Genomic DNA, 144179 nt, shown 5'->3' on the forward strand with positions numbered 1-144179 from the left:
TTGCACGTCGTAATCCTTTTTTTTTGCCAATTAAACAATTCGCGACTCCCCCATATACCTCCAGCATGTGTGTGCATGTTTCGAATGATAACTCATGCTTATGACATTTTTATTTAAGCGTAATAATGCTTGTACCTAACACATTTATTGTAGAAATCAGGAAAAAATGAATTGTATCATTCAAACGCATTAAAAATTCTTGCACTCAATTTTCCAATAGAACATGCTATATATATATATATATATATATATATATATATATATATATATATATATATATATATATATATATATATATTTTAAATTTACGATAAGTAAGACAATACAACTACTATTATTAAAACAGGAACTCGCCACAACGTTTAAAACAAACATATAAGCAACATAGTAATTTTGTTAGTAAAATTAATCGCATTTAACTCGCTACAAAAGAAAATAAAAGGATGTTACTTTTTCTCATGTTGTAGGTTTGAAAGTATGTCATACTTTCTGTTTTAAAAGTAAAAATAATATCTGTACCTCATAAGAAATGCTTCATGGCCCCTTTTGAGGTTGCGGCAAACAAGTTTGGAACCCTGACTTAAATAATTGATTTTTTGCTTTAAGAGCAATTTGAAATGCGATGAATGGTATTTTCTTACATTAAACAAATAAATAAAACTAGAATAATCGAAATAGGTTTATCTAGCAAGAAGTTATGGATGAACAAATGAAACAAAATTCAAACAAAAGCATAAATTTATAGCCTCTTGGTTTTTGAAGTCGGTTAAAAAGAAGCGTCAATTTAAATTAGTTTTTAATACTCGCTTAGATGTTGTGATGCATAAATTAAAGTAAGTGAGTAGGGCCCTTGGTAAGCCCGAATAATACAATTCTCGTTTTTTTTTTACATTTTAACTTCCAACTTTTGTATTTCTAGCCTAATTCTAACGTTATTTAGCTGTGTCTGAATAAGTAGAAAATCTTTACTGCATCATTCGTAAAATCCGTTTCTCATGCCGTGTAATCAGGGACCGATTTCACAAGTGGGGACCTGATCACAAACAGCAACTGGGGTCCCTACTGAAAAGACATTAACAATTTCATTAAAAGTAAAGTGCTGTCTTCCAGATTATAAGATTTTCGCTGACAACAAAATACATGTAACGAAAAATTACAGTACGGAACGTTGGAAAAGACTTCTCTATGAATATGAGCAAATATTAGGACTATTTCTGATACTTTTTAGATGGTTAAAACTCTGGCATGCAAAAAAATTAATACGAAGGCAAGGTTGCTTCAAAGTAATTTAATCTATTTCGTAGTTCATAATGAACGAAATGAAATTAAGAAACTGATTTATTTTCACTCTTATAGAAGATATTAGCTAGGTCACTCAATTTTATTCACGAACAATCTTTTGGGAACAAACGGAATGCGTAATCTCAAAATTAATGGGGAAATCATAAAATATAAAACTAATTTGGAATGTTCTAAATGTTTGGACAACTCGATTACAAGTTATCGCAATTTGGGGGTCATCTGTTAAAGAGGGGTCCCAGTCCCAGTCACAGGATTCACCCCCCTAAATCAATCCCGGCGAATAATTGTACTTCAAAAAACATTTCAAAAAAAGAGAGAAAGGAGAGAGAGAGCGGGAGGGAGGGAGAGGTTTGAAGGCATAAAAACTTTCGGTTTCGTCGGAGTCTTATGAATTTTTAAGAGAGAGAGAGCCAATCGAAAAATTTTTGAACGAATTTTTCACAGTTATAAAATAATAATTTCATTTATTTTTCCTCGAAGAAACCAGTATGCGATCCTAGTGCGTTTAAGTTTTCCGTCACAAATTGTCTCCATTTGTTTCAATAAAGGGAGAGAACGGGAGAGCGGATCGTTGATTACCTAACAAAGCTTTTTTTACTCATTGTTTTCTTTGTTTATTTGTATGCTCATCTTCGATAAGCTCGAAACAAACATTTGTTTTTTTCTTCTCCGAATAACTTCGCTTTTGAAATGGAAATTGCTATGACCTAGTGATCGCCGCACCATGAAATGGGTTACCGCAAAAGGTTTCCTCGCAGGCTTCGGAATGCACTCTTGTGTTGGCGAACACTTTGCTCTGTTCTTAGGAGTTCTTGGCGAGGAACGGGTGCCGTTCTCCACGTGGCAAACTTGCTCGCTTCAGAAAGTGTTCGAGCATTCATAGAGTGTGGTAGCATGCTCGGCTAATTCGGAAACTATGTGAACGCATGGGTTACTTTACCTGCGACTTTGGCTGAGGTCCGCTTGTGACATTGGTGAGTGTTGCTAAGATACAAATGTCATTCTTGAATCGTTCAATTACTTGTTTTCAATTACATTTTACTTCTGTTTAAATAGTGTAAAAAAGAGCATTAATGCTGGAATATGAAGAAAAGCCATACAAATCTATTTTCTGACCGCAATTGAGTTTCTTTATCGTTTTTCACCATGAAAAAACATTTCTTCAAACAAATAGTTCAATAAGTGCTTCTGTAATAGCATAGATTAGAAATAAAATTAGCTATTTCAATTCGCTATCATACTGTATACTATATAACCTGATTAATTAATGTGAAATTTCAAAAAGTACTCGTTTCACAACAGGGGCGGATACAGTGGGGGGGGGGGTCATGACAAAAAAAAACTGCCGACCCCCCAATTTTTTATCCTATCCGATAAAAACTATTTATGAATAAAAATCTTCAAGATTAATCTTTTCAATTTATTATTATTTTCTTTAAAGTAAACATTTGAAATACTAGGGAAGACTGGGGATACTTGATCCCCACATTAGTTTTCAATTTTTTTTCTCTGCTGCAAATTATCAGTTTTGATTTATTTTTTTTTAAAGTACGTGAAGAAAGGTAATTTTTTCCTCTCTGACAGTATTTTTTTAGTTGAAATGGAACAGATAGTTCTGGTAAAAAAAATTGTTTTCAAAAATTTCACAAATGGATCATGTATCCCCACATCTAGGGGTACATGATCCCTTCAAGGGGGATACTTGATCCCACTGAGAAAATACATAGACTTTTCATTAGATCGGCAATTTATTTATGGATTTTAGTTTTCTATATAATGTTTCTAAAAAAGAAAGAAAGAAAAAGAAAAAAAAAACAGTTTCTAATTTTCTTTATTAGATTATAATAATGTGAACATAAAATAGCATAGTTTCAAATTTCACTAGACATTTGTAAAAAAAAAAAAAAAAAATGTACACAGCTTTCATGAACTTAGATGCTTTTGATCAGTTAGTTACTTATCCAATACAGTCGTGAACACAATACTATATTTCATAAATAAAACAAACAATTTTTTTTAGTAGCGTAATAAAGCTAAAATTACAACAATTTAAAAAAAAAAATAGGATGACAAGCACAAAAATCATTTTATTTGTTTCTTGTCTTGCAATAATAAAATTAAGAGTTTCATCATTTGAATTAATTTTTAAAAAGAGGGAAGAAAAATGTAAGTATCAGTGTACCTAAAAGTAACCAGTGTAAAAAAAAGAAAGCCTAGCTAATATGTTTTCAAAACCAGAAAAGTCAAATGCAAACAATTCGTTTGTTGTAGTTTTTTAAGTTCCGCTGAACCCAACTGGATGTGTGCAGCTTAACACATTTTGTCAATTTTTCAGGAAAAGTAGATTGATTAAACATATTACCTTTTCACTTCAGAAAACTTATTTCAAACTCTAGAAATCCAACTTTGCATTCTATCCGCTAATGGGCCAACATAATGGGCAACTGACTTTTTTGTTGTAAATCTAACTATAGTAAAATCATTTATTTTTTCGTTCAAACAAAGATTTGAGATCTATTTTAACTTGTTCGAGCTCATTTGGCTGATCAGAACATACTTTATCAGTAGAGTTAGTTTGTTTATATGTTTGAGGTGCTATGTGAGTTACAAGTGCAAATTGATATTTCAATTGTTTAGCATACTTACGGTAGTGATTGTTTGAATCTATCACTCAAACTATGATTAATTTTCTTATGTTAACATTGTTTTGAATGTTTAAAGTTAATGTCAACTAAGTAAACAACTTTTATATTGTTTTCATTGCGTTTATATTGTCATAAGGATACTTGATCCCTGGGATCATGTATCCCTCTAAACGAAGGGATCAAATATTCCTAATATGCGATTTTTACAAACATACTTGTTCTATTATTCACAATCAGTGGCAATTTACTAAAAATGTGTCTTAATCATTAAAGACTGTCTATACTTTAACATTACACTTCAGAATTTTTTCAAAGTTGTATTTAACGGATAATGTAAACGTCGGAATGCTTTCCTAAAAAAAAGTTTCCTTTGTCACATTCAGACGATCATTTCTTGAGCTATAACAAAATGGCTGAAAAGAACAAAATGTTGCCAGTTTTTATGTACAAGTGTAACTTTAAGATAATTGTCAGGTTTCAAATTTCTACTTAATGATTTTGGTACATTTTTGGCTTAGAGATCATGTATCCTTAGGGATCAAGTATCCCTAGTGTCCCCACTTCTTTTCATGATTATGAAGGAATTAATTAGTAAAGTTTTTGCATTATCAGGTGCATTATTTCGGGCCTTACAGAATTTGTAGGGGAAAAGGGGTGAGTGTGCCCCCTTCCACAATAAAAAAATGAGTCTGAATTAGCACCTGTTCGCAACGAGATTTTATGTCTAGTGATAACATGGGTGCCCACACCGCAAGAGTGATGACGCGCCCTGTAAAGAGCTACGAAGCACCCCCCCCCCCCTCGCCAGACAACGAGAGTCACCAAAAATGAGATCAAAAACCTTCTCAAATCCCCCCTCCTAAAATTTCAATGGTGCATTATGCGCCATAGACCTCCTCGTGATAATGCGAACGTTTATGCTTTCCATAAGTATATAAGCACTATGTAATCTTATATTCAATTTCATAGTTGCTCAAGTAATTTTTAAAAAAAAGTAACTTAGAAGGGATTTTTTTTTTCGACAACATAATTTAAAAATAAATTTCTGATTTTTTCAAAGGATTTCGAAGTTAAATATATATTAATTAACTTTAATGTTCAAGTATCTTTATCTAGCATTATACTTATTCTTCCATAGTAAAATCATAAGAAAACATTTATTTGGGGTAAACTTCAATAACCTGTTGCTGCAAACTAAGTTTAATGCTTCTTGTTGCTCAGAGCTTCTGAATAAATTATCTTTTCATTCAAAAGGTCAGTCCCGTCATTTGAGTGATCAGAGAAATTCAACTATCCCCCATTTGGATTTTAGAAATATGAATTAATTATGCATTTTTGCATGTATTTTGTTGTTTCTTTCCTATTAAAATGCATTGAATATGTTCCCTTGCCCCCTTCCCCTGATCTCGGAAAACGTTGAAATGTCGGGCCTGTGGGAGTTTAATTATTCATGGTATTTTATTTTCTTGCTTTTCTCAATGCATTTTCAAATGAGTATTTAACACTCTTCCTGCAGTCTTCCTCCTGAAGGAAAATGATTATTTAAAGTAGAACATATCAACCTGGACTCCGTGCAAAGTTATAGGATTCCATTTAATTTTGACAAGGGTTCCCCTACGTAATTATTAATTGCCTAATCAAAGAGTCAAATTTTAGTAAAATTACAATTTTTATAACCCATCAAATTCTTAAAGGCAGTTTGCTTGCGAAATTAAATATAAATAAATATTTTATGGATAAAATAAAATTATTCCAAATGTAAAAATACTTTGCAATAAAAAAAAACTTCAGCCAACTCATCAATTTTTTTTTCGATTGTTAAAATTTGAAATGGTGTTACGTTCGTTTATTGTTCATATATTTTAGAAGAAAAAAAAACATATCTGCTACTTTACCACTCATCACCTTAATAAAGAGTTTGTATTGTGATAAAAAATAAAGTTTTTGTCAATTTGAGTAGGCATTGATGTTTCTTGCTCTATATAAAGAGGTTTCTTCAAGAAAAAGATAAGTTCAAAGGGTTTCTCAAAGTTGACAACCCCCTGATTTAAAGTATAAAAGAAAAATTTATTGTCTCTCCCTTCCTAATAAGCTACTTTTAAAAAGTGTTTAAAATCCATGACGATTTGCTAGAAGAATTGAAAAATCATACATTCATGTTAAGAAGCACCCGATGGAGTTCACGGGAGGTTACTGTGACCTCCCAAAAAGTCCTTATTCGGCAAATTTTATCTGACGATTAGCCAAATTTCGAGACATAAGGGCAATTTTTAAATGCCCGAATGTCCTCCGAATATTTGAGGTTTTGTGTATTGTTTTACTAAAATAAATACAACATGGTCTCACTTGATCTGAACTGTTCCTCCGAATTCAAACAGGAAGTGTTAAAAAAAAGTTTTGCATCCGTGATCATATTGTCAACGAAATAAACCGTGTGATCGATTATGTCAATTTTGTGAAACATTTTTGTTCGGTTGCGTAACCACATTCTTTATTTCATGCAAGCAAGTTTTTTCGTGTAAAACTTTTAATTCTATTTCCTAAAGTGGCTGCATGTTCTTCAATAAAGTTAGTATTTACAGTATGAACCCTTAATGTTAGGGGAAAGAAGGTGTACTCTGCGCATGAAGGTGCGCTTGTGCTCCCTTAATACACTTGATTGTGTGGACGACACGATGCTGTCTTTTCAAAGGGAGCTTGAAAATATACTGTGAAGAAGACGATATTATACTTCTTCTTTTATTTATATGTATATTTTCTGGGTGTTTGATTACACCAGGGTGTCTGAAAAACCTTTGACACATTTTAAAAATTCATAGAAAAGCAACAAATTGTCGTATCAATATGCGGTTTTTCGCGTAATGCTAAACATGTTCAAGATCTTTTTATGGCATCTTGAAAAAAATTAAAAAGGAAAAAAGGGCAATTTTAAGTAATCGCTGTATTGTCACAGTAAAAAGAAAACACATAAATGTCATGTTAGATGTTAAAACAGAAAGTAATACCTTTCATTCGTGGAGTTCAATGTGTGCACCGTATGCTGCTCGAACTACATCTAAACGGTACTCAAGTTCATCCCATGTCCACATACAGTGCGCACATTGAACTCAAGTAATGAAAGGTATTGCTTTCTGTAATTAAATGATTTAACACCTCACACGACGTTTGTTTTTTTTACAGTGACGATACAGCGATTACTTATACTTACACTTTTTTATTTTTTATCTTTTTTATTTCTTTTACAATGTCATAAAAAATTCTTGAACCTGTGAAATATTTTGGGGCAAACCGCATATTCATACGACACTTCGTTGCTTTTCTATGAATTTTTAAAATGTGCCAACTGCTTTTCGGACACCCCGTATTTTTGCTTGTTGTATCTTATAACACTTCTGGTTAAAATTAAATGGCATAACCGAAACTCTTACATTTTCTTCTTTTGTTGCAGTTAAATTGTTGATGTTGTGTGATTGGTTTTGCGTATTCATAGCAAATATAATCGAATCGAGCACCTATGGAGGCGAATGGCAGCACATAAAAATGTCTGTCTTTGCGGATAAGTCTGCGTAATTTTTGTGGTTTAGTTCTGCGCGGTAACAACTTGGCAAGATATTTAAATGTTACTAGTGCTAATATTTTAATGTTGGATTTTATGTTTTTATGATTTAATTACTAATTAATGTACAGCATACATTCCCAAAAGTCCAAAATGACGTACGTGCATTTAAACCACAACTTGATTCCACCACAGTGTGTCCCTCCTAAGTTTATCTTGCCAAACCTGATGTCTCCTCAGTATCAACATGTAGTACCAATCGGAGCAGTTTATAGCTGTTTTAAAATTGGATGGATGGTTTAGTGTTGGATTTTCAACAATACTAAGTCGAAGAAAGCAGATCCTATTTTATTGATCTAGACAATTAATCTAGCCAGATTTCCTTGAAAACCTACAAATACTTAGTACGTGAAATAGCTCGGTTATCTCTACCTCTTCATACACGCCGTAGACTTAAACCACTAGATTTTAATTGTTTTAGTGCCTTAAGGACGGACTTCAGCAAGGAGAATGCTACAAAGGGGGGGAAAAACGAACGTTTCTCTCTCAAAACGAAGTGCACTGCTTTAAATGAAGCAAATAGAATCATTCAATACGAACAAGCCTAAAAATTTGTAATATGCTATAATGCATTTTCTGTGTATAAAAAAGAGCGAAGAGCAAAGCCTGGCATTTTTTTAGCCTATAATTTCAATTACCTTTAACTTTTGCATATTGTTTTCCCAGGCAGCAGAATTTCCCGATTGGGTAAAGTAATTCTGCTCAAAGCAAGTTTTCAGCTATTATTCTCTGAATTTATTTTAAAGAACGAAATTTCTCTGTTGATTTGTGAAGCAAATTTTGAATGTCCAGTGCTGCATATGTTTTAAAACATTCAGAAAAGTCGTGGTTATATTTAAGGTATTATAGGTAATAAGGTTCTGTGAAGTTAAAAGCACAGAATTCGCTCACTTTACCTTACACATGTTAATTTATTGAACTAAACCTTAATTTACTGAAAATACATACTAGTCACCTAACACCCTGCTAATTTATTGCGACAACATTCTTTCGCTACAGGAAGGGGGGAAACGTGAATATTTTAGAGGTTTGACGTTGCCAGGAATTCGTCATTGGAATTTCTCAAAGATGAATTCAACCGCTGAATACGAAGGAAAAAAATTACCGGAAAATGTCAAAGGCGGACGGAGAATTGTAAAGAGAGCAAATACTATACTTTGATGAATCCATTTGCACAGATGTGTCATTTTTACGAATACATTTGCACTTTATTCCTGGAATTTTAAAGTTTGGATTTTAATTCATATTCAGTGAAATTCCGTTACAACGAATACCGATACAACGAGATATTCGTGTCAATGAAATAAACTTTAAGTCCCGATTTAATATCTTAAGCATTGTTTAAATTCCATTAAAAGAAATTCCCGTTACAGCGAACAACGTTTGTGGTCTCTTGAAGTTCGCTGTAACGGGATTTCATGGTATATCTGCCTGAATATAAGAAACCTTTATGTATCATGATATGAAGTATTCAGTTTCTAAAAAAATTCTCTAGTTAAAAAATAATTGTTTGTACGTATTATGGGTGTGATTGGGTGTGGCAATACAATTACAACCGCAACATGTACAAACTATCATTTTTTATGAATAGATTATTTAAAGGAAGTTTATTATTTTTTACGATACATAGTGGCACTTCTTGTTAAAATAAATAACATTTAAAAACCAAAGTTTAAAATTCCGAGATCAAGTGCAAATATATGCGTAAAAATGTCACACTGTGCAGACAAATTGACCTAAATATGATATTTGCTCTCCATACACTTTTCTGCCTCTGAAACTTTCCGGTAGTTTTTTCGCTTCGTATTCAGTGGCTGAATCCATCTTTCTTAAGTTCAATGAATTTTCTTTTCGTTTATTTTTATTCATTTCTTTTTAATATCAACTTGAAGTTTCGTGCAGTTCGTGCATATACTTCAAATGAGAGACTCAGAACTTTCCTTTAAAGCAGTTTTTCCATGTCATGATTAATGCTAACATTCCTTTCCAATAGTTTCTAAAAAGAAAAAAAAAACTTTCAATTAATTTTTTTCTTAAAATTGACAACCAGTTAATAGAAAGAAAAAAAAAAACTTTTTTACTGAAACAAGCTTGCGAAATCTTGCAAAATAGCTGAATGGTTTGATATGAAATGTATCATTGGCAATCTTTTGTATCACATTCTATCATTGCAGCTTTAGATAAATACAAGATATTTAAAAGAAATAATACAAAAATATATGTACCTCAACGATGAATTTTCAAGAAGGTGGGGCATTATCTCCCTGGGAATGTTTATAAAAGAAATTTGTTTTATGGGTTTTTTCAATGACGAAAAAGCTATTTTATCTCTAATTTCAGTAAGCTTAACGAAACAAAAGGTGTGCGAGTTTTGGTTGTAATGCCCTTTCTGGTAATAGTATTGAAGCAAATGATGTCAAATAATGAAATATAGTCCGAATGATCACATCCTCATATATAGAATAGCGGATGATCGAGTAACGCTCTTGACGTCATCAACAATAAAACGCGCTCCACGGCATGATAATTTGATTATGTTTTTTAGTAATGTTTGGCATGCAGGGAAATGCTTTATTTTGACGAGGCTGAACTGGATCCGGTAACTTAACTGTTTTACTTGCAAGACCGTGTCATTTCAGGGTAATAAAGAAACGAAAAAGTGGTTAACAACGAACGCAAACTACTGGAGTTCAGGGTTAATCCACTGCAGTTAGGGTTAAAATTTCAACTATCAAAATATCACCAAACAGCAATTGCTTCATTGAAATGTAAAAGCCATTTTCACCCTTCATACCTTGACGGGTGATTTTCTAGAAATTAAAAAAGATACAACACTTCGGAAGATTAATCATTAAATAAGTAATTGTTTTTTGTACACTACGTTGATGAACAGTTCGAAAAATATACTTGAGCAATCACTAGATGACATCATTATTCCGTTTTCTTGAAAAAACTGACTGAGAAGGTTTTTCCCTTGTACCTTCTATATGTAATTATTTTTTACGCATTGGGAGAAGTATTTAGTTTAGCGTCAAGACTCTTTTAGGAGTTGTAATGAAATAAGTACAGCAACCCAGTAAATTAACATGTACGTTTAACAAGTGGACAAACACAGCATTTCTTGGCTGTTTCCTTTTTAAAATTTTGCAGAAGGAACTTACTACATTCAAGTCTTCAGAGAGAAAAAAAAAAAAAAGCTTTTCATACCTGATTGTTTCAAAAAAAAAAAAGGCTTTCCATCCACTGGGCTGTAGTTATTCATTGGTTGGCTACCCTATATGCGAATAAGAAAAAAGGCTTTGCAATATTTACCATATATAATAATAATAGATAAAAAACTAATTAGGTTGTAAAGTTCGTCCTCACTCACTCTGCGCAAACTTGAATGTGACGTTTTCATTTTGTATTCTTCTGCCCATTTCTTAATTTCTAGAAAACTCTTTGCAATTCATTTTGTAACCACTTGAGAGAAAAAAAGAAACACCGAAGTTGAAGCCTTAATTGTTATTCCACTGTGCTCTCAAATTTAGCAATCCTATTAAATTTAAACATTTTATCCTATGTTGCTTAGGATTCAGTGTCTCAGTTCTCATGAAGTTTTCGCAGGTTTCAAAGAAATGCATGTACGCAATTTCCATTTCAAATTTGTTTAAAAACTGCGCTTGGTTTTTCGACATTATTTAACCTGCCATGAGTTTCTACAGCCAGAAAAAATCGCTGCATGCTTCATAATTTTTACAATTGCTTCCAATGTTTTTTTTGTCTTTTCTTTCGCTCTCATTCCAAAAACGTAATTTTTTAACATCCCGTTAAGGTATTTTGGAAATTGCAAATTTGCAAATCAATGAAAATTTAAAGAGTGTATCAAATTTATATTTTTCTTATAATTTATTTAATATTTACCTTATACTATGTACAGGTAGGTGAGAGGTATGAAGAGATGGAAAGAGGCTTTTTGAAAACTAAATTTTATCACGAAAATTGCCAACAAATAATAATGTCTAGTTTTGTGGAAATTTTCAGAAAAATTTAGGGGTTAATGATCCTAAAATGCTTTCCTTCAGACCCCTCACCTGATCAGATAAAATAATGCATGGTTTTCAAAAAAAAATTAAAATAATAAATAAATTCGAAGAAAATGAAAAATTACGTCGTTTGTAGCCGAATATTTTTGATTTTCCTTTCGTATAATTTGAACTTTGTGTAAAATTCTGAAGTGATGGGAAAAAAATGAAGGTCATTTTCGGATTAAGCACTAAAAATACTACAAACCTAAAAAGCACAAACAACACTAGGCTACTGTAATTTCTTCAATTAAACTAACACTATGTTCGACTAGGAAGGGAAAAAATCGAAGGAGAAATAATATTTTCCTAGCATTCAGCAAAACATGTGGAATATTATAAACCAATAAGAGCTTAGGAAAAATTTTCCGGTGACCAATCAAGTTTTTCAAGTTATCAGTAAATGTTAAACTGTAAATCAATTAACAAAAGGTTTTTTGACCATTCTTGTTTAACATTAAGACCCATGTACAAGTTAGATGCAGGGCTCTTATTTTTAACTGTTTTAATTCTTAGAGAATGTGAGAGAGAAACAGGGAACTTTTTCGGAAATCTGACAATACTAAAGATACGTCATTCATTTAGTACTTTAAGGTCATTCTGTTAAAATAAACTACAATTGAATACAGTTGTTAATTTTTTCTTATGGTACATTGGATTTACAATTATTGCATGGTATATGTTCGGGTAAATATGAGCAAAAAAGGGTCTACCAAATAAAATACTTTCTAAGTTGAATTTAAATGTTTCTAAGTTCAAAATGTTCTACTCCTTGCACAATTTCGAGCGACGCTGCTGGTGGCAGATTTGTTATGAGTTTTAAATTTTAATTTTATAATTTTGTTTTGGATAAAAGTTTTATTTTAAATGAAAAGATTTGCAGGAAATATTTTCTATGATGGAAAAAGATTTTCTAACAAACTTTTGCATGAACCTCTTTTTTTTTTTTAATTTTTTTTTTATTTATTTTTTGTAATTCTTCTCGGAGAGCAGAGTAAAAATGCACGTGAATAGAAAAATACTTCGAATTTTATTACGAAGTTAAAAGTCTGTCCTATCAGTAGAATAAAATGATTTTCCTTCCTCCTCTTGTACAAAATTTTTATCGATGTATTGACCGCGAACGATGAAAAATTTCACTTTATTGAGGCTGAAGTCACAATCGTATGATTCATTTTCGAACCACTTCCTTGGGTATAAAAGACCAATTCATTTTTCATAATTGAAGTCTGTGCAAAACTTTCATAACAATGGCAACGTCATAGAGCATAACGGGAGAAGTTGTTGGCTAGAGAGGATATTTTGTCATAGAGGACCGGAAAAGTGACATATGGGAAGGCTTGAGATTGTTGCTATTGAAGAGCGAGGGGGAAAAGCGATTATATGCTGCAAGCGTCTTTGCTTTCTTTTCGCCCGAGGTTAAAAAATGAATTTGAACATGGGATGTTAAGAAATAAAAATTCAAACACAAAAGCGGGAGGTATTCTTAGAATACTTGCACAGCAACAAAATAACTTTTGTGTGAATCATAGTAATGTGTGTGATAAACTACAGTCAAATACACTATAGGAAAACAAAAGAACACTCAACCTTGTTCTGTGCGGTCCTTTTTTGTGGGATTTTTTTTGTGCGAACTTTTTTTGCTCGGTTAATGAAAATTTCAATCAGATTGAGACTTAAATGACGAAATTGTTTATAAAACGGTCGAAGTTATTTATAAAACGAACGATTTTTATGCAATTTTTATGCGGTCCCTATAGACCTGAAAAAAGCAGACTTGAATGTATAGTTTACGGCTACAAAAATAAAAAATGTGTCGGAATGACAATTACTGGTGTGTTTACAAAGTTAGTTTTTTAATTAAAAATTTTGCGTTCTACTGTTACTAGCAAGTACATTTTCGGAATGAAAAGTGTGGTTTATTTCAACTTAATTATGCTTAGCCGGCAGAATGGCGTAGTAGTTAAGCATCATGTAATTGGCCTCTCATGCCCAAAAGGGACGAGTTCAAACCCGGCTCCTGTTGATCGATTTTCTAGATGCAGAAAATCGTAAACATCCATCAATGGCGGCTGCAGAGAGGGACCATGTCCTCTCCAAAAGCCAATCAGAGTAAGAATTTCAAAAATGAGAGCTAGGGCTTGATTACTTAAAATTTTATTAATTGTACCTTTAGCTTTTACAATGGAGCAACTGTGTCACTAGCGTTGATGTCGTTTGTGACTGATCCCTTCAGTTTTCATTTGGCTTTGAACACTCTTGGAAAAGTTAAATTCTTAGTGCAGTATCGCGTGGAAGAGAGCTCAAGCGCCTCCATTTGCTGGGGTAATTGGGCGTAAAATTTCTGTGGTAATAGCTATTAGCCGATACAGGTGCCACAAGAAAGAATAGATGCCAGCTCTTTAGGAATGCACTATGTCGGCAAATGATGAAAAATCAAAATTCAGCCTCATTACAAAAGAAGCAACAAGCAAATATTATCGTCACAACATATACCTTTATTCCTGAAGCTTTCGTTTATTGTCAAAACAGCAGTTTTGAAATTTTTATAAACCCAGTAAAAGTATTTAAAGTGAAAGCAATTTTCATAATTAAGATTTCTTCACAATACTGCGGCCTATATGTAGTATACTTTTCATTGCTACTTTTATGCAATTGTTTCACTTACAATCAAAGGAAAGTAATTCATTCTATTTGTTATCAGTTGAAGATATTTCATTCTGATTGCTATCGAGGTACGTCAACCATTTTCCTTGCATTGGTAAATTACTCAGTTGCTATAAGAGGAAATTCTCCTTTTTATTCAGTTTGAGCACATTAGAAGAAATAACGACCGCGTTTTCCGAAATCAGATAAAATGATAGGTAACAACTCTTCCTCTCTTTTTATTTTTCTTTTGACTAAGCTTCCTACCATGAACTTCATCAAGAAATACTTCGTCAGGAAATAAAATTCGAGCAGAAATATATTTTCCTGCATAAAATCTCGATGCAAAACAAAGCGAATTTTTTCTTCTATAGATTGTCTCTCCGGATTCAATCAGTGCCGCCGAGAGAAAGGGGTAGAAAACGTAAAATCTTCTGGATCGGGGGAAAGGGGGGTCTGGGGGGAGGGTTAGAAAAATGCTGTTTTAAATTTTCCAGAATATTTTATTCATGACAAATGAAGGCCCGGCATAAGTTGTGGACGTGCTGGTGGAGGGAAACGCCCAAGGCCCAGTTTGGTTCTCAACGGTTCTTGCCAACATTTTTAAACCCTTTTCTAGATCTAAAAGTACTTTAAAAAGTAGTTTTTCCTTGGTGTAGAAATAATATGAGGGAAAATAGTATGATAAATTTAAAAGGAACAGCAAGCTGCAGACAGTGTTTAGGGTTTATCAGCTTTGTTACACATCTAAGTCTGCATTTTTTTTTTTTTTTTGTCTTGGTAAAAGGTTTCCTTACTAACTCCGAAACACGTGTCTGCAAAGCTAGGAGCTTTCCTTTGTTTCAAAATATAGAACTTTTGATAAATGAAAAAGGGAAGAAAAAAACTTTCATTGTTTTGATATTCTCTTGTATAAAACACTTTATTTAGCAACAAAAATAAGTTCACTTTTTTTTTTGGGAGTTCGTTTTTTTTTTCTTTCCCTCTCAAATCCTTTATAACATTTCATATGAAAATACTTAATCCAAAACGTCGCCACTATCCTTAGCTAGTTTAAAATCACTTGTCGCTTTGAAATTAATCTGCCACTGTTTTGTTGCTGTTGTATGAAAAGACTGCCACCTTTTCAAAGCAATTACTATTGAATTTTTAACGATTGATTTTCTAATGTGATCAAATACTTTATAATATAAATCTAAAATTTTGGTAATTAGTGTAAAATAAAGAGTAAATGAGAAAATTACAATGGTCAAGAAATTAATAGATGCAATTGAATATCAACTTTCAACGAGACGCTATGGTAGTCATAATATGCCTCCCTTTCATTAGAAGCAATTAAAAAAAAATATTTTTTTCTCCTAGCTCTGAACAATTTGCAAGTCGTCACCTCCAAAGAAAACTTAATAAAATGAAAGTTTATTCTCTCAAATGCATTTCCCTAAAGTGGACTCGAGCTTTCGTATGAATTTTCTTCTGATTAAAAGTAAATACAAATGAATAAAATGAAACTAAAAAATAGCATCCTATAGCAAAAAATTAAGAATAATCTGTAATTGGAATAAACAATAGAATATGGAAAATATTTTACAATAGAATTTTCCATATCCTATTGTTTATTCCAATTACAGATTATGGCTTATTGAAGTGCACTTTTCATCAGTGGATGTGAGATGGTCATTGATATTTTTTTTTTTTGAATGACGCTACTTTTACATGGAATTAAATCGTGTCGATTCTTTAAAATGTGCACCAGTCTATTAGTACAAAAGAGAAGAATTAGTTTTGAAGTAGTATTTAAATTTCATTACCACTCTTTTCCTAAAAAAGAAAAAAGAACAACATAGAAAAAAATGCATATTCAGAATTGAAAATGTTTAAACATGTAAATGAGAAACATAGGGTCTAAGTTTCTGCCTAGTCTCTTCACTTTCTATAGAGACCAATCTGTAAAGAAATTTTCCCTGTTTTTTGTTTTGTTTTTGTTCAAGCTTGAGTGTTGAACACGCGTCACTTGACACAACTTTTATTTGCGAGTTATACCGTGTAATACCTAAATTTTTATAAAGTGTAAGGCTTGGATTAAATGTCTACTAATAGTTTTTTTTTATTTTTAAAGTTAATTGAAAGTGCTCCTAGATTAGTTTTCTAACCACAGCCAACCCAAAATTTTTATAAAATAATTTTCATGTCTTGTTAACATAATGTAACTTTATTAACAATAATATGAAAATTGACTCAAAGAAATTGGATGAAATTTTGAAACTATTTTGTAAAAATTAGAAAAAACGGAGAAAAATAAATTTTTCTTAGAAATAAAATATTAACTATTTTTTTAAAAAGAAAAAATAGTGGTGGATAAATTGGTAGTATTAAAAATAATCATCATGATCATTAATCCGCACTGCCAATTAATCGTCCGATTATAAACATCCGATTAAACGGTAATCGGGGAATTTGTTTATTTATGCAAATTTGATTATTTTAAATGGACTTAAGGGACTTAGCCTTTTTGAATTTTTAAAAAGGATGAGAAAAAAAGACAAAGAATAATTGCTTTAATTGAAAAATGCTAAATGACCTGCCGACTCATCTTACATAGTCAAGTGTTAATAATCTTCCAAAATGATGAGAATGATTATACACATGTAACTTTTTTGCAAAACTAAATGCAAAATAAATATCACATGAAATTTTTTTTTTTTCAAACGAAATAAAACAACTTAATTCCATTCTCGTTGATAAAAGCATTATCAATTTGAAAAAGAAAACATTACACAATATCCCACAAAATAAAAATTTCATTTCCTGCCTAATCAATAAAAAGTTCTTGATTTTAGATTTATCAACGAGTCTAGAAAGCTAACATTAGTTTAAACGTTCTCGTTCATACACATTATATTATATTATGTTTGAAACTATTTTGTGTATGGAATAGGGAACACATTTATTCTCGCAGTCAGAATCGTTTTATGAAATGCCTATTTCTTTTAACGCTATCAATTTAGATTTTCAGTAAACGCTTCGCTTTTTCCGATTTGGAATAAAGGTATTTGAATTCCATATTGTATTGATGCTTTTTTTTTTTTTTTTTTTGTTATTTATTTTTTTCGATGGCAAGTAATCTCGCTTTTATGTTGCTCAAAATATTCCCCCCTCCCCATTGTTATAGTTTTGTTTTTCCATTTCTATTGAACATTTTTTTTTCAGTATAGAATCAATTAATGGCTTTGTTTTAATCATTTTGTTTATTTATTTGCTTATAGCTGAGATTTCAAAAGACCACGATACAATGTGGACAAAATATAAATTCCTTGATATCAATCATGTTATACAAAAGCAGCATTCTATTACACTAACATTCAATTTCCATTCTTTTATGTTGTTCAGTAGTTTCATACATACCAACGTAGCTGCAATTAAAGTGGAGAATGGGGTTTGACATGCGGTCTTATTAAATAAATAAAAAAAAGATATTTCTGGAAGTTTTAAGATGTTTACTTAAAGTAACTAATTATAGAGCATTCAAGACTTCTACATTTTGATAACACTGTTTTAACATTAGTTTTTTATTTTATTTTTTTAATTTTTCAAACTCCTTTTTCGAGTTTCAGTTATAGAATAAAATGCTTAAGTTTTAATTGAAGATATCGTCGGCTGCGTGCAACTAAGTAACCGCAAATTTGAATAAAATAGTGTTTCACTTGCGTTGATTCTTTTGATTGGAAAGAAAGTTAAATAAAATTTAGAAATGGTAGTTTAATAGCATTTATATCAAGTCTTTACGCTCCCCAAAAATCGAGAAAAACTTTAGATTGTTGAGTTTTCCTCGAAGCAGTATGAAAAAAAAAACTGAATTGATTATATAGCATTGGTTACGGCTTTTTTTTTAACTTTTTATAAAAGAAGAATTTTAATTGCATAAGGTAAACACACCAGTAGTGGCCAGTGCTTAATAATGCTTCAGCAGTGGCCACTTCATGGTTTATGTTTGAAAAAAAAAAAAAGATTCCAGGTTTTCCAATGGATTCAAACGTTCAGGAGATGGTACGTTTGTTGTTCTTTTAAATCCATTGGGAGACCTGTTATCCCATTTTTTTAAATATAAACCAAACCTTGAAGTATCTACTACTGAAGCACTGGCCACTACTGGCGTGTTTACTTTAATTATGTAAAAAGTATAAACTATGTTCTCCGCCTACTAGGCGAGAAAAAATCCGCATTCACATTTCCATCACAATAACTAAACTGTTCTGTAACATTCCTTTAGCTGTTGTCATTACAAAAAAAATACAAAGTGCAGACGATAAATAAAAAAAAATGTCAAGAAGAATTTTATATATTGCAGAGGATAATAAAATAGCAAATTAAATTCAAAGCACAGCAAACATAAATTAACAAAAAGCCGTAACCACGTATTCACCCCACGCTTGTCAAATGTTTTTTTTTTTTAAATGAGAGATTTAAGCTTAAAGTTTTTCTTCAGTAGAAACGGTGATTGTTTAATCTTCCATGAATATTTGGAATAAACTCTCTACTAATCGATTTAAAAGTTTCATAAGGACGTTGGACAATATTTTTCAGTTTAAGGCAAATGAAATTGGAATAGGTGAAAAAACGATAAGTTTTGCTATTGTTTCAGCTTGACTTAAAAAAAAAGTATATTTATCGCTAATTTGGCTGGTATCATTGAACTACTGACTTTACAGACTTCTTATGAATAATATTTTAAGTCTATTAGCCGGGTAAAACGTAACTCATTTGATCACTTTTAAAATATCGTGTCGTCGCATCATACATAGTTTCTAAATAATGGTGCCGCTCAATTTTGTATACCTTCCGTTATTACATGTTTATTAATTTTAGAATTGTAGCTTAAAAGTATTATAATCCATTTTCAACCGAATTATTTCTGCTTATATTTTTGTTATTTATAAGCTTAAGTCCTTTTGTTTGAAAATTCAATTTGAAACGTATACGTTTTGTAAAAATATACGTCTTGTTTATGGTATAAAGATCTACCATATTCTTGTTAAAATTTCAAAACCATCTTAAGGCTTTGCATGAATTTCAAAGAAATTAATAATTTGAACAAATTTGAAGGCGAGAAAAAAACTTTTAGTACTTTATTTGACTGCAGTTGAGATTGAGCATCTTATATCTTTGACGTTTACCAGACCTTCACTAGTAACGAAAGCAAGAAATATCTATTTCTTAAAAGATAAAATCTGAGAAGTAAAAGAGGGTAAAAAAAAATAAATAAAAAGAATGCACATAGAAGTTGTTTCCTTCCATGAAAAGAAAACTCGCATGAATAGCGGGAATTTTAAGGTATTTAATTGTTCTAACAAGTATGATGACGAGAAGAACCATTTTATTAGTACCTTATTTAGCTGCAATAGAGGTTGTGCATCTTGTATCTTTGATTTTTACAAGACCCTTATTAGTAATGAAAGCAGGAAATATATATTTTTCTTAAAAGATAAATCCCGTGAAGTAAAGGAAAGTAATAAAGAAAAAGAATAGACATAGAAGTTGTTTCCTTCAATGAAGAAAACTCGCAGACGGGCTCTAAAAATCGCACGACGCTGAAAAAATTGAAATTTGTAACTCAAGGTTATCCACCTGACAAAATTAAGGCAACATGTTTATCTACATAAATAAAACAACATTACATTATAAATCCCTATTATTTCGAATTGCAACCTTAGTGAAGTATTTCATTCATCATTAAAATTGTCTCTTGTATAAATTATGTACATTGTATTAATCGTACATGTTTATCGTTGTTAAATTATGTTTTATTTTACCCAAGGGAGAGCAAAATGTGCCGTGTTTATTAAAAATTGCTTAATCGCTCAAAACAAATAAGAAATCTTGTATTTTTGCAACAATTAAGGCGGGAATATTTTGTGTGAATATTCAAACTTTTTCTCTTGTCTAATTTATGACCGAAGAACTGTCCTCATTCCCGCTGTTATTACCCAAGTTCCCGATTAAACATTCAAATTCGTGCATCTGAATGTTGAGTAGCTCCATTCCCAAAATGCTTATTTACATAACAATTAAGCTCTTATATTAAAAGACGTACGGGTTTTATTGAACATGTACAAGATGCTTGAATGCTTTAGCGAGACAGATTTGCTGTCGCTGTTAGAATAAATTTTATTTATCAAACAAAACGTGTACATCATAATAAAAAGAATATTTCTTTCAACTGTTTAGTTTGTGTAGAATAAAAAATCTAGTCGTTCCAAACATTTCATTTTTTGTTGAAATTTTATGTACTTATGAGTTTTATACTTGCACAAGGCTGTAGTTTGGCATTTCGATTGTTATGAAGATGTGCCTCCAAAAGAAAATTGAATGTAATCAAATAAATGTGCAATAAATGTTTAAGTGAGAAATTTTATAAAAAAAAGTTTGGCTCATGTAAAATTAGAAATGAAATACTTTTGAATAAAGAATTTATATCTTAATTCTTTTTAAAGTCATGATTATAGTATATACAGTATTGACCATTAAAAAACTTAGCATTTAGCGTGAAAATTGAGGAGTGAAAAACTTATAGATGGTAATTTGGATGTCATTTAACAAAGTTTTTAATCAAAAAATTCTAAATGATTAACTTAAATGATTTAAACATCTGTTAAATATTTAAATAGTTATAACATCGGTGTAATCCATGTAAACTCTAGAATAATCGTTGAAAGAATTAAACAGCTACAAAGAACCCATAATACTTTCAGGAACTTTCTCCTTTTCTTAACTCTTCCTTTTAAAGTTTAACTTTTCTCTCACAAGAATCGAAGCTGCTCTTTTCACATAAAATTCAACCCCTTTATCTTTGAAATAAAAGATTCAGCATTTGATTGGCATTGGTTAAATTTATTCCTAATTCACATTTTTCAAAAAATATCGATGCGGGTTGATCGATAAAACCCTTTTAAATCTTCATTATTAGTTGCTCAAAACGTTTCACCCGTTTCGTTTGCTTTAAATAAAACATTTTGAACATTATGGAGTTTAAACTCTTTCATAAGTGTAAAGAAACAAATAATTTAAAGCATTTATCGAAACATCATTTCCCTCGAGAGAAAAAAAAATCTATAATTACCTAGGAGCAGATTGTGATGCATTAAATTTATTAAATGTTCGTTGGAATTGGAATGTAGTGAAGCTTAATGCTTAAAAAATGACTGAATATTTTTTATGCGAAAATAAATGGATTTTATTGCATCGTAGTTTGAATCATTATAATTGGTGCTTAAAAAGTAAAATTCTTCAAGGACGAATTTCAAACAATATTAAAATTCAACCGTGAGCCAAATAATATTTTAAGGATTTTTGGACCTAACTTTCACGGTCTTAAAAGGAAAACCCTGATGTCTCAAAATAAATTCATGACTTTTCAATCAATGCAATGATTTTTACTATAGCCCTGTAAGTAAATGTACATGTTTAATCTCTGAAAACTCCTTCTCTTCTTAATCCATTGTACCTCGTTGTTCTATTTAAAGGACATCTGAAGGTTTAATTAACCCTAAAAATAGCATTCTTCTCAAAGTTAAGAAAAATAAATAAATTGGGATAAAATGAGTTAATTTGGAAAATGATGTAGGAAATAGACCTAATGAATGTAGATCATTTTTGTGAAAAACAAGTCCCCAAAAATATGAAAGCGATAAAGAATTTTGAACGTTATAAAAATGATTGTTACGGAAGAGTCATAAAGAAGTGACAGAAATTATAAAACACTTCTTCAAACAATTAAATAAATATTAAGCTCTCAAATTATTAGTTTACTACTCAAATATCCATTTACGATACTCTTTAGATTTTATTTGAATTCTTGACTTCGAAAAATTGAATAAGATTTACTTTTTGGCTACTTCAAGTAAAAATCAGTGCACCCAGTTGTAAAATCAGCTGTTCCCCAAATCGCAAAAAGACTACCGACTATGTCTTTGACTGTCATGACATGGCTGTCGGTATATTGTCTGTAGTTCTGCCCTGGCTAAAAGGTGATAACTTATACTGCTAAGTAGTGCAACTGGAGCAAAAAAGTGAATAAATTAAAAAAAATATTAATTGCGTGATCTTAAGTTTTCTTCCCTAATTCTTTTAAATTGTATGGGCCCAATCTTTGGTTTTGCGAAAAATTCAATCGAGAGCCTTGCTTGGTGGACATAGTAACGACCAATTACTCTCTTTTCAGCATTCTGACTTGGAAATAATTTTGCGGATAAAACTATCCCACGGGACGCTTTAGTTTCAGATTTTTTGTTCTCCACGTTTTGATGTTGGCATTTACTGTAATCCTGCCCTTTTAAAGCAAAACAACTATGTTGTTCAATTTCATATGGATTTCAATAATATTCATAAGTTACTGATAATGCATGTATTTTCTTACTGTTTTCACGTACCTTTTTACGATTTTTGCTTCCTCTATTACTATGCAATTTCATAAAAATATTTCACATTTAATTTATCAGGCTCAACTTAACACTTGGATTAGCGTTCCTCGTGTATACTGTTTAAGATTAATCAAGAAAAGCTATACATTATTCATTTACTTTCTCCGTTCCTCGTCGTAAGTGAAGTTGAATATATGATACTTGCTCTTCATCATCATATTTTAACTCTATTTTATATTCTCTTTTACATTTTATAGCGATTCGTATATTCAAGTTTTCCCTCCTATTTATTTCCACTTTCTGGTATTTTTCTATTTGAAACGCCTTTGTTTCGGTAGACCACACTAATACTGTTAATACTGCTTTTGGTTTGGATATTTTCACGTTTAAAGCGCATACACACACACACAAATATATATATATATATATATATATATATATATATATATATATATATATATATATATATATATATATGCACACACACATACAGATCTATTCATAATTCTCCCTGTATTTCGAAGCGAAATAGTGAAAAAACTAAGACATGCAGCAAAAAAAAAAAGCGTAAAGCGTTTTAAAGAATACAGAAACAATTCACGTTTTACTTACGCATCCTTATTTTTGTTTTTCAATGAGTAAACCCTAGGTCACATGTCATACATCAATGCGATAATTAAATTCCTGCCACCTTCTAATATTACCAACGTGTTTTCCTTGGATAACATTTTTTGTGGGAGTATGTAAAAGACCAGGTTTTCGTATTTCTTTTGCCGCGTGATTTAGCAAACTGCATGAATGGATAACACGTGCTGTCAATAACTTTGATATTATTATGAGAAAAGTGTGGCAGGAACTGAACTAGTGCAATGATGTACGTCGTGTAACCAAGGGCTCGCATATAAAATGCACGTAAAATTTGTAAATAAAACTTGAATTGTTTCTGTATTCTTTCAAAATGTTCTTTGTTCAATTTATTTTGTTGTATATTTTTCTTATAGTGTTTCGAAACTCCGAAGAGAATTATAAGATTATATATATATATATATATATATATATATATATATATATATATATATATATATATATATATATATATATATAATAGTGTGTGCATTTGAGAATGATAAATAAAAATCGAGTGAGGTTGCCGGTGGTGCAAAGGAAGTTACTTGGGACTGAGTATGATAGTAATTCGAGTGTCACGTGATTGAATTACGTCCCTGAAGCTTATATAGTTTTAACTGAAAGGAGGTTGACATTTGATGACTTTCAATACTAAAGCTCACATCCTTTTACGGAGACGAATAGATGTTGTATAACCTATAACAAGTGTATAATTTATTTTGTATGTTTTTGTGTGTTATAGCTTATCACATTCATTTACCACACAAGTTTGTGTTCTTACTTGAAGTTATCTCGCTCAATAAAACATTAAAAACGTTCTGGTTAAATCTCCAGAACTCGCGTGAAAAGGAATGACTAAGGACTAGTCATGTCACTCATACCACATATTTCCTGAAAAAATGTTTTTTTGCTAAAAGTATTTCATTTTTGTTCCAAACACCTCATGTTAATCAAAATAATAATATTTTTTGAAACAAATATTTGAAAGCGAAAAACATTTTTTCTTCTTGTGTGGGGGAGAAAATTTTGATCACGACGTGAGTTCTGGTGGATCAACTTTGATTCAATACATTTCTAAAAATAATTACACATCTTTGAACGAGTTTTCTAAATGGTTTGAGTCCCCCCCCTTAAAAACACGCCGTGGTTGAATATTCAACGAGATACGCCTTCAGCTGTAGCCGTGAAAACCGAGGGAAAAGCATTCAATCCAACAACTCTCCGTCCTTTTCTGCGCTTATAAAAATGTGTTGCGACATTATCGGAAGAGTGATGTTTTCTCGGGAACTCAGGAAATCAGAAGCCGATAGATACCGGAAACGATATGAATAAGCCATGTTTGCTATTTGAGCAGTAAGATGCAGGTTGTCTTTTCCTCTTCACTCTTTCTGGATGTCAGGACACTAGACAATTGCTGTATCATGTTCCCTATTGGGAGATGCGATTTGTTTTCTCATTTTATTGTTAATCGCCTAAGGCGACCGGCTGGTTTGTCATTAATGATTATTTTGTCTGTTATACTATGCATCAAACAACCATCAAAACTTAAAGAAATTTCGAGTAACTAGTTGCGTACTAATAGTAATATAATATCAATCTAATGGTACAAATATTAATGTAAAATTAAGTTAACAGATCTGATTCTAATTTAATATATACTAATTGAATAATAATTTAATGATGCTAATTCCAATAAAAAGGATACTAAAATAATAATTTAATGGTTCTAACTCTAATTTAAGAGGTACTAATTTAGTAATAATTTAATGGTACTAACTCTAATGTAATGGATTCAGATAAAATATTAATTTAAGTGGCTAAGGTGATGAAAAATTAACTAAATGGTTAAAGTCTGTATTTAAACTGAGCTCGACGTTTTTACATAAATGTTAAAACTGAAATTCTTAAAGGCAAAGAAATTTGATTTGCTTCCGGTATAGTTCCAAAACCGCATAAAACTGTTCTAATACAGAATTCCGGCCAAACACAAAGTACAAAACTTTGTCTAATACGAAATTCCGATTTTTTAAGGATAAAATTGAATCAACAAAATCATTTTCTTATATTTCTTTATGAGCCATCTTTCCTCACGAGAATATTTTTGATTGTGCAAACATGTATATAACATAAATAACATGAATAATTTTGATAATTCACTGCATTCTTCTAGCTTCAACAGTGATCTCTCTGTGCATTTTCCGAATTCAAACTTAAATGTATAAAAAATAATTATTTAAACAAATACTGGGAAAAAACATTTAGCTTCAAGCTTGGATCGCTTCCAGCATCTTTCAGAAACTGCTAACATAACTTAATGATGAGACATAAAGCTTACTCTCTTGCACACATATTCAACCATTTAATGAAGTGGTGGTCATTACCTATCCTAACGAACTTTTGATACCAAACAATTTTAAGCAAAAATTGATAAGAGTAATATCATACCATTGAAAAATCATCTACAAATGATAATGAATTGACTATTCATATGAAGTTTTTTAAGAGCACTTTGAATTATTCTGCATATATATATTAGTCCCTTCTCTTAGCTGAAAATAAGCTTTTAATTGACTGGAAAATAGCTCCTTTAAACGTATTTGACGCATTTTAAACAGGATAATGAATGTTTTTTTTTTATCTTTTAAGTGTTTGTTAATTACGCTAACAGACCACATTTTCTTTATAATCTTCGTTCTGAACGCTGAGGAGAGGTCTAAAAACTTTCACTCTCAATACAGGGTGTATTCGATGAACATCCAATACAATAACATGTGTGAAATGATGCAGTATTTTATCGCATTGAAAACTTTATGGTTTCTTTTGCTTTGTTTCTTTTTTTTTTTGTGTTGAATTATTAACTTTGGGCCCGTATGGACATTTTGTCTGACATAAATCTCTTTTCAGAGGAGGCGGGAGAAGGGGACTTAGTATTTTCAAACTTTGGTTTGGTAAGTACTTTAGTTTTTTAATGTTATTTCTAATTTGATTAAAGTTTTAGAAGAACGAGTAAACTATAAAATTCATAGAAGTGGAAGAAAATGGTACGTATTCCCCTTAAATGAAGCTACGAAACTAGTCATAGAAATATAGTGGGATGTTTCACTATAACTTGATTTTTACGTAATGAAATTCAGCTTTAAAAAAAAATCTAACGCTTTTAACAATACCCATGACATTTTCTTAGTAACGTTGGTTTTCTAGACGTTAATCAACTTTCAATAATAAAAGAAAAATATCCACACACTCATGATAAACCGCGCAAACCTTGTCATCAATATCACAAAGTTTTCTTTCAATGCATGTTATTAAGGTTTGGAACCAAAATGTTCTTGTCCAGCTTTTTCGGGGGAGAAGGATCGTGCATTTTCGAATTAAATTATTCCCTCAAAATGTTTTAGGAAAGAGGGGGGGGGGATGGATAAGGCCGTAGCCAGGATTTTGCTTCGGGGGGAGGGAGTTCAAAAATTTTAGACAAAAAAGCATTTTTGAAGCATATTGCATATTGGTAGACATATCTCAGAGGGGTGGGGGGGGGGATGGCAACAAAGCAAAATGAAACATTTTTTGGAAGAAGACGTGGGAAAGGTTAGGCGGTATTATTAGTTGATTTATGGATTTTGTTTCTTTTGAACAATAATTTTACTGAATTAGAGAGAGTTAAAGTTACTTTATCAAGATGCGAGAAAATGTTTACTCAAATAATCTAAGTTACTTAATATAATATTGTTTAATCAAAACTTAATAATGTACAAGTTTTATTGGTTCAGAAAAAGATGTGTAGTGGTCGTAAATGTCGCAATTGCGAAAGATACCAAGGTCATAAGGAACATGAAATAGTAATTTATACCACCAATCATTTACATGAGCTCTGAGGGTCAGGAGTGCCCAAATGATTGTAAGGGAGAAGCAGACCTAGGAGTATTTTTAATATTTTGAAATGCATTCCAAACTGACACTGGGTTCGATATCTCAATTTAGACGCAATTTCAAAAGACATTTTTACTAAACGCAATTCTGGCTATATTTGGCAGTAACACAAGGGAAAGGATTTGGTTTGCGGACGCTCTCCGGGAAATTTTTGAAAACTTAAAACCGCATTTGGGAAATTTTGTTATTGAAGTTGTAAAAACGCAATTTTGGGATACATGTTGACATGTTAGAGGAGGATGTGGTTGCTCTAACTCGGATTTTTTTTAAAAGTTATAAGACCTATACGCTTGATGACGCTGGGAGTTCTCAAATTGGGAGAAGGTGAGTTCACAAATTTTTGACAACAAGACTAAAAACGCTACTACAAATTTTCTTCCGGTGATTTTATAACGAGAAGGAGAATAAAATTTAGGAGTTTTCCCTTCTTAAAACACAATTTAAAGTTCTCTTTGGTAGTGTTAAACAAGGAAAAGAGGTTCTCCAGGGAAAACTGTTTGGAATCAAAGTCCAAGAAATATGATTTTCTATTTTGTTTGGTACGACGGCATAAGGAGCAGGTAAGTGGTTGCTGTCCTCCCGTAAAGCTTCGAAATCAAAATTCTGTAAGTGCACCTTTTGTGATCTTAGGGAGGATAGCAGGGATCGGGGACTATGACCCGAAAATTTTTCAAAATCAAGGGCCTAAAAACGCAATTTTGAACTCTTTTTGGTTTTTTCAAAAGAGTTAAAACCCTCTTTTGCACCACCAGTAAGTGTTTTTATTGCAACACTTGACCTCTTAGTCAAAAATTCCTGCCGCGGCATGATCCAACTCTCAGGGCCATTCTGAAGTCGAAAAATGAATGGAAGGTATATGAAATTGAAGATCTCTTTTTTATATCACATGTGTCTTAAATACAGGGGCTTCTCGCTTCTCCCCCAGATAGTTTAAGAATTTATAGTTTGAAAAGGCATTTTTGACGATCTTTGCCAATGTTAGAGGGAGAAGAGGTTTGAGGTTGCTTCCCCGTCCACTTTTCGAAACTGCAATTGTTATATCTTTAATTATGTTAATAAAATCAATTCGGGAGCTCGCCAACGAAATTTTTAAAATTGTAGCTCTAAAAACGCAGTTTTCGAAGATTTTTGGTGATGTTAAGGGAAGGAGAGATTCAACGGTCCAACCCAAGAAATTTTCGGAATTTGTAGTTTTTAAAATGCATTTTAGACAATCATTGGTAGTAAAGAGGGGGGGGGGAGGTTTAGGGGCGCTCCCCCGATCCTTCTTTGAATTTAAATCTTTCAAAATGCAATTGTTGATTGAGATATTATGCTGTGTAGGAAAGGGGAGCTCGGGGCTCTTCCCCGAAATTTTTTTAAATTGCAGTTGCAAAAACGCAGTTTTAGACTATCTTTGGGTAATGTTTGAGGAAAGAGAGATTGGGGTCAATCTCTGGGAATTTTTTGAAATTGAAATCTTCAAAACACAACTGTGATACCATCTTTAGTAACGTTAAGGGGACTGGTAATCTTTGCCCATTGAAGCTCTAAAAATGTAATTTTGGTTGACTTTCAATGATGTTAGAGGGAAGAGTTTTTGGAAGCTCCTCTCCAGAAAAATTTCAAAATTTAAGCCCTGAGAACTAAATTTAAAACAATCGTTAATTATGTTGGGGAGAGAGAGGGGGGAGGGTGCTAAGAGACATTCTGTTGAATTTTTTTTTAGATTAGCTTTTAAAAAGGCAGAATTTAGAGGATCTTCGGTACTGTTTGTGGGAGGATAGGTTTGGGGTTCACTTTTCGGTAATTTTCGGCGGCACTCCCCCAGAATTTTTTTCAGAATTGAAGCCCTAAAAGCGAAAGTTTAAACGATCTTTGGTAATATGGGGGGGGGGGGTGCTCGGGGACAATTCGAATTTTTGAGTTGAAGACCAAAAAACGAAATTTTTGGCAATTTTTTACAGCATGTGAAACTTCGAAAATTTCGGGGAGAGGGGGGGTTCTGACCCTCACCCCCTCGTTGGATACGGCCTTGGGGGTGGGAGCAGACGAAACACATATTTCCCACTTGCCAATTTATCAAAAAGATTATATGAATTAATATATTTTTGGCTTTTTTTTTTCTTTTTCGGAGGTATTTTCACCCGACTCTTACATACTGCCGTGTGCAGGTACACGGCAGTATCTTCAGAAATGAGTTTTCGAGATATTTGCAGAAATGTGTGGTGGATTCAATACTAACAGTAGGAAAACGTTGAAATTAGACGGTGTTTTCGCGCCTTTTTTTCAGCGGAAACCAAATAAGCCAGCTTGTACAATAAAGATAACGTACATTAGATGACGAAAATGAAAAAAATGAAAAAAAATAAAAATTAAAAATTGGCAGTTACTGCCATTTACCTGCACATGGCAGCATATACTTCTCTTTATCCCTTTCTTTCTTATGACTTTCACTGAAAAATTGTTGAGAAAGTATGATCAAAGTACCTCTGTTATCCCCACTAAAAAGGATCTTAAAATTTTCTCTAGAAAGTGCCGCTTTCTTGAGAAATTCTGCAGAAATCTGAAGATATTTTTAAGATTTTGTTTTGCCTCAAAAATATCTGAAGAATTTTTTGAACCATTTTAGAGTCATTCACAGCTTGTTAAATTTGTCTCAAGAATTTCTACACAAATTCAAAAACAATTTGGCGCTAAAGTAAAATCTGAAAAAAATCTGCAGATACCATTAACATCGAACGAACAACGATTTTTGCGATTTTCTTTTTCGAAATTTTAAAGTTTTTTTTTTTTTTTGAAAATTCATTTTATAAATGTTGTGCGAAGATCCTTTGATGCTCAAGAATTCAGAGGGGGATTCCTCTCATTCCTATAGTTGGGGGGGGGGGAGTGTCGATTATCCCCCCCCCCATTGAAAAAGGTTTTTCTTATTCAAATTCAGTTTTCATCGGATCTAAAGGGATTTTGGCACCAAGGTCCTTTGATCAGGAGGAGCTCATATTGGTGTTTTTGCTCCCTGTAGGGGGTCGACCCCCATGGGGGGGGGCTTATAAAAATTCAGTTTACATCGGATCTTTGCTAAATTTGAACAGAGGTCGTTCAATGCTCAGAAATTTACGCAAGGGGAATCTCGACTTGTGTGGGAGGGGGGGACCCTTAATGAGGGGGGGCGACCCCCCTCATTGAGATGTCTTCTTTGTACAATATCTGTTTTCGTCGGATCTTTCACAAATTTGACACAGAAAATCCTTTGATCAGTAAGAACTCGCATAGGTGGATTTTCGCCCATATGTGGGGGGCGGGGGGGGGGGTCGCCCCCATGGAGTTTTTTTAATACTAATCCACAGTTTGGCATCGGATCATTGCTAAATATGAAACAGGCTCTTAATGCTCAGGAGTTTACATGAGGGGTTTTCACCCCTTTGCGATGGGGGGGGGGGGATAGACCCTCCAGGGCGTTTCGCCAGAAAATCTGTGAAACAGAATGTTGATACTTTTTTCTTTTTTTTTACAATGACTGAAATTTTGAGATTCTAAAAAAAAAGTAAGAAATCCAAAGTTATATAAATTTAAATTTTGAGTCATAAAATAGCTCTTTGGGAAATTTTACACTTTTTTTCTTTTATTAAATGTTGATGTCGAATGGAGTTTTTCGATGTTAAAGAAATTATTGTGAACATAGGCGTCCTTTAGTTTTTAAGTATATAATCTGTGATAGTACAATGCAATTTTGATGTTTTTGAAGATTTAAACTAGAAATTTGCAAATACTTATGTATCTTTATCAAGTATTTATTTAAATTATTTTTTTATAACTGATATCATAATTTTGATTTTTACTTTTTGAATTAAAATTATACTAATTTGAACACATATTTCTACATTGTTATCCATAAAAACAAGATACGATTGACATAAAAGAACCAATCTATAAATGAAATTAACTGTTTGATTGCGCAATAACTTTCCTGTCCTACTGCAAAATCTAGAGTCCAACAAAATCTAAGCAATTCACGACAATGAAAATTAATACAACACTAGTTCGTATTCTGATAGTTTGTCCGAAAATGCTGCATTTTTTTTCTTTTTTAATTCGTTCACTTTTTTTCATATTTTTTTTTTTGCTCCATACTAATCAGTTTCGGGCTTGAAGTGAAGAGAACTTGCTTGTAGCTTTACCGGCGACCGGCGATTTGTTTACGTGTTTGCCTCTTCCATGCTTTCGCTCATTCAATTTTTGTTTCGCTATTATTATAATTTTCAGCTTTATTTTGTCTTTAAACTGCTTTTGCTCATATTAATTGAATTACGGGTTTTTTTTTTCCTACAGGGTTTTTGTTGTCATGTGATTTCTTTACTATCGTATATCGCCAAATCGCTGGGCTTGTTAACGTGAAACACGTGCTTTAATTGCTAGTTAATTCTTTAGATATATACTTAATTGTCAGCTTCGTTATTTCGTTGTTTTTGTTTGAATGCAAATTGAGTCTTTGATGTCCCTACTGTGCTTTAATTTTCATATTAATGTGAGGGGGAAAAAATCACTTTTGTTCATGTGCAGCTTTTATTGCGTATTTTGGCAGTTGAAACATAGTTCGTTTTATTTGATATGTTCGGGTTTTTTCTTTTTACTTTTATTATGATTATTTTTATTTATTGCGTTATTTGCACGAAATTGAAACTACAGTTGATTGTGAGTAACTTAATGCATAGAAGTAACCTAAAGAAAAACGAATTTCACATAATAACACTCAAATATCAAATGTATAGTTAAAAATAAATTGAGCAATGTGCAAGTAGAAAAGCATGGGAAGATAGCCGCATGTTACTTGACTATATAGTGAAAAATGTAAATGAAAACTTGAATGTAAGTAAAAAATTTCTAATTAATAAGTAACCCGAAATTAAGAACAAAGCGGAGAAGGAGTGAAAGCGTAGCAAGGCAGACGTATATACCATAGCTGAAGCATTTATTATCAGGACGGTCCCCCTTGCCAGAAACCTATTGCATACGTCTTTCATTTTTTGTCAATAAGTATAAAAAATAGCTTAAATTAGAGACATACTGAGAACTCGGTACTTCGGCTTACTTGGACAATTTGCGGAATACTCGGTACTCGGCCAAATTTTGATGAGGTACTCGGCCAATACCGAGTAGTTGTAAACAATTGAATATTGTTCAAACCGGATTTTACAGTTAATAAAAAAGTGCAAGCATATAAAATGCCGCAATCATTTACAATTTAGACTTACAAGTAAAATTCAAATTTTGAGAATAATGATGTCTGTTATGCTTCAATGGAGTAAATCTTATATTTTAAAGCCCCAAAAGTGATAAAACTTAATGATTAAAAATGGGGACAAAAAAGGTAAGTACAGAAAATGTGAAATGTTTATATTATTAAATAGATTTTTGCCATTTCCAAAATTATTTATAAGAAGTATAAAAATACCTTTTCTTAAAAAATAAAACAACGTCAAAAGCACGAATGTGCAGGAACACTGCAAACACGTGTTTTGGCATTAAAAGGAATGCTTTTTTCAATGCATAAAATGTGAGCTTACGAATTTAAAGACATCCGACAAATATCCAATTTTTTTTTACATTAATATTCTCGCATTTTATGCACTGAAAAAGGTGTTCCTTGTAATACAGAAACACTTGTCTTGATGGCTCGTGGCTTAATTTGGCGGGTGGGGCCCGCTGTTATCAGGGGCACCCCGATGGAAGTCATTGTGGCCTCCCAAAATATTCTTTATTTGGCAAATTTGGAGTCCATATAGCTGTTTAGGCCTAGAGTATCTTCTAATTATATTTAAGTAGGTGCATGCTCATTTTTTATCATTTGGTAAAGTTCGGAGTTTCATTTTGTGAAGTGACAACTTAACCACCGCTCCTCCTAAAAGTTTTAGTTCGGGTTGCCTCTGACAATTGTATAAAGTTTTCACAAAAAAAAAAGGAAAACGGATAAAATGAAGAGAACTAAGGTGGGGGTGCCAAATAATAGGGCAATGAAGACCAATGAGACCCCCCCCCCTTTTTCCCATGCAGGATAGCAAAAATTAGATTGTGACTGGGATCATGCAGCAGCACTAACTTTCACTTTAACATGCTTCGTTTATATCAAATTACGAAACTGGTAACTAATTTTTCTAGAAACACGCAGTTTACTTAATTACCAATACGTTATTTTTATAAGAAAATTAAATTACTTTTAATTTTAGTTGAGTAATAATTTAGGTTTGTTCAGTGCTAGAATACTCTAGCGTAGTAGAGGCATGAAAATAAGCCCAACACGATTAAGACTTATTACTTTAACCAAATATCTAGCTTGAAAGAAAATTGAAAAAAATCACACTCATTGAAGACTATTTTAGGAACAGCTTTTAATTCCAAAAAATAGTCTTAACTCTTATTATACTATCCCGACACTGAAAACCAACCGAACCTAAATTCAAACTGAAACTTAAAAAATGACAAACGCCTTTTCGAAAATAAAATCTCTGTTCAGAAATTTCGAGAATGCGCACTTGGTTCCATAAAGAAAAATAAAGAAATTAAAATGGGCATCCCATGCAATGAAATGAGTGGGAACCCAAAATATTGTGAACCCCAATACCTGATAGTAACAGCCGTTTAAGATTAAAGGAAAGGAAAAAATAGATTAAATCAAAACAGAGAGAGAGAACTTTTCCTTTCCCCGTGGGGTAGGCTCCGAAATTTCTGCCCTTTGCCTCTCTGAAACATTGTATAAGCAATGCGAGACAAGACACATTCCCCCCACTGCTTCTACTATTGCTATGGGATGAAGATATTTTTCGAAAGAGAGGAAGGGAGCCGGCCCATACACATCGTTCGGGGTAACGTCGCTTGCCGTTTTCGTAATGCTCGCGGTTGGTTAAGTTGTGGGCCGTTGTTGAAATGGCCTGAAGGATCATTCTTAAAGCGCTTTTGCTAGTCAACAGAAAAGGAACACTTTTTTCTTATATTAGTGATTAGCAGAGTGCTAGAAATTTAAAATCAGTTTCATGCCTGATTTTATTTAAAACTGAAACACAAAAAGACATTTTTATATAATCTAACTATGCACAATTTATCCGGGTGGGCTCGGCCCATAGTGACGAGCCGTCACTGACGTGTCTGCAGTGCTCTTGCACGTTTGCTTTTAACGTTGTTTCATTTGCTTTAAAATATTATTTGTTTGCCAGACTAGAAGTATAGATTGATATGCTTGGTTTTAATTCCAACTTGATTAATCCTACCTTTAATGTATTTTTTTTATTTTTACTTTAAAAAATGCATAATTAAATTTCAGCTGGAATTTTGTTTTAAAAACTTATTTGGACATGGAGGTCTATACTATTATTCCAATCAGTTCATAATTCGTCATGTGTGTGTCAGTGGTATTTCTTAAAACACAATTGGAACTGGGTACTCCAATCCAATCTCTAATTAATGAATAATTAATCAAACTTTTATATCTGTTGAAACATGAAAACAAGGGTATTTATTATATTTCCAAATTGAAGTATTGAGGACATCCCTCTTTAAAATTTGAAACTGAAGTCCCTTCCAATAAAAATAATAATTTTAAAATATGGAAGGCATTGAACATGATGTCTAAAACAAATACATTGTACAAAGCTCATTTTTTAGACACACAAATAATTAGTGAAAAGGGGGGGGGGGGGCGAGGGAATCGAGTAACTATGGTCAAGTCGTTACTTTTTGGAACAAAAAAGTTTCGCAAAATTGTTGTCTACAATGTACAAATATTACGCACAAGTAAAATACTGCAAATGGGCTTACAGTATTTTTTATGTATAAAAACATGAAATAGTCGAATTGCGACGAACAATAACAAAAAATTGCAAAAAGACATATTGCACAAATTAGAATTCAACATCTTCACCTCAGGATCCAAAATGGGGAATAAAAAATTTCTTGCGCCTCATATGCTCAGTCTTTTGGACTATAGAGATACCGAAACAGAATTAACGGCTCCACATTAGGTAGAAAAATGCTAATGTATGTATATTAAATAGCATAACGGGTGTTAATAGCATGTTTAGATACAACAAGGCAATATTTTTTACTTTTTAGATAGGCAGCGAGAGGATTGTTTGTTTTAATGAGCAGCGTAGTTTCACCACCATCATTAAATATAATCAGGATCTGATGAGCGCACGGTCCCACAGGTCCATGGACCTGGGCACCACAATTGTAGGGCACCAAAACGGGGTAAATTTCTTTATTTCTTCTCTTTTTTAAAAACTTCCACATCAAAAATGTGCAGATTTTCTTACGAGAGGGGCACCAAATTTTTCCAGCGCCTGGGCATTACTTTGGCTTAATGGGGCCCTGGATATAATGAAAAGTTCAATTTTATTTTTTTGGTTGGAGAGATTCTCCCCATTTGGAGCATTTTTGATTGGTAAAGCTCGGCGTCTTTTTGACTGTGGCGCCGTCGTGCGTCGCACGGCCTCGCACATAGGGACGGCACGGCCCTGGCTGAGATGTCCACAAGAACAGCACATAGGTTTTGTATTTGAGTAATTTTATTATCATAGTCGTACCACAACCTTAGAATTCAAAGACTTTTTTTTGACTCTTGAAAAAAATCAAAAGCATGATTTACTTATTTGGAAAATGCGGTAAATTTTTTCGCATCAAAAGTGTGAAATTGACGCCCTCCAAAAAGTGCCGCCCGGGGCGGACCGCCCCCTCCGCCCCTCCCTAGCTACGCCACTGACAGTACGTTGAGTAATAGTGTCTCTATACAAACCATAAAAGTGAAATTAAAATATATTTATTTAAAAATTCTTTCTTTGCCGATACCATGAACGTCAACTTTGTAACTCTCCTTCGCAGAGAGAGAGAGAGAAATAACGAAATAAGCTACTCGCTTTGATCCCATTTCTCAACCTGGTAACTTCACGATTCCTAACTTGAAGAAAAGATGAGTCGCAAACTGCGTGACAATACTCCCACAAAGATCATTAAGTATAAATGCATACTTGTTTACCAATCCAGTAACATTTGTAACTTTTCAAATTCCTATTTCGGTGATACTCAAACAATATTTTAATTCCTTTGAAAAATTATTTTCAATGCATGGAAAATCCATCAAATTCGGATGATAGAGCAATTTTCAAACTGCACGTATTTAATCCGAAAACCGGATAATCCGTGTACTGATTAGGAGTTGAGTGTTCTTGCTACAGATTGAGGGGCCGGCCAGTGAACACGGATGGTCAAATATCTTTTTTCGTAAATTCACATGAACTTAACTTGTAAACTTAAACATAATTCCATTTGCTGTAACAAAGTTGTATAGGAAGCCGAGCTATATGATTAGATCCTAATAAGTTTTGGCGATGTGGGCAAAATTTGTTATTTAACAAAGTATATAATATTTTTGACAACTTTTTTTTTTATGGAAGTATGGTACAAATACAAATGAAGGGGGTAACTTTCACCCTATAAGGATAGTAGAATATATGGATCATTCTCCAGAAAACGTAACTTTTGAACGCAAATATTTTTTCAATTTCGAAACCTTTTTTTTCTTTTTTTTTCCTTCTTACATGAAAGTGTTACCTACTAAAAGTAACCATAAACAATGGCCCAGCTAAGTTCCAATTATTTTACTCATAAATAAAAATAAAAAAATACCTTGTTCACGGGAAAAAAAAAAAGAAAACTTTCAATATTTAAAAATCGAGGCCAATTTAATGTCAAAATGGTGATTTTGTTAATTGTGCAAACAATCAGCTATTTTAATAATTAGTGGAAAGATAATATTAAGCTCCCTTAATTAGAGTACGGCTTGGTTAGTAGTTTCAAATGTTTGTTAAAAAATAGTATTTAGTAAATTTAAAGATATACTGGCAAATTATGATTTCGGTAGAATGCCTATTATTGAGGAATTTTCTATTAATATAGGCCTACTATACATTTTTCAGGGAAATTTTTTTTTTCTTCGTTGCTACAATCTGCACATGTTAAGCATATGAAAACATGTTCACTTCATTTTTTACATTACTTTACATCCCTGAAATTAAAGTTCACGAAGGTGAGAATTCAAAATAACCACACTAAGTTTTTACAACAAAATCTATCTTCTTGTTTTTCGACAAAAATTTCACAACTTCAACTATGAATGAAAATAAACAAGGGTCATTACTGCCACGTGTTAATGAAAAATGGCATTTTGTGTTTAGGTAACGGAGGTGAGAATTTATTGTGCGACATAACTCCTTGTCTTATTAAAACAAACTAAAACACAATATTAAAAAAATAAATATACTTAAACAATTACTATTTGAGATACTTGTGAAAGGAATAATAAATAAATAAGTATATACTTATAATTAAACAAATTATTAAGCAACATAAACAGTCACACAAGGTGTGTGACATGCCACGGAGGTGAGAATTCACATGTTGTGAACCAAACAAAGCTAAAATAAAAATTATTATTAAAAAGATGTTGGCAAGTTTAAATAGATATATTTTTGATGAAATTAAAAATCATTGTTAAATGAATTGTTCCTTTAAGTTTTTACTGTAAAAGGCGAGTGACAGAAAAGTTTCACTTTTTGAAGAATGACCCATATACACTATGTCCTCTAAGTTTAAAATTTATTTTGTGAAATTTTTAATACAAATAGTATATAAATATGATTTTTCCATGTTCCTGAGACATTATAATCTTAATATTAGCCAAAAACGAAAGTTATGGTTGAAAGCATATGCGTACTGTTTTTTTTAATCATCACAAATGTCCATACTTTACAAAAAATGCCACATGGTAGTCAAAGGGTTAAGCTAAAAGTCCGATCACTTTTGTATTCAGTAGGCGTCTACTTAAAGGACTCTTTTTTTTTTTTTTTTCAATAAAATAACATCAAAACTAAGTTTGACTCTAAGAATTATTTTCTGAGTTTTTTGCGAGACGACGACGATTTGAAGAACGCAAGTTTTTTTTTGAAGAAGTATTACTTGGAACTTCTGGTGCATTATTCAGTAAATTTTCTTGAGAAAATAAGGATTTGTTCGCGTTGAGTAACTGAGAACTTGAAATCATTCTTTCCCTTAAGCCGCAAAACTTTGTCGGCAGGAAGGGGGGGGGGGGGAGGAAGGGATTTGGTTGAAATCTAAACTACTTGCCAACATATTGGCGGAATAACAGATTATTATTCGGAAGAGACACAATGGGTGCATTTGCTTCATGAATGATGATTTGTTTGCTTGTCGTGTTTTGAATAACAGTTAAAATTTTACATTTCTTTAGTTTTCTTCGCTGTTTAAATGTGGCAATATTTGACTACGATACTTGCTCATCATGTTACATTAGAATTTGTCAGTTTTGCTCGTATAATTTCTTGAGAAAGTTTCAAAAAGTCATTGTAATTGCTTTCCTGTTAAAATATCCTCTTAATGTTCTTTCTGTGAAACTATAAATTTACACATAAAGATCTTTAAAAAATTTTCATTCATTTTTGTCAACCATTGATGCTATTTTATTTGGATATTTTAACTACGCTATTAATCTGTAAATGTGTTTCTTTACAAACAGCTTTAGAGAAAATATGCATCGTAACTGTGTAAAATGCATTTACACTGAAAAAGCACTGTGTAGCACTAACTTAAACTGATTAAACAAAAAGTAATTTTTAAAAAAGAAAAAAAATTTAGGCCTTGTTGCTAGAAGTTTTGTTGAGACATTATTTTATCACTTATTCAATTTATCCTATAAACAAAAGGACGGCAAAAAAAAAAAAAAAGCAGATTAGAGTAGAAATAAGTAAACAAGTTAAGCATTTTAATGTGATTCAATAGTTGAAACCAGATTTTTTTAAAAAAATCGCCAAATTTGTCGCTAAGTTGGCGACAAAACTTGGCGACCAAAAGAATGGCGATAAATCGCCAAATGTCCGCCAAATTGTAACACCACTTGAGTTTACATCGAAACTAACAATGATTTCCCCCAAAAGGGGGCAAAAGATCCCTTTAGAAACACCCAAATGCAACCAAAAAGGGAGGTGCACAACTAGACCCCACTAGGATTCTACGTACCAAATTTCAACTTTCTAGGACATACCGTTCTTGAGTTATGCGACATACATACAGACGTCACGAGAAAACTTGTTTTAATTAACTCGGGAACCGTCAAAATGGATATTTCGCATGTCTATACGTTTTAGGCACTTATCCACATGTGGTCGAGTAGAAAAAAAAATCAACATACATTCGGGGGTGAGCAAAATGGAAATTAAGGTCGATTTTTGAGAGAGAAATTTTTCGCGAATACAATACTTCCTTTTTTGTAAAAGGAAGTAAAAATTAACTATTGTATCAATTTAACATACTATTATTTTAGTTTTTTCTTGATCATTTTGCACTTTCTTTCTTTTCACACTTACGGTTGAAAAGGACATTATGGCATTTCGATTCTGGCATAGCTAAATGCGACTAAACTTGCTAATAAAATTTTGAAGCAATCCACTTATTCTTTTTATCATCGTTTTAATTGCGGCTAATCGTTTGTATTTATTTAGTTTTTGACGAAGAGAAATGTTTTTTTAGAACTTTGATCTCGGTTTCAAAGTACATTATGTTTTCATTTTCATAATACGTTAATATCTCAGTTTACCTTTTTTTAAAAAATCTTTTTTCTCTGTTTGAATTCTAGTATAATTTCAGTTTCAAATTTGTTCTAAGCCAGCTAAAATAACTTTTCTTTGTTGCTGTTATTTAGGAAAAGAAAAGAAAAAAGAAGAAACAAACTGCATAAGGTTTACTTTTATTCTAAGCATGCAATGTATTTTACTATTTTATCCATGTGTTTCAAAAGCTTGAAAATTTTTATTGACAGCAATATTGGTCAAATTACTGCTTTCCTATTTAAGTGTCAGGTTAAAAATTTTTTAATCTAGATTGGAGATGCTTAGAAAAACCTGCCTTTTTTTCTCTATGTTACTGTCAAATGAATCATCAAACTAAAATTTCAATAACCATTTATCATGTGCCCTAACTATTAGAAATCATTAATTTATTCGTCATTTGTTTAAACTTTAATGCAACGTCATTGATAGAGGTTTTGCTTCATTTCTAAAGAAAATGAACGCTGAAGAAAACAAAGTTAATTAGTTTATTCGCGGAAGTAGCAAAAATATTGATATAAAAATCTTTGTATAATCATAATTTAAATTAATTTCGCCATGTTTGCTTTTTAGTAATTATTTAATATTCAAGCTCGCGGATGGTTATGGAGAGAAAAAAAAAGTATTTCTTTGAATGCTTTGCAAAAATATAAAAAAATATTTAGTACATAGACTTAATTTTCAAACATCTTACAAATTATTTATTGGAGCGTTAATAAACTTAAGCGCTTGAATTCATTGTAGTTTTCCTCTAAAGCGTAACGAAATTGAAGGTTAAACAGAAGAGACCTAAAATTCGATCAAACTTTATGAAATGTTTAAATAAATGATACCTCTCATGGCAACTGTCCAAAAATAGGAAATTAAAAAAAAAAAAAGCCTAAGCAATAGTTAAATCACTACCATATTGCTTTTTTAAAAAAAATTTTAAATCTAGTTTTAAGTTTTTTTAATCTAATTTAAATATATATTAATATTTATACACTTGTATCATACATAAAGACCACAGTTTTCGTCGATTTCTTTTTAAATTTACGGTTTATAAGACATGAACACTAACCGATTTTTGAAGTATACCTGTTACTAATTTTTGATTATAAATTCAAAAATGTTTTATTATGTGAAACTACTGCAACATTATCTAAAATAAATATGAAGTAATTTGTGTAATAAAGAATAGTTCAGACATTTTTGTAGAAATCAGGTTTTGATACTGCGTGAGAGCAATAGAAAGCTAAAATAGACAAATGTCTTTAACTTCACTAAACTTAAAACCGTTGTCACGCCAACACTTAAAAAAGTACTTTACCTGCTGTCTCATTTTTTGAGTATTCTCCCTACAGGTGCTTGAAATTTTGTCTGCAGAAAACTGCTTGTAATATTTGGTGCAATGTTTTATTTATTTATGATGTGTTTTGCTATTAGTCATATTATAACAAGAATATGACAAAAAAGAGGAGTTTCAAAGAATTTGTAAAGCTCTGAAAATATACTCCCCCTCCCTTAATATTCATAGCTTTAAAGGTATTCGGAACGACTTTATAGCCAATATTATTACCCCCCCCCCCTTTTTTTTTTTGTATTTTTTTCTAAATTTGAGTTTTTGAGTTTCGTTTCTTCCCTCCAGTTTAAAATATCCAACATAAAAAATCAAGTTTTACTGTCGTTTATAAGAATAGTTACAAATTCAGCTTTAAATTTGTACTCAAGCTGAAAGATTTCATGCAATACAATATGCACCTGAAAGTGACATCAAACATGTTCACTAGCTTTATGATAGATATTTTTTATGAGGGAAATATCAACAACACTCAGTCGAATTGATCATTTTAAAGCAATGCTAAAGATAACTCGAACAGAAGTTTCTTAGTTTTCCTTTCATCCTCGATAAACGAGTTGTGTTCTAGAAAAAGTAAAATGTTGTTGTTTTGTGTCAACTAAGCTGACTTCCAGTCCTAAGCTGACAGCTATGTCTGACTTCCACAGTACACACATGCTATAAGGACCCGTTTACAGTGTAGGCAACCATTTGCAACGCAACAGCGTATTCACACAAAGAAAGGACAACAGAGAGAAAGTACATCCATGCGCGAGCCGGGATTCGACCCCAGGACCTCCCCATCCGCAGTCAGACATTTCTGATTAGGCAGTCGACAGTTGAAATATTAGTTTCGTAATAGAATGGTTTATGATTTTGTTAAAATGTTTTACTTCTTTAGTTACTTTTACTCTAATCTGTGTTCTTTTTTACTTCCTTTTACAAAAAAGAAAGTATTGTATTCGCGATAAAATTTTCACTCAAAAATTCACCTTAATTTCCATTTTAATCACCGCCGATTGAATGATGAGTTTTTTACTTCCTTTTACAAAAAAGGAAGTATTGTATTCGCGAAAAAATTTTCACTCAAAAATCGCCCTTAATTTCCATTTTGCTCACCCCCAAATGAATGTTGAGTTTTTTTTTCGATTCGACCACATGCGGAAAAGTGCCTAAGAATGTATAGACACGCGAAATATCCATTTTGACCATCACCGAGGTAATTACAACGACTTTTCTCGTGACGTCTGTATGTATGTGCGTATGTGTGTATGTGCGTATGTGCGTATGTATCTCGCATAACTCAAAAATGGTATGTCCTAGAAAGTTGAAATTTGGTACATAGACTCGTAGTGGGGTCTAGTTGTGTACCTCCCCTTTTGGTTGCTTTCGGATGTTCCTAAGGGGGTCTTTTGCACCTTTTTGGGGGGAAATCATTGTTAATTTCGATGTAAACTCAAGTGGCGTTATAATTTGTCGGACACTTGGCGATATATCGCCAGTCTTTTGGTCGCCAAGTTTTGTCGCCAACTTGGCGACAAATTTGGCGGAGTTTTTTTTTTTTTTTTTGGTTTCAATTTGGCCATTGTTGGTGATATTTAGAGAATAAATATTGAATCACATTAAAATAGCGAATAATGGGGAAATGACATTAAATTGGAGTAAAAGGAAGTCATGTGATGCACACATCAGCTCGTTTTTTTTTCGACTCGATCACACGTGGATAAGTGCCTAAGAACGCATAGACTCGCGAAATATCCATTATGACGATTCTCGAGTTAGTTACAACGAGTTTTCTCATGACGTGTGTATGTACGTATGTATGTATGTACGTTGCATAATTAAAGAACGGTATGTCCTAGAAAGTTGAAATTTAGTACCCAGACTCCTAGTGGGGTCTAGTTGTGCACCTCACCTTTTGGTTGCATTCGGGTGTTTCTAAAGGGGTCTTTTGCCCCTTTTTGGGAGGAAATCATTGTTAATTTCGATGTAAACTCAAGTGGTGTTACAATTTGGAGGACACTTGGCGATTTATCGCCAGTCTTTTGGTCACCAAGTTTTGTCGCCAACTTGGCGACAAATTTGGCGGAGTTTTTTTTTTTTTAAAATCTGGTTTCAATTTGGCCACTGTTGGTGATATTTTGATAGTCAACTATTGAATCGCATTAAAATTACCAATAATGGGAAAATGACATTAACAAAATGACATTAAATTGGAGTAAAAGGAAGTCATATGAGGCACACATCAGCTCGTTTTTTACTGCAAAAAGGAAAATTTGCTTTAAAAATTGATTGGTCTTAAATTTGTAAATCAACTCATTATTAACAAAACGAGCGAAAAGATGCAAATACCATACTTGCTATTTCCGGTGCTACTTATATTTGCTTACGCGCAAGTACAATACAAGATTTTATAAACCGACTATTATTATACTCATTTTTAGAATTCTCTTAAATTTTTCTTACTTCAAATCAGCGAGTCTCAAATTAAAATAGCAGGCTAACCATCGTTTAAAATGCATGTGACCTTTAATCTTTAATGTCATTATAAACTTTCAAATCACATATAGTTGTTTTTCTTTTCTCATTTTTTGTTCATTTTGTAACCTCAAAAGAAAATGCAGCCTTTTTACTGTTTGTTTCAGAAATTGAATAAAAAAGTAAATTTAAAACACGCGCCAAACATGCACACATGCCTCACATAAAATATCTGTTTTGTTTAGCAACATTGTTCAAATAGCCAATAAAGATTGAAAAAAAAAAAAAAAAAAAAAAAAAAACATGCTTTTAAAAATATTCCTGTTTAAGGAATCTTAAGCGAAAGACGAAAAATATGCTTTACGTGAGTAGGCGCACCCCAATTATTCTACTCATATTTCCAAAATTCCTTGGAAGAATAAATCAAAAAGCGAGACAACCAGTTCTTCTCTCTTATCCTTGTTGCTCCTTGGTCCCTTGTCGGACATTTACATGTCAAACACAGTCGAGAGGAACAAAAAGCACGCAACAGCATTAGTTAAGCTTGGCGTTGCGTAATTTATTAACTGGCAGTTATGCCAGACGTTGGGTCGTGCAAGACCTGTTTGTGAACTGAAAATTTTCTTCCGCACAAAGAAAATTTGAATGTTAATGTCGATGTCAAATGTGCAATATTTTCGAGTGGTAGCGTTTTCATTTGGCAGTGCAGGAAAAAATATTCATTTTGTGTTTTTTTAAACAAAGAACGGGTGTAGATTTTTCGAATGAAGATGTTTTGGTGATTATCTTTGCTTGCAATAAAATGAAAAGCTTATTTATCTACATTTCACAAAGGTCATGACCATTCAGTCGAATGTTATGAAGTTTCCCACAAAGTTAGATCATTTTTTAACAATTATAAGAAAAAATCTTCACTGTACACAAAGGGATGTTAGCAAAAAAAAAAAGAAACATTTTGAAAAAAATTCAAAATTGTTTTGGTTTACAATCTACTGAATGAAAATACAGTATGGCTTGTAAACCATAAGGAATTAATTTTATTCTATTAAAAATATTTGACGTTAACAGTTAGTGACCTGTAGCAGTAAAAGACGAAAAAAGTTATATTAATGGACTTGTTCTACCACCAATTTTCAATCTCTCAAACATTTTTCATTTCGAAAAATTAAGTGTAAAATAAATCGCTGTAAGGAAGACCGGGGATAGTTGGCGAACTTTTGAAACTTTTATTTTTTCAAAGGTTGTAAATCAAGTAGAAAATTTTTCTTTTATTGCTTGGATGATCTGTATGGTATCAGCAATAAAGTCATATTTTTGTTTTGACAGCACTATGCTTTGTCTACATTTTACGTATTTTTTTGTGAAACTTCGCAGAGTTCGCACACTTGCCCCGTCACGGGGTGAGTTGGCGAGCCGTATGGCGTAAGTTAGCGAATTGAGAAAAACTTATAATAGACACAGAAATTTAGCGAAATTAGTGTTGTAATTGCTTTAAAATTAGGTACGTTACACCATATAAAAAGTTTAACTGATTTTAGAAGTAAATGCTGAAAAATGCTAACATTATTATTTGCCTCCGTTCTTCTTTTTTATGTTTCTTTTGGGTTTACATTCCTTTTTTCCTTGATTCATAGATTTGTTGTATGTTTTGGGGACTTTTTGTAATAATTTCCGCTTTTCTGCTGAGATTCTTTATTCCTGAAGAGCCTTTTTGACTGGAGTATTTAAGAGTATTGCTGTAGACCAATTTCCCGTTTCCATCCTTTTTTGATTTGACCCTCTCCAGCTTTGGGATAAGGTCGTATATGATCTGGAGTAATTCTCAGAGACGTATGTGGGTTTGGCTGAGATATAGCTCTACCTTCAGTAAGAAACTCTAAATCTGAATTATTCAATGAAGTAGCAACTGAATCTGCTCTAGGACAGGTACATCCGGTTTTATTTCTTTCTTCCAACACAGTTGATGCTGGGATAAAGAGATTCATTCATAGAGTGGTGGAGTTTGATCGATCAGTGATATAACTTGGCATGAAGTCAGTCCTGAAAAATGTTTGAATTGCAGGGAAGCATACCAGATCTTTTGAAACCATTCATAATATTTATGGGACTTGCTTCTTGGGGAAAAGCAGCTGTTACCACCGCCACCTATTCCTATTCAGAGTCACTACTGACTACAACTGTATTTATGTCCAGGACTGCATACTAAGTGCCTTGCCTCCATTATTTTATATACCGATAGATGGCAGCACCATCATCGGATCGAGCAGTTAATGAGAATTTAGAACTAGTCCAGGAGCTAATAGCTACCTGGTGCTAGCACCCGGTATCGTTTCACTTGGCGGACATTGAGACCACGAGCATATTTAACGTCGCTCAATACCCTTTAATGACGACGGTGGGTCTTCGACCATCGAGGTTCGAACCCAGGACCCTCCGGCCCCGAATCCGACACTCTACCGATCGGGCTACCAAAGCCACCGTGGGTACGTCATAAATCGTCATTGGCTTTCCTCGATTATTTACCATCCAAGAATCACAGGCGAAATTAACACAATTTTTCAATAAGCCATATGGACTCTTATCAAGGGTCAGCAACTTATGGCTATAATGCGGCGGGAAAGAGATTAGTGTTATTATTATTTTTAGAAGTGTAGTAGTTTCTTTGCAAAACTCAAGCACTTCTATTGACGTAGGAGTCGTAAATGTCTAGTAAGAGAATAAGGGGTTTTTCTTTAAACATCTAGTGTTTTTAGCAAAATACTTTAAGAAATCTGGAAACATTTCAGCTGTCACCTACCAACTAGAGAATGCACCATACATGCAGAATTATATCTGTTGGGGTTTTCCCGTTGTTGGTTTTTCTATTTTAATATCTCATTTCCTAAAAGAAGAGCACGTATGTTGGCTATTGTATAGGAATGTATATAAGAAATGATAAGCTCAAGAATAGTGTAACGTATGCAATTATTTCATTAAATTGAGATTTTACAGAATTTAAATTTCAATTGTTTAATGTTTTGACTGTAAAAACTTTTCTTAGGGCAAGTATGTAAATTCTCACACTTACCCCGAAGAAAGTTCGCCTACTAGCCCCAAGTTGCCGTATTGGAATCAAGTTACACTGATTTTAAAATGGGTTCATTAAATAATCCGAATAAGACGTCATTTGTTACGTAGAAGCATGGCTATTCAATATTAATAAGTTTTGGTAAATTACTATACTATTATGTTTTATAAGAAAATAACTAAGGATGAAAAAAATTACTTAACACTGCGAAAAAAACAACTTGCTCTCGTGCAACTCGTTTGGTTTGGCAGATTTCACTGAAAATACACTGAAAGTAGCTAGGCATCTACGTGGTTACATGACAGCTCACTCAGAGCTATCAAACCAAAAACAATGAAATTATTTAACATTCGCACACTTACCCCTTCGCATACTAACCCCGGTCACCCCTACTTAACTATGGCTATTACTAAAAAAAATGTTTAAAATCTTAATAAACATGATCTAAACCCATAAGGCCTTTTTAAAAGTATCAATATCATTAGATATCATTAGTTTTTCATAACTATCTGTTGGAATTTCTCGAAATTTAGCATTTACTTAAAGTAGGGAAATTTCCAATGAATTTTTGAATACTTATTTATCTATATACAACTGAAAAAGTAACGTAAGTGGTATACATATAAGTACTAGTGCAATCAGAAGTGCCTGCTTGGAGGGGGGGTGATAAGAACAATCCTTACATGCATACAAACTACTGTATCCAGGATAGGCAATAATGGTAGAACCAAGGTCTGTGGGAGGTGTTTTTCTTCCTAAACCTACCCCGTTGCTGTGCCATTACCTATAAGATATACATATAAAGCCATACATGTATTATATCTGTACCTCAGAGCCAGAAGGACGTAAGTCACATTACGGTAATTTTACAGGAGATAGGAAATTGTTTTTTTTTTCTTCTGACGCATGCAAAGGTTGGGACGCGCGCTCTTTTAACCATAGTAAAAGTTGAAACGATTTTCTTTTCAAATTACATTCACATGGCTCGATACGGAATAGACTTCTACATAAAAACCACTTATAAACGGAAAATCGCAATTTTTGACGTACTTCGATCTGGCTCAGAGGTAGAAATATAAGGCTTGGATGCAGAACTCCACTTCTCCTGTAATGTAAGGCACCCCACCTTTCCAAAAGAGCTATACGTATTTATAAAATTTTCTAAAATAGCAGAAAATACCCTTAAAGTGAAAAAAATCTTTTATACAATTGTAAGTATACATGGTGTTCCGTTTTAACCTGCAAGACCTCTATTTTCGCAACCGTTAGTTTGAGACGCATACTTCCAATTGCAAAAATATTCAAAATCAGATGCAGAGATAAGCTATTGAAAGTTTGAAGTAAAAATAAAAATGAGTACAAAAATACAAATTTTAACTTTTTATACGGACCCCAGGACCCCTAACTTATATTTAGAGAAATAATCTCCATTGAAAAACAATTCCAACACAAAAAGTTTGTAATTAGTACGACCAATATTCACCAAGTTATGAAACAGCGTTTTGTTTCTTACAGTACTTTACACTCGCCGTCAATAACACCTTTTGGGAAAAAATGTAGCAGTTAACAAGTGTTTAAAATTATATGTGTGCAGAATGTAGTTTTTCAAATTGTTCGAGGTTTTGCAGTGTGTTTTTGCATATCACGGCATAACATTTTTGCATGAATTTTTTAATACCAATGATATAAATACCTTGCTTTTTTTTCACTTTGACTACCTGTCATTCTTCTGAAAGGGCGATAAGTTCCAATCTTATCTTTTGTATGGTCCTTTAAAACTTTAAACTGGAACATCTCCTTGAGTTTTGGTCACACAAATGTCAAGTTTTTAGTGTCAGAAAAATTTTTCAATGGAGATTATTTCTCTACATATAAGTTAGGAGACATAGGGCCAGTATGAAAAGTTAGATTTTGTATTTTTTGACTCATTTTTATTTTTGCTTCAAACTTTCATTATCTTAACTCTGCATCTGATTTTGAACATTTTTGCAATTGGAAGTATGCACCTAGGAATAACGGTTGCTAAAATAGAGGTCTTTGCAAGTTAAAACGGAACACCCTGTATAAAAATAAGATATAGTTACACGGTTGAGAACTTTTCTTTTAAGTTTCACTGTGAAAATCCTTTTTTTACAAGGTCACTAGCGTAGGTTAAAAACCATTTCAATTTTCAATGGGGAAAAAATTACAAGAAACTAATCATTAAATATCAAAAAAAGATTTAATGAGCTAGTTACTCTATTTTTCGAGACAAGATATAAAATCAAATTCGTCTAGACACATAATTTCGGCTGAAAATAATTCCTCGTTTTATTCTTCTAGTTTCGTTCCTCAATAAATTTGCTGCAGAAGATTGTTTTTAAAATGAAATTTTTCACTCTTGAACGAGAAAAAAAAGTAAATTCTTCCTGAAATTTCGAAGTTTAAAAAACTACTAAAAACGTACAAGAAAATAAATTTTGTTGAGGCACACAACTGATTGATTGAACACATATTCTGTATTATAAAGCTTAGAATGTTATTAACATAATTATGATAGATTAATTTATTATTGAGTTATGTTTCGAAAAAAAAGCAATATATTACAAAATGACGGATCTTCAAAAAAAAAAAAAAGTAAAAATGAAGTTTTAAATTTAAGGAGAGAAGAAGTTGTGTAGCAGAGACTTAAAAAAAAACCCCGTTACTAGAGAAATAGTTTAAACATTTAAAAAATCTTACAATCGTTTGAAAGCTAAAGAATTAGAAAAAAAATTTTAAGTTGAAAAAAAAAAAACCTCTCGAAATTTTGAGCAATTTTTGTGATTTCAGAAGTGTACATATATCTAATTCAAGTTTGAAATGAATGCCAAATGATATAATATTAAAACACTGAAGATTAAATGCAAAATGACCAGGTCACGTAGGAATATTGATACGTGACCAGTCAATCGTTTCTTCCTAAATTGCAATGCATCGCAAAACTTCTATTTTATAAAATCTATAAACCTTCTATAAAACTGCAAGAGATCAGAAGTGCATTGGATTATTAAATGTTTTTTGAGGTTTTTAAATGTAAAAGAAAGTCTTGTATTTCAAAAAAAAAAAAATGTTTCTATTCGTGGAAGAATATTTTGATTTCTACAGATGCGATATTTGAAGAAAGCCTGACTCAAGTACTGACAATTCTTTTTCAATTTCGTAAGTCGCCGTTTCTTCCGTTTTGATATATTTCGTTTTCGGAAAAATATTTTTTCTCCTGAACCTTGTTTAACTTATGTAACTATTTTCATTACATTTTTAAAGAGAGTTACAATATGAGCACATCAGCAGACAGCTTTTATATTTCGTTGAAAAAACGCCCCCCCCCCCTCCAGAAAGAAAAGTTCCGAAATAGAAACAATTATCCAAAAATTTCAAGTGTCCTTTAAAGCGAAAAAGGGTTCGAAAGTGCGAATGTTGCAAAAATTTGGGCCTTACTAGATCCGAAATTTACCTGAACAGACTTGGCTGTAAGCATAAAATATTTGATATCTGTATTGATACTGGTGTGTAATAATTTTCGAATGAAAGCTCAGATTTCAATACAAATAATTGCTTATGCAGCCTCCGAGATGTTAACGATTCAAACGTGATTTTATCATTTGATTTTTCCAAAAAAAAAAAATATATTGAAATATTTTTTTAACGAAATACTCTCGAAAAATCCTCTTGAAAATCTATATATCTCAAGTACTGCCTTTTCCTGAATCAATTCATTCATTTTCTTCATTTTTCATTTCATTCCTGGGTGATCCCTGTTTTGTACTCGGCAAATTAAGAAATCAATTAGGAGTGGAAAAGGCTGGCTGCCGAACAAATGTTGATGCTCAAATAAATTAATCACGTTGTTGAAATTGTGTACGATTAGCATTTATACCGAGCCTTATTTCAGAAATCATTGTTTTGAAATTTGTAAAGTAAGTCATTATATGGTCTGCCAATTCTGCTTTACTCCAGAAGTTTTCCACTAGGGACAATTACTTTAGAATAGCTATTTGCTTGCAAAACTTTACGGATTTGTGTTGTCAATTGCAAATTTATCAGCTCTGTTTATAAAGATTAATTAAACTGAGTGGGCGTCCACAAATGAAGCAGTGAGAAGCAAAGGGATGTAAGTACCAAAATTAAAAATTTGGAGACAACCTCTAATTTATCTCGGGACAAGAGATAGTAAAGTCAGACCAAACAACGTAAGTAGAAGCACAAATTTATAAATTACAGCAGACACGTGTTTCGGCGTTACAGGGAACGCCTTTTTCAATGCAAAAATAATGAGCTTATGGATGAAAAGACATCCGACAAAAGCCAAGAGCAGATAAGCATGCAACTTAAAAGATAAAAACAGCGGATTAGCCAAACACCAATGACAAAGTTATAAACCTTTCAGGAACCAATAGGAATGCAAGCAAAGGTCAGGAGCTTTCGCTTAGGTACGAACCCAGAAAGAAAGAATTCAATTGGACAAGGATTAAGCCGAAGCTTAAACAAAAAGAAAAGAAATTGTCAGTAACCGTGAACCGCAAGAAAGGAAAAGCAGAATGGAAAACCATGAAAAAAGATAAACAGAAACAAAAAATATTCGAAAAAAGGAAAAATAAAGATAAATAGAAGAAAATAGGGGGAGATAGTATTAGTAGTCCTGGTAGGTAAGGCTATACAGCATGATTTAGAAAAACTTTTCAATGAAAGCCTACTTTGAACCGGAACTTTAAACGCGTTTTACTCAAAACTTGAAAATGTCCACTTTTACCCCTTTGCTTCTCACTGCCGCTTTGAAGGGGGAGGGAGGTCCGAGAAATTGTAGCAGTTTGTGTCAAGGGGGGGGGGATTACAAGAAGTGTGACAGCAACATTTTGGTTTAAAAAAAAACAATGTGTGTCTTATAGACACACGATACCTATGAATCTTTTTTACAAAGAAACATTTTAGTTACTTATCAATCACTTTTGAATAGCATAGATTGTTTTTATCATTCATTTATTTACATATAATTATGTACCTATGTGTCATTGTGCATCATCTCCTTCGTTCTTAAAAGGAGAAATTATCGGTTTATGATAACTACGAGTAATTAAACCTCTCGATTCTACATTTTCTAGAAACCATGAGAAAACTGAGTCAATTGTTTTCCCATGACGTGTGGTCTTTTACATTTTGAACTGCCACTTCATCCGCGCGTTCTCTCTCAAGCCATGCTCTTGTTCTTTCTGTGCCTGACTTTCGCATATTCACATCAAAAAATTTCAACAGATGACCTGCAGATAACCAATAGCTGTAACTCAATGCAGTACACGCAACAGCGGACAATGAGAAAGAAAGAAAGCGAGAAGAGCGCATATGCGACTTTTCTTCACACAAAAACCAATACGTCACTTCCGTCACACAAAAAAGTGCGGATCAGAATTTCAAAGCCCGGGCATAAAAAGTTTCATTTCAAAAAACTGCAGACTAAAGACATACGATCGAAGAGAAATTTTTGTATTACAGTGAAGTACTAAACTGGGATAAGGGATGTATTGCCTGTCAGTTTGATGACTCCCCCCCCCCCCCACCAACTCAAGATCCGCACTTGACGAAGAGTCTGCATGACACGTTATAGTGCTCTGAATACACGATTATCTGTACTGATTAATTTTTGGAATCTCGAGACAGATCGTAAAGCAGGGACAATCAAACAATGGCCCAGTATAAGAACCATTCCACCGTCCCGTGCGGGACGATACGACTCGATAATTTCACCAACATTTTGTAATAATCTTAATATTTTAACTAAACAGTAGTAAGCACATTTTTTAATCTTTTACAGTTGTTGCAAAGATACTCCTGACACAGTATTATTATTATTTTTTTGTTACTTAAAATTCAATTTATTTGCATGTGTCACGTGCGGGGACATCCAAAGTCAACTTCTGTAATTTGCTGCATGCAATACTTAATATTTTTTCTCTATTAATATAGCAATGACGAAACAAATTGTAGATTTTGAAAGCTAAGGTTCCAACGTAAAGGAAACATATCTCATTTGTTGAGAAATGATAGTTTAAACCGTTATTAAAAAAAACATGCAAATGAGCATATTAAGTAAATGGACATTCCACTGAAAATGGTCATTTTGTACTGCACGTGACGGTTCCTATATTTCATAAAAAAGAAAAAATTTTAAAAGGTAATGACGAAATACTTTGCTTAAGAAGTCACACATAAGTTTGTGATTTCCTAAGCAACGAAATTTTGCTCATTTCACTGTTAATTTATTACTTTTAATGAAATGTATGAAGTGTTACGTGCGGGACAAAATTACCGTTTTCCGTGGAATGGCCCATAAACAGTTAATACGTTAACACTTAACAAATATCCTTTCATAGTTCCATGGACGTAAAAATCGACCTTCAAGCAGTTCCCGTTTACATGAAAAAAATATTTATTTTCCGAAACAGCTCCTAACCAACATGATCATTATTATCAAGAAGTGGTGCTTCTAAAAGCATTACGTTTCATATAATACTTGTTTACCAATTCATTAACAACTTATAATTTTTTGTAAAGAAAATTACCAAAAATAAATATTTAAAAAAACGGATAATAAGGTAGTATTTCTAAATTTAACGGATTTTCCGCACTCGGATAATTAGAAATTCAGTGTATCTCACCCGATATAACTCCAGGATTTTCTGCGTGTAATCATAACCACATCTGATACTCCATTGAATGCAAACCTGAACAGACGGTGCTTTCACAGATAACTATGCTTCACTGTCTAAAGGAGTGCTTTTGCGTCATAACTCAAGAGTGGCTTTTATGTTGTCATTAACCAAAGATGTGAATCTGCTGTTAAGCCGGTTGTTTGGCGGTTTAAAGGGCGATGCAGCTGGTAATAGGTCGCAGGTTGCTTCGCCTGCTGCTTTTTGCGAGATTGTCATTCTTTAGGGAGCTGGCAGGAAAAACAGTTCAAATGTAACTGCATTATCGCATAATAGGTGTGTTTACCTCTCTCGAAACCGTGAGTTTTAATTTCTTGAATCAAAAATTGTTGAAAACATGAACTTCTCTCGCTTCTTTTGTAACATAATAATTTATTACTGTGATATGGCTTCTTTGTTTCTGTAAGTTCACTTCCATGTGTACTTTAACTTGAGAACTGACTTTTTCTGAATGCCTGATATTTGACATAATAGGAAACAATTGTATAATCCTATTTTAAGATTATTTTGAAGTTTTTCCAGTAAAGACAGTGGACGTTTTTCAGAAAATACGAAATGTTTCTTAAGTTTCTGATACATTTAGTTGATAATTAGAGTAAAAGATATTGAAGAAAATTACAAATTGTTTACTCACATTAATTTTCTAACCAGCGTTGTGAGTGCTGAGAGAAGCCTTTTTTCTTAAGTGACGCTCTTATACTTTAGATTTATTTATAGTACTATTGTTACATGCAGAGAAATGCTAAAATCTATTTCTATTCGAATTATTCTGCATTCTTTAAATAAGAATCAAATTGATGGGCGATGACACTTCATATTTATTTCTTGTGACCTGAATTCGCATTATATATTTTGCTGCAGTAAAAAAGGGAGTTAAAATGTGTTTTTAACTTACGTTAACTTATTCTGCAGCACCAAGACTCATTCTTCCAAAAGCTTATAAATGGCATATAGTACTTTATCAGTTGCCGTTTTTGATGGGAAACTCTCGAAAGTTAAATCTTTAAAGCAAGGAAAATAGATTTCTTGGACTTAGATGTTCGAAAGACACAATAATGTTTCTTTTAATCTTTTAAGTTCACAGCTTAGTTACAGTCCGCTGTTTTTAACACTGTTGTGTGCTTTTATGCCATATCATTACGATAACTTTTCTTGTGTTGCATAAGTGAATAGAAAGGTGTTTTAATATATTAGAGCTTAGAAAAAAACTTCCTAAAACCCTCATGCGACTGTATATTTCTCAAATTACATTTTTATTTCTAATTGCTCGCTTTTGTAATTTTCATCCCTTTTTCGTTGATATTAGCTTAAATTGTGATATAGACTATTTTTTGGCAGTTTGAATTTTGTTTTTCAAATGCTACACTTAATTTTAACACCTGTTTTTTTTTTCTTTTTTTTTTCTTACAGAATACAGTAAGTGTTTTTTCCCTTCTGAAACCTTTAGATGAATTCAGTGAACCCTGTCTTATGTGCAGCGTTATGATAGTATTCATAGACAAACTGTTAACTGCAAATATAAGGTTCGGGTAAAAAAGAAAAATAGAAGGTACAATATCATCAGTTGCCTCTCAGAATTCCTCCCAAGTTACTTTTCCAAATGAATGAAACACTATCCGGTTGCTTAACATGCTAAAAAAACTCTAAAAATACGTTGATAGAGACGTGAAATAGGAGGGCTGCAATGTATCAAGTTGTTTACGTACATTGTAACATGTCACAGTACTCAGTAATGAATGAGAATGAAATTCTCTATTTCGAACAACGTAATGAAAGAAGTTGATGCATAAATAGACGTAAATATCGATCTATTTTTTAATTAGATTTTAGGTTTAGTTATGTGAGCTATTGTAAAACCAATCTAATATTTAACACACATAACATAAAGAATTATGTAGACCTAGCTGACCTGTGCAATGTATAAGCTCACAACATAAGGAATTCAAAAACTCGGTTTTGTATGGGTTTTTTTTTTTTTTTTTTCAATAATAGTAGAAATGTGACTTAGTGGCAACAAGGGAGACTTGACCCAATTTTGATTTTTATTTTCCATTTTTTAATAGTTAGAACGAAATAAAAAGTATGCACAAATTGTTTGTCATTTTGCACATTATTATGGCTAAAAATAATAGCATGTGTCTAAGCAGAAATGGTACAAAAAAAAATTATATTCCTTAAGTCTGCATGTAGGTCAAGTGTCTCTAGCTCTAGGGAGACTTGTACCCACACTTAGGGAGATATGACCCATCTTCATGAATGTAAGGAAATTCATAGGTACTGAAATTAAAATCGCAGGTTTGATGGTGTTTTTTGCTTTAATGAGTGATACTTGAAGTGAATGAGCAAATGCTCACTCTATAGGTGAAGTGTTCTACTTTCTCCTTTCTTTTTTTTTTTTTTTTTTTTGAATTAATTTTACTCCACACCAGCAGAAAAGCAGAAGTCTAATTCAAAACTATATCAGCTCAGACTTAAACACTATTTGAGTAATTTTATTAAATCACGGGATTGATACTCTCATAGGGCAGAAAATGCAGTTTTTTGAATAAGTAATTTTCCTCAACTAAATTCTGATCCGCAGGGTCTGATTACTGAATTGGCCAACTAGGCCGCGGCCTAGGGCCCTCCGCTTTTTAGGGGCCCCCAAATGGCTATTTTTTTAACCAATAGCTAAAATGTGAGAGTTTACTACACAGGGGACCCGAAAAAACATATGGTCTAGGGCCTCCTCATATTTTAAGCGAGCCCTGCTGATCCGAATTTCTATGAATATGTTATCGTATCTCTCTAATTGTAATCTTGTGGGCAGGATTCTAAGCCACAGTTGTATTTCATTGAAATCAGAGAGTGGGTGGGGACGTTAATTTTAACATGTTAAATCACACCATCATATGAACTGCTCGGATCAGAAATGTGACAAGCCACAAGGAGTGACTTTTAAGGAGGGAAAAATTTTAGTTTCTCATAACTAAAATTGAAATAAACAAGACACTGGACTACGTCAATTGGAGACAAATATATCTGGTTTTAGTGTTGCAGAATTTAGAGTGTATAATACCTTTGAAAAATTCAACAAATATTTTTTATATGATGGAAATTGGCCGACTGAAAAATTCACATCATGTGGCATATCACATTCCTGCCCCGAGCCTTTCATATACGGTGAAATTCCGTTATAACGAATACCAATGCAACGAAATTTCCGTTTCAACGAACTACATTTTCAGTCCCTATATAACTGCCATTACATTATTTGAATTCCATTACAACGAAATTCCCGCTACAACGAACAAAATTTGCGGTCCCTTGAAGTTCGTTGTAACGGGATTTCACTGTATATCATTTCTCAAAGGTTCTTATTTGAGGGGGGGGGGATCCCATCAATACTCCATCAAACTTCAAAAGTAAAACATCATTTAAAGATTTTCTCACCTCTATCAGCAAAAAATCCACCAACACACACTTCACATTTTTGCTATTATTCAAAAGCAAATCTTTAACTAGAATTTTTGAATTCCTTATTTCGAGCGCGAATGCTTCGCATGGGTCAGCCGGTCAGCTAGCTATTTTTGAAATCCAAGAAAACTTTTTAGAAAGTTTATTCGTCATATTATGATACATAATCATTTTTTCTATTCAAAAATATGAAAATTAAAAGCCAAGGTTAAAAGTTCCGGGAATAAAGTGAATATGCGTGAACATGTCACATTTGTGCAAATGGATTGAGCAGGACAAACATTTGGCAATTGCAGTTACACGCGAAGAGATTATGAATTCTAGAGTTCACGTTTCTATCGTTTGGCAATCGTTTATATAATTTATGTCTTTTGTTGCTAAAAATTTAATATGTTAAAAAAAAGCCATGATTTAGCCATTAAAGCCAAAATGTAATACGTTAAAAAAAGCCAACATTGAAAATTCTAGGAATAAAGTGCAAACATATGCGGGAAAATGTCACACTCGTGCAAATGGATTGAGTAAGATAAACATTTAGCAATTGAAGTTACGTGCGAAAAGATTATGAATTTTAGAGTTCACGATTCTATCGCTTGGTAGTCGTTTATGCAATTTTTTTTTTTTTTTTTTTGTTTTTTTTGCTTAAAATTTTATGTGTTACTTTTCATATTTCGTTGATTATCGAAAGTTTTAAACATTGTTAGTTATAAAACCTCATTCAGTGTTATATGTTAGTATAAAATCTAAACTCATGCAATGTGCATAACAGGAAATCCGTAACTTAAGAAACAACTATTAGATTTACGTTATTCTACTTTCAGTTGATTATTTGAATTATTACCTGGCAAAAACCTATGGGACGCACAGATAAATTACATTTATCTTGTGTCTCATGATTCATTTTAAATTACATTTAACCGTATTTAAACAAAATTCTATTTCTATACATTATCATTTTCGTCCCAATAATTGCGAAACAGAATAAAAATCGTAAATTTCTAAAGTGAATGAAACAATAATATGTTATTAATAATGTAAAATTGTTCAAAGGGTCTTTAATCGCGCTTTTTTTTTTTTTTTTTCGCTTTTTGGAGTTACATACTGCATAATTTAAAGTGGAGGAATTAAAATTTAAAGTTACTGGTTTAGATTCCTCTGAGCTTTTTTAAATGTTAAAGAACTAGAACTAAATCGTAATATACAAGCTTAGTTTTATTGTCCAAAGTAGCCTATACTTTTCTACTTTTATACTACTCCATAAATTATCCGGCTGAGACTGCATTTTTTGTGTAACGCTGCTGTTTTTATCTAAATATTCACTGAGTTATTTAAATAAATATACTATCATTTCCATTTCTTTTTCCCAACGTTTCAATCAATAGTTTCTTCAGAACTTCCCCGGAAAAACACTTGTTTTGTTTTTATCGCTGAAATAAGCATCTCTGATTTGATTTAGCAAATTCAAAACATTTTGTTCTTCACATTAAGATACAGAAAATGTTAAAATAACTGTTCTTTTACCGTAAGAAAATACCGGAAACAAAGTTTTTGTTGAATTTAATTGAACACTTCAAGCTTGAGTCAAAAGCATCTTTTGTTTATTTCGAGTTGAACCGCTCAAGAGCCTCAATGGCTGCCTTCGCATATGGTACACAAAACGAACGAGTTGATGATGCAGTAAACTTCCGATTAAAATACACGGAATAGGGTGGCACGTTAACTGCGGAAAAGCGAAAACCCTGGATAATCCGATTAATAGGTAAAAAACGATACTTGTGTACACGATAGCTAAAGAATATTAATAACGCTTACACATACATTTCATTTATAACTAAAAACATTGCTACATTGCATCTACTAATATATATATATATATATATATATATATATATATATATATATATATATATATATATATATATATATATATATTGAAATAAAATCTAAAAGCAAGCATAACACAATCCAAGGTTTTAGAAAAAAAAAAAAGTGAAATACCCTCGGATCATTCGAACCGCAAATACTCCAACCGCCGATTATCGGCAATTTACTGTAATTACGTAGAATTTTGAATCCTTTTTCTATTGTGAAGAATTATGAATATTGCACAAAAAAGCGTCAAGAAATCTTTTACCTGTGGAAGCTTCTAAAAACAAAAAGTCGAAAATATTCATATCTTATCCAAGACTAAAAGGTAAACAATTTTCAAGTTCCGCGACTCTGCGAAAAGCCGTCTGGCACTCCGCTATTGTTGTACATCTTGACCTTGGGTTACGCAAAAACGTAACGCTCCATAACTTCGTGCTATGAGTCAAGTGACGCAATGGCCCCAGTGCCTCTTTAAGGTAAAGACTCTTTCTGTTAAATATTAATATTTCACGCTATGCTAATGATTTTCGTGTATAACTAAAGAAAAAAACTTGGTAGTTTTTCCCCCGTTAATACGTGGCTTTTGGTATTTATCCAATACTTCGTTTAAATCAAAACGTACTTCGTGTGCTCTTGAGAACGACTTATTTTCTTTATAGTCTTTTAATAAAAATGTTTTTCTTTACTTTCTCCTGAAACACAGCCTGGTTCATTTTTTTTTTTTTTTTTTTTTTTTTTTGTTTAAATCCATATTTACATGAATGAGTGTGTGTATCTTATTTATACAAATCCACAGATTACTTCGATGTTTGCCCAAATGTGGCATAGAAGTCCTTTGATGCTCAAGAAATCTCATTGGGGGGGGGGGGGGTCCGTATAGAACTCCAGTTTGCGTCGGATACCATTTTGCCATTATGGGGGGAACAAAAACCTCCCTAATGGGTATTTTCGCCAGAAATTCCTTGAAACGCAATTTTTACGCCTATAATAACAATGACTAATGACTTTTAGAAAAAACATCCATTTCTGTCTCTTATTTCTCTTGCTTACAATTTCAACTAATAACTAGTCATAGGAGAAAAGAGACCTCTTCATTACCGTTTAGTGATGAAAATGATGCAACATTAAAATTTAGTAAATTTGTAACAGTTTTCATAGGTTTCAGTATATTTAATTCGTATCCTTATTCTTGCCATATTTAATGCTTCAGTTTTGGACACGAATTTTATGCATAAAAAATTTTGAATTCACCGGCAAAAAGAAAAAAATATGTTCTATTGAGTGAAAAATTATATTTCTCAATTGAAGCATCATCAAATCCACTGTCAAAATTCAAATACGAAAGAGGACTAGATAGCGTAGGACTGTCACTTATTAACTTTATGAGCAATAAAAAACGAGCTGATGTGTGCCTCACATGACTTCCTTTTACTCCAATTTAATGTCATTTTCCCATTATTGGTAATTTTAATGTGATTCAATAGTTTACTCTCTAAATATCACCAACAATGATCAAGTTGAAAGCGGATTAAAAAAAAAAAAAAAACGCCAAATTTGCCTCCCAGCTGGTGACAAAACTTGGCGACCAAAAGACTGGCGATATATCACCAAGTGTCCGCCAAATTGTAACACCACTTGAGTTTACATCAAAACTAACAATGATTTCCATTCAAAAAGGGGCAAACGACCCCCTTAAAAACACCCGAATGCAATCAAAAGGGGAAGGTGTACAACTAGACCCCACTAAGAGTCTACTAACCAAATTTCAACTTTCTAGGACATACCGTTCTTGAATTATGCGACATACATAAGCACATACGTACATACAAACATCACGAGAAAACTCGTTGTAACTAACTCGGGAATCGTCAAAATGAATATTTCGCGTGTCTATACGTTTTTAGGCACTTATCCACGTGTGGTCGAGTCGAAAAAAACAAAAAAAAAAACAAATTCATTTGGGGTGAACAAAATGGAAATTAAGGTCGATTTTTGAGTGAAAATTTTTTCGCGAATACAATACTTCCTTTTTTGTAAAAGGAAATAAAAACGGATTGTTTCTTAAATTTTAAAAGTGTCAACGAATATATTGCCTTACATTTGAGGAGTAATTTATCCAAAGGTAACCTATCCACTTTTTGGAAAAATACACGTTATGACATTTTCTAAATCTTTCAGATAACCTATATCGAATCACTTACTCTCAAGAAGCCCAAACGGGTCAAACCCTATTTTATTTAAGGGTAAAGTTTGACTTTTTGTTCAAAAGTTAACATCCGTTCTCTACAGTTTTTATTTTGAACAAAAGAGGACAGATCCTGAATAACTCTGCAGAACGAAAAAAATTTCATTCAAAAGAACACATGTCCAAAAATTTTCAAATTTTAATCTACTAGTTTTAGGCTCAAGTTCTTCGATAAGAGAATATGAGAAGGTGAAACATTAGGGTTTGGTGAAATCGGAGTTTTCAACATTCAGGTTTTCGTTCGAAAGGGCACATATCCAAAATTAAGATGGCGATATCTCTTATTTTTTTATTTATGCAAACATTTCTCACTCTGGGATATAATTTGCTGTACTTCTGCGCTCAATTCTGTCTGCAAAAAAGATGACAAAACTATTTTCCTTTTATCCTAATTCTTTTTTTCACTTCCTGAAAGTTTTTAGAAAATGGATGTGTTTGTTCCCTTTTGATAAATTAGTCCTCATTTATAATGTCTTATATAATAAAACAATTCTCCCTCCACGATCAAGAAGATTTAGTCCCCCCCCCCTCCCGTAACCGCCAGGTTTTTTTTTATTTATTATTAATATATATTTGTCTTTTATTTCTCTGTTTGTCTCTTATTACCTCATTCCCCTCTATTTTTCTCGAAGCGTCAAAAATGCATTATTATTAAGCAAGCTTAAAAAGAAAACAAAAATCCATATAAAGACAGATTGAAATTCACTTTTCCTCACCATATGCAGGTATTCTTCTATTCTATCATTAGGTTACAATAGAAACATCTGCTGTTTCCCTTCATTTACATGAAGCAGCGTAGAAGGTGAAGAAAACTGTCGGTTACTTACGTAGTAATAATTCATTGTGTTAGCGTTGAGTTTCTGCGCTACGAATGTGCAATCCGATAATGTTTATTAAGGAATCCTAATTAGTCTCCATTTTGCATTTTTCTGAAGAGGAATCTGGAAAGAAGGGGAGTAATCGCTATTTTTCTTGTGGTAAGTCAAAAGATAAATTTTCTGTGGTAACTCAAGAGATAATTTATTTGTTTTGTACTGTTGATTTGAATAGAATAGTCTAATGAGGGATTTAGATTAAATTGCTTCACAAATTACTGAATATAGTGAAAGGCAGGTTTGAGTTATTTTTGATATTTTTAATGTGCACGACAGAAAAAATATTTTATAACTTCATCTTTTGAGATCAACTTTTATTTTATCGCCCATCTAAATCAGTTGATGTGAATGTTCATTGATAAAATTATATAGTGGAACGAACGTAATTAATTTGATGCTTTTTTATGTTACAGTTCATTTGATATGTTATCTGAACATAACGCTTAAAAAATGTAATCATTCTACTAATAATCATTTCACACATATTAAAGATTATTTTTAACTTAGGCTAGCTATAAAAGAACTTTCTTCTCTGGAGTGCATTTACTATTTGAAGAACTAAATAGACATAGTGAAAACAATAAATTCAATACCAAAAAGATAGAGGGGAAGGAGTAAAAATAAAGTAATAAAAGAAAACCACTGTAAATGTTGTGCATCTTGCGCTTAAAATGCTAATAAATAGTGATCATAAGTTCAGGCAAACTTCAAAAATTCATAAACAAACGTAAAAGAGCTCAGATATATTTCTGTCCAGTTTGCGCGAAGGTAAGTACAGTAGAGCCTTGTTTATCCGGCTCCTGTTTAGCCGGATTTCCAATTATATCGGATCAAATTTGTAGAGTTTCGTAAAATGATTATATTCATTTGAATAGTAATATTAAATCATGAGAGATAGACCGAAACTATAAGTAAGCCAAATATTCACTTTTTATTTTGACTAAATGTACAACTCATTCATAGATCGTGCAATAATTATTGCAATCTAACAAACATCATGGCGTACTGTAGCGTCAGCGCGACACCACTACAGCTGAACTATAAATGATGAAATGTTTGCACGAAACAAACCTACCCCCTTGTGAAAATTAATGGACTCAAGCCAATTTTTACTTCCTTTTACAAAAAAGGAAGTATTGTATTCGCGAAAAAATTTTCACTCAAAAATCGCCCTTAATTTCCATTTTGCTCACCCCCAAATGAATGTTGAGTTTTTTTTCGATTCGACCACATGCGGAAAAGTGCCTAAGAATGTATAGACACGCGAAATATCCATTTTGACCATCACCGAGGTAATTACAACGACTTTTCTCGTGACGTCTGTATGTATGTGTGTATGTGCGTATGTGCGTATGTATCTCGCATAACTCAAAAATGGTATGTCCTAGAAAGTTGAAATTTGGTACATAGACTCGTAGTGGGGTCTAGTTGTGCACCTCCTATTTTGGTTGCATTCGGGTGTTTCTAAAGGGGTCTTTTGCACCTTTTTGGGGGGAAATCATTGTTAATTTCTATGCAAACTCAAGTGGTGTTATAATTTGGCGGTCACTTGGCGATATATCGCCAGTCTTTTGGTTGCCAAGTTTTGTCGCCAACTTGGCGAAAAATTTGGCGATTTTTTTTTTTTTTTAAATCTGCTTTCAATGTGGCCATTGCTAGTGATATTTAAAGAGTTAGAGAGAGAATCCCATTAAAATTGCAATAATAGGGAAATAGCATTAAATTGGTGTAAAAGGAAGTCATGTGATGCACACATCAGCTCGTTTTAAAAAAATTACTTTTATCTACATCATTTAATTATAAAATCACCACTAAGTGTGCCTTCCCCCTTTTTTGTCCAGCACCATTTTCACTCTACTGGGCATAGAGTCAACTAGAGTTTTGCATTTTTTTTTTTTTTTTTTTGAACTCTTGATCTCTAAACCATGTTTTTAGCTACGCACAAATATTTTTTTTCCTTTGTTGTGCAATCAGATTTTCATTCAATGTCACAATGGCCTGCCTCTTCCGTGGAGAAATATCTGTGGCTAACAAAAAGATAAAAAGTGACTAGATTGAGAAAAAACAGCAAAAATATGTAGAAATTCATAACACTTAAACAAAATACAATATTTATGCCAAAAAAAAAAAAAAAAACGTGAGATGATAGCGCCTAATCAACTAGTAGGCTAAACAGCTTGTTATAAACAAGGATTGAACAATGTAAAAAATTCGAAAATTAAAAATTCTCAGCTTGATTCCATTAATTCGCACAAGGGTGTATGTTATTTTGTTACAAAGCATTGTTCATTGCTGTGATAAACGGTAAGTCTGCTTATTCAAGAATTTGTTTTTTTTTATTATCCATAGTACTCGGATTATCCGGATTTTCGTTTGTCCGGATTACTTTTGGTTCCAGTTAGTTCCAACAAATGAGGTTGTACTTTATGTTCGGATGGAAATTAGATTGTCTTTCCTCTTATGGGTGTGAAAACATGATTTCATAAGAAACCGAAATAGGACGCTCACACGTCATACTGAAACTGCCTTTGCAAATCAGGCTAGTAATAAAACACCTGTCTTGAAATGGAGTCATCATTAGATGCCGGCGGCATGATGTCGTTAGCAGATGGAGTGGTGCTAGTTCAATTTTTCCACAAGAATAGTGTTGTTTGCTTTTGATCATATTCTTTTTCTAAGTGTTCCATCTTTTATTATAAGTTTTTGAACTCTGCACAAATTTATGACGCAATCTGTAACTGTTAAATTAGAAAAATGGATGAGAATGAAAATAATGCATGCACTAGGGTAGGTATAAAAATAAGAAAATAATTCACAGTCGCTCAAATTTCAGGTCATCACACTCACTTGAGTTCAAAGTTCCTAAGATTTTAGTTTTTTGTTGGTAGTTCACCTTGATCTTTGTCTTGTTTCTTGCGGGGTTGTTGAAGCTTGGATATTTCCTTAGATCTTGGGATTCTTGTAGTTTGTTTGACATTCTTGAAAATTTGAGCTTTACTGATGAAAAGGATAAATTTTATAAAGTATTTCTACGATTATTTTCACTAAATATAATTTTTTGGCTAAGCAATCTAGAATGGAGAGTTTTTCTTTTTACATGCTCACACTGTAACTATATAAAGTGTGCGCGTTGGGTAATTACAAAAAAAAAAAACTTTCCTGCCCTGGATGTTACTTCTCTCTTGGTGTCTCAAAAATTTCCGCCTATATGTGTTGTACTATCTGTATAACTATGTCAAGACATGAATTACTTTTTTTTTTTACAGCGGAAGGGTATTTTAACAACATTTTTTAACGAATTGTTCCAAAGAAATAATTAGAGAGAGATCAACACTGGGTATTTACTCTCATATATTTTTTTACATTATCATTTTTTAAAATTAATAATTGACCATCTACAATAGTAGCAATTACAAAAAAAAAAGTGAACACCATTTAAAAAACTATCCTTTACATGATCTTGAGGTTTACTTTCTTAGATCTTGAGGAATTTCATTAGTCCAATTTAGGGCTTTCCAGCCATTAGGATCGTTAATATTTAACTTAGGTAAGGTTCAACTGTGCAATTGGTACCCAAAGTTCGAATGGTTGTAATTATTTATTTCGCACAAGCTCAGAAAATGCAATAAAAATTAGACGGAGGAACGATCTTTTTTCCACAGCATCTTTTCTTATTCAGAAGCCCAGAGGTAGCACTCTATTACTTCTTGCTTCACAGACCCGGGTTCGATCCCCTTGTAAGGCTCGGTCGACGCAGACTTTCATCTTTTCAGTAGCCGCGTTCACAACACTCTTTTCGACCCCGTAAATCTCCGCTCCGGCTCCGCAAAAAAAAAAAAGAAAGATTGAAAAATTCCCCGTTTCCATGTAAAAAGAAGTTCTCCATTGTACTAGAGAAAGCAGTTTTTACCCAGTATCTTTAGCGGCAAGTAGACGAACTTGTTTCGCGTAATGCATTCTGGGTAAAAACTCCGCTTTCACTTCAGAAGAAAGCAGGAGGAAAAAAATTCCACAAATACCTCGCAAATAACCGGAATGAGGTGAAAAGCAGGTTTGTTCCGGTGTCGAAAGTGTCCATGGAAACGGCCCTAGAGGGCCGATAAATTGAGTCCCAAGCGTACTTGAGAACTAAACCTTAGGGGTTCCGCGTTCGGTTGACCATCTAACCTGAACATCAGCTTTTGTAGCCCAGAGCCCTCGGTGTCGTAGACTGAGATGGGTACGGTAGGCATTGGTTCCCTTGAACTGTTGCGCCACTGAGTTCAGTTTACCTTTTCTCATTGTTGATTATTTCAGAAAAGTAAGCCAGAAAAGTTAAAATATTAAAATAGCTAACCTAATTTATATCTGAATGTAATCTACCCCTTTTTTCGTACGTTTTTGCATGAAATATTTTGATCTGCAAAACAATTTTCTCGTTTGAATCACATTTTTTCTTATTCATGAATAAAAAGCTACTGCCTGCAAACGTTTCCGCAGCAAAAGCTTATTGTTAGCAGACAGATTAGTTCGATTTTCACTCCGTTTGGCGAACCAAAAAGCACGTTTCAGAAAGCAACACATTCATCTAATCCATAAGTCTTATTGTTCTTTTGGAGTCAATCTGCATGCATGTAAAAACGTGATCTGCACTTCCTTTATTTTCGGAGATTAAAAAGAATTTTATTTCCATTGTGTCCATTTGGCTTACTCTTTTCAGTATAATTTTTATTCAAACGATACAATTGATCTTACAGATAATTTATATCGCATGCTTTCTAGAGAATCCTAAGTATTTCAGGTATTAAACCACATAATACGGCTACTAAGTTGCGTCGAATTAAAGAAAAATAAATTAAGCCTGATGCATTGAAAATAGAAGTTCAGCTGCGCAAACTAATTAATTCATATGTTCCCGAAAGATTGTTGAAGTGCACGTTGGTGCTTTAGAAGTTTACTTTCTAACTGTAAAACACTTAATGATGTATTCTCAAGCCTGTTTTTGTGCGGTTATTATTATTATATTTTTTTGTGCGGTGTATGAAAATTTCAATCGGATTTTGACTCAATTGACGAAATTATTTATAAAACAAGTGCGAGGTAGTATCTTCAAGTGACGACAGGGGCACCACGATGGGAGGTCACTGTGACCTCTCAAAAATTTCCTTATTCGGTAAATTATGTCCGTCGGTTCGGCAAAATTATCATCACATGATTTATTTTGATTTCGTTTAAAGAAGCCACTCCTAGTTATTTCGTAAATTTTTGAGACATTTTCTGCTTGCGGCTTTTTTTATCCGATCGCTATCCACCGCATAAAACAATATTTTTTAACTGTGTTGCGAAAACAAACTTTTTATAGATACTCGTAAAGTTTCGAACGGTTTTTTTACGCGATTTTTTTCATACGATACCTATCCACCGAAAAAAAAAACGGGTTTGGGTGTAATTCTCAAAATCTGTTGTTTTGAGAAGTTCATCTTTTGCGTATGTGATAGAGTCGATTAGTTCATTTTGAGTAAAATAAGTCAATGTGCGTATAACAGTACCAATCGCATTTAAAAGAGTAAAAAAAAAAGATTCGAAGTTACTTTTTTATGCTTTTACTAGTACTGTACTTATACACGTTGACTTATTTTACGCATTTCTTGATACGTGATTTTTTAACTTTTAAATGCTGTTTTTTTTATTATACACGTTGACTTACTTTACTCATTCCTTAGTACATAGTTTTTTTACTGCTTTTTTACTTATTATTATAGATGTTTATTATCAGTGTATATAGTATTTAAGTATCTATTTGTTTCTTTAAATTTATTTTCCAAAAATACTCCCACACCATTGTTTTAAATTGAGCCTAATCGCTATTGGTAAATTAAAAATCAACTGAGGAAGGATCATACGAGTTTGTGTTTAATTGAGAATGTGTGTTTAAAATACATAATCTCAAAAGCTGCATTCCACTGTAGAATATGTGTGTTGCGTAAGAACAGAACGATGCTTACAAGTTCTCTCCAAGAGCTCGCGTCGTTGCTTTTTAAATTAATTTACATTTGAAATGTAGCAAAAATGTTTTCTTATTGACACATCTGTTTTAAAACATCTTATGAGCTCAAGTTTGTGATCCTGAAAACAAAGAGCTCGCAGTGTTAACGTCAGTTTTACGCAATTAAATGCAAAGCTAAATTTGTAATATTGCTGCTCTAATTTTATGAAAATGAGCTCTTACGAAATTTAACACATCAGTAAGACAAACTTTCATAAATTTATCTAATTTTATGGCCTTGAAGTTTTAATAATTTCTCACTGAAGCAAGACAGACTTCAGCTCTTCTTGGTGTAGTGCATTCTATAAATAGTTTCATAAGATACGTTGAACGTTAATTACTTTTAAATGTTTTAAAAGGTTAAAATGTAGTTTTATTAATCAGTACGTAATTATTAAATACATTGCTGAATTATTTTCAATTTTTTATTTTCTATTATTGAAGAATCTGTTTTTTAATTAAGTGAAGAATTTTGTTTCAAAAAGCGATTTTAGGAACATTTAAAATAAGTGCCCTTAGTTATAAAAATGTCTTTGATTTTAAGAATAAAGACATTTTTTAGACCGAGAATCCGAAATATTTTATGCCCTATGTTTGCTACTGAAAACAGAAAATTATTCTTGATTGAACGTTTTTACAGATTTATTTTTTCGCTGATAGTAAACTTTGCTATCAAAGTACATATTTTAGCTTAACTTATCTGAAAAATGTTTTTAGCATTCAATGTATTCTTTACTAATAATAAAGCTGAAAGTCTCTCTACCTGGATATCTGGATCTCTGTCTGTCTGTCTGTCTGTCTGTGACGCGCGTAGCGAATAGACCGTTCGGCCAATTTTTATGAAATTTGGCACAAAATTAGTTTGTAGCATGGAGGTGTGCACCTCGAATCGACTTTTCGAAAATTCGATTTTGTTCTTTTTATATTCCAATTTTAAGAACATTTTCCCGAGCAAAATTATCATAAGATGGACGAGTAAATTACCAAGTTATCATAAATGTGGAACCGTAACATGGGCAAGCCAATTGGTGAGAAATTTTACCAATGTAAATATACAGGCAAACCAAAATACTTTTTAATTTTCAATTACGGGCGAAGCCGTGCGGGTACCACTAGTAGTTTATAAATCTTAAATGAGTGCAATATGCGTTATTTTCAGTCAGTAATCTTATAATAAGCAACAGATAGTTATAAAAATAATGGAAACACTGAGACAAGTGTGGTGTTGGGAATCGCTAACGTGCCGTAAATGTTCTGTTAATAAAGGTGCCTTCTGACTGTAATCACTCTCACTGGTGAATCCAGATGGTGATTGAGTACTGTGCTCACTTTTGCTGCTGTTGTTCGTTTTTTAGACATTTCAATCCGCATCAATACCCGTCGACCTCTTTCACCGAACTTCTTTTTCCGTCCACTATTTTGCTTTGGCGGGCTTGTCTTACCTTGCTGTGTGTATGCTGTCATGACTTAAGATTCTGTACCTCTAGCAAAGCCAAGAAGTTGAGATGTTTCAGTCACACTTGCTCCAGCTAGACGTGCTCCAACAATTTGGCCTCTTTTAAAATTTAAGAGGCCCAACATTTCACGTGCTTGAAAAAAATTCAAGACTTCCAGAATTTCCATTGAGCCACCATATACTACCAGAATATGTACATTGCTACTTATAGAAAAAAATCAGACATCTAGTTTTATTCTTTATTACTTACGAAGTGCAGTCAAAAATGTCCCTTTTATTCACAGGTGTTTCCATAATTTTGATAACTACTTGTAGTCGAGTAACTTAAAGACCTCTTCTCGTACAACTTGACGATTTTGTATCCCAAGTTTTTCTCAGCCCATTTTCTGTGCCCTGTAATAAACATCGGAGGAAAAAATTGTATGTAATTTGATCTAGCTCATAAATTAAGCAACTACTGCTTTTCATCTGATTCACTAGCTTGTTCTGACTTCTTACCGCCAAATAAGACTACATTGGAAAACTTTTGATCTGGATATTATGAATTTTACTTGATGTTAAAAACCGGAGGTTTCAAAACTTCATTTATAACCGATGATTTCGATTTAAATGCTTCGTTGATCAATAAAGATTTCTGCTGTATACATATTGTATTTGAAGTTAGGCTTAACACGTTAGCTGCTACGAGCTTTTGTGAGTAACTACCGCTTTTCATCCAATTCAATAGCTTACTCTGACTTCTTATCCTTAAATAAGAGTATCGGAAAATTCCTGATCTGTACGTTTTGATTTTTTCCCAAAATTAAAAATCGTAGGTTTCAGAAGTTCAATTATAACCGATGTTTTCAACTTAAATACTTCATTAATTAATAAAGATTTCTGCTATACGCATATTTGGTTTAAAGTTGCGTTTAACGCCGCTGCCACGAGCTTTTAGAGTAAACCGCGGTCAGAGCCATTGAGAAGGGATAAAAGGTAGAGAGGGTGAAGTTTTCAAATCTTGAAGCAAGGATCTAAAATCACCTGATCTATTTTAAAGTAAAATATTGAAAGAAATCAGGTTTATTTCATTCGTTTCCTATAAAACGCTGAACCATTTACTTGGGATCTCTGTTTCAGCGTTTCCTCAGCCAATGACAGGACTTGCACCCTAGTTACTAATTCCTGCTCTTAGGTCAGGCACGTACGCAGTATGAAGCTTAGATCAGGAATTAACTGTGGAAGGAGCAATTGAGTCTAATCAATCCTTAGGAAACGCTGAGGTAAGACCCCCAAGTCGCATGGTTCAGTTACGACGAATGGGAGACACGTTTCACGTGAAACGAGTGAAAGAAACCAAATTTATTCAAATACTTAACTTGAAAAATATATCACGTGACTTGAGAATCTCGCTTCAAGATTTGAAAAAACTTTTGACAAACTTATGAATTTTAGAACAAACAACCAAGTCATTTTCAATTTTATGTTGCGACTCATTTTGTAAAACCAATTTATAAATATTCCTTTTTTTCTGATAGTTTTTCTTCACCTCTAAACCTCATAAATTTAAGTGAAAATCTAAAAATTTTCGTGCCATCAAAAATTGAAATGATAGAGGTGATTCAAACATTACGTCCTGGACTTCTGTTAGCAAAAAATCTGCAGAAGTTTTTAGTGAACTCAAAAAATGCTAACATTTTTTGATGAACTTTTCGTGAAACTGGCTGTCTAACAAAATTTTCCTAGTTTTTTTTTTAAGGAATAAAACTGTGATTTCAACCTATGACAGTATAACTGTTTATTTAAAAGTAATACACAATAAAATTTTCTTATTAATTATTTTTTAATAATTTACTTTCCTTCAATGTAATTCTCATATATATTAGAAATTTAGCATTACATAAAAAATAGATTTAACTTTAATGTATTTGGAGTAATTACTATAAAACTAAGCTCGCTTCTATGTATTGAAATTTTTATGCATCGAAGTTAGTCTCTGCAAGATACTACTTCGATAAATGGATGCTTCACTTGCCAAATCAATTAACTCCATAAAACAAAAAGTCGAGAAAAGTGATGAAGAATATTGTGTTATCCTTAGGAGTGAATGGGCCCTCGTGTTAAATTTTCTGCCATCGCAGCATCAGAAATGTACTGAACCAAAAGTTTAATATAAATTCACATTCTAAGCATTGATTAAGCACTATTAAAGCAGAAATGAGGATTTTTTTAAAGTGGAGTTAATCGATTTGGCAACTAAGGCATCCATATGGAGGTCCTTATTCTTGGAAATTTGGATCAATATTAACCCGAGGAGTTTTGTCGTTTTTAAAAAAAGTTATTCAAAAACGATAAAACCCAAGGTGGGGTCGAACGCACAATCATCGCGCTTTAATCACGACTTTCTAACTAACTGAGCTATATTGTCTTTCTCGTAAGGCACTATACATTAAAGCAATACTTAGTAAAAAAGTTGAATAAACCGATTTTTACAAAAACCATCCCAACGTGAGTTGTCTGTTTACTTTTTCGCCGAAAGCAGTGAAAAAAATATCTTACATATGAAATTGATGAATTATTGAGGAAGTTATGGCATTGTCACAAAAACACCTTTGAGAAATAATACATAGAATATTTTTACTTGTGCATTTATTATTCATAGATGATGGTCAACGATATTTTGTTCCTACTTAAACTCAGCTAATCAACTTCGATAGCTAACGTTGAATCCGTTGTTGAAATCAGCTTTCAAGCTCTCGGCTTGGCTGCAGTGGTGTTGAGACGACCAAATTCAATACAGCTAAGTAGAGCAAAATATGTACTAACTAGCTGTACCCGACGCGCGTTGCTACGCCAACAAAAAAATAAATCATTATACTGATTTTCATGACAATCGGTTGAACGGGACAGAAGTTGCTACTCTGCAGTGCCACCTGGTGGCGAGTGGCTTCAATGAGCATATTATGTACCTTCTCCGTGGAAAAATACATATATATAGCAATTTTCATAATAATCGGTCCAGGTATCAAGTGAAGCCGTGACTATACTCAAATTTTGTACTCACGCAGTTTGCAAGATCAATCAATCGCTAAAAATATCAAATAGAAAAAGTTTTAAATCCCCCCGTTGCATGAAAAGCCATAAAACAATAAAGAAAGAATTTCTTTGTTCAAACTCAAGAAAAATGGCAACAGCTAACTTCTTATCAATGAGATCTTTCACGCGAATTAATTTCTGCAGCCGATAAATTTATTCGTATTTATCCAATGGATTGTGACTTAAATTGGAATAAAAAAGGAACTATCGATCGGATTTTTTTCGAACTGGTCTATAAACATTCCCAGTACCAAAAATAACAAACGGTGAAAGTTTCAGCCAAATCTGCCGGGTAGTTTTTGAGTTCATGGATGACATACAGACAAACATTCCTTTTTATATATATAGATAATATAAAGCTGAAAAATTTGTTTGCTTCAACGCGCTAATCTCAGGAACTACTGGTTCGAATTGAAAAATTCTTTTTGTGTTGAATAGTCCATTTATTGAGGAAGGCTGTAGGCTTCCTCAATATCAAACTTCCTCCTTATTTATATTAACTCATCCCGTAAAAAGAATAAAGAAGAATATAGGTATCTTTTCTGAAATTTAACTATGTAATAGTAAAAACATTTCACCTTCTTCAGAAAAAAAAAAGATTTAAAAAATACGCAGTAGTTTTTTTTTACAATTTTTTTAATGCGGAGCAAGGTCATTTTAATTAAATAGATAAAGCGCGTGGTTTTTAGCATGATCTTTGTTTATACACAGAGGAAAGATTGTTGATTACCATGAGAGCTAGATATGCATAAATCGTATTGATAGATCGATAGATAAATATGGAGGTCGATATAGGTAGATGGTCAGTAAGAGATAGATATGCCCGCGCCCGCATTTAAGGAACTTCAACGGGTGATCAATGCCTCCCCCCCCCCCGCCCTGATTTTGAACAATCACATAAAAGTGGCATTCACATAAAAGTGGATGTGCTTTTTGTTTTTTTCCTACAAAATGGGCAATGAGAGTACACCTGCCCCCCCCCCCCCTTCTGAGGCTGCTTGCATAGAAAGGCGAACCAGCTGGTCGCCTCGAGTGGCTATCTTTTTGTCTTTTGGCGAATAGTTTTAAATTCCAAAGAGATTATTTGATTAATAGGTTTTTGAAAATGTGTACACGCATTTTAGTTGAAGAAAAATGATCATTTCACTTCAGAAGGAGGGGGAAGAGGAGGCTGGATTTTTTTTTTTTTTTTAACAAACTTCTTTTTAATTCTTAGCACGAGCATCGCCGTGCGGGTACTGCTAGTAATTAATAATATGTATGATAAATAAAATGTAATTACAATTAGTTTTACATTAAAATTGAAAACAAAAATACAGCTTGATTAAATAGGAACAAATACAGAATTTTCAATCAAAACCAATTAATATTCAGGTCTAGATAATAATATAAGTAGTAAGTTACCACGCCTAAGCCAGGGCTAAAGCAGAACCACATGCAATAAATTTCCTTGATCTACCAGTTTGTTGGTGCTCTCAGTTTCACTGAGATGACATCTGCCTCCAGCTCAGTTATTCACTATTCCCGACTGTTGAGTTCTAATAAGAATGAAACTGCAGTCTCCGGATGTGATAACCAAGCTGTCTGGTATACTGTATGTGTAACAAAATGAGCATTTATTTTGAGTTTGCCTTAATTTTTGTTTTCCCAGCCCTGTTCCTAATCACTTTTACTTGCTTTTTTTGTTGCAATTCACTATTAAAGACTTTAAAAACCTATTTATAGAACCATTGAATTTCTTTTTATTATCTATATAACTTATCAAAATTAAACTTTTTAGCTTTGAACTGTAAAGTTTATTAACGCTAACAATTAATTAGAAAAATAATTTTTATTTGTGAAATTAAATGTATCAATTAAAATTTAGGTTTGCCTACTGATTTTGGAAGGTCAGTTATAATTTCTCGATAAAACAAAAATTCCGTTAATTCTAAAAATGTCAATGCAGTTTGTGTTTCTAAATGTGATTTTAAAGAAATCTTCTCTCTCGATTCAATATTTTTAAAAATGAGAATTTTTATTAATGTTCTATATCTGAAGTTAATTCATTAACTAAATAAAGTCTAAAAGCAGATTTAAATAAATATATCATTGCTTTAATTTTGAATATTGAATTATATTAATAGTTAATGAGATTTTTTTACACTTTAATTAAAGTGTTTTTTTTAAATAAGGAATATTCTGATTATTTTTTGAGTAAAAAAAAATTTGTGATTTTATTTGATTATGTTACATTTAATACAAATTAATATTTGAAAGGTTTTTTTTTTTTTTTTGTACATTCTTTCTCCTTCCTCCTGGGAAGAGAAAGAGATAGAGAGCGCAAATAAATTAAGATAGCTTTTTACACATGAAGATAAATTCAAAGTTTGTTTACACCGAAGTGCCATTTTTTTAATATTTAAGAAAACGAAAAAAATCCTTTTTCAATCAAAATTTCCTTTTAAAACCGTGTACTATTGAAGTGTTAGTGTATAAAATTGAATAACACATAAGTGAAAATATAAATAGTATTTGTAAGACTTGGATTTGTGCGACTGAAAACATTACTCAACTCATTTCTACGTAATGCAGTAAAATCTGAATATGAGACACCACTATTTTGGAGACATTTTTTGTGTTCCTAGTCCCTTTGAATAAGTACCTCCATGTATTTGCCTCTGATTAAGGGACAGTCACTGAGAAAACAATTGACAAACAATTATGTATAAGAGCATAAAAAATATAGTGAATTTACTAAAATTCAAGTTTCACTTTCTCTGCACAAATTAAGTTAGGAAAATTTAACATTAGCATTTTTTAAGGAAACGATTATGTATTGTAGAAAAGACTTGCTGAAATTTACACGCCCCATGACTTGCTTTCTGTGAAATATACTGAAATAGGCTCAGGGTCAATGGAGAGTGCACAGCAACGAACTAGCTTTGCATATAAAAATTGAAATTCGGACATTATTTGCAATTCACATGGTCTTGCATAATATGACATAAAGCAAATCCGCGTAAGGAATCATTTCAAAATGATTTCTGTATTGGACAAAACTTGGCCATTACTAAATTTTTGACTATATTTTAATTAATAAAATAATATGAACTTAGAAATTTCAATAAATGTGATCTTTATTTAGTAAGGTAAAAACACCAACAGTTGCCAGTGCTTCACTAGTGGCACTTGAAGGTTTATATTTGAAAAAATACGTTTCCAAGTCTCCCAATGGGTTCAAAAGTACATCAAACGTGAAGGAGGTATTGGTATTACCTCCTGCACGTCTGAATCCATTGGGAATCCTGGAATCATATTTTTTCAATTATAAAAACTTGAAGTGGCCTCTACAGAAGCACTATTAAGTTTATCTTATATATGAAACATTTTCAGTATTTAATATTAAATGTTAATAGTTTACGTGTATTATAAAATTACTCTGAGTTAATACACTGTATACATCAACTAAAATACCTCGAAAGAAGGAACACCTCCATTTAAGGGACAAAATGTCCGGTCGCATTTGTGCCATAATGTTTTTTTTTATAATGTATAGTGGGTTGCCAAATTCACGCTGACACTCAGAAAATTCCATGGTTTCCCAATTACATAAATTTCACGTGATTGATAGTGACTCAAATGATTCAAAACTTTATTTTAATATGTAAACTGGTTGTATTTTATAGAAAAAAAATATATTTTTTGTAGTTTTTAGTGTGCCTTTTTCTGAAACAATAAGAGTTTGGATTTTATTACTAAAATTCGTAAAATTTGCAAACTGCTTAATCATTTTAGACAACTCAACTTTTATATAAACTTTTTTTGTAATTTTCAACTAATCTTCAGTTATAACTTTAATTGAATTCCATAACTTCAGATATTTTATCGTAACAATTTTGAGTGAAAGTATTCAAAGCATGTATAAAATACAAATGAAGATTCATTATATAGATTACGGATGCAGTTACCACGTGATGTAAATCAGATTTAAAATAAAACGTTCTTATATCTCGGAACATGTAAAACAAATCATTGTTTGTAAAATACACTCGATATTGTTTAAAATTAAAGAAAAGAGGGACTTGTTAGTAGGTGACAAATATTTGTTTCTATGTTATGAAAAATAGAGAATAGGTGTACCTTAACTATATATATATATATATATATATATATATATATATATATATATATATATATATATTATTATAAGGGTGGTCCTTATTTTTGAAGTTGTAGATATTTTACACGACGCCCCCTCAATTTGTTCCATTATACAAATAAATAATCCATGCAAAATTTTAAGTCAATCCATGAATATTAACACGTGCCCCTAGGGCCCTCTTTTTTGAGTTTCGAAGAAAAAATTACGGATTTTCCATTTTTATGTAAAAATATTCCTAGGTTTCATATGTAAAGTAATTTTGAACCTCAATAGATGGTGTTACTTCCAGACCAACCATTCTCTCACTTTCATTCTGTAAAATTTTACATATTACATAGGGTACATGTACACCAATGGCCTTGGGACAGGCATACCGCTTTCGCGCTCGTTTCAAACCAAGCGACAGGGGAACATTTCTTTCCACCAAGATAGACACAAGGGATTCTAAAGGTCATTAATGAATGGCCTAAGCCATTAATGAATGATTTTTGACAACAACAAATTGCCTCCTCCAGGCTTTGGGGGTGTTGAAATAGAAAATTTTCTGTGTATGTAATAGGTGTGGCAAAAAGGGTCACTAGGTTTCCATGCTATAAATATAAGTAATGACAATTATATTTTAATTCGCTGTTCTTTAGTTATATACTTATATGTTTATGCATTCTTATAATTTAAATTTTGAAAAATCCTCGATTACCCTACCATAAAAATAAACTCTATTTTTCAAATATAAATTTAAATTTAAAAAAATTACAGATCGGAATAATGTAAAAATCTATACTTTAAACTGTCTTCTATTTCAGTACATAGTCCTTTATTATCATCAAATTCCTCTTTCAATTCACAAGCTTTAGAAACCGAAATAGGTATCTATCCTAACCTGTTGAACCTTTTTTCTATATCTGGACTACCACAACGCAAAAAAGCTTTACAACTATTGAGATCTGCTCGCATTCATCAATGTTAGACAAATGCCATATTAGGGACAAAGATGCTGCTCATTTATTAACAGCCTATGTAAATGCAGTAAATTTAAATCCAAATAACCTTATGATCAATCGTAAATCCCTTGAGAGAGCAAGAGAAAATCTTCGAAAGGTAAAATCAGATTTCATGAATTTAAATTTAGATTTTTCAGTTATTCCCTGGGATACAAAGCTACATCCAGATGTAACTGGAAAAAAAATACGCAGATAGAATTACCATAGCTTCAGGTTCCAATGCTGAACATCTACTCAGAATTTCTGAGATATTTCTTCAGTTGTATATGATCTCTTAGATGATAGGTCTTTATTGCTAACTGTTCAAGCTGTAGTGTTTTATGCAGCGGCTTACAATACCGGTCGTACAAATTGTGCATGTATTTTTTTAGAGCAAAATCTGAACGGTGATATATTGCATTTGTATTGCTATCATCATGCACTTGAAATCGTATTGCAGAGTGTCTTTAAAGAAGTTCTTGCCTTTCTTAGTTCTAGGCTCGATATTCCATTATTTAAGCGCTTCAAAATTCAAAAAATACACATACAACTTAAAAGAAGAATTTGATGACATATTATTGTTCGTAGAAAGCGGAATTAAGAAACATTACAGAGAATTCTCATAACGTGTAATAATATTTCTTGGTGAAGTCCTCCCTCCTAGAGGGATATGTTTTCGGCAACCTGGAGCTTATCTGTGAGCCAGATGGGTGACAAAAGGAATTTATTGTTTGAATCTTTATATATTTAGGAAACAATTTAAATTGACCTTACATGAAGAGATTGCCCGTAAATGCTGTTTTACAGTTAAATGTTGAATGAAGATATAGTTTTTCGCAGCAACCCATTCTAGGCTTTTTAAATTAATACAAAGTCTAGTGTCTAATGAACCTGCAGCGTACAACATGATGACAAACATGCAGCAGAAGCAGTGATTGAAAAATTCATAAACCACTTATGGTACTTAGGGGGTGAACTAGTAGCTTTGTCCGTATTGGATGAAGGAGTTAACTTTGAAGATTGGAAAAGACTACTTCAAAAAAATGCTTGTGGAATAGGAAGACGAGTGTGATGACTGTACAAAAAATTTCAGATAACAGTAGATGATTTGGAATACTTTCTTAGTAAAGATCTTTCTCTTTATAGAATCAATTACAAGTCAATAAAACTGTTTGATAAGTTGCAAACACCAAAAGATGTTTTCCTAATTGATTCTGATTCATGGCAAAATGAAGGAAGCTATTTAAAGGGAAGAGATACCGTTAAAATGCTAAAAGTTGTGAATGATACAATTGAAAGAGGAGCACAATTAATCGAAGAATTTCACCATCAATTTACCAAATATGGGTCACGAAAGCAATTTAGTATTTTACAGACAGTCCAAGACTATCGGGAAAAAAATGCACACGATTCAGATACATTGAGAATAGCGTACGATTATGGTAAAGTTTCTAAGTCACTATTTGTTTCTAATTCAATGTAAAATCTTTAGACGATATGAAGTGATTAAAAAGATTAATTTTAGTGCTACCTTGCTGTAAAAATATTTTGCAAACATAAGAGAAACGATGTACGGGGTCTGAAGTAAAAACTCGAAGATTTGTGAGAAAATTATCAAAAGTGTTAAAGTTCAACGTCCTAGGGGCACGTGTTATTATTGACCGATCGAGTTCAAATTTTGCACCGATTACTTTTTATTATAGTGTCACAAAACTAGGGGGCGTCACTTATTGAATTCCGAAAAAAAAAAATTCCATATACATAAGGACCACCCTAATATATATATATATATATATATATATATATATATATATATATATATATATATATATATATATATATATATGTGTGTGTGTAAAAAAAATTACTTTCACGGTTAAACTGTTAAAGTATACTCAACTGCTCAAGAAACCCATAATTTTTTTTTACTGCAATATGAACTACGTCACAAAGAAACTAAAATATGCCAGTAATTTCATATTGTATCTGTCATATATGAGGAAAATAATCTAAAGTTGACTATTCTTGTAACTTTTAATATCCTAATTATGAGCATTGAAATATTTAATTTGGAACACAGAAATTTGTCTTGGGTTTGGATAAATTTTCTAAGATTAATTTTCATGAATTTCTGACCGACAGTTTTGATCAACAATGTATGTATAGAAGATTCGCTATATGCGCAAAGTTTGGATATATTACAGGTGTCTACGTTGGCGTTATAGATGAATACTTCCGTACAGCATGTCAAAGTTAAATTTCAAATCTAAGGAAGCTTTAAGTAACTTATTTTTCTCAGCAAATCGGCGATGCGTTTATCGAGGTAGTTCATAATAGCGCCTTCGTATAACTTAAAAATTTTTTTGAAGTTTCTGCCTAAGCTAAGTTAAGCCTATATTTCAGGATGATACATCACTGAGAATAAAATATCAAGGCTTTTACACTGATCAGTTTTTATAGCATTATTTTTATTTATCTTTTTCATGACCATTTGCCATTTTTCAAAAAAAAAAAAAAAAAACATGACAAGCCTTAGTTACTGATCTAATTTATTTATTAAATTGTTTGGTACAGTGACTTAAATTTTTAGTTTACTACTAATAATAAAACTCATATAATTTTAAGAGGTTAAATCTGTGCCAGCTACTATTGACAGCATCCATTGTGTTTTGGCAATGAAAATTACATATATATGCCTATTTCGGTACACTGATAAGTTTTTATTGCTTTATTTTTATTTATTGTTTTCATGACCATTTGTCATTTTTCAAAAAAAAAAAAAAAAAAAGTGACAAGCCTTGGTTAGAAATCTATCTATTAAATTGTTTGGTACATTGATTTGAATTTTTAATTTACTGCTAATTATGAAACTCATATAATTTTAAGAGATTACATCTGTGCCAGGAGCAAGTTTTGGCAATGAAAATTACATATCGTCGCCTCAGAGGAACAGTAAGACATCTAATCCCAGAAACAACAGTAAGATATCCTACTATTGCTCGGAGGCGACTATATATATGCATATTTCTGTACTTCAAGAAACTCCTTCTCCTTTTAAAATAAACTTAAGTATCCATAGTTATACTTACTCGTTACGAAGGAGGTGTTTTTCTCAGCCCCAAAACACTTGTATGCAATATTCATGGAAGTTCGTGCCTTACACCATTGCACCTGTTCAACCACTCGCCAATACTTGAAAAGGTCAGTTTTTCTGCTTTTTAATTTGTTGATATATCCTTTAGAGTGCTTATATTAACCACCTTGCAGTTTATGACGTTTTGAAAATTGGTGTTTTTTTTTTTTTTAATTTAGTTTCATTTTGGCCACTATTGGCGATATTTAGAGTTAACCACTGAATCACATTAAAATGTCCAATATTGGGAAAATTAATCTGTATAAAACGTTTTTTTTTTTTTTTTTTTTGCTTTAGTTCGCAACAAACATGGGGCAATAAATATTTAGTGATATAAGTGTTTCTTTGCTTTCTCCAAGGCACTACTATTATCATTAAATTAGCGTAAAAGGAAGTCATGTGATGCACACATCAGTTCGTTTTTTTAAGGTTTGTATTGCTGTTAAAATTGCATTGTTGCAGTTCTAGTTCATGGAAAAAAATTAATTCTTACGGTGTTAAAGCTTAGAAATTGCACTTTTATGGCTGTGAAATTTTCATTAATTTTCAACAACGATTTGAATATCTTCATAACACTTTGTCTTGATAACATTCGAGAGGTATGGTGTGGATCTGATTAGTTGAAACTTGACCTTGACAATGTTCACTTCTTTTTGAAGTTGTAGAGCATATTGATCGGCGCTGAGGTAGGTTGGGTTACTTGTGAAACGAAACTGTTCAAACTCAAATTCGCGCCAGTAACACGTACTGTTTTCACTGAACCTCCCGAAAAAAAGTTCTCATTGTCACGTTTGAGCTTTATCAGATCCACACTATAGCTTACAACACCTTATACGTAAAATAAAAAAAATTTGAAAAAAAAAAGAACAGACTTCAAAATTGCTCTAAAAAGTGAAAAATAATTTTATCCTTTAAACACCAACGATAATACTTGAATTTTTGAAGTTGGCGCAAAAACAAAATCCAGTGTAACCATGCTTCATTTATATTTTCTTCAGAAAATCATCCAAAGTTAGGAACGAAACATTTATATCGTTACTCAAATATGCTGTTATCAATGCATAATGTATGTGGTAGTGAAGAAACTGAGCCTGGTTAAATTTATAATTGTAGTTAAGTTATGACTGTGAATGATTTTATCTATTGTTTTTGCGCCAACTTCAAAAATTACTTTTAAAAGTGTTATCGTTGGTGTTTAAAGGATAAAATTATTTTTCACTTTTTAAAGCAATTTTGAAGTCGGTTCTATTTTTTTTTTTTTTTTTCAAAAATTTTATTTTTTATTCTTTTTAATGTAAATGTATTTCAGAAATATTAAGAAGTTACCATAACGAAACTTCACCTTATTTTTTCATAAAAATGCTCCATACTAAAAAAAAACTAAAAATACGCCTAAAACTTTAAGCGGTTGACACTAAAAATTTATCTTTGTCCCTGGAATTCATTTGTGTGTTAATTTATTTATAACCATTTAAATATTAAGTTTTCATTAACTAATTTACATTTCACAGCTTACAAATTGCTTTTTATGCAATCCTGTTTCTTCTTACGTAGCTCAGATCATCTGTTATTGGCAGAGATGATAACGATAAAAATACTACTACATATATAGTTGAGGCGAAACTAACCTAGTAGCATTGTGAAGGCTAAGCAGATCCTTATCACTGCGTTACCTCGCTTCTAGGTTAGGTTTACCCCCACGATAAAGCACTGACACTGAAAATACTTAATGCTTGCTTCAGAGAAGCCTTCATTCAAAATTATCACTACAATTACTATTAATGTTACTGTTGTATGGCACCAAACTTTGCTAACAATGGGTTTTATATTAAATCATTTAATAGGGAAATTGCATGAAATTTACTGTTTTTTGACCATAACTTTTTTCTAAAGAACAAATATGGCCAAACAAAGTAATGGGACCTAAGTTGAGTCATCCCCTATCCATTAAAAAAAGAATCATCAAAATCGGTCCACTAGGTGAGACGCTGTGAGTGGACAATAAAAAAAAACATACATACGGTATGAACTGATAACCGCCTCCTTTTTGAAGTCGGTTAAAAAGCAACTCTCAGGAAATAAATGTCGTGTATTCAAAACAAACGTGATTTACATGTTCTCGGACGCGCTACTTACGGCAATTATTTTTTCTTTTCTTCCAGTACAGTATTCAAATTTCATTTTTCAGAATGCGATAACGCAACTCCAAAATTTTGTTTATCTGCACAACTTCTAGTAGTACAGTAAAATTAGGCCAAAACATGGCCAAACCCAAACATCCAAAAAAAAAAAGGTGAAACCTGTTGCAAATTACTTCTTACCCTTCCAGCAAGAAGGGGTAAAAAGTCCCAGCACTTTGCGCGTCGGGTTTTGGGGGGAAGGGGGGGGACAAAATATTCTTCTATTTAAATAAAAATAATTTCTATTACTTAAAAAAATTCTCAAACCTCGCAGAAACCACTCTATAATAGTAAAATAATAAACTCTCACAGGAAAAAATTCTAATTAACAGGGGTGCAGAGGCAGGGGGAGTGGGGGGGGGGTCCATAGAGCAGCTTTGCGTCATTGGAATTTTTAAGGCAGTTTTTTCAAGGGGTATATCTTTCTTTTTTGAGAGCTTCTATTCTGGGCGGGTACTCTGTCACACTTAAGGGGTGCGCCATCTCTTTTGAGGGGGGGAGCCTGAATTTACAGTCTAAAATCAACTATTGCAGTGAAGTTCACGAAAAAATTTCCCTGATTTAAACTTTTCCGAAGTACAAAATGCCACACAATGATATGGTAATGTCAGAATGATAATTCTAAAAGATCTAAGCGAACTCAGTAACCAAATTATTTGTGACTGAAGTTATTAAACTGTTTAGAGCGCTATAAAACAAAATTACTGTGCAGCATAAAAAAAGTCCAAATTGATCAAAGTTTCCCTACTTCTTCTTGATTAACTTACTTCAACTTTTCTACAATCTTTTGCCATCACCGTAAGGAGGGTCAAACCGAAATTGCCAATAGTGAGACGGGCAATGCTGCAATCCTGCACCCTCTAAGTCGTTGGGGTTCTCATTTGCAAACACCAAGCTACCTCTCTTTTACTCAGCTGGTTATGTGAATTATGCTACATATGCGGACAAATGCTTGCAACACTATCTGAAACATTTGAGTACATTATGCGATAAACAAAATTTGATCACATCAAACATCAGCTATCCAACGATCTAAAGCAGTGACAAATTCAGGTGGTCTAGAACCTGTAGTGATTCAACGACAGAACAAGGCTTGATGAAAGCAACGAGCAATACATCAACAGAATGCTAAATATTTACACCTTTACATCAGTTTGGAAATCACAATCCGTTTCTAAAGCCCCCAGAAGTTTCTTCCCTCTCAAGTTGGTAGTGGTATTGCTCGCGGATGATAAGGTGAGTTGCGATGAGACCTTTAACGTTCGGGTAGTAACATCAAAGGATATTGAAATAAAACAATTTTGTGGCATTTCTTTGTAAAGGAGATAAGCAGTTATGTCTTTAGCTTCTGTTACGTGAGTAGTTACTATCTGTAAAGATGTGTTAGCCCAAACCATCTTTTACACTGAATGGTATGAACAGTAAAGATGGAATAACAAATTGCTAAAAACTTCTGGTACGAGTTATGCGCTGATCCTCCATCAGTATTCGATGAATCTGGTTTCTGAAGAAAAGAAATCCTGTATCGTTAAAGTGCTATTATCTGAAGCAAAAGGTTCATCCACCATCACAGAACGAACAGCTGGTGTCATATATGAGGCAGTGAGAAGCAAAGGGATGTAAGTGGACATTTTCAAGTTTTGAATAAAACGCGTTTAAAGATAAGATCCTAGGTAGGCTTTCATTGATTTTCTTTTCTAAATCATAATGTATAGAAGCAACTACCTGGTCTACTAGTACCATTTCTTGCCCCAAGATAGAGGAGAGGTTCACCAACCATTTGTACTGGTTATCTCCAAATTTTTAATTTTGCCCTTTGCTTCTCACTGCCTCATATGTAATAGGTGGAAGATACCTGCTTGAACATATTTTTGGTAATGATATGTAAGCTTCAAGGAAATATGCCAGCAATGCAGTGTATAGGTCACTTGTAAGTATGGGAAAGCTAGTGTCATTTTTGATAGGTGCAAAGAAAGCACCACTCAGGATCTTCACCAGGACTCTCACCAATATAATCTGCGTCCTATTGCAACAGCCAAGCCCTCTGCTCTAGAAGACTTTCTGCGTCTCAAATCTTGTGCTTGCTCTGAGGGGTTCATTGGATATAGTGAATGTTTGAAAAGTTTGAAAGTGGACTGAAGTGCTCAATTGTATGCACAAACTGTGTTAGACATAGCTGCAACAATATAACGATTTTGCTGAGGATCTAGATTCAAAAAAACATCTTGATAACGAAGACTTTTTGTTACAAGCTTAGGAGAAATCATTTGAAAGCAAAAAACAGTTCAGCGTAATTTTTCTGGTCATTTAATCAAATGTGCATCATCAGAGGGGGGGGGGGAAGAATTATATTTTAGCATATAATCTTATTTTGGGAGGTGAGCTACTGTTCTTATGGGGTGGACAGTCCTGATTTAATGCATTTTAGATTTGCATGAAATAATACTTCTACTAAAAGGGGAGGGGGGTGAGGATTTATTTTATTTCGCGGAGGGGGGGCTGTAGCTTTGAGGGGAGGTGCACCATCGCTCTTGGAGGATGGACACACTTGATTTCTAACTTTAACTTCGCACAAAATAATGTTTCCATATGAAATGTATGGAGGGGGGTTCGGGGGTACTGCTTCGTTTTACGGGGATAGGGGGGGCTCTGTAGCATTGGTGGGTTATGTCATCCCTCTTGGGGATCAAACACCTTTAATTTCATGCTTTTAAATTTAGTATGACATAATATTCTCACTTTAAATTTACAGTAAAAATTCTGGAAAACTACCCAAAACAGCAATTTTTAGATGCCCCCCATTCCAAAACCCGACGCACAATGGGATGGGACTTTTTACCTGTTCTTATTGGGAGGGTAATAAACAATTTGCACCAGATTTAGCTTTTTTTGTTTTTTTTTTTTTGGATGTTTGGGTCCGACCCCTATTTTTACTGTACTATAGGTGATTTGATTCTATTTTCCGCCTGTGTATTTAAGAAATCTGGAATCGCAGAGCCAGCAGAAAAATCGTTTTCTGATCTCTAACTCGTTAAACCGTCTTTCTTTAGAAAAGCCATAACAAATTAGATCGTCCTGTGAGATTTGATCTTGATTTTTCCCTTTAAAACCAATCATTTTCCGATAAAGCTCCAGCTTTTTTTTCTTTCAACTTACGAAAGTAATTTCAACAGATACCCTCCGAATGAATTAAAGTCCATTTAATCTAGCTTTTGTTGTCGTTACGCAGCCAACAATCTTACTAATTAGCTCTTTGCGTTAAGGATTGGAATGCAGTCAGTGAAAGAAAAAAGGACATACCACCACAAAAAATATTTTCCTCGAATAATTTCCAGCCGAGAAGTCTTTTTTTCTTTAACTCAGTTTTGCAATACTATTTGGATAATCATGTGGTCTTTTGAAATCTTAAATTCTGTCGCTCGTATACGAATTTTTGCCGCTGCTCGTTTAATTGCAGGGGATTAACTGTTTCTCGGCAGTCTAATTATCAGTACTTATTGGTTTGAATACAGTTTTGTTCGGATGAGAAATCTTAGAAGTTTTTATTCAAAATCAAGAGCTTTGTTTTTACATACAGTTCTGAAGATCCTTTTGTTTGAATATATCATGCAAAAGCAATTAAGGTAGATTTCAGATAAACGACATAAGCCTAAAAGAAAAAGTTAATTCTTATTTGTTGAAGGGAAAATAATGCCCTTTTTAATTAAGATGCTCCGAAATAAAACCAACTGCAGAAGGGAGGGTTTTACTCCCTTGTACGAAGTAAACAAAATATTGTATTCATGAAACAATCAACTCGGCTTTAGCCTGAAATTTTGTTTTGATTACCTTCAATGAATTTTATTCAGTAGCTTTTTTGTCGTGTTCGTATGAGCATATGTACGTACAAACATATGAACCGAGGAATATCCACTGGCAATCCTAGAGTTTATGATAGCGGGTTTTTTTTTTTTTTTTTTTTTTTTTGTAACGTTACGTATGTAAGGGCTTATGTATCTGTACAAAACAGTATGCCGCAGAGAGCTAAAATTTTTTTGTATAGTATTTGCTGTAGCGTGTAGCGTACATAAACTTCGGTGCGCCCCCTCCTGCAAAATTTATAATTGCACTCCCCCCGTAAGAACTTTTTTAAATATATTTTAGCATAGTGTTATTTTTTCAGAGCGTGCGCCCTCACACCTCTTGAGCCCCCCCCCCCCCGTTTCGTGGGGGTGCTATGTAGACTACTGAGTATCGGTATTGGATCCAGTAGTAAATCTCCTTTTTCGTGGCAATTGGTGGTATGTTTCAAGAGATCCTCGTAGTCACTTTTTTAAAAAAAAATGGTAAAGCAGTGTTAGTTTCAATGAAAACTGAAGATCTTATAAATATGGGAACTACTTGAAGAAAAATTAATCACCAAGATTTTTGACAGTAATTGCTTGCTACCAAGTTGGTGAGAAATTGAATCAAAAATGAAGTGTCAAATCAAGTTCGAGTTGGGTGATATTCGCTGAGATTTTTCCGTAGAACCGATATTAAAATTGTCTATGTTTAATACCTTAATCTCTGTATAACTATCCTTTCTTCATTAGTTTGCAGAAAATTAAGATTTAAAGTATTCTGCTCACACTAAGGTACGAATGTATTGTGTTTTTGCTCATTTCATATAGTTGATTTATTTTGTTTCAGTTTCAAATCTCAAGCCACCAACAAATTTTATTAAATTTTCTTTGAATTGTAATGTGCCATTATACAATACTAACAGACGTAGAAATGTCTCTCAAGAATTTATTTAACTAAAATATAAATTGAAATGAATAATTCAATAAAAAAGAAAAAAAGTCATTATCTATAAGTCATTTAAACAGTATTACTTCTAACGTGCGTGCATAATACACGCATACATTTATTTTGAATATTAAAAAACGTTAACTCTCTGGGATAGGCTTTCAGGAAAAATCATATAATCGTGTGTATGGTCCACACTAGATTTTCTGAAAATATGCTGTAGAAGCTGAGAAGCTAATTGTGCTAAGAAGTTCAAGAATTAAGTTATTTGTCCTATTTTTCAAGAAAATGCTTATTTAGACACATTGTCAACAGCTTTCAAAGCTACTAAGACTATTTAAAGATTAGAAGATATACTAAGATTATTTTCTTTTACAATGATTTCTAAGCGAGTTCTATTGGTTTCTATATTAAGGTCATTGATCTGTTCTTAAACCAAGGAGAATATTTCTGAAAGACCTTGGAAGACGAACGAACACTACAGTAGTTTCTATTATTTTCCCTCTTAAATCCAGCATTAAAGAGATGTGAGCTTGCTGTTTTTAGAACTATTGTTTGCATTAAAAAACATTCTAGAAGTAATGACCAGGTTTAAACTTTTTTATCTATAAAAGGATTCTCATACTATTGTTTTTAAATCTTAAATATGTTCAAGCACCGTTTTGAGAATAAAAATTGACTGATGTCGTAAATAAAAAAAGAGGAGAAAATACGTTGCCGTAAAATTATACGAAGTGGAAATTACTGCATTATTTTGCATGCATGGGCATTTTGGAATCGAATGTTTCTTTGAAAATTCCTAAAACTGCTTAAAATGCCGCGATATTTTTTTCAAAATGCAGATGGTCAATTTTTAGACTCCTGCCACCAGAAAAAAAAATTTCCTGCTTTTTAAGAAATTAAAAGTTGCAAAACTCTGACTGTCAAGATTAGTCTTCTTATTTTTACTTTCATTTTAGTAGCTAAAGCAAAAGAATGTTTGTTACACCAAAAATTTGTACAGTATATTTTTTAAAAACGCTAAGGTTTTCAGAAACTTTAAACAAGCATTGACATGTTTTCAGTTTTTTTTTTTATATAAGGATATAGCTTTTTGCTATTAAACATTTTTTTTCTTTTTTTAGTTGGTACTTATAGGTTATTATATAAACCATTGTTTATTATGTATGTCTAAGAACATGAAAATATCTATTTTGTACTAATAATCAGCTGGTTTAAAGGTACAAAAAATTCTCCAGCTTTCCAATTTGTAAGGTTAGTAAGTCTTCAAATGTGGAACAGTGGTGGAACAGTATTGATTAAAATTTTAAATAATATCTTAATTATAAGCTTAAAATAATTTTTAATTTTGAGCTCTGATTACTATGATAATCACGCAGATGTATATTATTTATGCGTTAAGTAAGATGAAAATCAATCTTTAATTAGCTTTCAAATTTCTCCATTAGAGCTTAACAATATCTTTGCATATGTCTAAGAATATTTAAAGATTACAATAAATGGCATTTTTCTTTGTATAATCTTTTCACTTGCAATAACTCGAAACAAGTGTGAATCATTGATTGGAATAAAACTTTGCACATCAGTAGAAAGCTTTAAAATATTAAACCCATGTCTTTTTTTTTTACATTTTTAATCAGCAACAGACACCTTTAACGTAGCGAAATTTACCCCTAAATATTGGAAAATTGGGATATTACAGAGTACAATCTATTCTTTTATTTCAAATTTTAATTACAGAAAACTCCCGATTATCCTCGAGTCAATCGACAATCAGGAATATGTATTTTTGCAGCAAAAAGCAAATACCAATAGCTGTTTTTGGTCAAAAAATTGTACATTTACACTCAGTTGTTTTTGTTTATTTATTTTTTGTACTTTCTTCATCGTATATACCTTGTTTTTAATTGATGTTTAGTTCTGTTCTGCAAAAATACAAAACATTTTTACTATTTGTGAAAATATTATGCTTCATTACGGCGAAATTTTTCAGGAAGGACATTTTTTTCCTTATTTGTTCCTCATTTTAGCCTTTTTGCGGTTTATCCGCGATTTTTGTTGTCCGCGTCACTTTTTGCAACCCAATTTCGCGGATAATCGAGAGTTGACTGTACATAAATTCAAATAATGATGGAAAATTTGAAAAACCTAAACAAACTAAAGTTGAATGATTCATTATTTTTTCTGAAAACACTATTGATAGGAGTAAACCATCCTTTGCAATATTGCCCCGTCACGGTAAATGACCCTGAAACTCAAATCTATTGGAAGAAGGTCATGTTAAATATTAATAAAAATCTCTATATATTTTAGCTTTACAATATTGTTTTGAACTTTTATTCTACTATAATTAAGAGAGAAGTTACAGTCATTTGTAAGAACACACTTTTAATTTTTTTCGCACATTTTGAGGTTTTTTTTACAGGCCTATATTTTCAACAATTTTCAAAACAGAAATCTAAAAATTGGCAGGATTATTTATCTTGTCATATGTGTCCTTCCTGCCAAATGTTATTGACATCGAAAATAGTTAGGTTAAGAAGGTGATTAATCTGACTTGGAATTGTTCATAGGCAACTATCTACGCTACGGGGTAAGATTGCGAGGAATGGTTTATTCCTATAAATAGTATTTTCAGGAAAACCTTAAAACACGTGAACTTAAGTTTCGTTAGCTTTTTCAGATTTTCAGTCATTATTTTATTTTTTGTAAATATAATTTAAAGTAAAAGAATATATTGTACCCTCTAATATCTCAATTATATAATATTTAGATGTAAACTTCATCCCGTTAAAGCTGTTTGTTGTGATTTAAATAAAAAAAATACGGTTTTAATATTTTTAAGTGTTCTATCGATGTGCAAAGTTTTATTACAATCGGTGATTCACACTTGGGTAGGGTTACTTGTTAGATTTATAATAGTGCGATTTTGTGATTTGTAATTTGTTTTAAAAGCATGCAAATTGGCAAACTTTAAAACTCTAATTGTAATGAAAAAAGAAAATATTTTGATTAAAAGAAATTTTTAATACACAATCTATGAATATTTTAAACGATATTATAAAATAAAAACGTTGGTGAAATTTTTATTGAATATAGTATTACATTATGTTTTAGATACTTTAAAACTATAAAAACTTTCTTACACCGTTATACATTCATATATCCTTATTAACCACCTGTCATCAGTACTGTAGAATAGTAAACGGCAGTATCTACACATTTTTCGTGTTTTTTTGCATTCTTGTCATCCAACTTACTTGATCTTAACTGTACTGATATACTTTTGTGCTTCTGCTAAAAATAAAGCATTTTTAACAAGTAGCGTTCCTTCAAATTTCAGTATTTTATTGATGTTTCTGAGAAATCAAATACTCTTTTCTTCAACTATCTCTAAAACTCATCTTTTGTAGATAGTGCCATCGACTTGCCCACGGCAGTATTTTGTTGTAAAAAAATTTTTATTGCATTAAATTGGAAAATAAGGTTTAGATTTTCAAAAACTATATTGCTAAGAAAAGATTGTACGTGTTAGATAAACAACGAGTTAACTAGAAATTCTTTGCCATCTAAGGATGTCCTTTCACCGATACATTTTTTTGTTGTTTGTAATAGCTAAAAAACTAACAACTTCTGTAAAAATATTTTATCAGTAAGACTACATTAAAAAATGCCCCAAAACCTTGACATTTTTGTTAATGTTCTGGATATTGACAACAATTTATGTTCATGTCGTTTTTTATTCTAAAGGGCTGAAAACGTGGGGGCCCATGTAGGGGGCAAGTGGGGGCTCAAGCCTCCCCTTAGAAATTAGAACTTTCTTGCTTTTAGTTTTTTTCTCTTTGCAAAACAGTAAAAACATTTCTTCTCCAGCCATTAATGAATAAGTTATTAAAAATGTCAATTTTTTAATAACCCTAATCTGCACTGAAATCGGTTTCCAAGGAGAAAATATCTGAGCCCCCCGCCCCCTTAAAATTTTGCATATGGGCTCTCATGGCTGATAAGTTATGTGAATTAAATATGAATGTAACTTTCTAAATGCCAACAGTGTTTCATAACTGGTATTATTCTCTGTCGAGACTAAGTTTTAATTAGTAAGGAGTAGGAAATCATTTGCAGCTAAGGATGGCAAAGATAAAGATTGGAACTTGGGAAATCATTTCCATGCAAATCGGTTCATGCCATTGCCAACGAGTAGGTTCTCAGAGATGCTAGCGGAACTTGTATCATAATTACTACATCCTCTTATCTATCGCTGATATTGTCTTTTCTTACCTGACAACCGTTTTAGCTGAGGTAAAGATTTACATTTGAAAGGGTATCATAGTTAATTTTAAGAGTTTACATACTCTCCTTTTTTGTATAATAAGTTATTTTATTTTCGGGTAAAATATTTTGCTGGATTTAAATATGTATTAGATGAGTGTAACTCATTATTATTCGGCACTTATCTTAAATGTTAATGATTATAATATATTGTTTTTAGTTTATTATTGTTCAACATGAAATGTAAAATTTTTCCTAGAGACTAGATAGTATATGTCGTTTAGAAATGATAATTAAATGTTTTAAATATCGGTACATTTTAGGCACAAAACAGTTTTTGCTCTAGATGTATTAAGACAAGGATGCCCACCTGAAGGGGGGAGGGGGTCATGAGGCAGACTGCGCTTTGAAATTTTTTAGGGCAGGGGATTGGTTTTAGGGGTATTTCTCTCTTTTAGGGTGGATCACTCTTGGAGAGAGGGGTCTTCGTGGTATTTGGGATGGGGGTGTGGCCATGCTCTTGGGGGGACGGGCACCCCTGCATTAAGAAGATTAAATTGATAAGTAAAAATAGCACTGTATCGCTGCGTATCGTTGTCTAGAGTTTATGGGGGTCAAATGACGTCACGCTTTGAGAGGGTGTAGGGAAGGAGGGCTCGTGAAATTGTGGGTTTTGACAAGGGTGAGGGAAAAGGTAACAAGAAGTGTGACATCAGACACTTTTTATAACAATATGTTTAGGTAATATACATCGTGTCGTAAGGGGGAGAGGGTAAAATGAAGTGTGACACTTTGAAAAAAGGATGAGAGGGGTTACATATGATATAAAATAAATTTATAAAATAAATTTTGCAAACATGGGGACAAAAACTTCAATTTGTCTCACAATCATTTATCAACCAAATCAATTTATCAACCAAAAATAACCAAAAGAAAAATAAACACAGCATCATTTCAGTGGTTTTGTCTCTGCATGATGCATTTAACATCTTGCTGCAAGAGTTGTTTATTTATCGTTTTGTTGCCATGTTAGTATCAGTTGACGCTTCGAAATGTTACTTGTAGATATTTGAAGGCAGAGAAATGTAGGGCAGAGTGAAATAGCGAGGAAAGTGAAATAATGAAGTATTTACTCTGCTTTTAGCATCTCCTATCTAGTAATATTTTAACTATATAGAAGCAAATATAATTAATTCCAATCTGGTAAAAAATACCACTGAAGACAAAAGCATGTGAAAATATAGGCAACTTTCAAAAATTGATACCCATATTGTAATATGTTGTTGCAAGTCAAAAATTATTTTTGTTATTATAGAATGATAAAGTTCTCGTTATATTAACATTTTAAATATTAATCGAGACCTTCTAATACTATATGGAATATTTATTTAGTTAATATTAAGCTTATTTGTATTTTAAATATTTTCTACAATCAGTCAAGTACATGCGGGGTAAAGTGGATGGGGCAAAGATAAATAGTAGTTTATTTTGTTTTCTCGCTCATTCATTTACGAAATCACTTCCGTTTTCATTTATTAATTCATTCATTTTCATTTCTCCATTTAGCAATTAACTTATTTATTCATTCATTCACTTATTTTATTATTCCTTCTCTTTTTTACTTGTTCATTTATTTTTCTTCATATATTAATTAACTAACTTAATTTTCAGTTTATTGCTTCAGTATTCTTTCATTTATTCATAAAATCTTTTATTTACTGATTCATTTGAACAAAAATATTTTATATAATTAAATAGAAAATATTTTATTAAAAAAATATTTTTTCACTTTGCCCCATGAAAAAAAAGTGAAAATTTTCCACTTTTTTTGTTATGGCTCAAATTTAGTGCCAAAAATAAAAAATACCGTTTCAAAGCAAGTTGTATTATAAAATAGAATATTCTTTCTTTAAAATGCTGTAATTTTCAAAATAAATTTCCAGTTTGTTCATTTTGAAAAAGCTCAGTCATCTTAACTATTTTACTTTGCCCCATATTCCTATACTATTGACAAATGTCTCTATGTGGAAATTTGCTAACTGATTTCTTGAACTGAATTCGTGTCTTTTAATTAAAATTTATGTAAGTTGTTTCAAATGAAAATGTCTTACTTTTTTTTAATAATTTCATTTTTTCTTTCACAGAGCTTCCTCAACCTAGTCAAAGCCATCTTCAAAGTCGAAGCTTCAATGAACAAACTTGGACTGAAAAAAGTCACATATACCTTTGCTAAAGCCCAGAAAAGCTAAAAGTTTCCAAAACCATTTCTTAGCAGAGAATATCTTTTCATTTCTTATCGGGAAAGAAGCTGTGATTAAGAAAACTTATTGCTTAAAAAGGGAACTGACAAAAGAATTCAGTATCTTACGAATCTACTCTTTGGATGTTTCCTACATCATTGCAACTCTAAATGCGATTTAGTTGCTCTTTTGCAACACCTTGAAATCTCATGCAAACAATATAAAACCCTTGTTCTTCAGTAAAATAGTTCGAGATAGTTGATAAGACAAATGTTTTCTTTATTTATTTTTTGAAGAAGTTGTTGAAAATATTTTTTAATCCCGAACACTTTAGCAGTTGAAGTTATTTATTGAAGATTCAAGCTGTTTTTCTCCATGAAAATATCTTCCTCAAATATATATTCATTATAATCAATATATATGTTACACGTAAAGATTGAGTTCGAAAGTACATTCATGTATCTCTAAGCAGAAACTTAGTAGAAACGTATTTTGAAACATTTTTTAACTTCTGAAATATTTGTTACCATTATTTATTCAAAATGCATATCATAGGTGCCCAATTAATATGCCTTGCTGTCTTGTTTTTGTCAATGCTGATAGTGTTTTCACTTCCATATTGGTGGATTGGTCGCAAACCTGAATCATTTGATGGATCTCGCTATCAAACTGCTATCAGTTTAGCCAATTGTTTATCTGGAGGAGTTTTCATTGCTACATTCTTCGTTGGACTAATGCCTGAAGTCCGTGAAATGTTTCTAGAAGTTTTAGAATCTTATAAAATATCTTCTGTGTTCCCGGTGACTGAATTTGTGATATTTATAGGTTTTCTTTTGGCGTTGGGTATCGAACAATGCGTCCTGGAGTATCGAGAAAGGAATGCTAGGACATACGCATCCGTTCCTTTAACAAATAGCGAAGATAACAAGTCTGACTTAATTTCGTCTCCAGTATCTTGTGGAATGAAAGATGTATGTGATAGTAGCGTTGTAGATTATGATAGCGACAATCCTATGAAAGCAACTGTGGTTAAAATAACGAATGGCAAATCCGACAGTGATTCTTTAGTTGGTTCTCCTGAAAAGTTTCATAGTCACAATAACCACCATGGCCACAGTCATGATATAGGGCAAATGCTTCAAGGTGATAGTGGAATCCGTCTTGGTATGCTGATGGTGTCTCTAGGTGTACATTCTTTATTTGAAGGACTGGCACTGGGTCTTCAAACTTCGGTAGCTACTCTTCTTAACTTGGTAATAGGAGTTGCTGTTCATGAGCTCCTGGTTGCTTTCGCAATGGGAGTGAATGTTGCTCGTCTCCGGCTTCCTAAATCGACCATTGTTAAGCTGGCAATTTTATTTGCTGCCCTGATTCCGATTGGACAGGTAAGTTTACTACTTGTTAATGGATTTACGTCAATGGACGATTTCAACGGGAAGTTCTTTAAAAATTTCCTTATTTTGGGTTCACGTAAAAGTTCAAGATTTTATTTTAATACTAAAAAAGGAATTCAAAAATCTTAGTTCATTGTAAATTTCACTTGTGTTTTTTATTTAACTGCTTAAATAGATCAAACATTTGAATCTGAAAATTGTAGAATTATATATTCTTTTTATATTTGAAAAATATAAAATAAAGAAAAGTTTTTCTCTTTATTTTTCTAAAACATACCGTGTAAAAATAGTGTGCAATGTTTGGAGGGGTTTGAAGGTGCAGTGGTGGGATTGTTACTCTAACACATCATTTCAGCCTGAGGAAAGAGTCAAATTTTCATTTTTAATCAAGAAATATTAAATTTCTTCTCGGTGAGAAATCTTAGAGCGAGAAATTTTTTCTAAGGATAGTTTAAACATTTTTGTTCTTCTTATGAAGCATTTCATTACCTATTAACTTTATACTATCTTGTCTGTATCTAAAAAATACTATCCTTACATCACGTGTGCAGAAAAAATATCCATTTTTTGACTAGAATAATGTACCCTGAACCGTTGTATAGCCTTTTAAATTTTTTATAATAATTATTTATCTGAGCAAACTGCTTTTATTTTCAGTAAGTATTTTCAGTGTATTTTATGTACTTTTATTTACAACCTTCACTTTCATTCATAATTACAAAAGAAACAATTATTAATGTCATTAATTTTGCTTAAAGTACTTGAAGAAATAAAGTACGTCCCAAAAGTTTATAGACAATCATTTTATTGAAACCACTAGCTAACTATACGAGTAAGCAAGACGAAATAAGCTACGCAAATAACAAATGATGACATAAAAATGATAAAACGCTCAAACAACTTTCATTGATCATAAATCTAATTTTGAAAAATATAAACGAAAAAATGATGTCCCAAGACAATCGATGAAAAACTGGTTTTAGTATTGATACTCAAAATTTGCATACTACAAGGTCATTTTCTTGTGACGCACAAGTTTTTTGACATAAAAACGAACCTCCGTTTCTGAACGATTGCAAAGATGTCCCGCAATGTGCAGTTCTCTAAAAAGGAAATTTTGCAAATCTATCGTTTGAAAGGGTGTGGATGGAAAGTGATTGACATTGCAAGTAAATAGAATTGTAAGTGTAATCATATATTTTTTGCTTTTTAGTTCCTGGGTATTTTTTGAAGGTTTTTTTTTTTTTTTAATTTAAAAGTAATTTATTTTCACGATTGTTTCTACACAAGAGGAAAAATACAAGAGTGTATGCAATTTGAAAAACTGACTTTCATTTTTTGAGGGACAACCTATTGTGTATGCTTTGTATTTACTTATTTTTTGGAAAGTAGCGAAGTAGCGACTACATTTCAGAAGTAATTTGTAGTTGCTACATTTTGAAAAAAGTAGTTGTAGTTGTAATCAACTACATTTGTAACAAAGTAGTTGTAGTTCGCAAAAAAAAAAGTAGCTTTTCCAACCACTGGGCCGAGCACTTATCATTGGATAAGGGAAAAAATGCAATGGGAATGAAAAACTTATGACCAAAAGCATACACTCTAAAAACAATTTCAAAAATGACGAAAAAGTACTCAAATTTGAACATAACGCGAGTGAAAATGCATGGTATTCAAATTTGAAACATTCAAATACTCATCAAACGCTCAAATCAACATGTGTGCACATTTTTGTGGTATTTGTGCTCATTTTTGAATATGTAATATTTTCAAAACTGAGTATTATGTATTCATTTTTAAGTATTAAATAAATCAGCACACTATTGGAAAACATGGATACTCATATTTGAAACAAAAGGTTTCAAGAAAATTTGGAAGCATGAATGTGCTCATTTTTGAAAACTTCATTTTTCTCGATGTATGAGCGTAAAATCTTATTACATTCTATTGGCATAAAGTAGCGTTTTCATTTAAACCCTCAATATACTCGTATATAACCCTTTCATTAAACGCCTATAACTAATTACAAGGGGGAAGGGAATGTGTTTTAAATGAATGGTATTATAACATATTCCGTCAATATTCCGTGTCTTATTTTATGCACTTTATACCTTTTATCACATGGGCGGCTTGCTTGAAGTTACTAATTTATTTTATTGCCCTTGAAAAAGGACCTTAACTTAAAAAAATCTTAAAAGATATTAAGCAAGGAAATGAAAAACAAAACAGTTAATAAGCATTACCAATTTATATAAGTATCGCAGCATAAATTTCCTTGACGTAGATATTTATCAGTTTACGAGCAGTTGGAACTGTTTTCATTTTTAAAAAAGTACGAAAAATATTAAAATATTTCATCTTTTTATCTTTGACAATCCAAGCAGTAAAATCTGTATATCGCATTTTTGCAAAATGTACGCTATCTAAGTGGAATTTCATGCATCATTAAATATGGTAGAAAATTCTTTAAAGAAAAGTTGGCTGCAATAACAATTATTCTGAATCGATTATGTGTTATTCTAGACTGCCATGAAATATTGCAAGTTAAAATTAATTTAAAAATCTAATTTTCGGCTATTAAGGTTAACTTAAGGTGCTTTCATTGATGTGTTAGAAAAACACAATTATGCATGTTTAAGTAATTTTAGTTGAACATCATGCGACTTATGAGTTTCGTCAGCTCTTTTTTATATTTGAAAGTGCATTGTTTAAAAGTTTCGTCTTACAGATGCATAAAAACCTACTTGAAAGCATTTGAGTTTAAAGTAAAATCAGCGAGAATTTTAGAAACGACAAAACTGCAAAAGCTTAAATAAGGAGGTATCTGTAGAGACTTAAATAAGGAGATGTATAAACTACAGAGAGATAAGATATTTAAATACAGTTTTTGAGAACCCAATATATATTGGACGACACTTTTGTTCAAGACTGCAAATTACGATAAAAACCCAACACTCTGTATATTGACAACAGTAAAATATCCAATACTAGGCAAATTTTGCGAAAAACTAAAACACCAAATACTTTGTCGATTGTCCAAAATAAAGCAGAGAATCTTAAAACTGGCGAAAACAAACCGCATACGAGTAATACTAGGTAAGTTAACAGGAATAAAATCTGTTCAACTCCTCATATTAAAAGCATTCATGTATGTAAGACTTTGCAAATAACCGTAGTAAAAAGGAGACTATATATCTAAAACGATCGTATGCATTGCTACAAATATCTTCGATGTATGCATTGCTACAAATCATTGTGAAAATAGTCACAATGTTAATATTAAAGCTTAACGTAGTCCCAGAGTAGAGTAAGCGAAGGTTTGAGAGGACAAATTTCATTTCGTCATGAAATTGTTTAAAAAGAGCATATAATAATAGACATAACTTGCTTTACATAGCCTTGCTTTTTTTTTTTTTTTTTTTGCAACTGAAACTTTTTCCCACGGTCACTCTCTAATCTGAAGAAAATTCAGCAAATGCACTTTCTTTTCTACTTTAACGGTATTTCTTCATACTTAAAACACGTTTTCTCTTACGCGCGGCTTGGCTTCAGTGAGCATAACCAGTGAAGCAAACAAAATAAGTTATGAAGCATAAGAATTTATAAAGAATAAGGCAACATAAAAGCGGTTTTATTCATAAGTTACATACATCATTACTTCAGCAAGTTCAAAATTATAAATAACATCCACATTTCAAATTATTGGAGACACCCGATTCCATTGGAGGTTTTTTTTTCTTTTTTGGCATTAATAATGCAGAAAAATTTCAGACGTTTGTTCAGACTAGAAAATCGCCCGTCTAGGTATGAGGGTGAGAATTGCTCCTTCATTCAAACGAAGAAATTGCCTGTTTGATGATTTTATGATAATTGAAATTTTCACCCTAACTCTAGTCGATTAGCCCTAAACTCCAGTATACAGGGTGTTCGTTTTAACCTGCAAGACCTTGATTTTCGCAACCGTTAGTCCTAGATGTATACTTCCAATTTCAAAAATGTTCAAAATCAGATGCAGAGTTAAGTTATTGAAAGTTTGAAGCAAAAATAAAAATGAGCCAAAAAATACAAAATTTATTTTTTTATATGGGCCCCAGGTCCCCTTACATATATTTAGGGAAATTTTCTCCATTGAAAAATCATTCCAACATAAAAAGTTTGACATTAGTACGACCAATATTCACTGAGTTATGAAACGCAGAATTTTGTGACTTACACCACTTTACACTTGGTGAGCATTTTTTGTGTGACATGACTAATTATCCTAAAAAAACGGATTAAAATACAATATTAAATATACTTGAACAATTAGTATTTAGACACTTGTGAAAGGAATAATAAATAAATAAATAAATATATACTTTTAATTAAACAAGTTATTAAGCAACATAAACAGTCACACCAGGTGTGTGACATGCCACGGAGGTGAGAATTCACATGTTATGTACCAAAAATATACTAAAATAAAAATTATTATTAAAAAATTGTCGGCAGGTTTAAAGAGAGATATTTTTGATGAAATTAAAATGCATTGTTAAATGAATTGTTCCTGAAAGTTTTTTTCTGTAAAAGGCGTGTGACAGAAAAGTTAAAGTTTTTGAAGAATGACCCATACATAACCAGTTTTTTCTTATGTGGTAAGAGGTCGGGCATCTTACCCACTTCGTAAAATTCACCAAAATCGATGTTCGAAAGAGAGAACGTAAGAACGAACAATAAAACTGTTCCCTGAAACCTATGTGCGACACAAAATCATTTATAAACGTTATTTTGGTGATCCTAGTGTAAAAACAAACGAAAACATACTTTATAGCACTCACAGATGCAAACACACTTTTGGAAAAAACAAAAGCATAACAGCGGGTGTTATCACATAAGAATCAGTGTTTCCAGGGATGAGAAACGCAAGCAAAATATGAAATTTTGCTAGGAAATAATGTATAGTACTTAGACTATTCTGAAAAAACATTAGGCTTTTAGAAAGAACCTGGGGGTTATTTTTAAACCCGAATCTTCGACTTACCGATTTTTCACTCCTTGAATCGAATAAATTTCACACGTCTGTATCTTGCTTATAAGTAAACATCTGTTTTTTCATGACAAATGTGTAAAAGAAAGTGAAATTAAATCTAAACTTCTGCAACTTTCGTTTTAATTTGTGTTTCATATTTTTGAGGTTATTAACTTTTTAAAAAATTTTCGAACGTTTATCACAAAAAGACAAGAACCTTTTTAAATTGGCTTTTTTTCTTTTTAGTTCAAATATTTTTCTTGAAGGTGTGAAATATTTTCGACTTCTGTTTCTGCACTTAATTGGTTTAACGTGTCATGTGCCGAGATCAGGTGGACATTTTAATTTCACTCTTTTAAAGTTTTATTTGCGGGGCCTATGTTAGTTGTCAGTTCTCTTACATTGGAAAAAAAAGCTTTTTCATGTAGTTCATTTATTTTTAATGACATTATTCTTTATGTATATTAAGTTCCAATTCTTTTTTTTTTTATGCTTTTGATTTCCTTAGGCATGTTTTAGTTTTAAACATAAGCTTTGGCTTTTTCCTTTTCTTGGTTTACACGCTATAAGTCCTAAATACACTGGTGGACAATTGCTAAGGACAGATTCCAATGAGCTATGTAGCACGTAAAAAAGTAATTGTAATTTGATGCCAAGTGAAATAAACTAATGCCAAAACTCTAGAACATTGCAACAACGATAATTTATTGTGCTCTGAAATCCAGAAGGCTTTGAAAAGTGTCCAAATGACGAAACGGTCATTTTAGGCTGAATACGTAAAAGTGAATAAATGTAATTACCGCTCCCAGGCGTTCCGACGCAAGATGTCAATATGGGATATGGCTACCATGAAGATCAATGCAAGCTAACACACGTCATGTGCTGCCTCACACAACATTATCCAGCAGCTGTTGGGGTAATTTATCCCATTTTTCTGACAGTCACGGATATGGGTGTCCTTGCTTATTGGAAGGTGTTGTCGACCAGCAAGACTGCTCCCCAAAGCATCTCAAACATTTTCAATATGATTCAGGTCTGTAGAACGTGCTGGCCATCCGATGGGTTGAATATTTTGAGTGAGCTAGATACTCCTGGACGGCGATTGTTAATGGCATGTTACGTTGCCATCCATGAAAACGAATTTATCAACCAAAGCCCCACAGAATACGTGAACATGATGCAGTAGAACAACATTAATGTATCACTAGCCGCCATAGTCTTGTTTGGAAACACACAAGCGACGTACGGCCATTGATCACAATCCTACCCATACCATGGCACAACTTTTAGAATACTAGTCCTTCTCTTATAAGTTTGCCGGCTTGTATATGCTGTACCACTCTCATGCTGGGTTAGTTGTCGGCCACAATTAAACGACAGACTGAACCTGCTTTCATTTGAGAATAGTACACAAGCCCAGTCAACTTCTCTCCAAATGCGATGCTGAAGATATCATTACAAACGAGCAAAACACTGTGACTTGTAAACAACGGGATGTACAAAACAAGCTGACGTGCGTACAGTCAGTCTTACGGCATTTAAACGTCTGGTTACAGTTTTTCGGGATATTTACTTGCTGGTAGCAACAGGAAACTGCTTTTCTACATCAGTAGCTGCGTTGCACTGGTTCATTTTCGTTGCTAGCACTAAGTAACAATCTTCTGTTGATGTTGTATTACGTACACGACCTTCCTCACACATTCCATTTGTTTGAAATGGTTTCCGAACTCTAGAAACAACTTTGTGGCTAACGTCGAACTCCCTGGCAACATCTAAATTTTTCTGCCCTTCTTCGATGTTGCCAACCACACGGCCTTCCATAAAATTATCTAAGGGATGTCGGGAAGACATACCAAAAAATACTAGTTCCTCAATTGATTCTTTCCCATCAAAATTTGCTTTTGAACAACAATGGTCATCACGCCCCCAATCCTTTATATTGCTTATCAGCACTCACGTGACCAGCAACGTCATGAGCCTAAAATTTGCACATTCACAACTCGTCTTACTATGTCCCGAACTTATGCTAATTTCCATATTTCCTTGCCTTCCATTTTGTGGTTTCTAACGCTGCTATTGCCATTCGTCCTTAGCAATTGTCCACCAGTGTATATTTTCTGTCCTTCTATCCACTTGATTATAATTACATTATTAATTATGTATTCCTGAACTACGAAGAGTTACATTCATATTGACACAGTTCATTGTACATTATGCTTATTTAAGTAATTCTGCTGAATTTTTTCTTTTTAAATTTCGAAATGTAAGATATTTTTAACTTAGAAGATTTTTAAGAGCGTAGGGGAGACCAGGTCTAGTTGATATAGGGTTAAGACTTAGAGCAGGAATAAGTAAATGGAGGGAGATAGAGCAATCATTGGCTTAGCAAAAGCTTAGGCAAAGAACTCGAGTCACGTGACTTAACAACGATGAATAGTTAGCACGTTTTGCGTGCAACTGGCGAAAGAAACCTGTTTTCTTCCAATGCTTCGTTTTAAAATCTATCACGTTACTTGGTGTCTTTGCTTTACAAATGAAAGTCTTCACTCCCTTTACTATATCCCTTCTCGATGAGTTAAGATGATGAAAGAGCTTTAATTCTTGAGCTTGTAAGTACTCAAATGGGAGTTTTACGAGAAAGTAACACATTGTGGTTAATTTGATGTACATACGAGGGAGAACCAATCCCTTTTTGCTAGATAGTTATTCTGAAGAAATTGTTTTTTTTTGGTACAAAGTAAATTTTTATGATTCGTTTTCAACTTTCGTATAATGTGTTTAAAAAAAAAAGATATCATATTAAGCAAGATACTACCGTGCTCTTTAACTAGGAGGCATGATTTTACCTAAGAAAAGTTATTTATATTCGCAGCTGGTTTTTTTTTTCCAGCTTTTGAACTAACGTAATGGTTTTGTTTGTGTTAAGTTGATACATCCCGTTTTCCCAAATGTTTATGCGTTATCTTTTTCCAGAAATATTTAGAAATGACTTCAAAGGAATAAAATTTCTCTTGAAATACCTCAAGGAACTTTTTTTTGAGAAGGTACTCATACTTATGCTTGTATTAGCTGTAAATCAGATTTACATTTATCATTTAACTCGGAATAATACTTCAAACATTTGTGAGACTCTTCTTTAAAAAAAAAAACTCTGAAAAACATTATTTCGTTGCTTATATTACATCAGCATAACAGTTTACTTGTTTGTGTATTAATATGATCCATGTTGGGTCAAGTTGATCAATTTCTAAAAAAAACAAAAAGAAAAGTTTTATGAAAAAAATGTTAACAAACGGTTTTAAATCATTATTTGATACGAAAATAGTATTACATGAAATTTTATTTTAGTACGTAGCACTAGTAACAAAAATCAGAAAAATGTAAATAGTGTATCAACCATACCAGGTCTTCCCTGCAATTGCTGCAAAGAAAAGCAGAAGACTGAATGTATAATGTTTTCATTGGTAAAATGGTCTTAGTTTCAAGAGATCGTTGCGTTCTTGTTTATTTTCAGTTTAGCTTCAATATTCTAAATTTTTCGCGTAATCCAGAAAATTATTCTTCCAGTTTAATGGCTAGTCATTATAGAACACAAAGGATTTACTGTAGGAATTAAAACTGTCATTTTCAACTTTTTTATCATGAAAAAAGGATTTTACCCGATTTATTTATGAGGCATTAGTGCCTAGACAGATTTCAGAATTTTAATTAGGATTTTATGAGTAAAGAACATTTTTTTAACAAAAATGTTTTAATGTTTTCTACTTAAAAGAACACATTAGTAGTGGTTATATTCATGAAAAAGCAGTTTTTTGAAAATACTTTTTTACCCTAAGCCATTGTTTATGTGTAGATGTGTAGGATAAAAATCATTTCGATTAGAAGAAAGCTAACTGTAATAACAAAATCAGTTCTTTAGTGCTTAAAACAGCAACTATGTTTTCCTTGAATTATTTAACATTATAAAAATCTTTTAATTTCTCATCAAAAGAGGAAAAGTAGAAATAATAGAAATTGGGATTGTTACAAGGCAATAAAATGGAAAAACAGTTGCAACCATAAGGGAGTCAGGAAAGAAAACTAAAGATATAAATGTGCTAATGAGGGTGGCTAGTGAGCAGCTGCGTTTTCACTCTCAAAAACTTTACCTTGCCTTGATTAAATAACACTAAGGCATAGCAACGATAAAAGCTTCTTTAATGTATGACAGAAATTATATTTATTTTGAGGCAAACTTTATGAGTATATCATACTATGGCACTGAAGAGCCGGATAATTTATAGAGCAACAGTTTGTTTTCTTTTTTATCTTTTTTCGGTTATCTTAGGTTTTTTTATTTTATCTCCATCAATTTTTATAAGGAGAGTCCATTTTATTCTCGTTGGATACTGTCTCACTCAGTCGATTCCAACAATCTTTTGACAGTTTCTACATTAAAAATCCTCGGTTTCTTTCATTAGTTGTGAGTCTTTATTGTTTTCTACCTGATGTACTTTACCATACCAAATCACATCCAAAGGCTCACATCACACCATAGTAAAAATAATAATAGCAACTTTGCCGAAACTTTACTGAAATATGAAAAGTTAAATTTTTCAACTAAAATAAAAGTTATGAAATAGTAAAAGAAAAAGCCATTTCGATGGTAATGAAGAACAGTGCAAAAAAGGAGATGTGCAAAGAAGCTGAAAACCAGGGAAATTATCCATTTGGGTTAAAGACAAAAAAAATATTAAAGCCTCTTGTCTTTCTACGAAGTTTGCCGATCGGTTCCCGCTACTATCTATAGATGTTAGTCTTGAATATGGTGGACTACATATTTGTTTGGCAAAAGATACCTTGAACTTGTTCTCTAAATGAAGAATTGGGATACCATAAAAGAAACTTCGAGTCGGAACACAAACAGTTTCTAGTACTTAACATATTGTGTATCTTAAGTTTTATAACTACACCTAAAATTAATCTGCTCTCGTATGCGACGGGATTCATTTAAACAGTAGAAAGAGACTTACTTCAGGAATGACCTTTTGTGAGCCTGCTAATGGATCTGAACTGATAAGAAAACGTTTTCAGAACTCCAGCTATGAAATGAGGCAGCGAGAAGCAAAGGGAAAGGGATGTAAGTGCCAAAGTTAAAAATTCAGAGATAACCAGTACAAATAGAAGGTGAACCTCTCGTCTTTCTTGGGGCAAGATATATTACTAATAACCCTTGCTATACAGCATGATTTAGAAAAATAATTTTTTGAAAGCTAGGACCGCAACTAAAAACGCTTTTTACTCAAAACTTGAAAATGTCCACTTTACACCCCTTTGCTTCTCACTGCTTCAATTACGATATATTTCCTGCTTTCATAAACTAGTTACTTTTTGTTATGTCAGATTAATAGAAGTAAATTTTCTCATGTCTTATCTGTTTCCATACATTTTAATTAAAAACAAGCATTTCTGAAGGAACAGTTTTTTATGCAAAGATAACTGCATTAATTATAAATGTTTCGAAAGAGCTCTCGTTTCAACTAGTGCCCTGCTTTCTTTCTATTTTTCACATTCAAACGAATATTTTATCATAGTTTTGCTAAAGAGGCAACCAGATGCTGCTTATTCTTCATAACTTACAGAAAATTTCAAAGATGTAATATTTAGCTTTGACACATTTTCCTATGCTAATTTTGTAGTAAACATTGTTTTAGGCAATGTCTGTCTTCACAGTTTAGGAAGTAAGAAGTACATGTCCATCAATTCCCTCAAGCACAAGAATATTTCAGTTTTTGTTCATTAACTTGCTTAAGACGTGCAACTGTTCCAAAAAAAAACTGTCCAAAATTAAGATGTTCTTTACGTAATAACTAATATATGTGAACTTCCAACTAAATTCCTTAAAAAATAGTAAAATTGGATTAAGTTTAAAATATTTTAACTGTTGTATATTAATTTTTAAATCCGCAAAAGCAGAGGAATACGTAACCGTTTTTCAAAGAAAAAGTACTTATATTTCTTAAGTTCAGAAAAGAATGAAGTGGAAAACTAAGTTCCGATTTGTTTTTCAGGAAGTGCTTTGTTCATCTTGCGTGTGACAATATTGATTTCAGGATTTTTACTCTAGCCTTCCAGAAACATTAGTTTTGCTCTTTCTTTCGTGAAGTGAATATTTTCCGATTCGATATCATTAGGAAAAATTAAATGCCCTCATTTCACTATGTATTTTCTACATATTTGCTTGTTGATACGCTCTTTAAAGGGATATGGTTGTAATCAAGGAATGACTAAAATCGTAAGTTTTACGTAGAACTAGGCTGAATTGTAATATTTATTTCTTTCCGAACAACATAGGAGTTAGTGTTAATAAACTGTACATTTTTCAGTAAAGTATGGTTTTATTTGCCTATTGAATGTTGATGTGGAGCTTCATCCTAAGAATGAACCTGCTTATATAGTGTACCTCTAATAGCATGATGCTTGACCTTGGATGAGCTGATTTTATGTTTGGGTTGAAAGATGAAACATTCTTAGATTGGCACTACGCCAATATTGTTATCGCAACACAAACCGGCTTTCCTCCTACTTTAACAAACGGAAGCGTTGAAGCCTCAGCGGATCGGAAGTCTATCTTCTCCAAAATGTGTCAGTATGCGGGCTTATGCTGCGCGGATCTGACTTGTTTCTGCATTTCAACTTTGTTTACTGTTGAAATCGCTAGTTTTAATCTTTCTCAAAATTTCTCTAATGAATATAGTAGGTGAATTCCAGTGGTAACGGAAGGACCGTTTGAACAAAAAAATCGATGTATTTCTGTCTGTGAGTATATCAAAATATATGTTTTTCAAAAACTGATGCATAGACTTTTATACACATCATAGTAAGTTGCTAAAAATGCCAAAGCCAGGAATTTTTTGCCAGTAACTTTTTTTAATAAAATTTAAAAAGCGGTAACGGAAGGACATTTTTGCGACATGATTTTCGCGCAATCATGTTCTCCCCAAAAATTTAGCCAAACTATAAAAGGGAAAATTCTATAAAAATTAGAGCACATACGGGAGCGTTCAGTCATTACAATTTCACTTCTAGTTTTAAAAAAATAATTATTTTAAGCATATAAATTATGCATTTGTTAAGGGTAACTGAAGGACAGTAACGGAAGGACAAGAAGTCGAAAACATTTTAACTTGGTTGATTTCAACTTACAAACATTTCTTCAGTTAATACAGCAGTCCAAAACAATAACATCTAATACCTGAGCCATCTGTTACAGTTCTGAATTCTTGAAATACTCAAAAATATTATCAGAATCCATAGACTATTTATTTTCTTTATCAGGGAATACAAAGATCATTCCCACATTATTATGCATTCTCAAACAAGATATTTTTACTCCTTCATCTTCTATATGAAGTTCCTGTCCAACATTGCCCTTTGTCAATTTCTTTCCCTTCCATTCAACTAAAAAAACTTGTCCAAATGTTATGAATCCTTTCGCGTATTCTCATTATTTGGTGCTTTTGATTCAGCTGTATCTTCTTTTTAATATTATTTATAACTGTCAGTCTGTTGACTGTCAGTCTGAAGTGAAATCTCTTTCGATTTGTTGAAATACTGACTTTATTCAATAACATAACTTTTTACAAGTTTCAAATAGTGCATATTTTGTGTGTCAGGATGAGAATGGATATTACTCCATCTTTTTGAAAATTGATCTTTGAATTCACTGATCTCTTTGCAGTATGTTTAATGGTTGAACTAATGCTCTCAACAGTCTTTTCCTGTGACTTGTGTTAACAAATCTGAAAGCAGTTTCAATATTGTATTGTTCCAATATAAATATCAAGTTTGTAAGCAATTGTTTCTGCTTAAATTGCTTTTCATATTACAAACATGTCATACCAAAATGATTTTCACATGCTTAGGAAATTTTAAGTGTAGTTTTCATGATTTTTATCACATACACTGGAATAAATAAAATCACAAAACATTTTTTAAAAAGATTAAATAAAAGTTTATTTTTTGAATGCAAGCATACATAATTTTTGTACAAATATTATATATGTTTTAAATGTGACTACTAACTTTAAACTATTGTTTGTTTTCGACTAGCATTCTAAAATTTTACCCTATGTCAGCTTATACATAAATGTCCTTCCGTTACCGTATTTTTTTGTCCTTCCATTACCATTAAAACCATGTAAATTAAATCTATATCGGTCATTCTCACAGAAAAGGTACAAATAGACTAAAAAAATTCTTTTAACAAAACTAAGTAAAAAAAATAATAAAAATTGCATAAATGTTTTTGTTTGTTTAAAATTATGTCCCTATAGTAGTGGTTAAGTTTTCTATTTTATTTTTAAAAAGATTTCAATTATTTTAAATCCTACCTCGTCCACGGAGGGGATACAATAGTCAACGGAGGATATTTTTTATGTAAGAAAGTGTCAATAAAGGTTGTTATGAAAGTAAACATGCGTTTTAAAGCTATATGAACTTATATGTTACTCTTACTTAACATTAACAAATTAAAATGTGGAGGCTTTTGAAATAAGGACTCAGGACCTCGCTATTTATGAATATCCTATTTTATTGAAAAAAAAATCAACCTTCTAGCATTTGTAACAAAATCAATAAAGTGCAACCTAATTTAGTTGGAAAAGAAAATATCGAAAGTATGTTCTTAGTTTCATTAATGAGTAAAAAAAAAACCTAATAAATCAAAAGATTTTTTTTTAATTCAAAAAAAAAATCGTTTTCTTTTTTTAAAGAACTTGCCAAAGGCCGATTTAACAAGCTTCGCGGGCCACTTCTGGCCCGCAGGTTATAGGTTGTGCATCCCTGCTGTACAACAACATGATCATTGATTTTTGGTTTGCTTCTTATCCTTTCTCGATGAATTAATCCCAAATGGTAATGTTTGCATTGATCACCACAATTTAGACAGGTGAGGTATCTTGCTTCCATATTTATTTGGTCTTTTTTAAATACAAGTTCATGAATTTTCATTGTTCCTGGAAACGGTGAAATATGCTTTGGAATTTGTTTATCTACATCATTTATAAAACTTTCTTCAACATTTTTTATTATTATATTCTTACAATTTTTTTGAAGTACCGAAACTAAAGTTTCACAATCTGGGATAACTGTTTTCTGGGCAACTAAATTGTCAGCTGTTCTTTTTATTGCTGCTTCAACTCCATCTGGAGCACCTTTTCCGTGAGAGCTTTCCCTATAGTGCCAGTGAATTTCCTCCACAATAAACTGAGAGGATAAATATCCACCTATTAACTGAAACATTGTTTTGTTTTTGTACTGAGCACTGGGACCATCACTGAGAAAATGAATTTTTTTTTTTTTTTTTTTTGATCAGGTAAAAGAGACTTTAAATTATCTTTGAGTGAAAGCAAATGAGCAGTAACAGCTGATGCATCATGCCTATTACATGCGCTGACTGTTCCATATGAAATAGGACTTTCTTTAATATCTTTATGACAATATACAACACAAGTATGTATAGTTACCTGTGGCTTTGAACCACCAAAGTGGACTGATTTAATTTCTCTGTGAAACTTACATATGTAATTTTCGGAAAAATCAATATGCATTAGGATTTCATTCCTTTTCAAATTTGTTTTTATATCTGAAATCATTTGATATTGGTATACAATGTTAGATGTATGATTAAAAAATTTGATGATATCAGAAAAAAATGATTTCACTAATTCTTTTTTTTTTTTTTTTTTGTACTCTCAATATCCACTTTCATGGTTCTATGGCAAATTTTTGTTTCACCTTTAATCTTCATAGTAACTTTTTTGTTAACCCATTTTGGAAGTAGCACAGGTTCATCTTGAAAGTCATTTATTTTAATTTCTTTTAATTTGCAGGCATCACATTTACGATTTAGGCAAAGTTCTCTCTGAGGATAACAACATGTTGCTTTATGAACTTGAGATATATTTTTTTCATTTATAATAACAAGGCTATGTAGTTTTACTATTAAAAGCTTTTATGTTTTCGTGAACTTTGCATAAACATGTCTCCCGATCGGAAACTTTTGGAAATAAGATCCAAAAAGGTCAGAGACGACAAAAAGTTTGATAACTAAGAGTTTGATGTTGTGGGCATTCTTTTATAAACATTTTACGCAAATTATACATAGTATCATTTAAATAACGCTTTTGTTTCTTTTCTTTTCTTGTAATTGTTTCTTTTTTCCCTGGGCACAAGCGACTTGCTTTGTGAGATTCTAGAAATTTCTGAACATTTAGCTGTGTTTCTTCTGTGAAATCTCTTTTTGACACAGTTTTGTAAGTTTTATTACCATAATTGCTAAGCATTTTGATTAAGGTTATTTTTTTTACCTTATTGAGTAGTCGATACTTTTTCATAATTTTACCAGACAAAACTTGTAGCATTGTCTTTTTCACTTTGTGAGATTTTTGGCTTTTAAAGTTAGTTTGTATTTGTCTGCCAATAGCTTCAGCAAACAATAATTTTCTAAACACATTGGATTTGCTTTTTCTATCTTTACTATTCAGTTCTCTTCGAACTTTTTCTCGCGGAGATTCATTTTTCTTTTCTTCACTTTTCTGAGATCTGCTGAATCTTTTTTTATATTTTTCAAGTCTAGTATTTAAATTTTTGTTTTTCTCTTCTAATTCCTCTATCTTCTTCTTTAGTTTTTTTTTTTTTTTTTTTTTTGTCCTCTCAAAATTCCAGAATTCTTGTTTTCCTTGGCACTGTTACTATTATCCAATTGAGAAGAGGTGCTTGGAGGTGAGGATTTTTTTTTTTAATTTCTGTCTAGCACGTCTCATGCTAAGTTTCTTTTGTTCCCTCCTCTTTTGGATTTGAACGTCTGACTTCTTTTTACTTTTTGGTTTTGCCATTTTTTTCTACTATTAAAAGAATATATATATATATATATATATATATATATATATATATATATATAACATTACAGAAATCATCTAACAGAAAAACTGACAAAATGAACTTATTTAAGAGTCGAATTGAATTTCTTTTCTATAAAAAATACAAAACAAAATTGCCCTATATTTTGTTTAGCAAACTGAAATTTATTATGATTTTTTCTAAGGCTTTGTCTCTTCCGTGGACCACGTCATCTCCTCCGTGGACATGCCACGTCCACGGAGGGGAAGTCTACGGAGGAGACAAAAGTAAGCTTTAGAATTTTTCAGAGTTTTGATTTTAAAGTTAAAAAAATGGAATGCTTCTTTTTATCAAATATACTACTTTTGCTATCTAAAAATGATGTTTCAAATACAAAACAGTTTTATTTTACCTTTTGTATGATGACCACGGAGAATACACTAAGAACTTTGCCAAACCAGATTTAGACACAACAATCCAACACGTGTACAAGAGAACTAAAGTTGATCACTAGAAAACAAAATGGCTAAGTATCCTACCATTTACCTTATATGGACTTGACTTTTGCTGCCCTCTATTATGTATTTATTAAGTTATTTTAAGTGTCCACGGAGGGAGACTTCAATCTTAGGGACAAAGTTTGAGTCATTTTCTTTATAAATACAATTTATTTTTTTTTTAATTTTATTTTAAAAACATCTTAGAACTCTTAGCTAGTTAATACAATCAAAGATATTTAAAACCAATTTAAACAGTTTGAGACCAATTACAAATTGCTTTGTCTCACGGACTTAGGGAAATCCACGGAGGGGATTTTAAAGCAACATTTATTAAAAAATAAAACTGAAATATTAAATTTATTTAATTGTTATGCATAAAATTAATTAGTTCAAAACTTAACTAAACACATAAAAAAAATATTAAGGAATATACTGAAGTTTTTATTATTTATTACTAAGGGACTGTAAAAGTCACCTTTTTGTGAGAATGACCCGTATTAAAATTCTAACTGAGCTTCCTTGACAAGGTACATAATTCTGCTTTGCATAAAAAAAAACATTAGTTTCTAATTCTATACCCAATAGGTTCTTGGTGAACTAACTGAGGTGTAGTATTTTGGTAACGGAAGGACATCAAACTGTCACCTTAGTAATGGACCTATTTCACGGTTGAAAGAAAATAAATTTTAAATTACTTACCGCGAAAAGATAAACTAGACATTTAAAAGATAAAAGTTAATCTAAATATTATATGCTGATAACAAGTATATTGAAATTACAGTATGCAACAAAAAAGAGATTTTTTGCTCTGCAAAAACAGAATGAGAAAACTTGATTTTCTGAAAGTCATCAAACTATTGGGGGAAAAAAACAGGTTAAGATTCAAGAAATTTATATATTTCTGAAGATAATGGTATATGGCAAGTGACAGAATATTAAGTTTTAAGATTCAAGTGTCATGCCCTTGTTTCCTGGAATTCACCAGTAATTGAAGTTGTAAAAAAATTATTTATTTATTTTTTGACATCGAGCACTCAGAAATTATAGCTCCAATAAAATTAAGCATATTTCATATTTTTTTCTTCTTTAATTCGGTTGGACCGAACTAATCTTTTATGAATATTAAAACGTATTTATTTATTAACTTCTTACGTACTCTCACATTTGAGCATTTCGAAAAGAGGAATAAGTGTAGCAATACAAAAATCAACAAAACCGTCCTGTTTATCTCGTTTTGGAAGGTGTGTCCAACAGAAAAAAAGTTAGGATGGATATTTTAATTTTCGAATCTCGTCTAATTTCTACCCTATTCTTACCGAGCTGAAACCGTTTGCACAAAATAACTTTAAATCAAAATACTTCTTAAAAACACCAGATAAAAACTGGATATCAATAATAAAGCATCGGCCGATCTTCAGCTCAGAGGAAGAAAAATTTCTTAATTTAAATATTTAACTAAAAGAAACGTGCACTTTTAACGTATTTAAAGAAATTATTTTATTTATTGATTATTATTATTATTTTGAAGTGAAGTGAAACTTTTTAAGCGAGGGCTTTGAAATTCTGATCGGCAAACTTTTGTTTGACAGAAGCGATATAGTTGATTTTTGTGTAGTGAAAAGTCTCAATTGCGTGTACTGTGTTGTGGGTAACTATTGATTATTAGCAGATCATCCTCTGAAACAAGAATGTATAACCAAAGCATTTCAAGTATTGTTAAGTGTTTACAATCTATTTTCTTCATTGAATATACAATTTTGTTGTGAATATGCCTGAAACGTCGTATCTGAGACTCGATCCTGAGTCCGTTGTCAGTCAGATTGCGCTGTGCGGCAGTATAAGTACGAGAACGAAAACGATCATTTGTCTTAAGAACGAAGATGATGATGCACAGTGACAGATATGTATATAATTTTACGTAAACCCCTACGACGTTTACGACACACCCTATTTTTCAATATGATCTAAGAATAAAATGTTCTGTTTTGGAGCTCTTAAAAAGGAATACATTTCGAGAGAGAGCATGAAGATCGTAATTTTAAACTGCGTTTGGAAAAATTAAAACCATAATATAAGGTAAAAAATTCGTGGTCTTTTTTTGAATTAGCTCTTAATTTGAAAAAAAAATGGAACTCGAAACATTTTTTCTTTCTCTAAAAAAAATCATTAATCAAACTTAACAAGGAAGCTATATAATGTTTACTTTTCCCGTAAAATTGAAAGCAAACGATAAATGTTTTCATCCATTAGCTCCTTTTTTCCCCCTTCTTTCGTCCGAGAGGCTGCGTTTTTTTTTTTTTTTTTTTTTTTTTTTTTTTTTTTTGTACTTTCTATCCAAACACATTTCCCCCTCTAATTGCATTGTTCATCTAGTGTGTGTTAAATGATCATTTGAAATTGATGCTGTTCTTTTGTAATGTCACACTGCGTAATGTTTTTCAGTTAAAATAATGTTTTCAGAAATGTGAAAATTTTACTATATACTCAGTTTTGTATAAACGTAGCACGTTTAACAAATAGTTCTAAATTGTCTAACCGTAATTGTAAAAAATGTCTGTAAAATGATGTTCGTCATTTGAAAATTTTATCGTCATGTCGTGAACATATTAAATTGCTAAATGCTTTTGCAATACTGTGTACAAAATTATTTATTTTTGCTGTTTTTTCAAGCAGTTTATTTTGTTTTTTCTTCAAGATGCTTGAAAGAAGAACACAAATAAAGCATCGTCGATAAAAAGAAACTATCGCTTTTCTTGACAGTTTGTGCTTTTTTTTTTTTTAGTCTCTATTTTAAATTTAAATCTACATTAATTTCTAAATTATGTTTCTTTCAGTTGCATAATTTTTCAAATAAATTTGTCGATGTCTTTAAATTTTTTGATTCGTGCTTCCTTATTAGAAAAACGGAACTGTTGATGTCTTTGTAATATATTGCAGGCCGAGACCGTCTCAAATCGATTAATTTTCTTTCTGATTCTATCAAAAACGCTCATTCTTCAGCTTCGTTTACCAATGACCTTTGTCTAAATAACAGTGAGAAGTTACCTAGTTAGATGTTTCCGCAATTTTTACGGTTGACGAATGTGGGTTTTGTTTACAGGATCAGTGTCACCAACTTTTAATAAATTAAAGTTAGCTAAAACAGAGTTTGAGTGTGTGTGGAGGTGAATGTCGATCGCTCCGGAAAATTCTAGTTGACTGTTTTAGAAACTGATGCTAGTATTCTAACAAGGATTTTTGGATACCGTTATCCTGGTCGAAATGGAGGTTTGTGAGGACGGTATTCTTACATCTATAAAGAGGATTTTAGGGAATGTCATCTTAAATCTGGATGCAGATTTTTAATAAAATCGGTCTTTTTTAAGAACTGCTCTGCTTATCCTAATAGTAATGGTTAAAAGGACTGTTAGTTATAACTTTATAAGGATTTTTAAATATTTCATATTTTTAAAAACTGCTGACTTGATCTTTTTGGCTGTTTTTCGGATCCTTATTGTGGATTTAGCGACAGCCATTTAATGACTATTTCCCACATTATAATGATTCTTTTAAACTAAATTACCTCTTATTTATTTAGGGTAGAATCTTGGTTATGTGTCACGTGATTTCAGTTTTTTTTTTTTTTTTCTGTCTCGGAATGATGCCTAATTCGAGGTAGTTTGTGCAACGTTTGATACATCATCCAGTAAAAAATGAAAACATCCACGTTCTTCTACTGATTTTAATAGTATTCACAAAAATTTAGCGTTTTAATTTCTTTACCATTTCACGGCTTCTTTGTTTCATATAAATTTTTCATCAAACATCCTTCTATTTTTAAACCGGTTTTGCCCTTATCGGACTCTTTTCCGTTTAGTACATTTTAAGTTGCATTAAAAACTATTGCTTTTATAGTTAGTATAAGAATTCTAACGCACGTTATCTAGCAATTGTGGTTTTGGGGGAAAGAAAAGTTTTTATTCTGTAGCAAAACCGGAAAGGACTGGCTTTTAGCGCTAACTCATCCACTGCTTTGTTCGCCCTCAGTTTGAGGTGGTGACCTTAAAAAAGTTGTTGTAATGATCTCCATTCTATGGGTTTATGATTTTGTTCCTTGTGGATCCTGTTGTGTTACTGAACTTGCTAAAATTCTTCTGTATATGTTCAGAATGTTTCCGTATAAAGAATATTCGGTGTTTATTTCTGGCTGAAAAAATAATAGAATTTGGGTTTGGACTAAATAGCTTTGTTATACAGTCGACTCTCGATAGCTCGAATATTATTTTATCTCGAAGTTATCATTTGGTCCCAAAATAATTTCGTCTTTTCGATACAAAGTTGTCTCTACATCTCGAAAGTCGGAAGTTTTTGCGCGAGTTTCGTTTTTTTTTTTTATATGCATAAAAATGCAACCAAAATAAGAAAAAAAAAAGTATTAATACATTGCTTTGCTTATCAGCTTGTGTGAGAGGAATAATTCATTTACAATAGGAAGGGGGGGGTTGCTCCTTGACGCATACGTATTACGTGTGAAGTTGCCGATTGGGCTACTTTTTACCGTGATTGGCGACCTAAAATTTTATAGCTGAACTTTTGAGCGACTTAAAATTTGATCAAAAATAGAAGAAAAAAAAGTAGCTTTTATTTTCTGGATGACATAAATAATCTGTTTTTAGACGAAGACGTTTAAAAGCAATCCGAACTGAAACCAATAGAAAAGAAATTGAGCCTACGACATGCGACCTTAATGACGTTTTAAGACGCGATAAAAAATGTACGCAGTCAAAAATAACTTCCTTTTTCGAAGAATCTTAAAAAATATATTTTTCATAAAGATACTTTTCTAAAGGACTACTAATTATTTTATTCAAACAAAAGTGTTAGTCTATCCATTATGCACTATTCGTGAAAATAAAATAAAAACAATTCTTTAGAAGATTGGGAAAAGAACTTCTAATAACTCAAACTACCGATTATTCGAAAATTTTAACCGATCCCTTTGGACTTCGGGTTATCGAGAGTTGACTCTATATATACAAACTTTTTCTGCATATCAAGACTCAAAGTTAACTAGCCAAACCGCGTCATTAGCACTTGCCATTTAGAGTTAATAAGCAAACATCATGAATAATTTATGTTTTAAGTACTAGTTAAGACTAAAAGAAAACGCGGTAGTAAAAGTTATGTTAACTAAATAAAGACCCTCTACGTATCCACATAAGTCGGGTAATGTATAAAATTTTTTTTTTTTTTTTTTTTTTTTTTTTTTTTTTTTTTTTAAAGCTATCGTTGAGTTAGTCTCTTGACTTTCTCTGAAGTTGAAAATTCCAACTAAGCGTTTGTCGAAAGCTTTTCTCTTTCTACTCTCAAAAATTGAACCGTACACCTAAATTAAATGATAAATGGTTTTTTGAGAGTTATGAAGAATCAATTAGAAAAGATCCGAATCCCTAAGAAAAGATCCCTCTAAAGAATCCCTATGAGCTGTTGGAACATCAGTTTAAAGACCGAAACTATTGATACAAGTTTCTAGCAATCCGAGAAAATTATAATATTTTAAATAAGCCGTAAAATTGGAAAACGGACATACAATTATTTTAAAAACGTATGAAATATTTGTATGCTGCAACTGTGAGTTGCTGCAATTGGGTAGAGGCTCTAAACATTTAAAATGAGCATATTTTGTTTTATTTAAAAATAAAAAAGTCTCTCAAATGATTTTTATGTTTAGATTAATAGTTATATCTTTACCTCTGAGCCAGAAAACGTAAGTCACAACTTCGGAGAAGAGAGGAAAAACTTTTTCTGGTGCATGCAAAAGCTTGGACGTACGCTATTTCAACACTGGTAAATAATTGTATTTAATCGAATATCGATAACTCGAAGCTCGTAACTTGAATATTCCTTTATCTCGAAGCTTTCATCGCGGGTCCCAAACTCTTCAGACTGTTGTGCAAACTTCCCGTAGCCCGAACTGCCAATAACTTGAACGTTTTAGCCGGTCCCTTGGGACTTCGGGATATCAGGAGTTGACTGTATATGGTTTTTTTAGAATTGCGTTCACATGGTTCGATGCGGAATATGATTCTACATACAATGCGCTAATAAACAGAAAATCGGAATTCACTAATAAACAGAAAACCTGGGATGATTGGGCTATTTTGGAGTTACGTCAGTCTGGCTCATACTAGACTAAATAAAACAAGAACGGAATATAATCCAACGATTCCCTTTCAATGTTCTTTGTTGAATATCCTACAGCATTTTACTTCTAGAATGTCCCAAACAAATGACTAATGATTTTTCTTTTCTTCCTTTCAGGTATTTGGTATTTTCATTGGCTATTACCAGTCCATATCTGCCGTGGCTGTAAGCGCGGTTCTCCAAGGCTTAGCCGCCGGGACATTTATACATGTAACATTCCTTGAAGTAATTCCAGCAGAATTTAATGAGTCTGGACCACGGCTTTTAAAAGTGTTTTTCTTAGGCTTAGGTTTTATGTTGTTGTTATTTTGTAGTGTATTTATGCAAGGTTCAAGTCATCATCATCATCACTGACGATGTACTTCAGTCAGAGGCGGAGCGGAAAATTCTAAGCTTCGGTACATAATTGCCATCGTTCTTCGCTTCCATTTGCGATGTTTCTAAATTCAACATTGTGATTCCATGAGTGGAAAAATGTGTCTGTTGTTATATGCGTATGATTGTAATTGTTGATTAATATTTAATAATTATATTAATAAATTAATGTTTTGATTTGCTGTAGTTTTTTGATACATAAATGCAAGTTGCATGATGAAGTGATCTGATTATGACCTAAAAGCATATTCATTTTGCTTATATGATAGAAAAGCCCTAAGATAAAGGCTGAGATTAATTTTTTACCATTTACACTCTGAAAGCTTTAAAGTGTTTTTGAAAGAGCATTCCAATTTTCCAAAGTAGACATATTTTTCTAAAAATTCGACTTCAAAAATAAATTTTTGCTAGTGTATACATATTTATCATGAATAGAAGGCGGCAGTGAGGGCCCCCATCCTAAAGCCATGGGTTTAACATAAATACAAATTCTAATACAGTAGTTTATGCATATGAAAGGGCTGTTTTGATCAAAAAATCAATTTCAGAAGGTATTTTTCATCAAAAAATTCCCTTCAGAAGATATTTCTGGCTGCGCTAGTGGAAGGAAGAATTCACTGTTAAACACTAAAAATAAGTCGAAACATGAAAGAAGTTTCAAGCAATTTCTTTGCGACTGAAAATTTATATAGAGGGAGAAAATGTTTGCTAAAGATATTATAATCATCAAAAAAAACCCTGTTGTGTAAAAATTTCCCCGCCAAGAAAACCTTCAACTTTTCCGCACAAAATAGAAGGCCTTCATCCTAAACCCCAAAACCCTCAGTCTTAAAAAGTTATGATATCTAGTTTGCCCGCCAAGTATCTGTCAAACTATCATCCAGCATTATAAAAAATTTAAAGGATCTATCCATATTTCTGAGGAGTTAAAGGTGGGAGGAGGTTCTAACGGAAGTAGGTGTGATGAAAAAGGAGAACAGGGAGGATGATAGTTTGACAGATTCTTGGCGGGCAAACTAGATATCATAACTTTTTAAGGCTGAGGGTTTTGGGGTTTAGGATGAAGGCGTTCTTTTTTGTGCGGAAAAGTTAAAGGTTTTCTTGGCGGGGAAATTTTTACAACAGGGTTGTTTTTGATGTGATATCTCATCTTTTTGCATTGATATTATTACTTTGTCTGTATTTTCAGAATTGAGAACTTCAAGTCAGAAAGTTTTCAATTGAAATAACGCTGTTTTGTGTTTTTAAGGAACAAGAATGGCAAACCTAATTTTACGTCAAGTTATTTTCTGACCATTTATATTCCATGTTCATTTTGCGAGAATTGGGCCGTTGAACTTTTATTGCAATCCTTGTATCCTCTCTGTTGCAAAGAAAACTTCTTGGATAATAAGATACTATATTTTAAATTATATTGTTTTCGAGTATTTTACAACTTCGCAATAAATTCTTTTAGTTCCTTTATTTGACGGATTATTCAACATTTTCATGAAGGTTTTTTTTAATGTTTTGCAGCTTGCGGGCTATTTTAATCTACGTTTTCACTTTTCATTTAAAGACTTTTTCTTAAATCGTAAATTATTTTACGTTTTATGGGATAATTTTAATTGTTTTGTGATTTATCTTTCTTTTGATGGAGGTCTTTGTCTTGTTTAATGCCTAGGTTTGTTTAAAAGTTCATTAAAAAGACGAAATAACGCATGTTATTACCAAGCAAAAAAAAAAAACTAAGCTATTAAATATTTTAAATTTGAATGTGTCAGAAGATCTATACAACTGTACTCAACGTCAAATGGTCAAGGGCGCCCATATGCAAAATTTTAAGGGGGGTGAGCTCAAAAATTTTCCTCATGGTTTAGCAGAATATTTTCCCCATGGAAAGCAATTTCAGTACATATTAGAGATATTAAAATTTGACATTTTAAATAACTTATTCATTCATGACTGGAAAAGAAATTTTTATACATTTTTGCAAAGAAAAAGCACTAAAAGCAAAGAAGTTCTCATTTCCAAGGGGGGTTGAGCCCCCCTATATGGGCGCCCTTGCAAATGGCGGATATCCCAAATTTGCCACAGCGACTGCGCATGATGCACGCGGACTTAGCTCATTAAAAGTCTTGATTAAATTAATTGCAAAAATTTTGTCTATTAACAAATTACTGCAAAACACACGTATATGGTGTACACGGATATCCACACACGTATTTCATATATTTTCAATTCATAATGTGTTATGTTTGTGAAAAATGCATTAATTTAGATAATAAGCAAATCAATAAAAAAGGGCTATTTTTCGCATTCAATTATAAGTTGGACGTTTCATATAATATGTCACGCAAATATTCTTGGTTTAACCCCAGTTTCGTGCTGACACACATTTAAAATCCCCCCCCCCCTTAAATATATCAAAACTGAAAAACACTGGGAAGGAAATTTTGTATCGGCAAACTTGGGGGGGGGGGACAGCATTCTAATCTCATTCATTAATTTGTTTCTCTGCTTAAATATAAGCAAACAACATGGAATCTTAAGACAGAAAACCAAATCAGTCCGCGCGCATGCACAGTCGCTGTGACGAATTTGTGATATCCGCGATTTAACGTCTAGTTGCAACTGTTGGATCTGTTTTAGTCTTGATTGAATTTCATTTCCTAAGACAACTTTTGAATAACTGTTAGATCTGTTCTAACCTTGCAATTGCAGTCAGAAATTAACAAACCCTTTAAGCGTAAGTACATAAAAATTTAGAGGAAATTAGTGATTTTCAAACTTTCATTATTCCGGCCTATTATGTCCCTGGGGCTTGAATTTTTGGGGATCCGGACAAAACGTCCAAATCCAAAACGTCCACGGACATAACGTCCAGGTCCAAAACGTCCGAGAGACAAAATGTCCGAAGGACAGAACGTCCGACGGACATAACGTCCAGCGGACATAACGTCCAACAGACATAATGTCCGACGGACAAAAGGTCCAAGGACAGAACGTCCACATTTTTGGACAGCTAGGACATAACGTCCAGTTTTCTGAGCAGGCTGGACAAAACGTCCGGATTTTAAAGTTTTTCCTTTGTCTCAACTAATTTTGTTGAATATATTTGTGTTTGTGTGATATGTGATGCAATCACCAGCAAAAAACGAGTTTTTAATATAGAATGAGTCTGAATAGATCCCCCCCCCACACACACACACTGACATGATGGAAAAATAAAATTTAAGTATTAGGGTCCCCCTTTTTTAAAATAAAATATGCTTTACGGCAAATGCAGCGTGGAGACGACCCCCGTATTTTCACGTGATTTTTCCGCTTTTAGGCAGATGTGGGTGAGAATTCGGAATTTTTGCCGCGGGCTAGCGGGGATAGTTGCGGATGCCTCATGAAGCTTTTTCAGGGGCACAGGTCACTTGAAGGTCAGTGATTGGAGTAGTAGAGAAAATTTTGCGAATGGGAGGGTTCTTTAACAGCTGATTCTGCGCAGAGACAGTAAACAAACCCCTTTCAGTGGCCCCCCAAGAATATGTATACCAAAAATCATTACCATAGCCCCGCCCCTGGGGGACTGTGACAGAACCCCGGGAAGGTACAATATGGTGGGTAAAAACGAGGGGGAGGGGGGTCAAATGGCATTAAAGGCACATCAGTAGGGCACAAGAAATGTGTGCGCGAAATTTCAGCTTGATTCCTTTTTTCGTCTAGGCTGTAGCCCTGTCAAAGAAAGCGAAAACTTTTTTGAACAGCGATTTTCTAACTTAAATTCCTCCTACCCCTGATGGTCCTGTGGCTCGTATTTTTGGTTTACGCCGTCAGGGGCCACTAGAGATTGAGTATACCAAACACCAACTCCGGGGGTCTTCATGGGACTGAGGTAAAGAGGTGTGAAAAACCCAGAAAACCCCAACTTGTTCTGTTGTGTAAACTGTACTTAGTCGCGTTTTCTTTCGTCTTTCTTGGCGGCGGATTTGCTTTTGTTGGCTGCTGACGTTTGGATTTCTTGGCGGTCGGGTCGCTTCCGCGTCCCGTGATCAATTCGGAAAACTAAGGGTTATGTCTGGTTTAATGGTAGTCATAGAGACGCATGTTCATGTGCACTGACAGTAGTATAGGTTAGTAATGCTCTTTGATAGTTAAAAAAATGCTTTAGCAAGTAACTTATAGCTGTTGCATGGCCCGGACTGGACAGGTCGGCTTGTCGGTGATCGCCGAGAGTCCCAGAGCTAAGGGGGCAAAGGGGGGGGGGGGCAACGAGAAGGGACAAACCTAAATTTTGCTGCTGAAAAAGATTTCACGCATCTTCGATTTCTTCGTAACTACTTCTATTGGCTTTATTATACGTTTTCCCAGTATGCATCAGATCTGTCTTTCTAGTTTTATACTAGTAGCATTCAGGGCAAGACTAAAGCGAAAAAGGGTTCAGAGGCAAACATTACTATTGGGGCCCCTCCTTTAGGGTTTCCATCTCTCTGTAAAGTTTGGGTCAGTGAATTTTATTACAAGTCTGGCGTCCAATTTCTCCCGACTCTCCCCTATTGATAGTCAAACTATATTTAATATTATCTTACACACCACAAAAAAAAAATGTTGAACGCACAACATTACTGAAATATCATACGTTATTAAGAGCCAATTTTTATAAGAACCGGGCAGAAATGGGGTGTTCGGATATACACCATTTTTGATTTTGCTCAAATTTTTATGGTGAATTCTTTTAACGATTTTATAAGACATGTATTTTTTTTCTTTTCCTCCAAAAAAATTTTTAGGGACCTGTAAAAATTCGTAAAGTGGAGCCCGACGTAGAGGTTTTTCTAAATTGGCGTTTTTAAAAATGTGATTATTTCTGTGTGTTAAGCATCAGCCAAAAAAATTCTTGTTGACAACATGAAATTTAGAATCTAAAATGAAATATATATCGTAAATTTTGTGGCTGACCTTCAGTGCAGCCTTTCAGAGGTCGCCAAACTTTGTCGAGAAAACTGAAAAAGTGCCATGTTTGAGGCCCTCCGGTTTCCTGTATTCAGGCTCAACCAAGGTTTTTGTACGTAATTTGTGTAAGAATATCTATAAATTATTCAATACTCTCATTAGTTGTATGGCTCACCCTCTGCGCTGCCAAAAAAATGACAGTTTTTGTATCGAAAAATGCTAAAAAGTGCAGTTTTCATAAGCCTTTATCTCAGTGCACTTAGGGTCAGTGCACTGTAAAAAAAATCCGGAAACGTTTCTGAGTATATCGTGCAGCTGTGGTTCATGAAAGTTTCAAAAACGTTTCTGAGTATTTCGGAATCCTCTTTCTGTAATGTCCAGAAACGTGTCTGAGTATTTCGGAATCCTCTTTCTGTAATTTTCAGAAACGTTTCTGAGTATTTCTGAATCCTCTTTCTGTAATGTCCAGAAACGTGTCTGAGTATTTCGGAATCCTCTTTCTGTAATTTTCAGAAACGTTTCTGAGTATTTCGGAATCCTCTTTCCGTAATTTCCAGAAATGTTTCTGAGTATTCTGTGCAGCTGTGGTTCATGAAAGTTTCGAAAACGTTTCCGAGTATTTCGGAATTCTCCAAACAATTTTCAAAAACGTTTCTGAGAATTTCGGAATCCTTTTTCCGTGATTTTTTCTAAAAAATAATTCTTTACTATAGTATTGCATGCCATATCAGTTTCAATTCTTTCATATCTAAGAGCAATGAAACAAGCAATTTTAGAATCATTCGCGGATTTTTTTTAAATTTTTTTTCTGACTTTCTAATGACAAAAAGCATGGTTAACAGCATAACATATGCACAGTTATAAATTTTTGAAAATTTATGAAATAATATAGTAGTTTCATTCATAATCACAAAATCGTCGGGGGAGGGAAGGGGAGTACTTTCTCAAAAGTGGGATTGTGGGAACTTCAGTTTTTCTCTCAATATTTTCAAGACAAAATTATCAACATATTGTATTTTTAATGCAGAACTTAAAAGCATATCTTGTATCAAACTTGATAGCTTTTATTTTCGGATAAAATTTGACCGAACTTACCTACACTTTGCGTTCCGAAATTCGTTCACGTCAAGTCAATTTTTTTGACGAACAAAGTGTACCGAAAAGTACCAACAAAGAAATTGATGAATTTAAATATGACACCAAAGTCCCCCTGCTGGAACCATTCGGGTTTATTCTTCTGTTCTTGCCCTTTTCCAGTTTATCACAAATATAGATACTTAATCAAAATAGGTTACTGATTTTATTTTTAGAGTGTGCGCAAAATGCATTATATATTTTATTTATTAAAACATTGAACTCTATTACATGATTATTCCATTTCATATATACGAGAGTCCCCCCCCCCCACACCATAAGAGTGATGGTGCACCCATAAAATGATATAAAGCGCCCCCCCCCCCTTAAAAAAAGCAACCCCTTGAAAATGTCAATGGCACAGTCTGCGTGGTGAACGCCCCTCGTCTTCTCACCATATAAGCATTGCATATTAATAACATAGTATTTAAAAACTGATCACTTTTAAAACGATGACATGAAATAATATTACTTTTTATTTCGGCATGTAAATGCAGCTGTTCCATTTTTGCCACTGACTCATTCCTCCTGACTACAATAAACTAGTATATCCACGAAGGAAATGTTATTTTCGGAACAACTAATGTCAAGGAATTTTTTTATTGTTAACCACATTTAACAAAATGAATAAGCAGATGAATTAATTGCATAACTATGTTCTTACTAATAGATAACATGGTCATTTTCTAATGGTATAAATATCTTTAAATGAATGAATAAATTATAATAAAAAAGATAAATTATACCGGTACATTTTTTGTGAGGCATATTACAATACTAGAAAATATTTGCATTACCATATTTCTAATGAATTAAGCAATTGATTTTTTTTTTCTTTTTGAACCAAAATGTATGTACATCCAAGTATTTCGAAATAACTTTTCTGTGATTGCTTCTCAAATATAAATCTTATTTCTTTTGCGTAATTAATCAGTTTCAGTTGGTTACAACAAATAGTACACCGCGCACATAGGTATGTAGGATAACTTTAAATTAATTCGATAAACCCAAAAACAGTTACAATTGGAGCCTCATCAAATGCAAATCAACAAAAATATAAATGTATATAACAACATGTTTTAAAATATTCATTAATACTTACAAGTGAACATGAGCGGAAGAAAATCTAAGTACCTCCATTACAACTGAATAAGTAATCCAAAGGGTTTCGTTTCATTAAGTATAAACACGGGTGTTGAAACTATTCACGCTTGAACACACAATATATATCTAATTATGGTCGCATTGGAAATTGTAAAGAAGCAAATGGTTATTAACTGACTTAATAGCTGCGTACATCGTCTAAAAAATCAAGGGCAGTCCAAAATGCAAAGGCGTAAAATTAGTTTCGACACATTTTACTACTCTCTAGACATGAAATAACAAGCAATCCAATGCTAAACAGTTGCTGACTGCAGCAACCATAGATAAGAAAAAAAGAAGTTCTCGTTATTTCCGACTCATTGGCGCCTGTGTTGGAAGGATGAAATAGGTTTCGAAGCGTTGCGTCATCACTTCCGCTTCTAGGTTTCTTGAAATAACAAAAAGCTTTCTGAATATTGAGGAGTTCGCTATTGGATGAAGGATTCCTACTATTTCGGAAACGTTTCTGATATATCCAGAAACGTTTCCGAAATTTGTTACAGTGTAAGAGCAATAATATAAGCAATTTTAGAATCATTCGTGGATTTTTTTTTTTTGGAATTTCTAATGACAAATAGCATGGTTAACAGCATAACATATGCACAGTTATAAATTTTTGAAAAATTATGAAATAATCTAGTAGTTTCATTCCTAATCACAAAATCGTCGGGAAATTGGAGTGGGGGTACCTTCTGAAAAGTGGGGATTGTTTGTTAAACAATCTTAAACTTCAGTTTTTCTCTCAATATTTTCAAGACAAAACTATCAACATATTGTATTTTTAATGCAGAACTTAAAAACATATCTTGTATCAAACTTGATAGCTTTTATCTTCGGATAAAATTTGACAGGACTTACCTACCCTTCGCGTTCCTAAATTCGTTCACCTCAAGTCAATCTCTCTGACGAACAAAGTGTACCGAAAAGTACCAACAGAGAAATTGATGAATTTAAATATGACACCAATTCCCCCTGCTGGAACCATTCGGGTTGATTCTTCTGTTCTTGCCCTTTTCCAGCTCATCACAAATATAAATACTTATTCAAAATAGGTTACTGATTTTATTTTTACAGTGTGCGCAAAATGCATTATATATTTTATTTATTAAAACATTGAACTCTATTACATGATTATTCCATTTTATATATACGAGAATATCCCCCCCCCCCCACCATAAGAGTGATGGTGCACCCATAAAATGCTATGAAGCGCCCACCCCCCCTTGAAAAAGCAACATCATATACATTATAAATCAAAGTATCATATAAATTATAAGTCAAATACTTTAATATGGTGTAAAAATACAAAATTATTTTATTAAGTCTTTTTTTTTTTTTTTTTTTGCTTTTGGTAAAATTGAGGCTCGTAAAACGAAAAAAATGAAGACACTTTTAAATACATATATGTATCTATTTGTTAAAGAAATTAATACACATTTAACTAATTTAAAGCGTTTCGCTAATGCAAATATTTAAAGAGATATCGTCATTTAGATAATACTGAAGCACTATGTTCCTAATTACAAGAGATAGTTTTTTTTTTTACTTCATACAATCTAGCTACACTGTTTACAAGAGAATGAAAACATGCAACCTTAAAGACGAACTATCAAACCTGACAATTTGCATATTATAACATTTAATTCATAATGCTTGATACATAAATGTTCAGCCAAATATTAACTGAGATTGTCACATAAAAACAAAGTACACAATAACACTTATTTAATTTTTTTTTAAATCTTCAATTCATAAATTTTACAGAATAAAACTAGACACACTTGCACTTTAAATATGTGTTCTGTGTAATGTAAAATATTTTCAAATTGCAATAGTTCACAACGAAAAAATGATACTGAAGAAAATAGTTTTTTTTAACGAGATTTATATGAACTAAATCTCTTTAAAGTAATAGAGTTGCAAAGCGACTTACCTATTCGTCGGTGGTGGTCTTTTGCTGGCTTTGGTCACCAAAAAGGTGATTTTTATGACAGAATAAAATTCTGCCAACAAAAATTACCCATTTGGTATAGAAAGAAGAAAAGTATCCAAGAAAAAAGTAAATTACCTACACAAGTTATGCGACGCAATGAATTTGGATGGCGTCCTCTCGGCAGTTATTTGGTTCTTAATTTTAGTTTGTATTCCTTCCGCGAGCATGCGTCGAGAATTTGCACTTCGTACTTAAAAATAAGTGACATAGCTTCAAATTCAATCTCATGACGATACATATGCAAGAAAATATAAGACTTTAAAATTATCTTCAGTGAATTCATGCGAGGAACAAAACTTCTACTAATCCCCTTGATGAGTGTTACTTCGCATACATGAGTCAGCACTTGTTTTCATTGCGTGCTTTCGAAAGTTTCAGTTTAGATTTGCTGCTGGATTATAAAATTGCCGTGTGAGCTGCGCATGCGTCGACTCTTACTTTCTTGCTAAACGGGAAACGTTTTTGATTATAGCAGAAAACTGCGGAGGGCGTACGAATCTGTGTATTACGGAAAACTTTTTTGTATATTCAGAGAGTTTTCCGAGATTTTTTACAGTGTGTAGAACTGGATGCCTGCATTTCAAACTAGAGTGTGTGTATTTTCACAAACAAATGACAGAACTAGGGGCAAATTCTTTTCAAGAACACAATACGTATTTCAAAATAGTAATATGAACTATTCAGTTTTCAGTTGGTCATACAATTTACGATATATTTCATTTGAGGCATTAAATACCATGTTGTAATCACAAAGATTATTTTTGCTGATGCTCTATGCGCAAAGATAGTTGAATATTAAAAAATGTCGATTTGAGAAAAACTCTAAGTTAAGAGGAGTTAAGAGACCAACTTTCGGAATTTTTATGGGTCAGAAAAATTTTTTTTGGAAGAAAAGAAAAAAATATGCGTTTTCTAAAATCATTCAGAGAAACCAGTGTAAAATTTTTAGCGAAATTAAAAATGGCATGTATCTGACCTACCCGACTCTTATAAAAACTGGCTCTTAATGCGATAGGAGGGCTCATTTCTGAGAGCAAGTTTTCCCTAACAGACGTGTGATTGGAAAAAAAAAAAGTCGCTGTTCTCTTAGTATGAGCGCGCAGATCCCGAATGCCGTCGCAATGACATATTGCTGATCAGTGGCGGATCACCGCATAGGCGCATGAGGCGCTAGCTGGGGCCTCCAGCTAAGCAGGGGGCCTCAGAGCCGCGATGTGTCACATACTCAAAGCCAAAAATTTTTTTTGTTGTAGGATTTGCCATGGAAAGTCATAATTTTTTGTACAAAATGCTCAAAACTCATGGAAATTGACAGTTAGTCATGGGTTTTAGGCGCGGGCTGATTGCTCCCAATAGGGCCGTGTCTATGGGGGCCCCTGGCTTTAGGTGCCTTTGTTCGGATTTTTTCCAGGAGAAAAATTTGTTTAGAGAATTTGCAACAGAAAGTCATAGTTTTGAGTGGGAAATACTCAAAACTCATGGAATCGCCCAGTTAATCATGGATTTTATGCGCGGGGCTGACTGTTCCCAATAGGGGCCCCTGCCTCTAAAGGGGCCCCAGGCTTCAAGTGCGTTTATTTGGATCTTTCCAGCAGAAAAAAATGTTTGTTTAGAGGATTCACAATAGAAAGTCATAATTTTGAGTGGAAAATGCTCAAAAGCCATGGAATCGACAGTTAGTCATGGATTTTAGACGCGGGCTGACTGCTCCCAATAGGGCCCCCCTGCGTCTAAAGGAGCCCGAGGCTTCAGGTGCCTTTTTTTTTTGGATTTTTTCCAGGAGAGAAAATTGGGACATTAGAAAAAAAAAGTATGTTTTTTTTGTATGTACAAGGTGCACATTTCAAAATATATTTATTTCTTTCCTCCGGAATGCTTCATCAAAACAAGCAGCAGATTTCGTGTTCCATCGTAGCCATCATTTTTTCTGAGATCGGAGAGTTCCCGCATTTTTGTTCAAGGTCGTGTGTCCCCTAGAGAAAGTGGGGTGTTAGATAAGAAGTGACAAAAGGAAAGGCATTACTATGGCTCAAGTTCCACGCTAAATGGAATCACAAACAGGGAGTTGACCTTGGGAAAATGACCGGGAGCACCGTTCTTCTGCCCTGTACATTCCAATCCAATTCAGTAGTGCAATGTTATCTTGTCTTGCAACAGTGGTTAGAATCTTGCTAGTTTAATGAAAGAAAAAATACCTTCTAACTAATAATACAGTCCTGGAATTTAGGTGAGCAATGAAACTTTCTTTTCTCTAATGCCTTAACTTACTTTTTAGTCGTAAGTTTAAAAACGAAATTGTCTCTCAAGAGTCGAAAAAGAAGGGAAATGTGGGGCAAAGTGAAAAAAATGGTTAAGATCACTTACTTTTTTCCAATATGAACAAATTGGAATTTTGTTCTAAAATATACGGCTCATAAAGTAGGAGCAATATATTAAAAAAAAAAAAAAAAAAAAAAACGCTTAAACATTATTTTTAGTTTTTGGCTATAACTTTGTACATCCAAAAAACGTGGAAAATTTTCACTTTCTTTTTCTATGGGTTTGCACCATATGAAAAAAAAATAATTTTTTTTTCGAATGAAATATTTTTTATTTGTTTAAAAGATATCGTTCATCAAATGAATGAGTAAATAAAAGAATGAATGAATAAATAAAAAGAAAAGGAAAAAATAAACAAATAAAAAGTAAATTAATCAATTAATATACGAGAAAAATTAAAGGATGAGGATACGAGTGAATAAAATAGTGAATGAATATGAAAATAAATGAATGAATCAATAAAAAAGGAATTATTAAATGAAAGAATGTAAATGAGAGAAATAATTAATAAACAAATGCGCAAGTGATTTTATAAAGTATTAAACAAGTAAACGAAATGAGCTATTTCACTTTGCCCAGCATGCACTCTAATAACTGTACAAATTATTTGAAACAACAAATAAGCTTAATATTAAACAAATAAATACTTCGCCGAATATTAGTTAATCTCAATTAATATTTAAAACGTTAATAACAGGAACTTTATCATCTAGTAATAACAAAAATAATTTTTGACTTACAGCAAAATATTACAATATGAGTATCAATTTTTGAAATTTGCTTTATTATCATATTCTTTGATTTTCAGAGCTAACTTTATCTGTTCTGAAATAGAATTCATGTATTACCATACAGTTAAAATATTAACAGATAGGTGGCGCTAAAAGTGGAGTAAATGTTTCACCACTTCACTTTGCCCCGCTATTTCACCTTGCCCCACATTCCCCTACTTCTTTTTGACGCAAAGCACCTACGTATCTTTTTTTTTTTACCATGCTGAATTTTTCCTTTCCTGCTACCGAGTTGTGACTATTCGACAGCTGTCTTTTTTAATTTCCGAATTATCCGTAAAAAAAGTTTTTTTTTTCCCCGCAAAAAGTAAATTTTTATAGTTTGCTTTCAATCGTCGCGTCTCGCGTAGGATGCTTAACTAATTACATCATATCAAACCAAGATTTGTGTTTCTTGAATAGAAGGCACGATTTTTCCTAACAGAAGTTTCTTGTATTCGCAAATGTTTTCCCCGCGTTTCTGAGTTAACGTAAGGGCGATGTTTTTGTCAAATCGATACATCGTGCTCAGATCAAGTTAATACTGAGTAATACTTACTCACAAATTTTAAGGGTTATTTTCTTTTTCCAGAAATGCTTAGAAATGACCCCCCCCCCCTCCCCCCCAAAAAAGAGCATCCATAAGTTACATTTGAATTTTGACGTCTTGAATCCAAATTATGTTTTTGGAAATCAGGAATTGCAATAAGACCCTACTCGTTGGGTTTCTTGTTTTTAAAAATAAAAAGGAATGGAAATCGTCAAGGAATTTGCACTTGTCATATTATGAGTGGTGATTTTCTAGAATTGGTAATACGAGGCATATCCACAAAAAAGAAATGGTGATTAGGATGCGGTAATACAAATGAAGAATTTATAGCCGATATCTACCAGTAAGTATACTTATGAAGATTTTTTGTAGCGTATAGCGTTATGTATTTTAATCTCTTATCAGTCTTAAATGATGCGATAAGGGGACAGAGTACCAATTACGTATCGAGTACTCGGTACCACACTAATTACTGCTATTTGACCACTAGTCTAGAGAAATTGACATAATTATTGTATATTACTGATTCTCGTTGGAATGTTCTACGTAATACATTGTTTTAAGCAGCTCCCCCTCCCTCAGATTTCTTAAGTCTTTCAGCAATCGCTGGTCATCTGGACACGCCAGGCAGCCAGATACTAAAACGATCTTTTTTGGACTGATCAGACATTTGATATTCTGACAACTTCAAGTTGCTCTTTCCCTGCTTTTTGACAGCGATTTTGAAGGAATCAATTTTTTAATTTTGTTATATTAAAGAGTTTTTTTTTTTTTTTTTTTTGCCATTTAGAAAATGGTAAGATTTACCATTTCCCCCTCTATTGTTCCTTACAAAGCCATTCATTAATAAACAATGTTGAAAAGTTCATTTGAATATACTATAAGCTTATTTTTTATATTTACACGCAAAACTATTTTCATGCCATTTTGATACAATTTACTAATTCCTAAGTAAGATAAAGTTAAAAACCACTTTCACAAATTTATTTGAAAAAGATTGAAAATTAGGTAAGAAAAAATGCTATGCGTCTTAATTTAAACAAAATATATGCTTTATTATTTGGAGAGTAAGAAAAAGAAATTCATAAAATAAAAAAAAGCCTTTAAAACGACCGAAAAGATAATCAGCAATAGCAATGCATTTTTTATAAAAACTTTTTAACAAAAAAATTGAACCGCCGAAAAAACTGAAAAGCAAAAAATAATAAACCATTTTAATTAAACCTTAATAACTAAGTTCTTAAACTGATGTAAGTATACCTAAGTATATATTTTTGTAATAATTTAGAGTTTTTAATTAACCTTAATAACTCAGTTCTTAAATTAATGTAAGTATACATAAGTAGTTTTGAGTCGGTGCCAAACAAGCAAATTAATTATTTTTTTAAAGCGTGAGGCGCAGCGGTGGCGTATGGCGACACGCCCCTTCGCCGGAAAATGCCGAGCGTTCACGAAGTTAAACCCGAACGTCGTCGAGTGGTCTCGAAGAAGCACGTGTCGAGTATTTGGCTGCTACTGAGCTTTTGCCTCATATACAACAGTCAAAATGTTTATATCATTGTTCATCATACTGAAGAAGGATTTCTCATCTTGTTGAAAGCTCAAATAAATGGTTTTGTGGGTCATAGTATTATTCAGAGTAAGTATGGCATAACAACTGTAGCCGTTAATTGCATACATGATCCTGAAGATTTTTCTCACTGGTTGTTTGCCTCTCTCGTGCGAGGTCCCAAAGGTTTCAAAGCTCCAACGAGAGGTACTTTTTGTTGTATACGATCTACTAGTATTCATGATTTAATGATGGCGTGTGGAGGGAGCATTTTTTGAAACATTTATGTTTATCGTCGGACATTTCACATTACATTGCTAATTTTATTTGGTTATTTCTTTAAATTTAGGTAATTTAGGGATCTTTGTTTATTTATTGTTTGGCACCGACTCAAAACTACTTAGGTATACTTACATTAATTTAAGAACTGAGTTATTAAGGTTAATTAAAAACTCTAAATTATTACAAAAATATATACTTAGGTATACTTACATCAGTTTAAGAACTTAGTTATTAAGGTTTAATTAAAATGGTTTATTATTTTTTGCTTTTCAGTTTTTTCGGCGGTTCAATTTTTTTGTTAAAAAGTTTTTATTTTATAATTTTTTGTGGCTATAAGCTACTAATGTGGCTATAATCTGTATGCTTATATTTTTGATTACTTTTAAAAATAGCTACCTACCTTACTTTAGCTATTAACACACACACACACACACACACACATATATATATATATATATATATATATATATATATATATATATATATATATATATATATATATATATATATATATATATATATATATATATATATATATATATATATATATATATATATAATCGTATTTTAACAATTATCTGTTGAGTTACATAAATAATTTTAAAAAAGCAGGCTTTATATACTAACATAGGTAGGCCTACAGAAAATGCTGCTCGGATGAGGAAAAGATGTTTAGAAGAATCTATTTATGAGAAAGAAAAAAGGTTGGAAGCAAACAGAAGGAGAATTACATTAACACGTTCACAGGAGAGTTTAGGTCAGCGCGAGGAAAGACTGTCCAGAATGAGAAGCTACAATAACGATAGGTTATTGCAAGAAAGTGATAAGCAGCGCGCTCATCGTTTAGATCTGATAAGAGAGCGACTTTCAAATAAGAGTGAAGAGCAACGCGCTCATCGTTTAGATCTGATAAGAGAGCGAGTTTCAAATGAAATTGAGGACGAACGTATGCTACGTTTGGATGCTGCTCGTAACCGTTCAGCAATGGTGGTACTTCACGAATCTTCCGAGGAGAGAACTAATCGTCTGGGCGCCATGCGACAAGCAGCTCGCGATCGAAGAAACCAGTGTAACGCAGAAAACTTTAAGAAATCAATTAATGTTTATGCTGACTTGTCGTGTTCAACATGCAAAACAAAATTTGTATTCTCAGCAACGTAGGAAATTGCAAACTAAAAATTTAGGCTCTATTTTGCCTAACGAAGTGGTAGCTTTAGGTAACATAATTACTTGTTCACGATGCTCAAACAATATTAAAAAACATAAAACACCACCCCAGGCCTATTGGAACAAAATGTCGGTAACTGCAATACCTACAGAAATTGATGAGTTATCGGAAATTGAGAAACGTTTTATTTGCAGAGTAGTGCCATTTCTTAAAATAATAAAAGTTCAAAATCGTTTGAGTCAAGACTGGTGCAAAGGGCAGGCAATCCTTTTTGCTCAGGATGTGGTCGAGCTGGCGGAACAACTTCCGCTTGAACCTAATCAAACTGGATTAGTGCTCGTAGTAGAAAGTCGTGAAAATTTAGAACATTCTAGGGAGTTTCAAATTAATATAGGTAAACTTCAAGTGGCATTGCAGTGGCTCCTAAAGAATAATGCACTGTATAAAGATGTTCGTATGCATTTTCCTACTGTGATCGATATTTCTACGATAACACAAATTGCTGACGAATTTGCATTTTGTCATCTATTGTACGTTAGCTTTGTTGTACAAACTAACTTATTTGGTTTCCGCTGAAAAAAATATATAACTCCAACATTTTCTTATTGTTAGTACTACTGAATCCAACACACATTTCTTCAAATATCTCGAAAACTCATTTCTGCAGATACTGCCGCTTACCTGCCCACGGCAGTACACACGAGAGACATACAAGTCTGAAGCTCATTCATTGTGAGCTTTTTTTTTTTTTTTGCAATACCCAACTCAGAATCAAAAAATCTTGGAGTAAACAACTAATCACCCCCTCTCCCCCCCCTTAGGGTAGGAATTTTTCCCTCAAATTTATAGGGGAATTACTTCAGGTTATACCCTTTCTAATAGAAAAAGAATATTCAAAATCGGACTATTCTGTAAAAAGTTATGTGTGGTCATACATTTTAAAAAAAATATATACGTGTCGACTTGAGAACCTCCTCCGTTTTTTCGTCGGTTAAAAATAGTATGTCACCATCACTAAACTTCGCCCTATTTTTTCATACAAATCCTGAATATAAAAAATGTTTGACGACTGGCACTGAAAACTAACCCTAATCACAAGTACCAGAAATTGAGAGGTCTACACTGTCGTGTGCAGGTAAAGGGCTATAACTGCAATTTTTTTTTTTTTTTTTTTTTTTTTTTTTTTTTTTTTTTTTGCATTTTGTCATCATTGTTTGTACGTTAGCTTTGTTGTACAAATTAACTTATTTGGTTTCCGCTAAAAAAAATATAATTCCAACATTTCCCAGTTGATAGTACTGAATCCAGCGCACAATTCTTCAAATATCTCGAAAACTCATTTCTGCAGATACTGTCGTTTACCTGCTCAAGAGAGTACACACGAGAGACATACAAGTCTGCATCTCATTCATCGTGAGGGTTTTTTTTTTTTTTTTGTTATACCCAATTCAGCATCAAAAAATCTTAGAGTGAACTACTAATCGCCCCCCTTTCCCCACCCTTAGGGAAGGATTTTTTCCCTCAAATTTATATAGGAACAACTTCAGGCTATACCCTTTCCAATAAAAAAAAAGAATATTCTAAATCGGACTATTCTGTAAAAAGTTATGTGTGGTCATATATAAAAAAATCTGTGAGTGAACAACAAATCTCTCCCTTTTTCCACCCTTAGGGTAGAAATTTTTTCTCCAAAGTTATATGAGACCAACTTCAGGGTATAACCTTTCCAATAAAAAAAGAATTATCAAAATCGGACTATTTTGTAAAAAGTTATGTGTGGTCATACATTAAAAATCTGTGAGTGAACAACAAATCAACCCCCTTTTCCCACCCTTAGGGTAGGAATTTTTTTTCAAAATTTTTATGGGACCACCTTCGGGGTAAACCCTTTCCAATAAAAAAAGAATTATCAAAATCAGACTGTTCTGTAAAAAGTTATGCGTGGTCATACATTAAAAAAAAATATACGTGTCGAATTGAGAACCTCCTCCGTTTTTTCGTCCGTTAAAAAATAGTAAAAAATATTTAATAGAGTTTGGAAATTTTTGGAATAATGACGGATAATCATCACTAAGGATCGCATTAAAATCTTTATTTGATATCCTAAAGGTATAAATAAATTAACATTCCCCCTCCCGTTGAAAATAAATCAAGACTGTAATTGCTAAGGGGCTAAAATAATGTGATAATGAAATAATGTAATAAATGTAAAAAGAAATGTAAAATCCATGCAATCCGTGGTTGGACAGTAGGTATATCAAAATAACCCTTACGTAACGTTTCAGAAGTTATTTATCAAATTCACAGTCTCCAGTTAAATTTCGTTCTCTAGCTCAGCTTTAATTTAGACTATGATACATGCGCAAAATTAGAAACGCTTGTATCTGTCTAATATTAATTGAGCATATTGTAACAGACTTCAGCTTCTACGGAAGAAAAGTTCTTTTCGATGACGTAAAATATTAAGGAGGCGTACTTCAATTTTAAACTACCAATTTTTGATATTTATTCGTAATTACAACAGTGGCGCAACCAGAGGGGGGAGGGAGATCACAGCCTCCCCCCCAGATTGCTGAGTTGAAAATTTTTTTAAACTATTCTTTATTATTGAAGCAAAGAAAAGAACACGTCTTGGGAAAACACAGTGATTGTTAAAATAATAATAATAATAATGATAGGATTTTTTTTTAATTTCTCTTTAAAAGAAAGCTTTGAATTAAAAATAATTCAACAGTATAGCTTACTGTTCTTATTGCCCCCCTCCCATCTTATTTCGTTCTTGTCTTCTCTTTTTAAGTTTTAAAATTGCCACTTCTCTGAAGCCCCCCTCCCCCCCCCCCCACACACCGAAATCATTATGGAGAAATTCCGTTTTTGAAGATCTTCAATTTAACCAAAGTGCGAGGGAAAAGCCTCCTAACACCTAAAACCATCGAAAATCGCTTAAAACTGCGTTTTTGGTACTTTAATTTCGAAAAATTACTTTCCCTAATGTTACAAAATATGGTCTTAATAATTGCGTTTTTAAGACTTGAATTTCAGAAAATATTCGAGCAATGGTCCCTGAACCACCTTCCTCTAATATCATTAAAAAAAGAACCTAGAATCTGTTTTCTGTAAAATTGTTTATCCCTTAACGCTTGTCTACAATTGCGTTTTTGAAACTTCAGTTTCGAAAATTGGGAAGGTGGGAAGAGTAATTGATTTCGATCTATTTTTTTAAAAATCGATTAGAGGCAGTCCCAGAGCTCTATCCATTACCCTAACGTTAAAAAATATGGCCTATAATCGCGTTTTTAAGGCAACTTTCCGCTGAGACCTTTTGCCCGCTAACATCAGCAAAGAAAGACTAAAATTGCGTTTTTAAAACTACAAAGTTTCAAAATTTTCCCGGGGATAACCCCCGGACCCCCCCCTTTCTTATCTCCCCTATCCGATTAGAGGTTCTCTCTCTCTCTTTTTGCGAAGTACCCCCCCTCCTCCCCCCCCAAAAAAAAAGAAAAGAAAAATAAACACTTTTCTCTGGTTGCGCCACTGAATTACGCGCAATGGAAAACTGGGTAATGCTGGAATTTTGCTAGATGCCAGAAATCGGGGATCTCACCCCCTGCACTAACTAAATTACGAAAAAATAGAAAAGACAAAATTTTTAACTAAAATTTTATTTTTTGTTTTGTCAGAAATGTCGTTTTTCTCCTTTTAGATAAGGATGTAACCACCTCCCTCCCCCTCCCAAACTTGTTGATTCAAAAAATAAAAAAGTTATGATTTTCTGCATCGTTAATATTAGTAAACTATATCGTTTTTGTTGTGTCAATTAGAGGGCCTCTGGATCAGGTTGCGCCTGGGGTATCAAAATCGCATGATCCGCCACTGTTGCTGATTCTTATTTTCTGATACCGACTTTTTTTTTCCGTTCTATAGTAGTTTTATACCAGACGAGGAAGGTGTACCCATTGAGCTCTAATACTAAGAGGGGAGCGAACTCGGCGGTCCGTTTTTGCCCAAGTGAGAATGGCAAAATGATTACTCATTTCGCGTTTAAACTCAAGTTATAGTCTATAAAATGTTTGGCTATGCATTTTATGAGTCCTTGATCTGCTCAATTAGGGATATCAAAAGAAGCGGTCTTTTCCCCACTAAAAAAGATGTTTTATAATGCGAAACGTTTTGCCATACTCGCTGGAAGTTCAGACAGCGAACTCCAATGCAGAAGAATGGGAAGTTCTACCACACAAATTGGGACCAATGAGCAAAAAGTGAGAGAATATTCCTTGATGAAAAGCTTACAGCTTCAGTCGAGTTCTCTTTTGATCTTTCTCTTCGCTCAAAATGTTTGAGACGAAGAAAAGAAAAATGAAAGAAGTTCTTTATAAAACTGACTAATTCTCAATCGGTTTTGATGAAGTGTTGTTTACAAAGAAAGAAAACCGGAAGTTCGAACAATGGAAAAATTGAATATCTACTACTGTTCAGAGTTAAACGTCTGGAGGGAGACTCCCTAGGAATAGATGATCAATCAATGTCGCATATTCACCATGAAAAATATAAGACACAGAAAGAGTTCAAACCCGAAGTTGATCAACATCTCGAACTCAGAGACAATTTCACACAGCGTTATTTCCTTGATTATTCTTTTTTTTTTTTTTTTTTGTAAAGGTCATTCGATACCTGTTTGCATACTTTTAGCAAATTAACGCATCGATGACGCATGAGTCAAAAGATGTATCCGAATAACTTGTCAGATTTTAAACTTGATTTTGTTACTTTTATAAAAAGTAGTGTTTCTTCATTTCTAGATGAGAACTTTAAAATGTTCTTGCAGGTCAACGACTTCGTTCTGACATTGTTTTCATCAGTACAAATAATTTAAGCCAACAATATTTTCTTCATTTCAGCTTTTGTATTAAGCAAAAGCTGGAAGTTTCTTTTTATACAGCATTTTTACGTCACTTGATCTCAAACAAAATTTGAATTTTCTGACTAGCGAAAAAACGTTTTGATACTGTGTTTTATTTTTCCTTCTTCTTCTCCCCCCCCCTTTTTTTGAGCAATCACGATTGCTTATTGCTTTCATTTGACTGTTTTGATGTGCTATCATTTTAATTTCCCGCCAGCACCCTCTGCAGCATCACCGTCGACCGGCTCCTCATGATGCTGCTCCTCTAGCGAAAACTGTCTCCAGGTTGCGTCAATATCCTACACTTACACGCATAGATACACGCACGTACAAACACATGCACACGCATACATACACGCACGTACAAACAAACACATACACACACATACACAAACCCATACACACACACCCATACATACAGACACCTACACATGTACACATACCTACACACAACTACCCACACTCATGCCTGCACACAGACAAACACATATGCCTACACACACATACAATTCCCACCTACCACAAACACTCATACACGAAACTACTCATACACTCATACCTGTACACAGACACAAACACACACGCCTACAGACACACACACTCGTGATTGCGAAAAACATAATTTGAATTCCAGATGTCAAAATTCAAATTAATTTTTATTTATTTATTTATTTATTTATTTATTTTATTTTTTTTTTTTTTTGAGAAGTGTATTTATGAAAGTTTGAACCTTTCCTTTATTATTATTTTTTTAATAGTGGCCTATAGGAGGGAAAGTAGAGAAAACAAATACGTTCTGATATTTCATTTTTGTGTTCCGTTCCCGCCTTTCCTCAGGAACATACTTTAGTGCCCAAGACACCTTTTGGGGAATCTGTATTATATTGTCGCTTGAAAGCAAAAGTAGGATATCTTACTATTATTTCTAGGCTACCTTACTGATGCTCTGAGGCGTCGATATATAAATGAAAGTTAATTTGTGTGTGGTGTATGTTCCTTAAACAAATCTACGGTTTTCGTCGGATCTTTGCCAAATTTGACGCAGAAGTTTCTTGATACTGAGAAATTGTCATAGGGACCTTTTCCTTTTTTAAATCCAGTTTCCAAATCCAGTCCTAGATCTTTGCCAAATTTGGCACAGAGGTCCTTTGATGCTTAGCAAGTCACATAGGATTTTTTCGCCCCCCCCCCCCCCCGATGGGGGGAGAACGTACCCTCAATGGGTCTTCACCAGAAAAACCCGTGAAACGGACTGTTACGGCCATTTATAATGAGTGCATTTTTGGAATTTAACAGGAATTCAAAGAACTCTAAATTTATATTTTGAGTTATGAAATTGCTCTTTTTTACACGTTAACGGGACATTTTTGTCATTATTCTTTATTCTTTAATTTAACCGTAATTGTTGAACATGCGACACTTGACACAACTTTTATTTTTGAGGTAGATTCTGCATCGCTGTGCAACACACGCAGCTAGTATATAGACCGTAATATAGAATATTACGGTCAAACCCCAAAATCGGCCAGTTCGCGAATCGGTCAGCCATTTTGCATTTTGGTCAACGTTACTATAAACTTACCCGCCAATGTTCGATCTTTTCTAGATGATTATTTCTTTTTAGCAGGATTTCTTTTCCAAAAACTATTTTTGTTTAGAAAAAAATGGCTAATTACATTTTGGTATGATACCAAATCAATAAAAAAGATATTTTTTTAGAAATATCCCCTAAGTAGAAGTCATTTAAAATAATTATTAAAAAAATTTTTTTAATGAGATCATAAATTAAAAAGTTGCTCTCAAAACTAACTTGAAACTCTCTTTTCGTAAAGTTGACGTGGATGCAGTTATGCAGTCAAACGAAGGTTTCAAACCACCGAGATGCTCAGAAATAGCCCCCCCCCCCAAATATTCAGACAGGAAACAACCAGAATTTTTATCAATGTTCAAAAATAAATCATTGTTAAAATCAGGAAACAAAGCATTAATTTTAACATAGTGAACTGCAGAAATAACTTTAAAAAAATATTTAACAAAATATAGGCATCGATTTCTATTTTGTTACTTTACATTGCTTTAGTGTAGCGTCCCGCGATGCAGGCCAATTAGTTGTTCAGTTGGTAAGAAGCTCGAATATCATGGGATTGATCCTCCTAAGAGTCAGAATTAGGTAGTTTCTGAATTACTAATTTGCCTCTACTTATTTGCCTTTTTTTTTTTTTTTTTTTTGGCTGAATTCTTGAAAAATAAACAAACAAGTCACATTTCAGCTGTTCGAAAACTTACACTTAACCGGATTTTTGAATTCCTGCAGTGGAGTGCTAATGTCTCGTACGGGTCAGCTAGTTAAATAAAACCGGTTAAATATGCGTCTATGCTGTTTATATCCAAACAAGTTTCATGAATCATAAAAATTGTTATTCGGTCTTTGCTGGACTAAAAACAACCTTGTGATAAGAAGGATTTATAAAGCAAAAAACGTAAATGTGAAAGATTGCAATAAAAAAATAAAACTATCTACCCGATTTTTTTCCTTTTTCTTTTTCCATGCTTATTCTGCCGTGCTTCGCACAAAAATCGTATCTGCACTTTTTGTCAAAATTGAGTTACGCTCATCAAAAATACTTAGTCACACATTTTGCCTTAATACATTGTTTTATGGTCATTTGTGACTGGGAAAAAGTTTGTTGAAGCTTTCTGAAATTATACTCTTTGAACTCACATCTTTGTTCAAAGAGGGGCGCACACACTGAAAGGTTGAGGACCCCTGCGTTAGAGGAAAGGATTGGATTTTTATCACTTCCACGGAAGTTTTTCGAAAATGAAAGTTATAAAAATGCAATTGTGGGCCACCTTTGGACATATCGGGGGGAGGAATGGAGGTCGGTGCTCTCCTCCAGAATTTTTTAGAAATTGAATTACCTAAAATACTTCAGGCATTCTTTGTTCATATTAAATGGTCTTTTAATAGGCGTGGGTAGATGTTACCAACCTGTGGCTGTCATGTTGTTCTGATGGTGTCTGTCTAAGCTATGTATGAGGCATTAACGAAATTATTATTGTTATTGTGGTTTTTTTTTTTTTTTTTGAAAGGCGAATATATGCCAATTTGTATGAAATATAACATTATTTATAAATATCTTCCATGACTTCTCACGGTAGCGTGTATCCTAGTGGTTCATTTTCAAAGACTGCTGCGTAGATCCGGCTGAATTTGAGCGGTCTATTAAGATTGGGGGCCGAGCATATCGGGCGCCGAGCATAGCATATTGGGCGCCGGGGACATTGGGCGCTGGGAAAGTTGGGCGCCGAAAATGTTGAAATCTTAAATACTGGGGTTCCAAGATAGCAGGTTTGTACGTGGTTGAGGACTTTGTCGTGTACGACGCGTCACCTCAGTTAGAAGCAGAAAAAGAGCTGATTTCTTCTGCGGCCGCCTTCGGAGGTGCAAAATATGACTGGAATAATGCACGTCATCGCGTGTTTCTAGCAAGCTAAATCCAGGGATAATTACCTTCCACCATTCCGCAAATATCCTCGTTTTCTGTGATTTCCACCCGATTTCTGATTCAATAACAACATTTACTCGATCCGTAATATTTTTTTTCAAATTTCCAGATTTTATAGCTGTTATTCATCTTTTATACGCAAGTCCCGTTCTTTTACGCGTTTCGAAATTCGTTTGCATCTGTTTATGTAACACTTATTAGCCGAGATGGAGAGGAAGGGCGCTGATGCGGGTAACATGGTGCTTTTGTAACCCGTTTTCCGGCTTATCACCGCATTTTGGTTGTTCTCACCGGCTAAAGCTGAATCTTCCTTTCTTCTGATTTCAATTGGTTTTTACTGGGTATTTACGAGACTATAGAATGAAAACACATCCCACCAAATGCAACCCTCCCCCCCCGCCGCAATTTTTCCAGGTACCCCCCCCAAAGTGCAATCCTCTAGCAATGAGACTGAGATTCCTTTAAAGTACCTTCTGTAAAACTTTCAATGTTGTCGTCTACGTCATGCCCCCCCCCCCCCCCACGCCGGCAACCCAGCGTCCAGCTATTATTTTTGGAATAAATTACTGGAATACAGTTTAATAAAATAGCCAATGGCTGTTCTCTATTGCGGATTTTAGTCTGCAGAAACTTTAGCTAGGAGTTACTCCTTTCCAAGAGTGATGGAACCCCCTCCCCCCCTCCCACCTCTTCTCGGTGCCTTTCAGCAAAAAAACGCAACCCTCTAATGAAGAAACTATCTAAAATTCTTTTAAAAGAGCTTCTGTGAACATTTCAATGGTACAGTCCCATGACTCCACCCCCCCCCCTTACATAGGCACCCCTGTTTTAGCTCCTATATTTATTTGAGTGAATTTCTGAATTACTTATTTATCGAGATAGACAATGGCTGTCTTTATTGCCGTTCTTCGTAAGCAGAAACTTTAGCTATAGATGGCCCATACATCTTTTAGGAATTACGTCATATGAAAAAATTAATAACACTTATGCAATCACAAGATACCTCGTGCTTAGTCGGGGCTTAATTTTCGAGTAGAAACTTACGTATGCTAAAACACACACTTCTTTCAGTTTTAAGTGCTTTTTTTAAAAAAATCTATAAAACGGAATTCAGAGTGTTTACGCATAAAGAGAATTACCGAAGACTCAGACTCCCGCACTTTTTTTAGATATTTATCCTTGTATTCTAATACCCTCCTTTTTTCGTTGAACTACCACTTGAAATAGGATTGTTTGGGGTGGGGGCCTTTTGTCAATATTTTTCCTGGGACCCCAGTTAAGCTTTCGGCAGCCCTTTTTAAGTAAATAATGTTGAATCATGCAAATGTGACTTAAGTCTCCACTCTCCACCTAGATATATTTTTAATGATTTATTTTTGTATAAGTTCGTCAGACAATCTTCGAAATT

General features: G+C 32.7%; 1 protein-coding gene across 6 annotated transcripts; it reads left to right on the forward strand.

The window, feature by feature from the left end:
* The first annotated feature begins 2164 nt into the window (after window positions 1-2164).
* Window positions 2165-118713, forward strand: LOC129218113 (zinc transporter ZIP3-like). Of its 6 annotated transcripts, XM_054852309.1 has the most exons (4): window positions 2165-2276; window positions 26219-26262; window positions 94098-95578; window positions 118274-118713. In XM_054852309.1, exons 3-4 carry the CDS (start codon window positions 94736-94738, stop codon window positions 118508-118510), a joined length of 1080 nt encoding a protein of 359 aa, XP_054708284.1. In that variant the 5' UTR covers window positions 2165-2276; window positions 26219-26262; window positions 94098-94735; the 3' UTR covers window positions 118511-118713. The 6 variants fall into 6 exon arrangements, with proteins under 6 accessions (XP_054708284.1, XP_054708287.1, XP_054708290.1 ...); XM_054852312.1 differs by lacking the exon at window positions 26219-26262 and having other exon boundaries at window positions 2182-2276; XM_054852315.1 differs by lacking the exons at window positions 2165-2276; window positions 26219-26262 and adding an exon at window positions 39988-40023.
* Window positions 118714-144179: the final 25466 nt, after the last annotated feature.

Source organism: Uloborus diversus, chromosome 3 (assembly GCF_026930045.1).
Source record: "Uloborus diversus isolate 005 chromosome 3, Udiv.v.3.1, whole genome shotgun sequence".
In the NCBI taxonomy this organism is placed as follows: Eukaryota; Metazoa; Arthropoda; class Arachnida; order Araneae; family Uloboridae; genus Uloborus; species Uloborus diversus.

Bases quoted from the DNA above. Each gene is read 5' to 3' on its own strand.
- LOC129218113 (XM_054852309.1), top strand. From the start codon at position 94,736: ATGCATATCATAGGTGCCCAATTAATATGCCTTGCTGTCTTGTTTTTG. The intron at 95,579-118,273 runs GTAAGTTTACTA...TCTTCCTTTCAG, and splicing joins CCCTGATTCCGATTGGACAG to GTATTTGGTATTTTCATTGG.